The sequence below is a fragment of the Myzus persicae genome, unplaced genomic scaffold (assembly GCF_001856785.1).
Source record: "Myzus persicae strain clone G006 unplaced genomic scaffold, MPER_G0061.0, whole genome shotgun sequence".
In the NCBI taxonomy this organism is placed as follows: Eukaryota; Metazoa; Arthropoda; class Insecta; order Hemiptera; family Aphididae; genus Myzus; species Myzus persicae.
In genome coordinates, this window is record NW_019104389.1 from 639,119 (window position 1) to 748,152 (window position 109,034).

At 29.6% G+C, this 109,034-nt stretch overlaps 4 protein-coding genes and 1 long non-coding RNA gene across 9 annotated transcripts; 3 read left to right on the plus strand and 2 right to left on the minus strand.

Moving 5' to 3' along the window:
* Positions 1 to 14,919: 14,919 nt before the first annotated feature.
* LOC111041814 (galactosylgalactosylxylosylprotein 3-beta-glucuronosyltransferase S-like) lies at positions 14,920 to 53,085 on the plus strand. Of its 3 annotated transcripts, none has more exons than XM_022326246.1 (7): positions 14,920 to 15,214; positions 39,428 to 40,163; positions 49,554 to 49,848; positions 51,423 to 51,697; positions 51,792 to 51,998; positions 52,773 to 52,914; positions 52,993 to 53,039. In XM_022326246.1, exons 2-7 carry the CDS (start codon positions 39,684 to 39,686, stop codon positions 53,037 to 53,039), a joined length of 1,446 nt encoding a protein of 481 aa, XP_022181938.1. In that variant the 5' UTR covers positions 14,920 to 15,214; positions 39,428 to 39,683. The 3 variants fall into 3 exon arrangements, with proteins under 3 accessions (XP_022181938.1, XP_022181939.1, XP_022181937.1); XM_022326247.1 differs by lacking the exon at positions 14,920 to 15,214 and adding an exon at positions 30,887 to 31,342; XM_022326245.1 differs by lacking the exon at positions 14,920 to 15,214 and having other exon boundaries at positions 39,684 to 40,163; positions 52,993 to 53,085.
* Positions 53,086 to 53,469: 384 nt separating this feature from the next.
* LOC111041812 (7-methylguanosine phosphate-specific 5'-nucleotidase) lies at positions 53,470 to 58,751 on the minus strand. Its single transcript, XM_022326243.1, has 7 exons — positions 57,779 to 58,751; positions 57,573 to 57,671; positions 57,438 to 57,507; positions 55,045 to 55,267; positions 53,975 to 54,233; positions 53,783 to 53,905; positions 53,470 to 53,691 (listed from the first exon to the last, which is right to left on the minus strand). The coding sequence occupies exons 1-7, from the start codon at positions 57,794 to 57,796 to the stop codon at positions 53,551 to 53,553; spliced, it is 933 nt and encodes a 310-aa protein (XP_022181935.1). The 5' UTR covers positions 57,797 to 58,751; the 3' UTR covers positions 53,470 to 53,550.
* Positions 58,752 to 59,440: 689 nt separating this feature from the next.
* Positions 59,441 to 69,486, plus strand: LOC111041811 (kinesin-related protein 4-like). 2 transcript variants are annotated; one of them, XM_022326242.1, is made up of 2 exons: positions 59,441 to 59,459; positions 68,201 to 69,486. In XM_022326242.1, exon 2 carries the CDS (start codon positions 68,221 to 68,223, stop codon positions 69,355 to 69,357), a length of 1,137 nt encoding a protein of 378 aa, XP_022181934.1. In that variant the 5' UTR covers positions 59,441 to 59,459; positions 68,201 to 68,220; the 3' UTR covers positions 69,358 to 69,486. The 2 variants fall into 2 exon arrangements, with proteins under 2 accessions (XP_022181934.1, XP_022181932.1); XM_022326240.1 differs by lacking the exon at positions 59,441 to 59,459 and adding an exon at positions 62,328 to 62,700.
* A 29,158-nt stretch (positions 69,487 to 98,644) lies between these two features.
* LOC111041820 (peroxidase-like) lies at positions 98,645 to 105,706 on the plus strand. 2 transcript variants are annotated; one of them, XM_022326257.1, is made up of 11 exons: positions 98,645 to 98,960; positions 101,118 to 101,271; positions 101,351 to 101,624; positions 101,707 to 101,933; positions 102,086 to 102,247; positions 102,324 to 102,541; positions 103,162 to 103,706; positions 104,656 to 104,809; positions 104,910 to 105,098; positions 105,168 to 105,354; positions 105,420 to 105,706. In XM_022326257.1, exons 2-11 carry the CDS (start codon positions 101,133 to 101,135, stop codon positions 105,602 to 105,604), a joined length of 2,280 nt encoding a protein of 759 aa, XP_022181949.1. In that variant the 5' UTR covers positions 98,645 to 98,960; positions 101,118 to 101,132; the 3' UTR covers positions 105,605 to 105,706. The 2 variants fall into 2 exon arrangements, with proteins under 2 accessions (XP_022181949.1, XP_022181950.1); XM_022326258.1 differs by lacking the exon at positions 98,645 to 98,960 and having other exon boundaries at positions 101,208 to 101,271; positions 101,334 to 101,624.
* On the minus strand, positions 101,213 to 108,920 carry LOC111041822. Its single transcript, XR_002605368.1, has 4 exons — positions 108,833 to 108,920; positions 108,003 to 108,090; positions 107,459 to 107,546; positions 101,213 to 101,263 (listed from the first exon to the last, which is right to left on the minus strand). It is a non-coding gene; the product is annotated as an uncharacterized LOC111041822 (long non-coding RNA).
* Between the last annotated feature and the right edge of the window lie 114 nt (positions 108,921 to 109,034).

Genomic DNA, 109,034 nt, shown 5'->3' on the forward strand with positions numbered 1-109,034 from the left:
CCCCCCCCCCCCCTTGCGCACGGGCCTGCGCCAGGTTCCAATACTTGAAACCGTATCACTTTTTTTATGAGTACGGTATTGTAATACATCTACGTATAGTATTTAATGTTGCATATTTTGTGACTTTGTGTTTAGCCTCAACCACTTACCACGAGAGTCCTCGGACATTCTTCTAGGTGGGGGAGGAGAGATACTTTAAAAAGTAAATTACTATTTTTTTACTAATAATTGCACAAATAGCGCAATGTAGGTAGTAAAATTGATTATACCCGTAGCTACTGCATATTATTAACCCGTGGTGCGAATGCACTAGCATTATATTATAATATTATACGAGTTGTGCAGTGTGCACGTTCAACTTATTGATGGTAGGTAGGTACCACCGCGTAGTCTATGCTAGTACGGTTGCACGTGGGAGGCGTGTTTTTAAAAATGATTTATTCTTTATAACCACCAGCGTAACGTACTTAATCAAAATATTTTATTTAGTTCTCTCGTCAAACAATAAATTGCTTTCGTATTAGGCGTCTTAAACGCATTTTATACTAGTGATATGTATATACCTAAGTCCTGAATATATATATGGGTATATATAATTCATAAATTAATGTACGTTTGTGCGGAGCTTGTAGACTTGAAAATTGCTGAACCAAGTTGGTTCTGGTCCTCAGCTAGTTCTGGTACTAAGTTGTAATGATAACATTCAGCTGGGTAAACTGAAACTGAGTTCTGCTCGACACCGTTATGAGATTAATGTGATGATTTATTACTGCTTTAAAGTTTAAAACAATAATTTGCAATTTGAGGTTTTATGGAACAACATTGTTTGACCGTATGATATAAAAATAACATTCTGAAATAATGGGTGTACCTAGGCCTTATCAATCGGCTATAAAAAGTAATATTAAAAATGCTCAAAAATTAAAAAAGTACTTAATACTAATAGAACTTAATTATTTGAGGCAATAAATATAAATTTTAAAAAGGAACATTCGATAACACTCTTACCCCCTATAGTTAAACCTATATAATACTTCATTAATGATTTTGACAATATTCATAAAATAAAGCTTAGCTGGTCTAACTTAAATAGTAGTTTAGTCTAAACTTATTATGATCTTTTAAATCATAATTATTAATTTGTCACAATTATTATTTATTGACAGCCTGTACTCAGTGGACACCGATTTCAAAATTGCAGTTAATAAGCTATCAAGTATCATATATAAATTGTTATGCATTATATTGTATTATTATCGTATACCCATTGACGATATAGACATACCACATACCTATATATAGGGTTCAAGAATAGTTCAAGATAACAAACCAATTGACAAGCGCCCCGGTTCATAATAGTAAAATGCCTAACAGTTTAGTCCCACATAGATCATATAATATCTAATACCTACATTTCGTAGGGTATGCTTTAACTTAAGATATGGTTAGCTTCTAATATTTGTCCAGTTACATTATAATATAGATATGATCGTTTCATTGTGCATGTACGTTGTATGATGGTTATGTTTATGTACATATTGATATTTCTCACATAACCCGGATTTACCTACCTGACGTATACAAACACTGAAACGCTTAAATTAAATATAATACTTATAAATTATGTCCTATGTGAGGTTTATCATAAATGCACAATGCACCTAGGTATGTAATATGTATGCATGTATGTATGTATGTATGTATGTATGTATGTATGTATGTATGTATGTATGTATGTATGTATGTATGTATTATGACTTATGAGGTATCTGCATCCTGAAATTGGCAATATTGTGTATAATTTATGTTTGGTACTTACTGTAAATTATGTAATTTGGGTATTAACGTCCAAATCCCCAAACACAGTACCGGATTTATTTTGTAAATCATAGACTTGTTTCATAACCATTATCTAATAAATACCATATTGTTAGTCATTACCCACTCATTATTTGTCATACACAAACACTACAATAGAATAATTTGAGAGAGTTAAATTAAAATACAATTTTTGTTGTGCACATATATATATTAATTATTTAATTATAAAATAAACAAATGTATTCCATTGTTACTATACAGTCACAATTCGCGACCCAAACTACTATTCTCACTACCCAGCATTTTGAGTTGCACAGTCGTTCCGTTGCACGGCTCACATGTTATTTATACAACAATTCCAAACTGATAGTTAAGAGGATGTCGGCGCATTTATTTTCTCTCTCCGATCGACTCGCAACATAGCAAATTGTTTGTTCACAATAATGATTATAATCATAATAATTTATAAAATTAGAATGGAATAAATAATATTATTACTTATGAATAATACAATTTAAAGGTAAAGGTAAGATTATTATATTGGGCATCTCATAGGCGTTTTATTATATTTTAATTTTAAAGTGAGTTATGAGTATTTCAAGATGTACCTACAAACAATTTACCATTTTAAACTACTCATAACTCACTTTAAAATTAAAATACCATCAGATGCCCTAGAAAATAATCTTACCATTACATTTCATAAGAGGTCATTTCACTCCAATTTTAGGAATTATTATGACATCTTGACATCCTCATAAGAAGCTATGAGTAATTTCATACTAAAATGTAGATTAAACTATTTAAGTGATATCAATGGTTGTCTGTCTATTGACTGTGTCCAGTACAAATGAATGTATTGTAAATCCACGTTGTAAGCTATCAAATACGTACATAATTTATTATAATTGATTGTAGGTAGGTACTTATTAGCTATTATAACCAAAGGTGGGCATTAACTGGTTAAAAAGTTAATTTTTTTGATTTTTTAATTTGATTAGTTAATTTTCTAATGAATTTATAAACTTACTAATTTAATATTAATGGTTGAAATAACTTAGCTTTTCTCAATTGATATAAAAATAATCCATTAAGTTAAACACTTAAACATTTTTGAAATTTTTCGTTTTTATGGTTTTATACGTAAATAATAATATAAAAACAATAATATGCAAATAATCCAATACTTTAATAGTGCAAATATATCCGTAATTTTTCATAATAAAATAATTTTAATGCAGATATATTTTAGTAGATTAGATAGGCATAACATAATATGATCTTAAACTGCTATCTGATATAAAAAAAAAATATATGTTAAATTATAATAAGTTTACTTATGATTTGTATTTTGTCATTAACTGTTAACTTCTAACTATATATTGTGTCTTCTCTTAACGTAACTTAACTTGAGTTAATTATTTTCATTAACTTTATCACCTTCGATTACAACTATTAATAGTATATTAGTATATTACTATATAAATTATAGATTGATATAAACGAACAAAATTCAGTCAAGCAAAAGTATTATTTTTAAATTAGATTAAATATGTTATGATTAAGACCCAGAACTCAATGAATTTTTATTTTCTTATGATTTTATATTATGATACTAATTACTTGGCATTTATTTAAGTTACGGAAAATTCAATAGGTAATATAAGCTAAAAGTACCTAGATATTTTTAGTTTTAATTTTTCTTGTTTTGTGGCAAGATTTCTTTTGTAACGTATATTTTTGGTTAAAATAAATTTAAAAAAAAGTAATAATGTAGTAATAAGTAACAGTATACATTTTTCACAGTAATATATAATTTCAAGTTTAGGTCTTTCTCAGAAAATCTAGTATCTATTCTTTTTATTTTCTGAAATGAGTGAAATGTCGATTATTTGGCGTATTTCAATATACATGTAAAATTGTACAACTTTCGTTATGGTTACTGTTTTTACCCTACCGTATAGTAAATAATAATTGTATAATAATTTTACAAATGTTAGCTTTGAATTTCAGAGTATCTTTTGTTAAATACCTAATTTTTATATATTTTCTTTATAGCGATACCCGTATTTACGGGCCCCTCTTATATTCATTCACGAGACTATCGGCTTGTATTCAGTTATACGTGGGAGGTAACTTTGCTTATATATATTTAGATATATATGTACGATCTATCATTCCATACAACCACGGGAGGTAACTGTATATATATAGATGCGAGTACGCCTATATAAATAAATATAAAATAAGCTTTTTTTGTGGTTTATAATAATAGTTGGTATAATATTACACATTTACACTCGGTGCTTGAGCATTTAATGCACTCGTGCAGTACTAGTGCATAATAAAGTAGGTAGGTAGATATCTATATCGTATGTGTAATAACTATAATAAGTAGTAACAATTACCGATATTTGTGAATAACAAAAATCATTAATTAATTATTATAGTTAAGTAAACGCTAGATTGGTTGTACATATTTTGTAACAATAGACAATGTTTATTGATTAAACAATACAAATTACAGTAGAGTAACTAGGATTTTTTTCTTGTGACTTGAAACTTCCTATACACACAATACGCAATTAATGCATGAATCAGTTTAATATACCTAATCAAAAAATGTATATACATCTAAATTGAATTTATTATTATCGCCACTGAACTTTAATAATTATCGAGACTTGGGCTCAACTTATACTTATAACATACATTATTACATTGTATGTAATATATTATTATAATAGTAAACCAAATGCAAATTTCAAGTATAGGCGAACATTTCAAACAGGGCCTTTATGATTTCGCATAATATATTCCACAAATAACATCTGAATAAAATGAGAATTAGTATTTTTAAATAATATTATCAAATATACATAAATTATGTGTATCAATATCATGTAATTTTATGATCTTGCTAAGTCTATTTCTAACTTTAATTAATTAATTGATTTGAATTTATATTTAAAATTATTTCGTAGGGAGAAAAACACAAACATATAATTATTTTTTACATTCTCAAAATCTCAAATATACAGATTTTGAGATATATATTCGAAGAACCATAATATTTGGTATTGTGATATTTATATTATTTTTTTATAAGACATGAAAAATTTGGCTATCTCCATAGAGGCTGATAAAAGGGACATAAAACCATCATTAATAATTTATATTGGTATAATCTTCCTCGAAGAAATGATTGATATGATGACAATATGACATATATGAGTCGAATTCTCTGCATCTCTAAATCGCTGCCACATGTACCACTAGTTTTTGTTAGTACTGCAGGCCACATTTTGATTAATTTTATAATAATATATGTGACGGAAAAGAAAATCCAGAAAAATTACATTTGAAAACAAATTTTCGAACAAATGTTAGTTAGGTTATTGGATCATTGTGATCATAGATTATGTATCATGCATATTATTGTCTATTAGAAATTTTATAAAAACAACCTTTTTATGAAAACAAATACAAACTTAACATCAGAAATAAGAGTGCGAGGCACTAACAAGTGTCTTTGGGAACATATATAATATATATATTATATATTCAGGTTTCTAGAAACCTATACAACATATTATCTAAAAGGAAAAACATAACATTGGCATAATGGCATTTGGTAATACATATGTCATCAAAAAAGAAAGTATCAACATAAAATATCATTGGATCATATTCAGTATGTATATAAACAGTTTTATAATATATGAGTAGAATTATCTTAATTTTAATAATATGCGAGTATTATTCTATATAATTATTACCCTCAGTAGCAGTCGGCCCTCACAGCCAGCCAAAATACCAGTTACATCCTTGTTGGCTTAATGGTTTCTAGAGGTATTATGATGTTACTTATTTATGCTGTTAAAAATTAAAAACAAATATATGCGTCTTAAATTAAGTTTTTGCCACGTTTTTGAGCATACTTCGTCCTTGTTCTCAATAACTCGATGTTTAATATTGCAAAGGATAATAATATTATGCGTTGGTGGTATCAGGTGCCACGATAATCGTTATCCAGACCAATCTCTGCACTAATTTGTTTGTGTCGTAAAAATCTGATTTGAAGTCTGAGTGCAGTGTACAGTGTACACCCTACAGGAAACTTCAACCAACCAACAGATAAGGATTAGCCACTGGCTTTACTATATAGTACATAAAAAAGAAATAAAATATTTGAACAAAAAAAGGCGGGCAAGTCGCTTGTGGGTACCGCTCTACTGTACAGTTGGTGTCTGGACTTTAGATTAGTCGCTGTAAAGCTGCAAAGGATGTGTTAAATTTTAATTCCACGATGTACCTAAAATAATTTAATTATTACCGTATGCGAAAAATAAATATTTGGTGTAAATTTAAAGTATCTACGGTTATTTGTTTTTGAATTACAACAAAATAAGAAAATCGTTCCACGAGAAATGGAGTCAATGTTGTACAAATTTGAACTTCAAACATAAAAATTTAATTTGACTTTCCGGTAGATATTTTTTTGTTGATAAAGATAGACAAACGTATGAGGAATGTTGTATTCAATTTTCAAGTTTTCTGACTGATCAAAAATATTTTTATCAACATTAATTTTAAAAATACTAATAACGAAAATTTCTTATACGTATAAGCTATTTATAGCTCACCATGAGTCAAAATATTTTGAAAAATGTAAAGTGTATAGAAAATGCTAATATAAACATTCAGTGAACATTTTATGTATCAATGGCAGGATTTTTTAGAGTTACACCAAAAACCAAAATCGTTTTTAAGCAAAAATCTCAGGTTTTCCTTATTTTCATTTGTATTATAAGTATTTCCGCCGCTTTCGAAAAATATTAGGATTTTTTTTACTTTTAATCCCCAAAGTACCAAGACTAGATTCGCCTTACTACTAGACAATATGTCGAAGTTGACTCTTACTGTCCCAAAAGGTCTGTTAATTTGACGCTGAGTTTCAAAGTGGTATGGTTAAAGTATCGTCCTATCGCAGACTATAATAATTTATATCTATCCAAGGAGAAATGGTGCCTATGGTATAACTGTATAAGTGTATAACTCATAACTCCAAGCTACTGCGGGTTATTATATAAATTATTTTGATTGTGCAATACAATACACAAACTATTGGCATTAACAGCGGGAGTGTGGTATTCAATATTCGTATACTATTGTCTATTTGGTTTCATTTTTAAATGGAGATGGCCAAATAAATATTATCTAACAATCGCATAATAATACCACTGTGATGCGGTCAAAATAATTTTTGTTTAGTTAAAAAAATTATGATTTTAAGTATTTTTAAAGTTGTTTTAATATTTCTAAATTTTCCTAAATATTTGGTTTTTTGATAAATAATTATAAAGGTTCTAATCATAATTTGTTTAAATACAATAAGTAAACACTATTTTCATAACAAACACATGAAAAGTTATGAAAGTTGTATAAAAGTAAGTTATACATTGTCGAATATCTCTGTTAAAATGAATAGGTAATATAATTTATTATATATTTATATCCAATAGGCATATGTAGGTACAATGGGTATCTCTATAGACAATATCATCGTGGATATAGAATTATGAACAAATTAGAATGTCTCGTGTAATTTAATTGCTTTATTAATCCAGTCCGTCCGCGCAGAAATACATTTATAGTGCTTCTCAAAACAAACGTAGCCCGTAGGCATCTAAATTCAAAACTAAATTATCAACAACCGATAAGCTCATGTAGTCATGTCTGAATAACTATGCATAATATTACAGTGCGTTGTACATATTATATGCAGATTAATACAAAACACATCACTACGATTATTGTGAATTATATACCTATAGCAACAATAATAATGTTTAAAATTAAAGCAACATAACTAAATCTAAGTATTGGAATTGGACATTTAGAAAAATACGAAAGAATGTTTTGATAAGAATATAAAATTAGAAAAATACAATTAGGTAATAGGTATAAGTACCTACTATGAATATACGATAAGTTACTAATTTCTTAAATAATGGTCTTTTTAAGATCTAAATAATAATAATGATAAACAAAGCAATTTTGTAATTCGTATAGTTTGTAGGAGTACCTAAATTATTCATTAAAATGATATTTATTTATTGATCATTATATGATAAACTCATGGTAAACAATATCTTATGTAGGTATTTAATAATATTATTGCTATACGCATTTCAATATTATTTCATTTGGATGCTTGAACTAATGAACTAATAATTATTATAATAATGAACAAGTGTAATAAAAACTACAGTGGTACGTAATTGCGAAACACTCAACTGCAGTCAAGTCCAAAAATCAAATCTGACACGCGCGTTACTAAATGATTGAAAAGCTAGCTATTTCGCATTTTCACATACTTTTGTATAATATATATAAAGGTAGATACTTCTTATAAATTATTTATTTCATAATAATATTTTGTTAAGTGGTATTCTAACCTCATTACTCATTGTACAGTAATGATAAACTGTGTAGTGCATTATGTCATTAAACTATTTAAACTACGCATTGTTATTTGTTATTAAATTTGCAAATTTATATGTATACTTTATGAGCTTAATCTAATCTGGTTTTCGATATTATACAGATATAATATCATATTTTAAGGAACTCTTAAAAATAGCACAACGCTTTATCATCAATACCTACTTATTATTGTGTAGTTAACCAAATAATAATTATATCGTATTTAAATTTTAATAACTTCTAGGTTTAACAACATATGTTGATGACGACTAACGAATACGTCCAACAGAATCAAATTTTACTGTAACAAATTTTAGCCGAGATAGTAAGTGGACATTGGTGGTAAGTTAGTAGTAATTGGGCAGTAGGTATAGACACCTTTGGTTTTCATAATTATACACAAGACTGGTATACCGAATTGGTTCCCGAGCCTAAACCCCATATGCCGAATTGGTTCCCCTTTGAAAAAGGTATTTTATTACGTAAAGCCGAATTGGTTCCCGTTTAATTACGCATATTTTCTTTCTCAATTTTACAGGCTTAGGGCTATCAACTTTAAAGTAGGCTTAGTTAAAAATGTACGTTAATGTGTGTTTAAAAAAAAATATAATATATACAATTTAAAAATCGTTTAAGTCAACTAGTCATCACTTAAGTTAGGTTTATACAAAATAAAAATAAGAAGATATAATAAATACAATTTCTGATTAAATTTCGGGCAGCAAGGTACTGTAAAGTGTAGGTATATTTATATGTTATACCAATTATTTTAAATGAAAAATGAAAATTGTAATCTTCTAAAATCTATTTAACCTGAATCCATACACAATAATTGTCCGAAGAAATTGTAAAAGTTGAAATTTCAATAAAAAAAGCAATTGATTTATTTATAGGTCATAGGTCCTATGAGGCTATGACCTACCTAATACCTAAACGTATTACAAAACATAACTTCATTCAAAATTATAGTTCAATACCGACTTATTGACGTAAAAACGTAATTGTTTTTTCACTACAAAATATTTCGACGGTTCTGTAGTCGTTCGTATAAGTGCATGATAGTATATTAAATTACCATCCGTCATAGCCTATATTGGTACTATACTTGAATTGAATACACGATAATCTGATTGTGCTAAGTCTCTAATAATATTATGTTTCAATAATATTATTATTACTAAAATCAAAATTCCATTAAGAAGTCACCTTAAGTTTCTAACCGTATAATTTTCGACATCGAAGTGGTTATTATTTGACGAAAAGATTCTTTAAATCTTAAGTAAAGATTATTTATTTTGTGAAATATTTTTCAGTAAGCGATTTCACACTGATTGATAATATAATGCTTGCAAAAAATTATAAGATTAAAAAAATTCACCGATATGCAAATACATTTTCAAATATTGTGTACTTTTCTCAAACTATTATGCAAAATCAAAGCTTGCATTTAGTTGATTTCATCGTGACGCAAAAATGTATATCTTACCTAGAGTAGGTTATCTATGACCAGCACAAAAAAAAAAAAAAGCAAATTCAAGGAGCCCCAAACCCTAATTATTATTAGTGTTATTATTTATTACCCACATACTTATTACAGTTCTGCGCACAGCAGTTCATCGGCGGGAACCTATATTTTACGTGACATAATAAATTATAGTGACAATAACAATAATACACTGTTGTCATCGTTCGCGTTACAATAATGCATTATACACTGTTGTATGCTTTGTTATATGCCTATTATATAGGTTGCACACTGCACAGGTTCGCAGTAAATGCCGCAGATATTGTGTCGTCGTAAATCGTGTAATGGTCGTATGCCATCCGAGCCATCGAGTTTGTGTACAGTCATCGTCGTCGTGCGTACCTATTATAACACCATCGACAGCCGACGAGCAATAAATCGCCATAGACAGTATCTAGGTACGTCTACCTAAACCCATTGAACCAGATTTCCCGGCGTTCCGAGTTGCCCATCAACTGTCCGTTACAGTGCCGTGGACAGGAATAAAATATAGGGAGGAGGACTACTACCTACTAAGAATAACTAATGTATAAGTAGTTTTAAATGTTTTTGAATACATTCACATACTTTCTTCTACGTTGTGAGGTTGATGAAAGAGGTTAGGGCGCGATTCAAACCCCTTGAACCCCCCCCCTTGTCTACGGCCCTGCAGGTCCGATGATCAGCGCCTCGTCATTCCTGCGATCAAAGTTGAGTGAAATTTGATTCTCCCTACATTTTGATGAGGTCATAGTACATACTGAGGAGTCTGCACACAAAAACGTCTGTTCCTCCAAGAAAAAGACAAGAATTTAAACTTTCCCTGCCTGAAGTGCTCCCGTCCAAGATAGAATTAAAGGTAAGGAAAAATAGGCAATCGACAACAAGCATTTCAAAATATTATAATATTTTCCTACCACTATTATATGCAGTCATTGTCATTATATTATTTTTGATTATTATCGTAGCATATAATATTGTTATACTGGAAAGACTACACGTCTACACGTACTATACTACATATTGTAAAATGTGGTTTAATTAAATTTTTTTATTAATCTTGCACAATTTATTATTCGTGTAAATAAGATTGACGGCTCTTATAAAGTATATACGCGAAAGGAATTATAAGAGGCTTTGTAGTTCCTATAAATGTGAACGTATATGGCCTAACATCTTTAGTGCAGCTCTATTCCCCGCCTTGAAAACAGTCAAACTTAGTGGTAAATTCAGTGTTTTGGTTTAGACTATGAATTCAAGTCTGGAAAAAATAAAATATGTTGTATTTTGGAGAATTGTACAGTTTTTCGAAAAATACTAAGGAAGGTGATGACTGTGATGTATATTATTTGAATTCTGTATATTCCACCATCAATCGTATACAATAATATAATGTCAATATACACATGATTTCTAATGATCACAAATTACAATAGTTAATGATTTATAAACGTAAATATTACCCTTAGGACACAATATTTAATGAACAATGGCACGTCGTGCAGTAACACACTGCGAGCAGACATTTTGTAATTATTTCTATACTCAACTCTATCGCATCACGAAATCTGCTGTGCATATTATATTAAATTGCAAGTCAGGTGCTCGCGCAAGTCTATACCGCGGTACAGGCAATAGGCTATAGACCATAAAGGCGAACTTTATTATTTGACAGCAGTGTAAAGCAACAATATAATGCATATAGTGTTGTAACATACCCGGTAGGTACATGATACACCGTGTATCGTGTATAGGTGCATTATATTCTTATTATTATAACCGACTTGTGCTCGTATGTTTTGTTCATTGTTTCAGGCAAAGAAGGTTTTGTATATTGTATAAATTATTATATTTTCAAACAAAAAAACACCAATATCCGTTTTTGTTGCCCGATGGCGGTGACCAAATGCCACTTTACTCGTACATTGAAATATATCGTAGGTATAAACAAGTACTACGCGTATAACAACTGTATTATCCCTACCTGTCTATTTATAGGTATCTTCCATCCCGAATAGTACCTACCCTACGGTTCTACTCAAACTCAACGGTATACCTGTCAATTGCCATGTATATATAAAATATTATGTACCTACCTATAATATCATGTCATTAATATAATATAGCGATAGAATTCGTATTTATTAATATTTTTTATTGGTCCCCTTTTCAGAAATCATTTCTACGCCACTGATACACCATCGGAGACGTAGATAATATATTATACTATTATGTTGATGGAAGTTGTATGGCAGGGGCGTAATTTTGGTGTGGGGGGGGGGGCAAAATGGACATTGCCACGTTTGGTTTTAAAAGCAGCCCAGTAATGTGGTTGTTTCTGTTTAACCATTATTGTATTTCAGTAGTGCAAAAACATGACTATTTTTATAATATTTTGAGAAAATATTGTATTGTGTATTTGCTAAGAAATGATTGTCACAACGACACATTGGTAACTAATAATTATTAACAGTTTGAATATATTTATATTTAGACGCATGTATGTATTTATGTATGTATGTATGCAGTATGCATACATGTGTGTATGTATATGCATGTGTTTTATGAAGGAAAAGGACATATTGTTGTATATGTACAACAACAATAATAATTAATATCATAATCCCATTTAGTTTTATTTCTAAAATCTAAGATTAAGACAATTTTTAAAAAAACAACCGATTACCGATTAGCACTCTTATTTATACTTGATTTCAGACTTAATTGTGGCAGTTGCGTACGGTGTACTATTCTCTATTGAGTTTAATTTAGCTTAATATATTATAAAAATTTAATCTTTTTAGCTTTTGGCTTGTTTCCATTAAACTTTTTGTATGAACAAATGTCTTTTGTTAATCAATAAAAATTGTCAAAATAGCTTAAAGATGTTTAATTTGTATGTACAATGTTTTTTACAAAATATCTGCTGCATCATTTGCAAGTGTGGCTTGTTATCTAGCTAATGATGATAGTTGTAGCGATTAGAGTAAAAAATATTTAAAAAAAAAAAAAAAACAGGAATGGTAATTTGATAAAAACGTAAGTATTACGTATCACATATTATGATGTGCTTGCAAGCGAAGTGAATGGTTTTTTTTAGGATACTCCTTTGGACTTGGTAAAACTTTTCCCTTCTCTATTGGAAACTGAAATGAAGCCACTGTGGTATGGATATATTTTAGATGCTAACGGTAAGACCGTTCATCGTGTACATGGTATATGCTATAAGTAATGAGTAATAAGGTATACACGATACAAAGTTAATTCACCAAGTATATGCCTCATCATTTTTCCTATGATAGTAAATAAATTAAATTCTGATGCTTGACACTTAAAAATACTGAAAGATCATAACTTCCAATTCTTAACATTTGAAATTAATAAAAATTAAAAGTAGTGTGCTTTATCAAATTTTGAACAAGCAGTTTCTCAGTTAAAAGAATGTATATATTAAGGAATAAGGATAATAGTCCTTAAAAATGGTTTTATAAATGTATAAAATAAATTTAAATTAAATCTATTATTTATTTTATTATACTTAAAATTTTCCCAAATTATAAATGTTTATAGATTTTAATATTAATTATTAAAATTTTTAAATACCCATATTTTTCAAACCCAGTATCGTGAACATATTGCTATCCTAGACGTAAGTAGGTACAGAGTTAATATCTTAAGAACTACTCAATCTAAGTTTATACGACAACAATTTCAGAAAAATGATCAACCAAATAATTCGAGTAATTTTTGGTAGAAAAGAAGGTTCTTCTTTGAAAAACAGAAGTTTCTGTAATATCTCCACAAGACACAGGACATTTCTTCAGTAGTACGAAAATATGGTCATTAAGTATATTTTATGTAGTTCCAACAATCAGATTTTAACTAACAATGAAGTGGTGTCTATAATGTAATAGAAGCGAAAAATAGGGGGGTGAGCATGTTTGGTGAATCACCCTGTATACATTATACTATACAGATTATAGGTGTATAATGTACATAATTACCGGAGAAATAACGACGTACGCCAGTCGTTCTGGTAGTGGAGGTGGTAGTAGAAGTGGCGGTGTGGTCCTCGTGAGTACACGACACGGTACCTATAATAATAATAATAATAATAATAATAATAATAATATATACCTACGCAATACTATACGTATTGTATATTATACTTTATTGTATTTACAGCAATATAATACTACATAATATTATGTTATTTTGTCTGTTTTGGCTTTCCAGCTTATGAGAACGTGCTAGCAACAATATAATATTATATTGAGCCTTAGGTATTCAAACATTTTCTTTTATTTTTTTATCAACGCACTCGATTGTCGTCGTGAAAAAAAAATCTCTTCGAATAAGTACACGAGTAGGCTCACACACACACCCACACAACTCGCACACGAACTCGACGCGTAAAATAAAATATAATAATAATGATGATTGAAATTATATGTATTATCAACGGTGCCGGCGGTCATCGGCGCGCGGACCTCTTCCATCTGCAGAGTGGGTATGCGTGTGCGCATACCGACGCGAGTGCGAGAAAATCGGAAAATGTACAATTTTACACGATCGTGTGTTGTTTGCGTTATTCCGTGTGCCTACGATTATAAATACCGCTACGACTATAACATAATATAATAATGGATGACATAACCATGCACGAAACGCCTAAAACGCGGAGTGTTACTATAATAGTATACATATATCTATAATACGCGTCGGTTCCCGATCACCGGCAGCCACGGCCGCCGCCGAGGACGGTTTCGAGTCGAAAGTAATTTTCTCGTTTTCTCGTATACCTCGTATTTTTGTGCCCGAATATCCGACCCAACCGTAGACGGTCTCGTCAATGCGATATCAACGACGACGACGACTGTGATTATGACGATGACGGTGATAATAATAATAATTGTCAGCCAGCCGCCGAGACGATTTTATAATAGGTACCACCGCCGCCGCTGCCGCTGCCGCCGCCGCCGCCGAGCCAGTCGAATATCATTACGTCGTACCACCTACTTATATATTATTATTACTATTACTATTATATACACGGTATACCTACCTACCATTACCTATGTACGTTTCGCGCTAGCCGGCCGGCCGTCAGTCGTACAGGTTTATTCGCATCGTACGGAGTGGCTCGCCGTGATTCATGGTGCACGATCGCCGCAGCGTAACACAATACCAATAATATAGTATTATAATCGTTATTGTTTTTCACTAATATCTTAGACGTGCCCGTATCACCATTTTCTACGCATTCGGATAACGTTCGTTAGTGATGTTAGTCAGGTATCGTCCCCGATCTATACGTTCGCTGCGATACAAGTAATAATACGTATGATACTATTACATGGGCACCGTGTTGGAACCTGCCTTCGGTACACAACATAAAGGGTAAGTGATTTTTTTGTAGTTCATAAAATATAATATGGGTAATGGTTGATGGGAGAGACGCATCGATGTGGGTGCAGAGCGTCTACAGGTCGGATCCTATGCGCTTAGAGCGTTTTGCCAACACAGAAATTACTCGACAGAATAACAACAGGGGCTTAACGCTCGGACACTTATGACCTACCCTAATTGTACCCCTTTATCGCTAAAAATTCGTCAAAGCGACGAATATAATAATAGTATAATATATATTTGTCATTTCCGGTGAATTGTCCTGGTATTTCTTAAAATAAACTAAAATACATACTTTTATAAATTATAATAATATCGTCTTTGATTTAATCTGATAATAACAGTACTTAAGAAATCCCGAGAATACTAACCTTATTATTACACAGTGGGCCACGGGAATAGGGCCAAAAAAGTGTCGTGTCTATATATTTTTGGCCCTTTTCCCGGGGCCCTCTCTACATAAGTACCATACTAGTACCTGTGCACCTTTTTCGTACTTACCATTCCGCGCATTCAACAAATCGACGAATAGAGTATAAATAGGGGTTTTTCGGCCTGAATCTTACGGAACAATCGGCCAATGACTATAAATGATACTAACAATAATCAATAGATGCTGTATTTTATTAAGATACCTAACGATATTTATAAGAGGTAGACGGGAGTTCGAAGAGTGTTCGATAAACATGCTAAAACAACCAGTATACAATTATCAGTGTTCGACAAATAGTAATCGTTCCAGGGTTAAATATAATTTGTTTGTGCTAATTTTCAGCACTTCTACCACCCTCGAAAATTAAGTTTCTTACCGTAGTCGTGTGTCCATACACACACTAATACGCTGCTGCAGTTCTAAACCAGATAAGCTATGGACTTTTGTAAATGTTTGAGTCCACGCGTTTATCATCGTTATTGGTTTCGTCATTATAGTTTTCGGTCATAGAACTGTTCCATTAAAGTTTAATGCTGCTCTGTAGATAAAAATTGAAAAAAAGTGGTATATACTTCATATAGGTGATTTTCTGAATACTTACATCTGGTATTTTCAAAAGGATCGTAAAACCGCCCAGTAAAAACAAAATATCATCATTATGTGTATAACCATTAGTCATGCCTTAATTATAAACCATAACAATTTTTTTAGTAACCAAGCTCTACTCAATAACGTTTCTAAATGATTTATCACATTGTTTTCAACGATTTCGTTATCTTATATATTCACCTCAATCCAAATTTGATTTAAAAATTTGATTATCCTCAGGTTCCTCTGCAGGACCTTAATTGCATTTAATTATTCTACAGTAGCTTTTGCACACGTAATGCGTAAGACCAACGTTGTATCACACGCACGTATTATTACACAAGCGTAAGGGTGAGCAATATAAAATTTGATTTATCCACACCGCTGCAGATGTTCTTACCGGATGGTGATCATGACACCTTTATCTTAATGTATATCATGTATATATGTATATGTAGTATGAATTTGTTGCTATTATCGTGGAACTAGTGAATTTCCAATGCAACAGGTTTTCGACAGAATATTTAAATATATGATGATAACGTGTTTAGAATCGCCTTCGCATGTCTGTATTTATATTACATAGTACGTCCCATATAATATGCAAAGCAATAAGGTTATACAGAACGTGTGGTAGGTCCTAGAAATCAGAACATCGGGTAAAAGCGAATTTCGTGGTCGTTTGAGACGAAAACCAGTCCAGTTGGTCGTCATCGATGTGCAGCTCCACGTCTGCGGCTAAACACATCAATACCACACACACACACACACACACATACACACACACACACACACACACACACACACACACACACACTTATACAATATTCCTACGTATAATATTATACATAATAGATATAGAAAAAAAAACAAATTTGCCGATGGTTATTATAGGTACTTGCTGTTATACAACTCCGTTCGATTATAATGTTGTAGTATTGCGTAAAATTGACTTCGGCTCTGTGTATACTGTTTATTAGTGTACACCTGAACTGGGTATAACGACTTTATTTTATAACATACATAATACCGAGGTATATATATATAATATTATATAGAAATAGTGGGCACGAAGATAAAACCCGACCCGTATTATAAGGGACGTCACATGGAAGTTTCACCCCTGCGGAAATGCCTATTCAAGTTGGTAAAACGCGCATTCGCACTTAAGTAGGTACCTACACATTGTTTTAAGGAAGTTGGTATACATATCCAACCGGCAACTGTTTAAAATAAATTGTTACTTAACTACTGAACAAACGCGCAAGTCAAAACTTATTAGTCAGATGCTACAGATTAACAAATACATTTTATTTGTTATTGATTTATTGTTACAAAAATATTTCAATATTGTCACTGACCACTGTTATACATTCATAAGTCTGAACTACCACAAAGGAACAGTGGAAAAAAACATTTGCAGCTTTGAAAAACTAAAAACGTATTGAAGCCAGCAGGTTTAGGTTAGGTTAACCTACTCAAGGTCAAGATAGTTTAACTTCTGGGATACAGATGAGTAGAAGGCGACGGTACCAATTGAATAAATATTCCTTGGACATTTAATAATGAGCCTCACATTTTACGATAAAAAAAAATCTTCAAAACAGAGCAATTAGATAAAAAAAACTGAGTAACTTTTTTTAATTTAAATTTAATTTGCCTTCATTTGAAAAATTATATTTTTAACTGTTAATACTTGTACTTAATACTTATTTCTATTTTTAAACTTTTTATGTCTTTTAAGAACTTAGTACTTATAAATAGTATGTACATATACTTATAGATCTTATTTTAATCTTAATTAAAATGTTGTTTTCATTGTGTGGCTTATTATATAATGTCGATTAACATACTGTCATATTATATTTGTCATCTACGTCCGCGTTTGTAAAACGTTTTTCAATAAATCGCATGTCTATTGTTTAAGACCGATGTCTAGAGTAGATACAATTAAATCGTGTGTACACATAGTTACACAAACCCTCAATATGCCGTCAAGGCGTACGTATAATATACTGTTCAGAGTTGTTCCACTGATCTACTTCAGAGATTTAAATTTTGTTTCGATCGCCCCACCGCCAAATTTGATAAGCATAGTCGCCTGCCCTCAGTAACGTAACTTCGGACAGCAAATAATTAATGTTTTACGATATAATCATATTATATAATAATATCTCATCTCTGATCTGAGAGGGACCCCTGCTGCCCGAGGGATAGTCGTCGGGACGTAATTGTTAGACGTTAACGAACGATTTTGTTCAATCAACAACTGTCCGTCAGCCGATGAGTATCTCTCAGCCCGGTGCAACTTCCATTCCAATTATTATTGTATACTAATATCAGAGGGTCTCCGCGAATCGATGCCTGAGCACGCAAACGTACATGGGCAAACAGTAGTTCGTTGCTGCATCATCATCCCCCGCGGAGACGGGAAAAGGAAATCAAATAAAACCATCATAATATTATATTTGTATAGCGTCCGGATAACTGAAATTGAAGTTTTCCACACGTCGTGTGATATATTTTACGGAACGTTGCGCACACGTCCGTTTCGCACTGCAATCTGAGTCCCGTCAGTGAGAAATAATAATAAACGCGCCATCCACCGCCGTCGCTACTATATGTTTATATTATTTATATATATATATATAGGTATGTGTGTGTACGAAAATTATTATTATCGACCAAAAAATACAATCAAGCCTGGAGCACACGATAATCCCATAATCCGAGCCGAACCAGAGCTGTTTCTTACTGCTTGATAAAATAATTATAATTGTATAGGTGCCTCTAATTGGCAGCGTTCTATAACAATATTATAAAATAACATGTTTTGTGTACGTACACGGTTATACACCTATAATTAATAAAACGCATTAACGCGTTACACATCGCGGGTCTAAGAAAAATACGACACTGGAACAAATATCTGCAGATAAAAAAAAATGCTGCGGACAAATGTTAACAGTACATAGATATTATATATACCTACTTATTGTAATGAGTACGTTTTGTATTTTTTAAAATTTAAACGTTGTAATTAATTTTATATTAATAAAATACAATATGGGTACTATTACATTACAATTCGGAAAATTCCAAAACACAACTATCTCTTTATTTTTGATAAACACAACTTTTTTCTTAGTATAGGTATAAGTTTTTTGCATAAAAATATTTGGGTTTAAGATTTCAAACATTTTCTGCAGTAGAATTTAGTAGATACTGGCAACTTTTAAGTAGACATCTAAGATAAAATCGATAAGTGATAATTTTTAATGCACCTTCTACCTATATAGAATAATAATAATGTGTGTGTCTGGAAAATATTTCGCAGATTTCTATTATAGTGTTGTAGTCTAGACAAATGTATAAATTTTTTTTTTTCTGTTTTTACCGTCTCCTAATTTAGGTACTAATTTATAATGAACTATATATTGTACAGACGTGCTGTGGCGAGCCATAGTGCCAAATAAGGCATAGGGCTATAGGCGCTACAGCCATAATTTGTAAGTAGAATATTAGAGGTGGTTCTGTGAAATTTTGGCTATAATTAAATGTTATATACTTATAATATATATTTGCAAAAGTTATATTACAACAACAAAATAATAGTACCAATAATATAAGTATCAGTTATATCAGTTCTATACCATCGCGTTCTTAATTTATGTAGGTATTTATTCAAATTCTGGTTTTTGAAATTTTTAAGTATACGTATAAAGACCATATACTTAATATATACTATAAAATGCTTAGATTTTTCATGGCATTTAAACCTTAAGGAGCGTCCTGTATATATGAGTATAATATCTAAGATGATAAACTATACATTGCCTACATATGTCAAAAATAATATAGTTCACGAAAAAAGGTACAGAAAATTGTACACACAACAAAATAAATTAAGTACCAATATTTACTTAAACTACATTTTTACAAAATTATAAAATATCAACCTATTTATTGGGTATTTATTATTGGTTATTGTAAATTTAAATTTTGGAATAGTCCAAGTTCCCGTAACGGTATACCCCCATATTTTCGAAATATATTTAGTTGACGAATAACCTGAATACATAATAACGCATAGGTAAACTACTTGTTTCAATTTCAATTTTTACAATACATTAACTTTAAAAAAAAAATTTGAATTTGAATAAATTGACTATAAATATACAAATGTGGGCGAGTCACTCAAGTCTAATCTATATTTTTGTTTTTATACGAATTTATTATATTATACAGTATAATATATTACCTATATTCAATGTATACAGTCACTCAGACACTGGATATAGTTATTACTTATTATAGTAAACAGTTATAGTTTCGTGAACATTTTTTCGTCTGTTAAAGTGTTCAAGTTATTAAAATGAACACTCGTTGTTTAATATATTATACTATTATACAATAATCTATAATTACTGTAAATAATAATATATACCTATTATTATATTAATATAATAATATCTTAATATTACACCAATAATTATTATCGGCGAGCTCTTATCATCATGTGAGTATGTGACGGAAATTGTGTTTTATAGTAATTCGTAACAGCAACGTAAGGAAATACGTAATAAAGCATATAACTATAATGTTTATACATGTCTGGAAACGTCTGGTGTGTCTGGTGTCGTTGAAATCTGTGACCTTACTAAACGTGCTTGTAAAATTCCGACTTATTATAATCGCAGACGTATATATTTACAATATAATAATAAATAATAATATGAATTTTGTGGCAAAAGGTTTATCACGTACATGTGAGAGAATATCGAAATTCGATTTTGTTACATTTTTGCAGTTTTCACAGTTGCTATAAAATAAAAGTGGTAGACTTCAACATGTAGGTAGTAAAGTAATAAATAATAAACCACGTAAAGTCGTTTGGTCTGTGAACTTTCACCCACTGCATCATCATAGCCTGGGGGGGGGGATATCCCTCGCCCAAGTATTGTTCAAGGTTAAAAAGTTAACGCCCTTGCGAACACAATATTTTTACCATAGGTGCAAATAGCACAAAATATGTTTGACACAGTCACAAGTCAGACAAAAATTCTTAATAATAATTTAAAAAATAATTGGGGCTAAAATATACCCACCACGCCCTTATTCTACGACTTTAGTTATTGCAGGATATACAAGTGCAAAATTGAATATTATATATTTTTATTTTAATAAAATGCGATGTTTTTCACTTGAGTTCGATCACTGTTGACTAGTGAGAAGCATGTGATATTGAGATTTATAGGTACCTATATGCATATCTATTAGTTCATGGACATGAGCCATTCTAAATCGTCATCATTTTATTGGCTTATCGTCTATTATTTATCAGTGTTTATTAGTGTGTATATATTTCTCTAGAGTCTGTGGTTTGAATAAATACATTAAAACCCTTGAAATACCTATAATGCTATAATACATTTTAATTTACCTATAGCACGTTTCTAATCACATGCCATGAGAAATTACAACAGTTCTTTCTTATCGTCTGTGTTTTTATTAATATTTAATAGAAATAAATAGGTACCATATCATTTTTTTTCAATATTTGTATAATTTAGTTTAATTTCTAAAACTGATATATTATTCTTTATTATGCTTAGTAGGTAATAATTACTAATTTTTGAACTGGGCGACTAAGTCACCCCCAGGTCACTATTCTATAACTATTGGTGCTGATGTATATTATAGCAATATTTGATATACTATGGAATATACCAGTATCAGATGTCTATTGGTTAATGGTTATGGGGCACAATATGGTTGCTTGGACGTGTTTATATACGGCGTAAGTACTTATACTTACTTACCATCTTATACACTGCAATCTTCTCGATTGCAGCAGATATTTGTGTATATGCCTACAAAAACTTTATGTTGTCGATGTAAAATTACAGCGTATTCCCTTTTTCTTAATTCAAATGTTTGTAAATGTGGTGTATAATATGCATTATAAACATGTAACAAAAAATAATTACGTATTTACGTCTAGAAAAAAAAAATATAATTACCAACTACATATACCTATATAAGAAAAAAAGTTAATTAATAATAATTCATCATTAAATGATAATAATTATCATTTATCAACCTCAAAAGTTATTTCCTAATTCCAATACCCTCTGTAGCACCTCTTTCTTAGTTCTATTTTTCTGTAAATATCGTGCATTCGTACATAACATGTACCTAATAAACATAAAAACAAAATAAATTTAAAAAATAAATGTAATTACACATTTCCAAATAGGTAAATTAATTAATAATAATCATTCATTAGTCTCAAAAGGTATTTCCTAATCCCAATACCCTCTTTAGTAACTCTTATTCTTAGTTCTAATACTTTTAGATATCATACGTAATAATATGTAATATGTACATTAAAAAATAATTATGTTTAGAAAAATAAATATAATTAAATATTACAAAACAAGTAAATTAATCAATAATTTTCAAAGTTATTTCTGAATTCTAATACCCTCTATAGTCTTCAGTATATAAATTAATTGTGTGGTAATTCATAGGGACACACCATAGGACATGATTGGACACACATTGCCTATACTATTGATTATCTATTATAAATACTAGTAGTATTTATAATTGATGATTATACCTACGTTTATTATAATTATCATAATTTTTAACTATTGTAAAAACATAATAATATAGATACTCTAATAAATAATAATCACATAATCATATTACACATCATACACAACTACGAAAGTTGTTAAAATCGTATGTTATGTTTAATGTATAATATTAATATTAAGTAAAGAGTGAAAAGGGTTAAATGTTGTCCAACTTTCTTTTTTTAGAATTAGATAAGTTCTATATAATTGTATAGTGCGGGTTCATGTGAACTTGGTCTTAAAAAGACGAGTGTACCTACCCAGTACCCATACTGTAACGAATTCGTTTACCGATGCACATCTCTCTGCTGCACATGCACAAAACTCGCATTCGCAGATATATATAAAGCGTATCATATTATATTATGTGCCCGTAGAACATGTGTATGCGGATCGCATTATTATATCCGGTTGGCGCGACTCGGTTCTGTCGTCGGGTATACGCCCATCCCGGCCACTGCACATTAATAGTGTATTTATAACGATATTATATTATGTTTGTACGAGCATATAATATAATAATATTATCGCAGCCGACCTGGCGCGAATAATGAATAAAATCTGAGAACTGTAGTCGTATATACACATTATTTTATGTGTACGCACCCGCTGCGGTATTATACAGACCGATGAGATATTCGTGTGTGCGCTTGTGTGTGGGTGAGTGCGTGTGGGTATGTGGGTGTGTGTGTGTGTGCGTTGCCGGCGCATCCTGCGTTCAAGCGTGCGATGGGTCATTATTTCGTTACGCAAGCAAAATATAGGCACGTATATATTATGTTTGAACCACTCGTACCGTTATTATACACTATATATTATTATATACTTAATAATGGTATGTAATGTACTAATTACTACAATTATAATACAACTGCAACTATGATATAGTATAGTGAATAATGACTGCAGTGGCGTATTTAACGGGACGAGAAATGGCGCCTAAAAAAAATGTTTAATAATATGACATTTTGTGAAACGTTTTGCATTTTTCTCGTGTCAGATTTCTCCATTTGGTACATCTACTTGAACTATATTATAGTGTGTTATCATGCGATTCTGGTTTTACTGCACTACCCATTAACATGTTTCCCGAGATTTTAAAATGTGTTAATTTTATTCTATATAATATGTTAACTATACCTACTGACATTTATTTCTGCTACGTGTTCGGTGACCGACTATGCCTGAGGAATATTCGAATTTTTCCCAGCGGACCGTGGCTGATGGTGGGCCGTTATTTATTTTATCATATTTTTTTTCATTTATTCCTCAAAAAGTTAATGGGACCCACTAAACATATTCGTCTATGACATAGTTTAGGTTGGGAATCGCTGGTCTATGTGATCAACAACTAAAGGCATTCCTGCTTTGTGGCTGTAAAAATAAATATTGATGTTAATGACGTTATGGACATTGTTAAAAAACAAGCGATTTATTAGTTAAAAACTATGTAGATTGTAGGTAGGTACTTACATTTTTTTCAAATTTTATATTATATTCTGTTTTTATTAAGTGCAAGATATGAGTTATTTAGTTTACTAATTACGAGAGCGAAATGTTCTATAATACTTCAAAATTCAAAACACATTTATGTCTCAAAAAAAATCACTACATTTATCTAAGACGAAAAAATGTGATGGTCGATCAAATAGTTTTCATAGTTTCATAGTCCGGCACTGTACATCTGTCCGTGCGTCTCGATATTATATACCTATTATTACCTACCATGTAACGATAAGTAAATAAATAATGTGAGAACGGTTCTTATAATTGAGAATTAGCAAAATAGCTATAGGAACATCAACTCTTGATTATTGATATATTTTGAAAATTGACGAATTAATAGAATAAGAAGTGAGAAAAATATCACCTACTTCATCGTTTACGGGGCTCATAAAAATTATTCAAAAATTGATCACACGCTTTTACGAATTAATAATTCGGAATTATATAGTAGTACACGTGTAGCGTTTATTTTACTGTGTATTTTCTATTGCAGCGTCCGTGTTGTTGTAGCATTTGCCTCTGGGGTGTTTTATTATACTCGGGTACCTATGTCTGATATAAATCCATCCCTGGAATAGGACAGTATAGTCTTACGTAGTATCACATTGTACACCTTTTTATTCGCCGTCTGGTATAGATGGTTCAATACCTTGGTTTGTACTACCATATAGTAGCCTACATATAGTACGACTATATTATTATGCATTATAATATATACGGGAGTTTCGTATGATATCATTTAGTTGTATATTATTATTATATGTTTGTTTCGCTTTACATTGTTGTCGTTGCTGCATTATTTCATTATAATTTATAATATATTACACATCGTAGGTAGGTAGGTATAACCCATACGTATGGTATAGTCACTCGTCGCAAACACGCCGGCGGCCAGTAATGACTACAACAGCACTATACCACGACAGTCACCGCGAGCCGTCCTATTATACGATAGTGATAGTCCTCTGGATATTGTTATAACTTCTACATTTATAATAAACACAGTCTCTCGCGAAATCGTGTTTGCGCTAGTTTATTGTGTGAGTGTGTGAGAGTTTTTTTTTTCATTTATAATGTATACACATAATTAAACTACGGGTGGTTGTTTGAAAATTTTTTTGTGTTTTCCATTTCACCGTCAACCGGTACTATAATATAATATACAATGATATATAATAGTAATAGTTTAATTCAACGACGATAATAATGCACTCGTGTGTACATATTAATTAATTGACGCACACGGTAACCATACATTATATTATAGTAGGTACATTGGCGATTAGGCGGTACCTATATTATGCTATTATAACGATATAGAACGTCAGCATTGCGATATTGTTTATCGTTTCGCCGAGAGTCAACTAAAGCTTGAAATGTATTAATTGCATTAATAACAGTTAACAATAATAATAATTAATAATGCCTATGTTATATATTATATTGTTTTATAACAAACCGTTTTTATTTAATACCCGAACTTGTATGTATAATGGCCCACCATCTTCTATGAAACGCTGTGAAATCATCTTCAATACACGAAATTTAATGTCCTCGTGCCATAGAGAATAATAATTATAATAATTAATAATAATCACGCAACGTATTGTGGTCACATTATATTCATATTAGTATAAAAACATCGTGGTCACGATTTAAGGCATCTAAACACTAAATATTTCGGCTGGATGACCTTTAATTTGATATCAGTTTTTTTATTGTATAAATTACTTAACATTAAACTTATTTTTGAAAAATTCAAATTATTAATCTTTTACCCCTCGAATGTGTAGCAAAGCTACAAAACAAATTTTTTTGAACTGCATTATTTATTTTAAACGACTATCTATTAATTATACATTAAAAGTGTTTTATATTTTAAAAGTTGAGTGATCGAGACTGAGTAAAAAATCATAAATACGAATCGGTAAACAAATCATACGGAGTAATGCGCAGATTTGATTAAAAAAAAAAAAATAAAAAAAAAAATCTAATAATAATTAAGAAACGTTACATTTTGATTATTATTCGCATTATTTATTTATTTTTAATTCTCAAATAACAGTTCAAAAAAAATTTCCCAAAAACATAAATCTACCTCGAGAATTTGAGGATCAAGAAATAAAAGAATGTATATATATTATATATCCACAAAGCTGGTATAGTGGTATAAAGCCGTACTAAGGTACACGTATACAGTATAGCATATAGTAATACACAGCTCCCGCGACCGTGGTCGGAGCTGACGTCCCTCGACTTTTAATTTTTAATAATGATTTACAATTAAATATTACAATATAATAATTATAGCTATACATACGACAGTCATAATATTATATACACGTGCGCACGTCATCGGTTGAACGCCGTCGATTTTCATTTATCATCGTCGCCTCGTCATCGCAATAATAATACGAATAGCCGCCGTCTTGTAATTCCTGCTGCAGCGTGTACCCATAATACGTAAATACGCGTTATTGTAAAGTCTAAAGCGCAGTCGATTAACACCGAGGTCTTTTGGTACCTACATTATTATAATATAATTTATAGGAAGTATAAATATTAAATACACATTTATAACAGGCGTAAATACACGGACGAGACTTAATATTCGTCGTTCATTTATAATATTAATATTATTACGAATTTAGGACTGAGTTATTTTAAAATGTTTATCATGGTTGCATTATAGGGCAGTTTCTGCGTATGGCTATACTACATCCAAAGATTGACCGCCAAACGCACTAAAAATGAATAGTATTATTAAGTATTGAAAGTATTTTTTCGTAAAATATCTCATCAAATAAGTTACTAAAATTATTTTCAAGACGTTTTTTCTAACAGCTATTTCTATGCATATATATCTATATCTATATCTATATTTACCTATGTATAACTAAGTGTTATATGAAAAAGATGAACTAATTTAATATGAATAATACATTTTCTGATGTCGGTACTAATATTTAAAATTGAAAAAAAATGAATTTTTTAAATTTTGTTGGCATATTACCTGTGTTTTTTTTTATAATTTAAATCTGGTAAACTTTTTTGGCTCACGATTGTAATTGTAGTCTATAGATAAGCTTTAGAGCAAAAGGAATATAGGCATATAGCTAGAATAGTACAACTTAATAATAGCTAGGTTACATAATATTTAAAAAACAAAATTTATCTTGTACTTTTTATTTTTTCTGAGATTTAATAACATTTTTAAGCCTACAACACATTTAATTTAAGTATTTAACAAAATAAAATGTACCTCTTTAGTCTTTTTGATTAAATGAATAGGTTACTTTAAACTTGATACCTACATTTAATTATACAGTGCTAATAACCTCCCCCACCACAAAAATTTAATTTTAGATTTAAAAAAAATATATATTTAGTACGTAATCTTAATATGAATTTGTACGACTAAATTTCAAGAAATATATTTTACTGGAATTTGACACCGATTTGACGTTAAAAATGAATTTTTGATTTGTTTTACTCCCTCTACCAGTTACGACTCCTGATGAATAAAATCAATATTATTAGAATTTTATTTTGTTGGGTCATCTTTTGCACGTTGATTAGACGGGTTTGTTGGGACATCGTTTTAGATGGAACACAGCCCGGATGAGATATAGAAATAGCATCGTATCCGTACACACATACTCATATTTTTATTTTTGTATGTATAAAGATCAAAAGTAAAATGTTTAAGTTAACGTTTTTTTTTTTTGCACGTAAGGTTTATATTTTTTTTGAAGGTGAGTACTTTTATTTTCACGAATAATGACGGTTGTTCTTATTAATTAAGATGTACGAAACTCGTTATTTTACTCCTAATAGGATGTCTCTGTTTGTTCTCTCTGTGTTTGATCCACGTGTGCAGTATTGCAAATTTACGTTCATCAGACAAAATATTGTGTATATTTTATCCTTATTATCTTTAGTATTAGAGTGAATTGATCTATTTAATTAACCTATAATTACTTAAGGCACCACTTTTTTCTTAAAACCAAAATATTCGAATTACACTCGACCTCAAAAAATGTAATGTTCAAATTGCACTCAAGTAGTCAAGTTAGGTTATTGAACCTAACCTATACCATAGTTATTAAATTAATATTGGCATACCTAGTTAGTCAAAAATATTGAATTTGTTGTTTATGTTTAAAAAGTGTATTATTACAAATTAGTGATAAAATATCTGATAAAAAAGTATACGAAGAATGTATTAGTAAAATGTGGATGGTTAAACAATGCATTATTAATAACAACTATAGTAATTATAGGAAACTGGTAAAAATTTGTAAGATTAAGATAATTCTAGCTTAATGTCCAACAGAATAATTTTTTTTGTTTGTAATTCATACATGTTTTATTGTTAGCTTTATGTTTCATTTTCCTTAAGTTATTTGCATTTTGTTCACTGACTGCTCAAGCTGATCAATACGTATCAGTTATGCCGACTGGAAATAAACAGAATATCCCGGGCCGTGATTTACGTAATACATGACTTTGAACTTTTTTTGGGGATGCAATTTAAAACGACTTCGGATTTAATTGTAAATGGAAACAATACATTTTATTTAAATTAAAACATGTACGTGAATGGTTTGCGGGCAATTCTGAATTTCGAACATTACCTTTTTTGTTACCCGAGTACAATTCGACATAAATTTAAGCCCGATTCGACCTTTCCGACTATCGTGCTATACGCAGTAGACATCTACATGCATTAAACATACTAATTCACTGTATATTGACGGTGCTATTTACCATTCACGAATTTCATTATTAGTTTAATTTAATGAAACATGCAATATGCACAATGTCCATTGATATTCCGTACAATTTATACCCAATTTGTACAACTCGTCTGAAAATTAGTTGATTAATAATAATTATTGTTCAATGTTTTGCTACCCATGCACCCACCCACCCAGGTATGTATAACTGTCAATTTCTAACGGCAGTATGACAATCAAATAAATTGTTTATTAGTGTACAATTAAGTGTGTTTATCTGACAGATTTCATTCGATAAAAACTATCAAAATTCAATAGCGATTTTTTGTAAAACCTTCTATATGCTCGCTGTTCGATGCTTCACCGGACTGGATTAGTGAGGCAAGTTATAAAGTTTGTTAATTTGTACCGTCTGTTGTTTTATGTTATTGTAATAATAGTTATGTCATATTTTGGTGATAATATAATTATGATTTTGGTACATCAAATTGGATATTGGCACAATAATATGCTAGGAATCAGTTAACTTTTTGACATGATTTCTTCCTAAACACTGACGATGTCCCAAAAATTTAAAATTTCATCTGGAGAACATGCAAAGGCCAACTTCAAATAACGTAAATGCTAAAATATTGTGTTCTTGCATGCACAGAATATGGACAAACAGTAGGTAACGCTACAAGAGCAATTGGAAATTTATAGTCAGTTGTATGACGGAAATCAATGTTATTAATATTTTGTAATAAATACATATACCTGAGTATAATATGAGTCCAGCATAATATTCAGTGTCCTTATTTAAATATTTAAGTACGACGTAAATATTTTAGATTATAAGTAGGTATATGTTTGTATAATAATAATGTAGTTCTTGTAGATTAATGTATATTTTGTTTTTCGATGATCAGACGGACATAGAATGTGCTCCATGAGAAAATCCTGATAATGTGTTCTTTTTACTTGGCACACATATCTAGGGCATTGCCCGGGCATTTCTTAGAACGACCAATTTCCTACTCGGCTTGTATCATGTACATATAATAGGTAGATGCATCGAATTAAAATGTTATTCTACGATGGTTATCGTGATTCAATAACGCGCGATATGATATATAATATTATTATTATTGTCATTTATGAAGGTGCATAACGGTATGCGGTTAAAAGATTATACCGTGGTATAGACTCGTCGCCAAAGGGTATCGGGCTGCTGGACCACCGCCGCGTCGTAGCAGCGGCAGCAGCTTCCGTCGGCGCTGCAGAGATCCGACTCCCCTCCTCCGGCCCTGCGCGGCACCTCGTCCGCGACAACGTATAATAATAATAATGATAATAATAATAATAATAATACGCTCGCCGCACGACCCGCGTATTACAATGTCCCCCTTGCACGTATTTATTCTATCTATAAATTTGAAAGTAGGTAAAAAACTCCACTCGCGCATCTCTCTCTCTCCCCCCATCTCTTTATCACCCTCCCTCTCTGAAAAATTTTTTTTTCCCTCCGAGCCGTCATCGCACCGCCGCCGCGGTGTACCTACACGCGCGCGTGGCACCGTCTCCGGCAGCCGTTTGCTCTGCACAGTCAACGTGGAAGAGGAGATGTGACTATGTTCTATTTTTAGATCCGCGCCATCGCCGGCCTGCACCGTGCGATGGCCGCACTCGGATAGACAGCGGTGCAGCAGACGGAAGTTATTATAATATCAGGAGCCAGTGCGGTACACGCGGGACGAGCGCACACACGCGTCACACACACGCACACACGCACACACACACACACACACCTACACACACACACACACACACATACACACACACACACACATACCGTCCGGATCTCCGGCGGAGGCGTTCAGTTAATCGCGGTCACCTATATAGTTAACAATTTGATATTGTATAATGTTACGGCATCGACGGTACAATAATATTTTATAATTATTGGTATTTATACATCGGCGGGACATCGCATCGCGGCGAAGACGGCGGAAGAATTGAAATTTCAAATTTTGGTAAAAATGTTCGTGACCTGCAGCAGTCGTGTCTAGTATTCTAAGACCGCTCCTGTCGTCCGTGTGTGTATATTACACTGCATGACGTAATGTACGGTGTGCGGAAACAACACGCGTGGTAAGCTCAAAAACACCGCCGCCGCCGTTCTCAGCGATTTATCGTCGGAAATATAACGGGATTCGATCACACGGACACGGTAAACAGCAATACATGAATAACAAATAATATATGTACAGTAGAAATCGTTTATAACGACATCGGTTCAAGTGACACAGGTACACCGGGTTTAATGACCTGTCAAATTAAAGGTCTGTGAAAAAACTCCGAATATGTCGTATAGCATGTTGTCTTACATTTTATCGGTTGTTATGGCGTTCTTATATTGTAAAGTATAACCTACGGATCTAACATCTGACTTTAATTTTTGGTGAATGTAAATAGTTACTATTTTATTTATAACGATTTTAGTTATATTATAGTTCGAGTAATATTTTTTCAACGGTCTATGACAATGATAATAATTTTAATTATGAGCCATGTGCCAAAATATTGTACAACCATTGTTGAATTTATGGAAATTAATAATAGAAGTTCAAAAACAAACTTTGAAAAAGGTAATAACAGATTTGTATTTTTAAATGTGTCTATTATGTATTGGTACTTTACTTTCTAATATTATACATAATTAGATTGAACATTTTGTGATAAAAATATAATATAGGTTATGTACCTATACTGTTTTCTTTGAACTTTTTTAATTAAATGTTGGTTGTTATCAGTGTTATTACTATCGGTTATAATGACCTATTTTCCCGGTCCCTTGGACGTCATAATACACGATTTATACTGTATATTATATAATTTACTCTTATTATACATTAATAGGTACTAGTGCAACAATATGCTATCTACCGCACGTTTGATGGTTAAGTATATAATATGCTGCTTACAAAATTGTAGGTATCTACCAATATCTTTATTCTTCAGGTACCAAACAATATTATACCTGTATATTATACTCTATCATTTTGCAATAAGTCGATGTTAGTCTGTGTTTGTGAGTCGTGTGGATGATACGTGATTTAACTGTTATTATTTCTTAATAATATAATTAATGTTTCGGCTGCGAGCTATTAATTATATCGACATGGCACTCAAAATGAAGAGACGTACGTTTTTTATAAGGCCGTGATTAATTAGTTAACCAATGAACAAACGTGTACCAACATTAAAAACGAAACAGCTTGTGATGTTTAATTTAAAAGTTCTCAAAAATATTAGAAAACGATATTCAGTAGGAAATATTTTTAAACCCTTAATGTATTAAAAAAGAGAGCAAACATTTCACTCTGTAGGTACTTAAAAAAAAAAGCTTACAATACAAATGGAAAGTGCAATTTATTGTGGTTTGAATTTGGGTGATATCGCGTAGATACCATGTTTGGTACTGAATATTTAAAATAAAGGAAACACAAACCGTAGTGTGTAAAAATATTCAGACCAACTTACTATAAAAGTCGCGGACAATGGTACACCATCTATCGTATATATATCGAGACGTATTGCAAAGGTAGCTGAATTTCAAAAACGTGCGAGAAAATAGGAAGTATGGCATACCTATTAATTGTACAAATAGATGAATTCATTTTTGTAGATTGCATTAAACAAATAATAAGAAATTACGTTAGATCAAATATTTACGGTAGATAGCATACATATTATCGTACAAGTACCTATCAATACTATTATATACATACCTAATATTTAGATTTCTAATATTATTATAATATATTGTGACAACGGCGTTTATTTATCACACCGCGAGCGGTGCTGCAGAACAATAGTCCGTATAGAGGTGCTTGTACATATTATAAATGTTATAATAATGTAATACAATAACAGTATAATAATACTCGTCTATAAAGACAATATGTATTATAAATATATTTTACTGTAACGTAATCGAGTAATTGAAAATGTTTGTCGATGACCCACCGCTGTGCTGCTGTGGAAATTTGCCTAACTCTATATTATATTATTATGGTTTCGATAAATACCTATATACCATTGACATTATTTTTACGATCAACAGAGCTCCACAGTTTGCACGCGCCAACTTGTTCAACTTCACTCGAAAAACTAATTTGTTACATATTTGTACTCTAATGTTTCAAGAGAATTCACTCGGAGGTAGATATTAAATCAAATGATTGAAGGTATATGTACCTATTTTACTTATCAACAGTGTTTTTACAATACTTATAACACTTGTCTTATTTTATGGTTCGTGTCTTTTTAATACGTTTTGAAGTTTGTGAATAGATTGTAATTATTAGAATATTTTAGTCCAATTTAGCTATTTAGAAAATAAAACAAAATGTGCATTGCCTCCGTAGTCCGTACACTATCCGATACCGTAGCCAGGTAGCCTAACATACATGTCTAAAATAAGTACAGTCAGTACATAAGGTTCATTTTGTCATTTCAGAATAAAGAAATTATATCGTTCGACTATTTTTTTCTTTTTATAAACAATTTGTTTGCTATCGGAATCGTTAGATTCGTCACATTAACCCCGATGCATCGACATAATATTATTATTTCATAAAATATAATATTTATTATACATTCCAAATCGGCTATTATGAAAGTTTAAAATAATAATATAGAATACTTAAGCCAATGTCTTGAGTATTAAATATATATTATATCATCATTTAATGATGTCTTGTCATTCGCAGGTCGGTGACGGTCTATAAGCCATTACCATCTTTGCCTACACGCAGCACTATGGCACACTATGTATTATTATGTAGCATGACCCGGTTAGGTACATATACATATACAATAACACCTCGGCACGCGTAGTGGTAGGTTCAACGGGTTGTCGCGTGGCGTGATATTATTTTTGGCTGCGTACAGTATAATATTAGGTTTTGTTCTAAACGATTATACATAGGTATATATTATATATATATATATATATATTTAATTTCACTGTGAATAACATTAACGACGATGATCTCTCGAGAGAAAATTGTTCAACGTGGAACGCGTGACGTGGATTATTTATTTTATACATCTATTATTATTAATATTATAAACCTCAGTTTTCTGTACAACAGTTATTATCAATTATTATTTGTTAGTTATTATAAACTTACTGCTTCTCATCTGACTATGTACAGTATAAAAATGTAATATAATATTTGATATTGCAATTATTATGGGGCAGCATGGATTGGAGAGTTGAAAGTTCAATTTTATAATTGCAGATTGCATAAAACATTATATGATTTCATATTATGGTTATAAATTGGTGTGCAGCCTAAGCCATTTTAACTGTTAGAGTATATTTTATATTCTAGTAGGTACACTAACGGTTAATCGGCAACTAGTTACTTCGTTGCTAAGTCCTTATTATGATCAATATTGTATGAATTACAACAAAATAACTAAAATTGTTAGAAGAAAATTTATTATTCGTTTAAATATCCAATTTAGTCAAAATTTGAATGTCGATCAATTTTTAAAAAGAAAAACCAAAACTGTTAGATGAGAAATCGTTATTATTTAAGTGCGTAAACGCTCATAAAAATTACCTTCTATATTTTTATAAACAAAAACATCTTACGGGAATCTTGTACTACATTTTTGAGCCTTACGTATAAAAATTAAAAATTGTACTCATGAGCTACGAGAAAATAATTTATACATTTTTCAAAAATTCAACTTTGGGTGTTTTTAGCACATGAAAGTGTTCGAATTTCAAAAATCTTTATAAATTGCTCAAAAAAATCTAGAATACTTTTAAAAATATCATGACTAGAAACTGCTATTATAAATATTTGGTACACATTTCAAGTATCTATGGTCATTTCTAATTAATTTTTGAATTATCTGCAATAAAGTAACATATTAGATTTTGTTAAAAACTTGCATTCTGTAAATATTTACGTTTTTCAGTTATATTTTTTTTAGTTTTTCCCGAATATTTTGAATATTACAGGAAATACCTACTAAGTACCATCTAAAACCGATTTTGCTACCAGAACTGCCTTCCAAATTGAAACATTTTTTCTACTCCAATAGATGATGACAAACCCCCAAAAAATAAAAATAATATTAACGAACATAAATACATAATCATTGTTAGTCTAATACTTTTATCGTTCGGCTGAGCACGCTCAGAATCAAAATAGAAATACGTGAATGAGTTAAATATTTTGCCCTAAAACGGTGGGTCCCTGCTATTTCATAAATGCATCCATACAATTGATACAAAACTGTCATGATCGGAGAAAAATGACGAATATTCAACTCCTACCGCGATAGTTATTATTATCTTTAATGCCCGCTATACAGAGGGTCCACTATATTAGAACGCGTCCGCTGTCAAGTAGATTATGTGCTATATAAAAGATGGGACATTTAATTTATTAAACTGCTATATTAGCTATTACACACACACATACATAATATATATAATATTATATTTACAATTTTCTATACAACGTTGTAATAGTAATATATAATATTATAAGCTGTGGAATTACCGCTAGTTTGTCAGTATTTGGTGGCATGGCTAGTATTTCGGTACCATATGAGTTGTTATAGTCGGTACACCGCAGCTGGCGTTAGCGAACAGATTTACGATCCGAACGTTAGACCAAAAAAACATATTACACTTAAACTATATATTACTATATACACTGAACCCCTCGTCAATCCGGTCCACTAGAATCTAAATGAAATGACTTGTGAAAAGACTATTATTGTTAAATGCCAGTTTTCGTTGAGTGTTGACTCAATATAATTAAAATCGGATTGCGTGTAATAATTTTCCATCAAGTCGGGTTGACGACTCGACGAAAATACGCCACACTTATAAGTTATAACCACTGGCCACAGCGAAAACATGAGACCATTCTATTTTATGACAAGTTGTAATTGTGCTGAAATCAAATATCAAATGTATCAAATGTGTAGCGTGAAAACTACGGAGTAAGGCAGTATAACATAGGTATAGTGCAAGGAAGTGGCGTAATTTGGTCGGAGTATCAAAGCATTAACATGTTGGCAACACGATGGGACTATAGGGTCTACGTTTAAAGTTCGTAGCAATAAGAATTTTTTAGAAGAAACCTAAGACGACCGGCATTACCGGATAACTTATGACCTTTTGACTGGTGTTATAGGTATTTGTTTCATAAATATTAAAAAGTAATAACTATAATATTTTAATATTCAGATATTTAAAGTTATACCTCCTGCAGTATATTCATTATATGTTTTATATTTTGAATCGTACATAACACTACAACTTAGTACAAAATCGTACCTTAAAAAATAAAATTGTATTGATATTTTCAATTTTGTATATTTTCTTATATTAGAATGTGTTAAGAAATAAAAATGCATTTTTACTGGTAGAAAGTTATAAAATAATCACTTTATAGTTTATATCATATTTTATTATATACTACTGAAGTTTAAGTACATCCCTCTAAATATGATTATTTCTTTTTTTTTAATGGATGATTGATTCTACCAGTCAGGTATTCCAATTCTCTTTCCCCTTAGGCCTTAACTAGGTTGTTGCAAGCTACTTGCAACTACTGATTAGTCCTAATAACAATATTACCTATGTAGGCCGCAGGCAAACCCACAAATTTATTATTTATCACAACGTTATACGATCGTATATTGTATAAACTTACTTAACCGTATATACTATTATACATTATATATGTCCACCGAAACAGTTAGAAACGATGAAAATCAAAAACCTACTACCAGCCAGGTTAATTACTACTGCAGAACATATTATTATTGCTTCCTTCTACCTGATAAAGTAATGTGTGTACCCAGCGCGTATTATCCAAGAATATGAATCGTGTCGTGAGATATTTCTGTTGTGGCCTTAGATTCTAAAAAAAGTATTAGACTCAATTAATCTTATTTTTACTTTTTGATAGGAATGTAAGACATTTGTTTTACCAAATGTTTTACTATGTTCTCTCATTGCCGTGAACCGTATTACCGTCAGCATGTTTTATAATTCAATTTGTAAAAAAGATCATGATTTTGAAATAGTCTTATAACTTATATGATATTCAACGAACGTTATTCATAGTATACTGCACATATATATTATAGTGTAACATATAATCATGTCAGTTAATCAAAAAATCAAATTTATTTTGATTTATTTGGAAAATGAATAACGAAGGAAATTGGATTAAAAATCGAAACTAAATTAATGAGCAAATCGACTTAAAAAAAAATATTATAATGCATTCAACATATTTTATAAATCATTAATCATAATATACACATATATATATATTATACAGTATTATGCTCATATAACTGATTCGTTAGCACATTGAAAACAAAAATATGAGTGTATCGTGAATGTTTTGATATATACCTAGTGGACAGCTGTTGTTTTTACAGAGGATGATCTTTTTGCTTAAAAAATAAGTCTTAAATTACAGTAAGGTATTCAACAAAAAATGCAACCTTTAACCTATCTTTATATTAAGTGATCTCAACCAAAAATCTGAGAGTTTTCCAACTTTCCACCGGTCTGCACACTGTAGGTATACAAATGTCAAGTTACGTTTTTCTGTAGAAGAAATTCCACTGTATAATTATATAATATATGTGAGAAATGTACAAATCATATATTTTACATTTATCTGCAGTCACGAGTCTCGAACGTATTATAGTATAGGTATAAGCCAGAGGTATTCAAACTTTTTTATCACACGGCTCCTTTAAGTCTTCACAAAATGTTAACGGCTACCAAATTATAAATGACAAAAAAATCAATGTTTATATGAATGTAATTTATATTTTATTATTTATTTTTATTATTTATTTACCATATTACATAAATCAAAAAATTAAAGCTAAATTTAGCCAATGATTGTTGTAGACAGTTCAACGTTTCCCAACCGGTGTGCCTCAATGATAATAGTAAACATTTGTTGTAAAAATATTTATTGGTTTTCAATTATACTACGCGGCTCTTCGACAACTCCAGCGACGCCCCTGGGAGCCGCGACGCACAGTTTGAATACCTCTGGTATAAGCCATAAGGTATATCAAAATAACTAATCGAACGACGGAGGCCGAAGGAACAGACTCAAAATTTTGAAAGAGCATTTTTTCCTTCAACTTTTCTTCGAAGGAATTCTGCTTTGACTCGTCAGGAATTTAATTTCGATTGATAACACACGAGGAAAGGTGGTGGGGACGGCGTTTAAATTGCATTGTTGAGTTTGAGGACTTATGTATATTATGCTTTTACGTTTAAAATAAAACCCGTGGCTTCAAGTATGCGTACGCAGTCTTTTAGTTGGAGTGCATTAAGGTGCAATTACATGTTGACGAGTACTTCAAAGCGTAATATTTAATTAGAGTTATAGACGTGAGTTGAGTATTACATAACATATTATTATTACACTTGTGTTATATTAAATTAATAATATATTATGATATTACCTGGAAATAATTATCACTGCCGTCAAGATGATATAGGCCATAAGAGCATGTTGGGCTCCCGTGGCTATTTATAATTCAACGAATCATAAAATAAAAAATAAGTATAAATCCAAATTTTTTAAATTTAAGCTGCTAACTTATATACGGCTCGTAAGTTGTACAGGGTGGTAGAAAATGTGAAGACAATTTAAAAACAATTTGTATGAAATATTTTTTAGTTCAAATGTACTGAAAAATATACTTGCGTTGTATTATATTTAAACACAAAATTTTTTTAAAAATCTGATAATAATTGACCGTCCCGTAAGTCCCACCTGAGGGTAGAAGGCAATTACACGAATCTAGGACGCCCCCTCCTCATACCTTACCCTTATTAATCTGGCGTTTCAAAATCTGTGGGTGGAAATGCACAGGGGCCAATTACCCACTCCAGTCTCCTCCTGAATATGGGCGTAATATACATTTTATGATTGACATCTATGAGAATATTGTTAAGCCATTTTCGGAAAACCTAGCTCGCGCGATAGAGTTTGTTTAAGCGTTGAAGAACACATAAATACTTAATGCACTCCCGCTCAACAGAGTCTATAGAACCCGAGTGGGCACTTGACTTAGAGATAGTCGTGACTCATCGATATAATTAAAGTATAGCACCGAAGAGTGCAATAGGAATACGTGGTAATTTACTATCGGCAGTTACCATCGCTGTACCGCGAATCGCAATATTCCGATACTCGCATACCAAGGTTCTGATTTACACGTGTTCTAGGTGAGGAATCTGTCGTGTGCCAGCAGTACGCGGCGCGGTGATCATCCGACAGTCATGTCACCGCACTTCAATCAACGACAGCCGCCGCAATACGCCTCCCGCAACGACGACGGCGACGACGACCACAGTTGTTACTACCACTCCGGTTCGTTGTCCGGTGTCCCACGCGTCGCCAGCCCAACAACAATCGCCGGTCAACAATATTTCGGAGCAGCCCCGATAACTTCCGGTTCACCGCGCCGATGACGGCGTTGTCATGACCGACCGCCGGTACAGCGGCAGCTGCGGAAGCAGCAGCAGCAGCAGCAGCAACAACAGCAACAACGGCTACAGGTGCGGAATCAAAACGCAACTGCATGCACCGTCGTCGGGCCGATGTAACTACCACAACAACAACAACAACAACAACAACAACAACAGTTGCAAAGCCGGTGTCGTCCGGCCGACGACGGCCGCCATGCACTTAAAGAAAACGTGGAAAACCGCCGCGGTGATGTTTCTGGCCGTGGCCACCGTCACCACGGTCACCGCGGCGTTTTACTTCAATTACGCGGCGACCGCGTGTTGCGCGGTGGTGCCGCTGTCGTCTTCGTCGCTGCTCCAGGAACCGTCCAACACCGCGGCAGCTGACAACGAGCCAAGCCGGTCCAAGTTGATTGGCCCTTCGGCTCCACGCACGTCCAAGCTGTACGCCGTGTGCGAAACCCGCGATCATCTACGCAGCCCCGCCGACCGGGTAAGTACCAGAATTTATAATTCGTAGCTTTAACTGCGTGCCGACGGACGTCGATTATCGGGGAACATCGTTCGCTTTTTGAAAATATTTAAGTAAAAATGGCTGGTGACGTACACCATTGGATCGTTCTTTTTCATTGCGTATACGTATAGGTATTATGGTGATCGATAATATAGTTACTACATCTGTATAGACGACGACGATCGCGACGATGGCGACCATTTTGCGTAAGCCGGCAATCGGCATGATACCTAGGTAGATATTATGTTCATCGTTGTATTCATTCGTCGAGGTCAAATCGCACTTATATATTGCTCAAATCATGAGACGATGAAACGTAGTCTTGGGCCGACCGGCGACTGCACGCTGCTCTGCGTTTCGTGTCGAGTCGTGTTTTTACCATTTTCAATTTTAATATTTGTCTATCGTATTATCATAATGCTATTAAATATTTAGTTACCACACCGTCCACACCACGCAAAACTTGAAATATTTCAACTTCACGGTTAGGACGTTTGGTTTGGTGAGAATCTATCGATTTTACCATTTGGTACTTTTTTTTCGTCTCAGGTGAAATCGGTGATCGGTCACTATATAGGACTATATCCCGACATAATATACAACCTTGTCTCCAATTATCCCTACCCGATGCTTGTATACTATCCAATTTGAACCTCCTCCTCCTAATGCTTCCTTGGTCAATTAATTGTTGAAATATATAGTCACCTAAACTTTGGTTGATTTAAATTTTAGCAATTGTTTGGGGGTTTTATCGATTCAGCCGGTTTTATATCAATTCCGCCGGCGTTTGATTCAGCCCGGTATTTATTTATATTGATTCCGCCGACTGTTTATTAAACAATAACCAATAATATATCATATTATACTGTTTTTTTTAAAAATTTAAATAAAAAAAATTCAAACATTGTCATCCATCCACAATGGAAAATATATCACAATTTGAGTACATATATTATGGCAAAAAACAATTAAATATACAATGTAAAGTTTGTTAAAATGGTAAAATAACTAGTGATTGGTTTTTTTTTTATATTTTGAATGGTCTTCCCAATTCATCTTCTCATTTCCATTTTAATTGATTTGAAAATATGTTTTGTTTCTTACAGATTCTAGTTGATTTTCGTGGTTATGTAAACTTTCAACTTTTATGATAATTTTTATTTTTGTACGTATATTATTATGTTTTGAGGTGGTAGAAATAGTATTTATCGAACCGGGAACGAGATAAGTAGGTGTGCGATGGGAGAGAGAAAATAAAAAGTAATTGTACTCAATTGATTTGTTTGAATAAACTGGAGATTTTTATATTAAAATTAAAATATGTTGTTCCAAGAATTCGAACTCGGGGTAAGAATAATATAATAGATTCAGAATAATATTCAGGTCGTCTATTATAAACATATAAATATACACACCACTCCTCACGGTTTCAATGGGAATAATTGACCATAAAAATAATAACAGTCTCTATAGAACATGGATTACGAATAAGTACGAAAGAACCTCGAGAGTGGGCCCATCGTGGACGTCGAGTTAAAACATTACATAATCTTAAAAATCAAAAAAATTATAGATAATCTTATAATGATTAAAATGAGAAGAAACATACCGGCCAGATAACGAATCTTTTTTTTTTTTATTAAAATGGAAACCGTGCTACCAATTTTGACTCATCAGCGGGAAGATCATTATAATATTACAAAAAAAAAACACACTACTATAATAATAATGGATCATTGGTTGGTCTCAGTCAACTTTCAAGGTTGGTAAACGGAAAATAAGTGACGGTCGATTACGCGACGGTCGTCTTCAAACAAGATAATATGTACAGTAATAAAGAGGGGTGGGGAAAGATGAATAATTTATAGAAGTAGTTATTTGTGAGCCTGTGTGTTTTGGTTATACAACAATTATAAGGTGTGAGAATTGTCGTGTAGATAGTATTCATAGCGAACAGTAGTGATCGACACGACTTAAGGATTTCTCGATAAAAACGGCGCTGTCAGGACAACACATAAAATTATTATATAACTCACAAATCACGCAAAAGATAGATAATATGAATAATGATTTTTTGCATTTGCATTGGATGTGACAAACTGAATAAAGAGGGGAAAGTAGGTGACCGCTCTGCTGAACAGTAGGAGTCGAGTGTACCTCGTCATTGAGTATAGGTCACAGGTGAAATAGTATGTGTGTTAAATTTGAATTCAATATTAAATTATTGCACGATTCTGAGCTGAGATGGTATGTCAGTCTATTGTTATACAAATAAATTGCTACTAGTTATTACTTATTATCATTGGCCAAAAAAAAGGGGGTGGGAGCACTGGGAGCTTGGCCCTTGGTGAGACTAAGTACAAAAAAAAATTTGGCCTTTTGCTCCTATACTTATTATTGCAATCAATTTCACTATTTATAATATCTAAAACAGACAAACGATATTAAATATAAATAGGCATTTATAAAATATCAATCTCAATATTTTGAAAACGTTAATGCGTATAGTAAAATACTGAAATATATATAACTAGGTAGGTATTAAACAAAAACGTTGAAGATCAGGGGATTTTGTCAAAAATTGAACTTAAAATGCTTATAAAAAATGTGTGCCTATCATGCACCTTTACTAATATCTACGATAAAAAAGGTATAATAAACCTTGTATTAAAATTCCAAACTTTTTACCGAGCAAATATTTTTATCGACATTTGTAGCAAAAAAAAAACTAAAATCAATCGAAAATGTAAAATTCTTATGAATAGCTCAAAAAAAGTCAAAATATTTTAGAAGATTTATTATGTACAAAAAATGCTAATAAAAATATTTTATGGTAATTTCAAGAATCTTATAGATTAATTAGTTTTTGAGTTTAACCAAAAAAACAAAATCGACGTCATCGTTAAAAACTGAATTTTAGAAAAAATATTCGTTTTATTAAATTAATTTTTGTTTTTTCCAATTATTTTGAAAAATACTGAGATTTTCAATTTTGACCTTTTTAAACTACCAATTATAAATCCTATTTGTCGCTCGGAATATAACATTTATGTTTTATGTTTATCTGCATAATGGAATTTTTATCAACCAAGAAGCATTAAATTGACTATAATATTATTACTTATATACCTATTTCCATTCCAGGGTACAGTTAAGCCGGGTTCCCTATATAATATATATATATATGCCTGGAAGTTGGAATGTACGTCGATAATTTAATTCTTTAGAAATATAGGCAAATAATTTATGAATAACGTTTCCTGATGACTAATATATAATTGACAAACACTCCAATAATTACGTAGTTGTTCGAGTGGACTGTTTTCCTACTTCTGGTTAAGTAATAAGTATATAAGTAAATAATTTCTTACTTAAACGAAATCGTGAACAATCGAAAAGCAAAATCTTCTCTCTACCATATTTTGTTTTATATAGATAAAAAAATCTACTTCTAAACTTTTAAAAAAATAGACCGTCCACTTTTGACCGCGTCTATTACCTATCTAAGTAGATTGATATAAATTTAAAATCCAACATAAACAAATTACATAGGTACCTTACTTAGCTGTGCACATTTTTTTAATAACATTTAACGTACCTATTTTATATTAAATTATTCATAAAATATAACAGATACGTTATGCAATTCATAGATCTACCTTATTAAGTATTTTGAAAATTGAATAATATGCCCAGATAACCTACCTAATTGCTATAAAAAACAATAGTGAAAACTGTGATGTAGGTACCATTATTTGCGCTAAGTGTTAGTGGCCACGCCGAGCGTATCGGTGGTGGTCACAATTTAAATGTTTGGTGTATAATATTACCCACAAATATATGCTGAAGAGTGTGTATTAAATAATATTTGACATACGATTTGGTGACTGCACAATTATATACACATATTATATATATATATATAAACATTAGGTGTTTGACACAAATACTCAATTTATTGCACACCTTCATAATAATAAAAAAAATAGTTCTAGTGTATAGTCGTGTTGAGTGTACCTACCTCGTAATTCAGTAGGTCACTGTTATTGTAATAGGTGTGTTAAATTTGAATTCAATGTTAAATCGTTTTAGGTACACGATAAAAAACGATTATGAGTGGAGACGGTCTGAGCTTTTATTTCTTACCCCTCCCCCCCCCCCTCAGTTCTGCGAGCGAAAAATTGTTATTGATACAATTTTTTAAAAACTAATAAAAATCTAAATTTTCTTAGCTTATAAAAAGCTCAAAAGAGTATAAATATTTTTTAAATAGTATTGTGCTTAAAAAATGTTAATATAAATATTTGGTGAAAATATCATGTATCTACAGTTATTATTTTTTTAGAGTTCCACTACAAATTTATTTTGCATGAAAATGCCTGTTTTTCATTATATTTTTTTTGTTTTTTTCCGGTGCTAACTTGAAAGCACTGACTAGATTCACTTTCCCTCTAGAAAAAATAATGAAGTTAAAAAATAAAAATCAAAGAATTATTTTGACTTATCGTGTACACAGATACAAAACACACACACATACACACACACATACACATACACATTCTAAAATCAATACATTCATTGCTCATTGTTACTTGAAAATTTTGAGTTAGAAGTATGTTTTATACATTATTGTTTGGTCTAGTCACTAGACTCTAGTGTTAATTAATTTTTTTAACCTAGAGAAACCTTTGAAGTGTCTTTAATGAGTGGCTTCTTTAATCATGTCAATCGGCAATCACGTCATTGATCAAATACTCTTATAATACATTGAAAGTAGGTACAATGTACATATGGTTTATATCTTAATTTAAATTTTAAAATAAACTTGAGTATTCTATATTTTTATAATAAAATATAGTATTTATTTATATTTATTTTCATTAGTATTTAGTAGTTACTGTTATAACTCTTAAAGGGATTCGATCCCGGCTGTGTTTTTTTAAAAGTATTTAAGAGTTTCAAATTCAATAAAGTGGAAGTATCGTTTTCAAGTAAACTTTATAAGCAATTTAAATTTGTTTTATTTTCCACACAAAAATGTTATCAGATATACAATTGACCAGAGATTGATACTTTAAGACAAAAAAACAAATTCTAAAATACATATCTAGGCATTAAACGGAAAAGTTGAAGTCCATTTGTTTTTGTCAAAAATTGAACATGAAATGCTCGTAAAAAAAGTGTACCTATCATGCATCTTTAATAATGATTATAAATATTCATAATAAAACATTATAAGGATTCCTGTATGAAATTTCCAAACTTTTTGACAAAACATTATAAATAATTTATGTTCTACTGTTTACGACCGCGGCCCTTTCTTGATATGTCGTACGTGTACGCGTGTGGTCCACTTCAGTCATACACACTTATGAGTTAGGACTTTTAGGAAAAAAAACAAAATAAAGCATTCTTAAAGCACATTATTAATATTTGCGTACATATGAAAGAGCCCTTCACTATTCAAATACTCACACGGCATACCTGTGATTTGTTACTACGCAAACATTTACACGACACACATGCACGGATAGAAAATTGCCTATATTGAACCTTAGAAACGTTCAGTATCGATTCCTAATATAAGTTAATTAGGTACCTAATGAATAACGATTTTTGAATACCGGAGAAATAATTAAACAAATAGTTTGTACAAATTTTAAGTGAATACATTTTATGTTTGGTATGGATACTTTTATGATTAATGATAAAAACACACTTATAAAAATACAATTTTACCTACCTATAACTATTCTTTTTATAGTTTAATTAGACCATTAAACTTGGTAAATAATAAATATTCATGAAATAGTTGTTTGAAATCATACATTTTTTATGATAAAGGAAGATTTTTTTCAAACTGTTGAAATTCCCAAGTACTTACTTCATACTTGACATTTTACCTAGGTAGATGTCAGGTCATCATTATTATAGTCCCCCTAAGGACACTCAAAATTACTTAAAATGTTACATGCCAACTGCCAAATCATAAATCTCTCAAGGAATGCCCAGCAACTAAAGTTTCTAGTGTTTCTACCCATACGTCCATATTATAAACAATTAAAAAACTGCATATTATTTATTTAATGTTTTCTTTATAGTAAAAAATACCATATTCAAATAGATATTTCATTGACCTTCTTAAATGAATGAAAAAGTTTTGTAGCTACTTAGATATTTATTTTTTTACTTTATAGTGATTTTGGCACATGTATAATACTGTATAATATACTTTATACCTGCAGTTTATACCAGTGGTTTCCAAACTTTTATAATACACGGCACACCGTAAACTTCAAACAATTTTCATTTTTTTAGTTGAACAATTCAATGCAATCGATAATTTATGGAAAAATCGAGGCACCCAGTTTGAAAACCACTGGTTTATACTATACATACAGTTGTCAGTTATTTGGTGTACATACTTCAGTGCTTATATAGATACTTACCTAAGTAGGTACAATGTACTTTACATAATGTATACATAGATACTGTGACAGTTTAACCAGTATATTAGATTATTTATAACCTAAGTAGTATAGAATACTATATTATTTTTTTCGGGCACTAACAGTTGCAATAATTATTAATTATACTTTATAGTTTATATTATTATATTACCTACCTGTCTAATATCCATAATACCTTATCATTGTTTATCATTAATAATAATTAACAATGCTTTATTTTTAGATTTATTATTTTAATTTTGTATTGTCTAATATATATTACTAGCTGTCTTGTCACGGCGTTGTCCGTGTATTATGTAACCATATAAAAAACCCTTTTACCCCATTAGAGGTCGAATTTTGAAAAATCCTATCTTAGTGCACCCCCATATTGCATAAGGAACCTCTGTACAACATTTCAAGTCTCTAGACCCAACGATTTGGTCTCGGCGTTGATGAGTGAATAGGGGCGGTCTCCTATAAGTATTTAGATATAATATAATATAGTAGATACCTGTACCTGACGTTCAAAGACAATCATTCAGTTGATATTTAATTTTTTCTTACATATTACTACAGACAAACCACATACACAAATGCTTATTATATATTTATATAGATTATAGAAGGATGCCACTAAAAATTCAACTGCAATATATTCATGTACCTATATACCTTTCATGTATTTGTACATTTTTTCATGTTCTTCATCTGATTCAGAACTTATTTCAAATTCACTTAAATTTGATTATTCAACGTATTTTGAATTATTTAACTAGTCGATTTCTTTTTTTCTTGTTTCTTCCTTTTCATCTTTTCATTTTTAAGCTATTCATAATTTTTTATTATACTAAGTATTTCATTGGCTGAAACCATACCACCCTGTATGACTAGTGTCTTTCTCCCTCTGAGCTATTAAAAATTCGTTGTCTTTCAGAATTGTCATAAGAATTAAAGCATCAGCATGAGAAATGTCAAAAATGTCATCAAAAGATATTTTATTCATTTTTTTTTTTTTTATTACCAATTTGTCTTTTTGCCCTTTTCTTTAATTGCCATGTACCATGTAGTTATGAATATTATTTATTTTAGTAAGAATATGGAAAACTAATTTTATTGGTATTCTAGCCTTTTCCCCCAAAAACCCAATGAGATAGTATTTTTTCTTTTATTTGCATATAAATAAAATATTTTCCTGTCTATTTGATGACAATTTGATACAATGCTACTCGTTAAACAATCTATTAGATTATCCCGATTAAATACGATAATACCATTGCAACTTTTTGTTGTATATTTTTATTAAAGTTAAAATATAGAATAAGAATATAATATAAAAATAACATATAGTCTATAAGTTATAACCTAAGAACCCTGTTTAATGTATGTTCTCAATAAAAAATGTATATTTTTATAAACATATTTATTAAATTCCGCGTTATGATGAAAAAATATTAATTATATTACAAGTCTTACAAGTCTTACAAGTCTACATAATATATTATGTTTTAATCATAAATAGAGAAAAAAATAATAATTACAAAAAATATTAAATATTTTAATAATTATTACATTTTATCATAACTACCTGCTCGTTGTGTAAGTCGTGACAAAAATATAGGTCGTAATAACCGTCAAGGGTCGCAAACAACAGTGGGAGTTGGCATCGTAGTTCACTAGTAATAGTCTAATACAGAAAAATGTCATTAATAGTGTACTTATTACACAATAATGTGGACGTTAAAAAAACATGTTAATTAAAAAAAAAATCTAATTAATTTTTAGACTTTATTCACTCATTTCGAGGTTTTTTGTTCTTAGTCGGACCAAACTTGAAGCTAGTTTTGGTATATAATATTATGGTAATTTTACATTTAAAAAAAACAAAAAAAAACATTATTTTAATATATCGTTATTCGTTATACACTTACACTGCTAAGTAGCTGACTCTATATCGGAGATGGCGAACCTATGACACGCGTGTCACAGAGTGACACGCTCACACTATTTTAGTGACACCCACGAATATGTAAGTTTGATAATATTAAAGTTTTTGAAAAAAAAATTGAAGGGTTATCAAACTAGTTGACATGCAGGAAAAACAAAATCCTATCAAAATTTTTATTTGACACGCTGTTACGAAAAAGTTCGCCATCCATGCTCTATATGATTTAAAATTAAGTGTTTTCATATTACCTATACAATTCGGTCAGGATTTCACCTTTGGGAGAGGTTGCTAATAGTTTGTTATGTAGAGGAGGTTCAATTAGGACCCCCCCTCAGTAACTGATTCACTACTTTTTCAACTAAATATTTATATGATCGATGTTTTTAATTATGTTTTCATAAAACTATATCGGTCTTTCAATCGGTCTTTCCAAATTTATACTATCTGTTCACGGTTCAACCTTCCTGTTCTACATCTACATCAAAATGTAGTCACAAAATAGATATATGGTAGGTGTACAAATTTAGAAAGTATAACCGCAGTTAAATCATAATCAGTATAATTACGATTGGTGGGCTGTGGACCACTTGTTGGTGTTGTGGGTAGGTATACACTATACAGTATACCTGTTTAAAAACAAAATCCCAAATTTAATCTCACCAAATAGGTACTAATTAATAAAATATAGGTGATAATAAAATTAGAGTACCTACTGGGCAGACGGCTTTCGTGTGTTTCTATTTTATATTAAAATAAAAAAATAACCGTCGAATCTGCTTATAGGCGTATAGCGTAGGTGTCCATTGGGATCTGTTAAATTTGAATTAAATGTTATCAAATCATCGAAAAATAAGATTCTGAGTGGTGGAGGCATAGGTTTAGTTCAGAATCTAAACATAATATAAGATTGGGCATTGCAATATTGTAAGGACAATTTGTGTAATAATTATTTATTTGTTTTTTTTTTTGCAGGACAAATTTAGCCGCTATCGTCGACAAACAGTCGACAGCACAAGCAGTACCATCGATAAAAATCCTGGAAATAAATACAGTAACAATGGGGAGAGCGAAACTTCCCGTAACGGCGACAGAGGGAACGATACTACTCTCATATATTTCATTACGCCTACGTATCCAAGGCGAGAGCAAATTGCAGAGCTCACCAGATTGGGTCAGACACTAATGCATGTCTCCCGACTATATTGGATTGTAGCTGACGATCGACCCGACTGCAGTCTACAAATAATGAACCTACTGCCAGATTTCAGTGAGACTAATGAATAATAATAATATGTTTTTAGTTACTTGCAATAGACTACAATACATAAGTCCCAAAAGTCCTGTACCACATCTATGATTAGTATCACCTTGGCAAAAAAATATATTTAAATGAAATTTTTTTTACAGTTATGAGTAGGTACCATCGAATGGCATAACATTCTTAAGCAGTTAAGTTTTAACATTTTCAAGATAGCCATTTTCTTGGTCGTATTATTTTGAAACAGTTTAAATAAAAAAAATATTAAAATAGAGTAAAAATCGACAAGGTTAAAGATAATTAAATTTTTAATTCGTTAGAATGCCTATTACCTAGTCTGTTAGCTATTATGTAAGCAAACACGAATCGCATAATTTAATCAACCTCAATTGGAATTCGGACAATCTGTAAATATCTAATCATCAATGGAGCTTTGCAAAAATATATAAATTGCAACATTATAATTAAAGACTAACGATATTTCACCTATTTCCAAAAAAGCAAGACATTAATCTGTTGATATTATACACTGTACGATGGTTTTTGACGATCCAGATATTTAATGTTCAATTCCATAGGCCACAGTCCACACCTTAGAAGCTCGTCTGCAACTTTCATTATTTCGGGAATAACATTTCACCATGTCGATTTAATAACGTACCTATAGAGAACGTAAAAATTATTTTTAAATGTAAAACAAAATAAGTACGAATTGAATTGATATAAAAAGACTCGCGAGATTGATTAAACCATTTAATTCGTGTTTTGCAAACAAAACAATTATTCTTACGAAGCCTTACGAACAACTTAGTTAGCTCTTGGTCAATTTTCACTGAATTAAAATTTTTATTCTTATTACTTTTTAAAAAATATTATAAAGAACATAGCAATCTTGAAAAATTAAAAAAACTTAAAAGCATACATTTTTTATTTAAATTTTGAAATAAAAAAATTTGAATCTTATTCCATTAAATTGGAATTTTCATACTAATTACAACTCATTTTAATATATTGATTTGCAACGGTAATATAAGAATGATACTGGACTTTTGTGACTATTGTATACTACCTCTATAGCTATTGGCTAGAATACTGTTACTTTTATCGTTGCACTTGGAATTGTTTTTTCAACCAATCAGAATAGGATTGGACAGGCTCCAAGCCCAGTAGTCAAATTTAGATGGCGGCCAAGAAAATATAAAAATTTATGTTCACAATTATCATTTTACAAACCACAGTTATTCGTATTATTTAAAAAATATAATAATTAACCAACATAACAATATTTCATTATCAACCACCAAAATAACTATTTGAAACATGCATTCCAGTATTGGACATTTTGTCATTTTTTTGAACTGCACTTTTGAAGCTTGGAAATGCATACAATTACTAATTATTATAAGTGCAAAAGAAATATCCTGGTGAGGTTATAAGGTACTTTGTACCTACCTAGTTAAGTACTCGAGTACCATTCAAAATCAAAATTTATTTAATATGTAATAATATGTTATTACTTAATATTATTATTGTATATTGTTAAATGTGGACTTATTATCATTAATAATTTTTTTTTTCATCAGGCATTCCTTACACGTATATTGCCAGCCCTATGCCATCAATATATAAACGCAACCCTGACGCCATGCCCCGTGGTGTTTCCAACCGTAGAGCTGCTCTCAACTGGATAAGACTGAACCACAACATTAATGACTCAAAGGCTGTCATTTATTTTGGTGACGATGACAATACGTTCCATCTGGACCTTTTCAAGGAAATACGTACCACAAAGAAAATATCCATGTTCCCAGTCGGCTTAGTAGGAGAGTATGGTGTTAGTTCACCAATTATTGATAAAGTTAGTTAATTATAATTTCTTAACCACATTAGCCAGACTAAACAATTTTACAAATATGTGACTTAATTACTTATCAAACCTTTATGATGTTAAGGGAAAAGTAGTTGGCTTTTTTGATAGCTGGCCTGCAAAAAGAAAATTTCCTGTGGACATGGCTGGATTTGCTATTAATGTTCAACTTTTATTCAAATATCCTTATGCTACTATGCCATATAAGGCGGGTTTTGAAGAAGACCGCTTCCTGTCTGCACTAGCTATTCGGTTAGATGAAATTGAACCAAAAGCAGAAAATTGTACCAGGGTATGTATAAATGATAAATTACACATAAGATATCTATAGGTGGGTATTTTATATCTAATCAACATGGAACTTGAGATATTAGCTTACAGAGGTTAGGTTTATTTTGATTTTGATTATAAAAAAAAGGCTAGGTATGTGTATTAAAAAATTATTAATTATTAATATTGTATTAAAATATCAAGGGTCTGTCCCGTTTATTATTATAATAAATAAATAAATAAATAAATAAATAAATAAATAAAATCTAATTAACCATTTAAAATGATTAGCTTACATCAAAAAAAGTAAGCTAACATTAAAAAAACAATTACATTAAATATATTTTATGCAAAATATATTTAAATTATTTGAATGGCAATTATTTACTTTTTGTTTGCTTTAAATACTTAAATTTATTTTAATTTTATTTCAACATACAATCATGTTTTCTATTTGTATTATTTGTATTCAAACCAAAGTAAAAATTATAAAATATTTTTCTATGCTCCCTGCCTACCTATATTATATTGTTTTTTTGGAAAGTAATTAAGTAAATATAAGTTTACTTATTTAATAAGCAATCTACGTGAGTTGAATAAATACAGAATTATTATTATATACTATAAATGAGTAAAAATATTGAGTATTTTAGATATCGTAAATAAATTAGTTGAGTTTGACAGTCAGCATTAGTTTGGTTATTTAAATTGTTTAAGTTTTGTTTAAATCTTACAATATTTGTGTTATCTTATATGGAATAATTTGTATAACACACACATGACATGATTGTCACAGATTTTGGTTTGGCACACTCAAACGGCAAAGAAACCTAAGCCAATAGTCATGGTCAAATCAAAAGCAACATTGCCTGGTTCACTTGCTACTCTACTCGATCAAGTGACAATGTTAGGTATAGCCGGAGTGAGCGAAACCACAGGTGGGCCAAAAGTTATATATAATTTTTAGTTTTTAAGAATACGAGTCCATGAGTAATTTATAGTTTAATTTATTTTAGGTGTTCGCAGTTATATGACAAAAAATGGTAATATTTTTAGGGTATAACCTCATATAACCTCATTTTTTAAAATATTTATGTAAAATGTTTTATTAGATAAAGAGTAGTATAATTTTTAGTATAGATTATTATAAGATTCTATTTAATTTCTTTTAATTTTGTGTTGTTACTTATAATATTATTGTTTTCACTTGTATATTATGTTGTTGTTGAAGTCATTATATTATAATATTGTTCATGTTTTTTTTATGTGTGAGTAATTTTGATGCTATATAAAATCAATTTTAAGTTTCAATACGAAATACTTTTGGTGGACAATAATTTTGTTTTATCACCAATTGATAGCTTCACTATTTTAAATTTAAATAATGAATTTATTTAATAAGAATTATTTTAGTTTATTTTCTAAGATGAATGTTATAACAGATTAGATTCAGTATTTCATAACTATGTAAAATGTAAAATGTAAATAATATATATAATATTTAATTTGATTTTTATTACTATATAAAAATAGTATACTATAATTAGTAATAGCCACTTTGTTGTTTCTTTATATTATCTTTTATTTGACAGCATTGATTTTACTCCGATTATTTCATCTAACAAATAATTTAGCAATCCCATAGTTTGATCTTGAACCAAAACTATGTCAAAAGCAAGTTTATATTGTTGCAAATATCCATCCTCGTGTTCCATCTGCAATTATTAATGTAATATATTCATATTATATAGAAAAATAATATTTATTCAAATTATGTATGATGCAAAAAAAAATATATGTTATTACCAAATCAGCGTTTAAAAATCCTATACGTAGTACAGTATCGTAAGGGATACCACCATCCATATTTGCATCTCCTAATGAATCACCTAAAAGGATAACATTGGATCTTCCACTTAAATGCGTATCCTGAAAAGTGAAAAAAAAATGTTTAGATTTCATATTTTACAAGTAAATATTATTTATTGTTGCTTTTACATTTTGATGTGCATCAATGTATGCATGTTCATTTTTGTTAAATACGTGTATGAGTTTATTTCCTCTGAATCCTTCAATTTTGGATAAACCATTTTTGTCTGTAGACATTTTTAAAAAATTTGACACTACCGATACATTATCAGTAAATAAATTTTCATGTATTAGTATGAGTTCAACAACATCACCAATGCCAGCAGATAAAACTATAATAGGTATTTTATTTCTGGATAATTTGTTAAACGCTTCAGTACTTCCGTCTCTAAAAAATATACACAAATATTTCAAATCAAAAAAGAATATAACATATGCAATATTTTATATTTTATAATTGCTAATGATATTTACTATTATAAATTTTAATACTTGCACTTTATACAATGAAGCAAAAACAATAAAAAAAAATACTGTTTAGAAACAAATACTATTATTTTTAATCTATACATTAGATTAAAGTCAATATGTTTAGTATTAACCTTAGACTCACTATTTATGGTATGTAAACATTTCTATTAATGATAGTCAGAATAAACAAATTCATAGATATGCATAGATAATACTATTCACAGAAGAAAACAATATTTGATTAATATTAAACACAAATTAAACGATTTGTTAAATATTATGACTATACTCTGGATTCATGTTCTTTAAGAAACCATAAATAATTTAAAAAAGTGAAAATAATCAATGAATCCCTGAGCTAGTCAGTTTTTAAAATTAAAAATTAAAAAAATTGTGTTCAAGATGCATATTCTTGAGAATAAGTGTTTTCTACATTATGCACCAAATTTCAGAACCATGTGAGAGATAAACTTGGTTGTAGATTACTTATACACACACAAAATTGCTTTTTATTAATACATAGATTATTGATGAAATTAGTGGTACTAAATAACTTGTGTAGTAAACTCTGTGCTACGTGCAACTTAGACATGTAAAAACATTTAACATATCTTATTATGTAAAATATAACTTTAAGACCATCATAGAAAACGCCAAAAAAGAAAACATTTAAAAATTCTTTTGAATATCATAAAACATTTACATTGTAGAAAATGATTAAGAAATACCTAAGATGAAGGTTAGCTTTCTCGATAGATTTATTAATATCTTCGTACTGGAAACACAGGCCTTTCAACAAAAGTTCACTTTGATGCCACCATTCTTCAATAAACGGTAACTTTTGTGCAACTGTCATTTGTGTGTTATCTTCGATTGGTCGATATTTTTGTAATAGTGTTCGTGCTTTTTCTTTATAATCTTCTGACAGACTGTCACATGCTTCAAATACACCTTTACAAGACAAAATTGTAATTATTTATTTATTATAAAATCTTTATTAGACTAATTAATGGCTATTTATAATTAATATTGGTATAATCATGTTTTTACAATAAGCAATAATTTATTACATTGAATTTAAGAATATCTGAAAATTATCTATTAGTGATTGTGAACAAAAACAGGTAATATTTGATTCAGTGCTTCATCTTTTATACATTTTATTTTTATTTTTAAAGCATCAACTACATGGTTATTAGTTGGTATTTACTGTGGAGGGGGCCAGGGGGGAGTATGATTGGTTTGGAACACGTGTATATGGGGCAAGGATTCGTTACTAAAAACTCTGGTGGTCACCCATCCGAGAGCTATAAACACCGGTCAATGATTGCCCTTTAGAACAAGTTAGTGACTGGTCAACCACCGTGCCGAAACAGGAGACCCCTTCTATACATTTTATTTATTAAACCTTTGAACTATCAACTAATTTATAAATTACAATATAATTTAAGATTAAAATATATGCGTTCAAATAACATGTCAAACAGTAATTGTAGTAAAATATTGTTTTTTTCTCCATCAACTCATTATTTTATAACAACAAATTATTAATGATTATGTTTATATTTCTTGTTATTTAAAAAAGTTGAATATATCACAATATTTTACTTCCTAGTTTATTATTTTATTTTCCATAAAATAAAATTATAATTTTAAAATAGTTTAGAGTGTAATATAACTGGACAAAGTTTAGTTGATATATTTTGGATAGCAAAGAATGCTAATAGCACTGATAATATGCGAACAAACATAACATTAAAATGAAACTTAATTTATTAAATTTTATACAATTGTCATATATATGGAGACCTGGTGTGGCACAGTGGTAGGCTGAGGTCATGCGTTGTTCAGCATCATTAACTCTCGGATGGGTGACCATACGAGATTTTAGTGACAAATCCTTGTACAACATACATGTGTTCCTCAATAAAGTAAGCCGTACAAAATACTAACGGCCATAGTTGCGGAAAAAATAATAATTAACAAAATTATAAATATATTTTGTTAATTATTTACATTTTATTCAATAACTTATTTTGTATTAATGTTTTCTAAAATATAAAAATAAAAATAAAAATAATAATAATACAAATTACTTTTACTCATTGCATACATGGTTTTATATTTTAAGCCATACTTATGAGGGCACTGCACCCATGTGTTGTCTATGTCTTGCAAATGTAGAACATAGCAAAAACGGTTTTACACAGGATTGAACCACTTAGTCTGTAGTCCTAGTAGACATCAAAAGTTTACACAATATAGAAGATAATATTTTCTGTGTTGTAGAGTTTTTATTTGTTTGATATCATTAATAAGAAAAAAGTTAATACTTTTACAAATCTGATATTTTTACGTTTTCCAAACTTAAATAACTTTTGATATATTGGTCCTATCAAAAAAATGAAAACGCTAAGACACAGTTTAAATTCTCCTCTATTTATGATGAAAATTTGATTTCATAGTTAGGTTAGCCATATAAGTTCTTTCCCAAACAGTTTTTGCCATGTCTTACATTTTTAAGGCAGAAACAACATGTCATGCGGTTGTAGCGTACTCTATAAGCTATATTTTAGGTTTTCAAAATTTCTGAAATTCGTCATTTATTTTGCTCTGTTTTTCTCAGAAATAATAAAAATGAGCATTCTTTAAATTGTTTATTAAATAAGTTTAAAATATTTAATTTGAAAAAAAACTTTTAGTTGATATGAACTGAATGACTAATTATTTCTTGGTATATATTATGTGTATTACATTACTTACATTTGATAATTATCTAAATGTTTCAATGTATCAAGTTTAACGAGCATTATTACAACTTATTTTATTTTATTTAAGATTGATTAATGAAATTAGAATTTGTAGAAAAATAAAACAAAACTTAAATTATTAACATATTTAATGAACTTTATAGTTTTAAGAAGGTAATACAATAATTCTATCATATCTTACACATGCCAATACCTATAAACAATTTTTAATTTATAGTTTAATATGTATTTTGTAAAAAAAATCAGTTTCCAATAATATAAATAGACATACTAAAACTTAAACCAAATACTTATAACATTAATTATGAAGGAGTATTAAGTAATATATTTGTTATTAATTTTCAACTTACTAAAACTACTCATGGTTTGTTTATTGTTATACTCTGAAGTAGTTATGGTTCGATCAAAATCTGATATTATCTAAAAATACATTAAGATAAACATTAAGTATTACTGGTATATAATACTACACAAGACAACGTTACTTGTAATTTATCTGGGCCGCCCGACACTAGTTGTTCAATCTTTGCGTTGACATCATTTTCACATCGGATATGAATTGTGGAAGCAAACTTTTGTTTGATCTACAGAAATACAATTTACAAATAGGTATTACATTATATTGATCATAAGTTGGTTATCAATCTAAAACTCGGTCCATAAGGCTGTATGAAAATTACACAAAACGTACCTCATCGATGAACTTCATGGCTGAACGAGGACGTAAATCGAACGTGTGAAGTGAGTGAAATGGCTTGATAGCGCTTATTTCCACGTCGATCAATTAGGTATAACGACAACAAAAACTAACAATTATTATTGACGTGTTGTGAGAACGGTGTCGAGCAACAAGTGCACAATGTCCGTCACACGAAAGGAAACAAACGTCGTCAGTACTGAACCGTGTGAAACCGCGGGGGTGACGACAAGTCGTGGAGGTTCTCGACGATTGCCTGTCGACGGCGGCGGTCGCGATCGGATGTCAGGCGGGACGACTTTCGGCCTCTACGCGACGACGTCGATATCGGACTAATAAAACTATTAAAACTGACCGATAAAAATGTTATTGCAAGTACCTACGTTGTAATACAATTACGGAGCTAATCGCGTGACACGGTCGTCACGTAGCAGGAAAAGAATATTATGTTCGTGCAAATATCACCATAGATTATGGAATTATAGCTACCTATTAAGATTAGCACCGGTCAACGGTACACCGGTGCGTCGTCCGTCACGATGACGCGGCAGATAAGGCGACGAGATTGTGGCGTTGCGCGTCGTGGCTACTTTTACAACAACAATATAGGTACCGATTACTAATTATTATATAATAGGTTTTAACATGATGTCAACTGTAAACGATCGCTGCCGCTGTACAAAATACAAAATAAGATGTACAGTTGTAGACTTACAGTCATAACGAGCGGCGCAGCGACTCGGGGTGACGGGTCTTATCGTCGCAAAATCTCAACGGGCTATACACGAGCGACATGGGATAATGATATATTTATGATGTATTCCATGTGAGGTGACTATCGAATTACAAGAGCCGCTCCCTAAGGATTTTAGCCGTTTGGCATTGTTTTCCGAGTAATTCATAATTATTGTATGTAGGTATTTGGATACGGGGCCACGCCGCCACGGCGCTATCGAAGTGATAAGGAAATTAATTGTTATTTTATTAATTGCTGTCATCGTGTCAAAATCAGAATTTTCTGAATTCACCAGTCACTGCGCACCCGACGATACGTATAGTATGTGAAATTTGAGCACTAACAATCATATTGTGCTTTTTACATTTTAATATAAATAATTCTAGTCAGCCGCGTTATCAACATTCAAAATGTGCATATTGTTCGATAACAACAAGACGGACAATAATCGGTCCCCGGAAAATTGTTTTCCTAAAAAAAAAAGGACTTATTTGGATACGTGTATAATGTATATGTGAAATATATCCAACTAACCTAGAATATGAGCCCATTCCCGCAGCAGTTGTCCATTTTCCTCTAAAATAAAAATGGATTAGATTCTATTTTCCTACAGACATTAAAATATTCAGTCGATATTTGTGTAAAGAAAAACGATATTATATTTTTATGTGGCTCGAAATACATTTGTTAAACAAATTTAAACTGAGATCACCGAGCAGACGATGAAATATTTTTGACTTCCGCCTTTTTGCATTTTAAAATTCTATGATAACAAATCTTCGTAAACAACGACAATGATACCATTCGACATTTCGATCGGGCGTTCATAATTTCACATAAAATTGAAGTACAAATAAATGTCAATATTCGACTTTTATAGTTGTGTCCTTTTTCATAAGAACCGTCCAATTTAGAGGTACCGTTCAATGTTAATAATTTGTAAGTATTTTTAAAACTGACATATGCTCTCTTGCAGAAAATATTTTTGACTTGTGCCTTTTTGCATTTTAAAATACCATGAGAACAAATCCCCGTAAACAACGACAATGATACCTTTCGATACTTCAATCGGGCGTACTTACATCATTTCACCCAAAATTAAAGTGCAAAAAGTGTCAACATTTGACTTGTGTCCTTTTACATAACAATTTTTGGACGCCGTGGCTGCACCTCTAAGATAATAGCTTCACCGCTGTAGTTTAATATACTACGTTTATTTCATTTTTTCATTTTAATATGTTTTAATAACCTATCCTCATTAGTCATTACCCATATTATATATTAATATAATCTATAAGTGCAGCCAGTGCAGGTAGTCTATTAATTATTGATAATTTGCTGATATTTTAAGCCATAAATGTATAGATTAGTTTGAAATTCTATCGTCGTACACACGACATACTGAACACACAGAATATGAGTCGAAAGCGAATTACTACGGCTGATGTCACGTCGTTTAATTATGATGGTAATATTATAATATATAAAAGTACAATGTTAGTTCAGTGGTCTACCTGCCTATTTATAAGCGATTTACGAGAAGCCATGAATCGTGGGATAGTCTTTAATTTCTATACCTAGTACAAACTTTGCAAAGAGAGAATGCTTTCGATTGTACTTGTACGAAGTTATTACCCATTTGCATTATCTTATTACTACTGGCCGTATTAGCACAGAACAAAAGACATATCGCATAATGTATTCCAATATAGCATTTACACATTATTTGTGTGTGTGTGTTCCTTGATGTATAACTATAGCCTATAATTAAGGATAATTATTATGAATATTAAATGTAAACGGTTGTCGATACAGTAAATAATCAAATGCAGACTGCAGTTAAAAAATTGATACGAATGTCGAAATAATATACACATAATACTTGCAGCCAGCGATCATTAGTTGTATTAGTCATTTCTGAAAGGAAAAGGTTGTTCTGTGTTATTTTATAAGTTTGAAGGAGCATTACGATAACATTAATGTTTTTTTAAAGGTTTTTGACATAATGACTTACAATAAAAATGATAATATACATTAAGCAATATTGTATACTATAGTTTTTAAACGAATTAAAAACACGTTTATTTTACATTTTGGTTAACTTTATTTTAGGCTTATAAAAATTAAAAATATGTTATAAATATTTATGTTGGTATTTTTTTCAAAATATCTATGTACTCGTACTAAAAAAACATGAAATATTTATCAGAAAGTTTTATTCGACACGAATTTGAAAAATTTCATGCATAAATGAAAAGTACTGGATAGAAAAACAAATGAACAAACTACAGCAACTACTAACTAGAGTAGGCAAATAAGCAATAGATTGTAAAACAGATAATATTACAGTGAAATAAAAATACGTTCACCTATTTTATCTTATTTATTACCTACGACGTTCTTTACTACGATTTACTACAGATTGAACAGATTTCTCACGTAATAATGATTATTGTCAATAATATGTCTGCATTTGAATAGATAAATATAAAAATTAGTAATATATTATAGTATAGGCACTATACCTATATATTCATGTCTACCCGGCTATAATGAAATAATGTAATCGGTTATCGTACTCAGACGGCTAATACGAATTTGATACTGTACACGAAAATGAGGAATTCATAGGTAAACACTAGACTTGCCAAATTAATAAATTATTCAAGAATTTCAGATTCTAATAATGATCAATAATATTATAATTTGTAATGCACTACGTCCATCGCATGGCTGGTATAGGTACTCATATTATTGTTTTTGTGCATAGTTTTACTGCTTATAGGTCATAAGTGTAACATAGTATTATTTTATCGTCACACTATAATAGTATACAATATAATCATTATTATGTTTCTCAGTGCTGTAGCTAGAATTCTGGGACGGTGCAAAATTAATTGTCCTAGTCAAAAAGCTTGAAATGTAATACAAACTTCTTCTTAAGAGGACGGTACAAGAGAATTTGTTGTCTCCGTCTTACAAGTGCTTAACATGGCAAATTTGACGCTAAGCAGATCACGTTTAGCTCCGTTTGCTTAAAAATTAGGGTAAATTTATCATATTATTATTATGGGCATCTCATAATTTTTTTTAATATATTTTAATTTTTAAGAGAGCTATGAGTATTTTAAGATGTACAAACAATTTACAATTTTAAAACACTCATAACTCGCTTAGAAATTAAAATATAATAAAAAGCCTATGAAATGCTTTAGATAATAATCTCACTTTCAAATTTTATAGGTGGTAGAACACTCTAATTTTTAAAATAACAGAGCTAAACGTGATCTGCTGAGCGTATTATTCGCTATGTTACGCGCTTGTATAAGACGGAGACAACGTGTAGCGTACTCGTAAGTTGTTATTACAGTATTTTACAATTATATTAAACATAATAATATGGGCGCAATATTATTTTTTAGGAGCTCAGGTTTAAATTTTATGGACATCGAAACGATACTTTCTTGTGACATGAAACATTTGGTTATTGGGTAAATTATGTAATTATACATTCATACGTATCTCAGAGAATTACGATTTACGGCGTATGTAATTATTATTTATTATTACTATTATTAATATTCTGCGATAACTGATAACTGATAAGCACATGCAGCTGTATTATAGATAACGTTCCATACGTCTTCTCGTAAGCATCTTTCTAACCACGGTTTTGGTAACAGTGTGTGAACGAGACCGCACCGAACATACACTGTATTGCCCCAGGCCGTATACTGTATTAGCTGCGGCGGGTCTGTCATAGTGGTGGTAAACGATACATGCACGATCGGGGACTGATAGTTGATACCGCTATTGGAGGTAGTAGTCAGGCTGACAGTATCGCCGCGTCTGTGCGAAAGCGTGTGTAGTGTGTGGTACTGTGGTGTGGACACCGGACGCGCAGTTCTCGTTTCACACACTGTTCCTGCCGCCGCCATTTGCTGTCTCAGAGTCGACCCGTTAGGTAGTGTTTGGCTGACATTTTATTTTGCTGTTCCATGAACCGTGTGTGACGCTGTTTGTTGTAGAGCAGTCGCCATATGCATTTTGTCACGTTTTATAACAACATTTTTCAGTTTCTATCGTGCGTGCCAGTGCACATTTCACATTAGTAATAATTACTATCCATCGAAAACGTCTCCAGATTCGACTTCGTAAAATTTTGTCTACTATTATTCAGGTAACATCATGCTGTTAACGTTTAAACCACCGTTTCACTTCTCTATGCCCAATACAATCTCGCTATCTTTGCTTCACTTTACTTCGCTTTGCTTTTACGTGAGTGCGCTTGCTGGGAATCTTGTTAAAACAAGTGTTTTTACCCTCGGTTCGAATGCGCTCTGGTATCTACCTGCCACCTGCTACGTAAAGAAAAAGAATGTTTGTCTTTTAGGCTAGAATTAGTGCTCGACCGACGGTCAGCGCTGACGGCAGTCAAGCGTAGATATATCAAAGGATGCATATGAACAACTACAGTGCAGCGCTGAAAAGTTGATACCTGCGTACAGCTACGTCGTGCTGACGAGGACCGTCAGTCGAGCTTGTCCGTCAGCGTGTACCGTCGGCGCCGACGGTACGCGCTGACCGTCGGTTGAGCACTAAGCCTAGCCTTAGTTTTATGTACCGCCTCTTCCATTATCACGATCGGTGTAATGCAGATTGATTCCGTTAAATTGACTTCTATAGGCGACTTTATGGACATTTCCAAAACATTTGCTTAATTTTTTGGCCTTAGTAATAATTATTATCCATCCTAAAAGTTTTCGGATTCGAGTTACCACTCATGGAATTTTACTACAATTATTCAGGTTACATTATGTTGTTGATGTTTAAGCCGCTGTTTCTCTTCTCTGTGCCTAATACAATCTCGCCATACTTTGCCTCACTTTGCTTTACTTTTCTTTATCAGGCACGTGTATCTAGTATCACGTCACTAGTAACTCTGTTGACAAATGTTTTTTACCTTGTTTTGGAACCTGCCACGTATTGAATTATTAATTTTGTATTTTAGTTTGTAGGCACCTACTCTCCCATTCTCACAACTTTGTTTTTACCTTGGTTCATTATTGGTATTATTAAATATTTTTACTTGGCATAGTAGGTACAACCTACATTCAAAACCACAAATACAAAAGATATATATCTTAATTTGTGTACAGAGCATAATATTATAAATTCATTTTTGAAATAGAGTAGAGTTTATTATTATTTTTTAAGAAATCAAATGATCTAATCTGTAGATTATGTAAATTATAAAGAATAGCGGTTAACTTCTTTTCGAGTAAGATGCAACCTTTCTACTCACTAACTTTTTTCTCTATTTCTATTACTATTCAAACAAATTTCTCACTATTCTCACTTTATACAATGTATCGATTGCAATGCCATAATGATCAAAACTATCAAATGATTTGTTAAGAATATGAACATTTTTCCCAGTTTTCCACATGCACAACATTATTAATATTATGTTTGAAGCACGATTATAAAGAACAGGTTATCCATTGGAATTAATATTTGTGGTCAGAATTTGTTGTGGTGGTATAGTTCTTCAAACCCCCGATAGCTGCAAGTCTTTCGTGTTACATATAAACATTTTTCTATACAAGCAATGTTGAAGCTAATTTTTTAATTTATAAATTAATTAACCTTTTATTTTAATATTAGGGTTATATTCGTAGGCAATTCATAGACCTGCATTTTGGTTCCGTTTTTAATTTGGGCCCTACTAATGTATACAAATTTTGATATTTAAATTATTTTTCATCAAACTAATTGAGTTATTTTATTTTAATTAAAAAATGTATTAATCTTATGAATTTAAAATTCACTTTTATGTATTTTTTTTTAGAGATACCTAGGTAGTGGAATTTTAAAAATATTTTGACGTAGTTAGAACTATTTAAAATTGTTGATTTTTGTTTTGTTTTTACGCAGCTCATGTTTAAATAATAATACTTTGATTCTTGTTTGAGAATTCTGAAAAATGCATACTAATTTAATTAAAGGTTCTTTATAATTTTTTCATAGAAGAAATGTAGCTTAATTTACAAATTTTTTATTAATGTGTGAAGGTTCATTGAGTATTTAATAAAATATTTGTTAAATACTTGATGGTTGAGTTCATGATTTTTAGGAAAAACTAAATTTTTTTGGTATTTGACTTATATCTTGACATACATTTTATGACACAGCATGATCGAGATTCAAGAAAGTATATTTATTAATTAATAAACTCGAGGAACAAATACTTTACCGTGTAGTGTGTGCCTGATGCTGACATTTTGTTAGAGCATGTTTAACTAGCAGTGCTTACCTAGTGATAAGTAGTCAAACTATACCACTGTCACAATTTCTGACCGCAGTTGTGCTATACAAACCCACTACTGACGTTTAGCCTGTTCTTTATAATCGTGATTTGAATAGTGAAGACATAGAACGGTGATATCATCTCAGATGTATAGTCTACATGATAACGTCCCATGGATATCTAGTAAAATGTCGGAAAAATAAAAATGATATTAAAACTCAATTTCTCCTAATGAAATTGTGTACACTCGATGATAACATTACTAAAAATATATTGGATTAGTGATAAAATAATTATTTTAATAACAAGTTAAATATTGTTTAAAAAAAAAACCGGTTTCTAATTGTTAATTTATAATCATAATATTAAAGGATATAGTCAAATTTAAACTATGTTTTAAATTTTTTTTGTAACATAATAAATACACGGTGCACCCTAACTGCTAATGCATCGTGTCCATTTTATTATATATCACCTTGACTTCATATACAAGTATTTTTTTTAACACTCTAACTCCGCATACTAGGTTTATTATTAACACTGTAGCTCCTCTCACATGTTTTATATTTAGGAAAAAAATGTATCACTTATATTTATATCAAATATTTTAAATCGTAATAATAACTATAAAAACTAATTATCTAATAAAAATAATAATCCTAAAGACAATTTACAACAATATCATCGTCAGCAGTATAAAATTAAATGTAATAAAATTATGATATGAATTAAAACTAAATATTATTAAATGAAGCAAAACTTTTTGCAAAATTATATTTATCGATTTGATTGTTGTATAATTCTATTTTTTTATTTATAAAATCCATATTAGTTTTTTGTTGACCTCTAACTATCCTACTTATTATTGGCAGAACTCATTCGTATGTAATAGTCTGTCTGCATAACTAATACATTTTTAATGGAAACTGCAATATTTGTTGTTCTCTCCCATGTCGCTTCTTTGTTGGAAATGTTTCATCGTTTTGTATGTATATTTAAATAAAACTAATAGATTTGTTATAAATTAATAATATATAAGCAACTACTAGTTGGAAAACTGACCAGTGATCACTGTAGATTCATTGAGTCACAACGGTGTGTTTATTTTTTCTACTGTGCGGAAATACAGTGCATGGGAAGCTACAGATTCATAAAATATTTTTATTCATGCGCAGCTACTGTGCGTCCTAAATACACCGCTTCGGAGCGTTATCTAAGGTGTTGCAAGATATTCTTATACATACCTAAAATTTATCAAGATTGTATTTTGGCCTGACTATAATTTGTCTATGCCTGGCAAAAATAATCTTTTTTTTTTAATGATAAGGTCTTAAGTATCAGCATTTATGGCCATGTGATATTATTATTAATATATTATTTGAATGAAATATAAAAATATAAAAATGTTTGGTCTATATTAAATATTTTATGTGAGACTGAGGATTTCAAGATTTCAAGACGTGACTAACTTAGTGTTAGGTATACAGTATTCATAATACATTAGATTAATAGGTTTGGCTTTTGTATGTACTAATGTAATGGCTGATAATTATGTAAAATGAACTCAATACCTATATTTTAAATTTGGATTCACTATATTTATCAAAATACTCTCTATTAATTAGACTTTTAGTCAGTGAAAAGCCTAGGACTAAAATGAAAATAGAGGTTGGAAATTCTTGATTGATACTTATGAATAAAATGCTGCTCGATTTACATTATTCTAAACTTATACTTTATTTAGGTTAAGAGTTCAAAAATCTGTTTTTCCAGATTTATATAAAATGCTACATATATCACTTTCTGTTTCCACAAGATCTGCATCTAGTGACAACATTTTCAGCAATGCGTCAAATAAATAATTTTATAATGTCACCAAATCTATAATGTAGTATAATGTTTATTATAGTTGTTGATGTCGAAAGAGATTTATCAAAATATGTTCTAAATAAGGGAAGATATTTTAAAAGATTAACTAATATTAAGTGGAGGCTTAAACTTTAATTACTGTAGTATTATAATGTTACCCATATAAATTCTCTGTCTTTCATTTATATTTTAAGAAAATTAAATTAATAACTTGAATTTTTAACTACCTAAAATAACAAATTTTAATAATTTTGTGTAATCATTTTTTTTTTATAATTTGTATTATGCACACTGAAATGACTGCAACTTGAATGACTTCTCTTATGAACTGCTGGTTTACCACCAGTTCAACTTAAAAAAAAAATGTATGATAATTGGGGTGCCCAGGTTTGAATGCAAAATAAGTTATTTTTTCCAGAAATTGGTTTTCTAACAAACGTTTTTTCATAAATCAGAAAATTGAGATTTTGAATTTTTTTGAATTATTAGCAGCTTAAATGTTTTTGTGTTTTTTTTATAATTTAGGTAATTTTACTAATTTTTCGAGAATATTTATACATAATATAAATGTATCTTAATTGGTAAATGGTAATTCAAAATATTAGCCCAAGAAATTTGGTTGTGATAATTTGATAACGTCTTTATCTAACTACAGCTTATTAACTGGACTCACTACTTAATACCAGTAACAACTAATTAGTCAGTTGTTGTGTTACATTAAAATATCTTATTTCGTCAAGTTTGTATTTTTGGATCATTTTTTTGTCATTTTTGCTCTTAAAATTAATTTTTTTATAGTCTTTAGGGCATTTAAATCCGGGCCCTAATTATTACACAATTATAGATTAAAAGGTAATTTGTAGTACCTTTTTGTTATAATTTTACGTGTATTCAATACCTATTTTAGTTTTTTTTGTGTGCTTGTCTTCTGTATACTTGTATAAAATATTTTATCATTCAAGTTTTTGAATCACATTGTAATATAATTATTCACATTTTACATTAAAGTAGGAAGTTAATTTGCCAGGTCTAACGTACAGACAAGTATTAAAAGAGCACAAAAGAAAAATATGTTTTCTTCAAATTACTTTTTAATATTAAGTTATTGTAGTTAGAATTATTTAAAACGATTTAGGGTATTCAGAACGGTCGGGTGACGTCATTGTGCCAGGCTCGATATAATTGCTTTGCTTATACATTTAAAAGTTGCACCCTTCACATAATGATATTTACCCTTTTAAAAATTGTATTTTTGATGTTAAATTTACTTACAATTGTGTGATATTTTGTGTTAAAAGACTATATTATATCATCGATTATAAGAAATTCAATAAAACGTAAAATGTATACTTATATATAATCATTGATATAAAAACATCCAACTACGTTAACTATAATGTTAATGATAATAATATTAATCTCTTTTAAGCAGTAAATTCAAATAAGATTATGTTTATATAAAATATATAGTTATATTAATACATAATTTTTTTTTTTTTAGGAGTCATTGAAATTTTAAATATGTCGACCGAATTGGATCAAGAAAAAATTGATGAAAACGTACCTGCTGTTTTAAAGGAGGACCAAGGAAAAATCGATGAAGATGTACCTGATATTCTTCTAAAGGAATCAGAACTAAAGCAGGAAGGAAGTGATTCTACGTCAGTTATTATTATAAGTGATGCAGAGGATGAAATTGACTTAACCTGTCCTACACCTAAAACTGTTCCTATGGCTGTACCTATAAATGGACTATGCCTTAATAATCTGAATAAACTCGATTCAGAGGTCGTTGAAGAGATGCGCTGTTCATCTGAACCAGTAGCTAGTTTATCCATCATTGACTTGCCTCAACCTAGGCGATATGAATCTGTTCCGAAAGATACTCGTAAATGTCCAGTAATTATAGATTATATTGTGATACAAGATTCTGATACAGAATGCGAAAATGCATTGGAACAAAAACCAAAACGACCTCTTAAACGCAAAAGAAGTCTGATACCTACCAATATCGAGGTCGAAAATACTAGAAAAACCATGAAACCCGGACCTAAATCTAAAACTAGAAACATTGTAACTGTCCATCAAATGATAACTGAGGCCAAAATGAGGGGAAAGGACGTAACCCTCGACTTTAGTGACACTTCCGAGGATGAGATTGATTTGGATTCTGAGGATGGTTCAAGCGAAGAAGCAAGTAATGAGGACGAGGAAGAAGAGCTATTACAAATAGATTTAGACGATTATGAAGATAGCGAAAACAGTAATGAAACTGATGACGAAAATGAAATGGATGAAGATGAAGAAGAAGAATTACCAACTATTAAAATAATTGGTGATTGTATAACTATAACTTCAAGTGATGACGAAGCAGACAATTTAGAACCTGAGGTTGGAGAATTAATAGTTGGTAATGAGGCTAGTACCTCCTCTGATAATTTTGCTATGGAAATCCTTTTGAGTCTAAGTAACGAGGTAACAATAAATAAAAAATCAAGTGAAACATTAGATAAGAGTGATGAAACTGACGTATTAGAAAATGTTATTGATTCAAATAAAATGGTTAATGATAATAAAGCATTAGAAAATAATGCCATTGAACAAAACAAAATTGAAGACAAGAATGTAAAAAGCCATGAAATTAAAAATGGAGAATAAGGTTAATTTTTCATTTCCAAATCAAAAGTTGTAATATATAAGGATGAAGATAATTATGCCTAATGATGTTTTCAAAAAATAACTCAAATATTCCAGATGAAGAATTCAACGATTTCAACAAATTAAATAATGTCCATGTTTGAATATCAATAAATGTATCACCACAAAATTTGTAAATATTTTGTTAATGTACCTTAAATTAGAATTGAAAGGAATGTATGTATAATTATTATATGTAACAATATTGTGATGTTGTTAATTCTTATTCTTCAACATAAGAAATATCATTAATTTAATACTATTTGTTGTAAGGTTTTATTTAATGTTAAGAAACTAAATGTAATTTTATTTATTAAAGTATTGATGTTTGACCAATATCATCTCTCAACAATTTGTTCATTTAACTTATGTTAAGAAAAATAAGTCAGATATTTTAAACAAATTATACTCATCAAGTATCATCTGATGAGAATAAAAGAGGTTAACAATATTAAGTATCTATTATTTGATTTGAAAATATAAATAATTAAAATTTAATATGGACATTCTACCTATGAAATCATACTATTTCAGGTGTATGGCATAACAATTAAAATTATTATGTATAATTATTATTGTAAATGATTTAATTAAGGCAAGACATGGACTCACTGTAAGCAATACATGAAGTTTTTCTCAACAAATCACTTACATTTTCCTCTAGGAAATCCGGTTCCAAAATAACTTAAAGATTTATGAATTGAAAGTATTCCAAACCATAAATAAATAAAACCTCTATACATTTTTTCAATTAGGCTAATTGAAATAATTTTTTTTAAAGAATTATAAATTTAATAGTCCATTAATACGAGTAGACTTACATAATCTTTATATACATTATACATACTAACTTGATCAATATTAACCATTTTATCATATTTTTATAATGACTGTAAAAATGGATAATTACCCTTTGACAAGGAAATGTTAAGATTCATCCTGACAAATGGTTGAGCAATATACATAAAAAAAAAAAATAGTATATTAGTAATATGAAATATAAATAAAAAATGGAAATACTTTATATTATATCAACTTATGTCTATTGCTTATATTGACGAAAAGTTTGTAGCCATGGTTAGGTTAAAAAGAGCCAAATCATATGGTACCTATATGATGAATATAGTTAACACAAATATCAATATCACGATTATAACTGCAATACCTCATATAGTCATATCTAACACTTTTTAAATAATTAATACATTTAAATTCAATAATAATAATGCATATAATTTTTATAATTAATTAATAATAAGATTCTTATCATAGGCTTTAAGGTGGTTTCCAATACTTGCCCTCCACACTCCAGTTGGTTTCCAGTACACTATCTTAGTCTGTGGTGTTATATTTAAGCATGAACTAAGATATAATTATATCTAAATTTGTGTATACATGACATCATCATAAAATAAAATACCTATGTGGTATTGCAATACGTTTATAACTGAAAAATAAAATAAATAAAGGATTTTGGTGCTGTCATGAAATTAGATTATCTAAATAATAGTTCATGGTGCCGTCAAGGTGGATATCCTACATATGCTTACTTATTATTATCCACTTTTGGTAGTTGGGTACCTACCGTAGATCGTATACCCAATCAACAGTATTTATAAAGATCTTGAGGACAATCTTCTCTGACGATAATCACGGTTACCTTGAGTCGTTACCATGTATTGATAATAGCCAACTAGACAAGTAACAAGTGAGTAGTGACAACAGTCACAGTTCCTAATGTGTTCTTGATTCTCGTTCATAGTCTATAACAAATAAAGGTAATCATAGAATATTCAATAATCAATACAGATCTAGGCTCTTGTTGACCATGACGCTGCTCATGGTACAATAATCATACCTGTTGCAACTTATTATTTAATTTGTACTGTGCAGACTGTAATTTGTACTGTCAATCAAATTGAATATTTTGTTTAAATTATTTGTTTTGTCATTGTTTTAGCATCTATCAACCGTTGTTTCACAAATTTCAACACAATTCTGGTTTCTCTTGTTATGTTGGGCTTATGTACATCTGAGATTGCCAGAAAAGAATCCAAATAACAATGAATTTGTAAGAAGTAACATCTTGGACGGTAAAAATTTTTACATGCAGATTCAACAGATTACTAAAGGTGTACACGTCCTCTATTATATTATATTTATTAAATCAACAAATCAAAGGAAAAAAAATACTAATTGTTACTTTTAATTCTATAGGTTCATTCATTGAATCTCTTTAATGGATTCATCTGCAAGAGTGGTCACTGTTAAATTAATCTTACCAACTAAGAGATATTCTTGTTAAATTTTTCGATTGTATTTGTATTACCAACTTTATATTTTCCTTAACATACTATAAGTGATGAAGAATAACAAATAGTGTAAGTGAAGTACAATTAATGTCATTTAATATTCAATAACACATATTATTACATACCAGATAAATCTTATAAACTAAATTATGGTAATAGGTCACATGAATAAAAATTCCTTTTAACTCTTGGATTAATATTATAATTATTATGATTATGTGACATCATTTTTGCCAATTTTGGATAAGTAATTAGTATGCATGTACTTATAGGTGATAGAAACTTTATTTAGTTATTGAAAACCTAGTTAAATGATACACAAATGTTTTTTATTCGTTTTTGGTACATTTACGTTACTAAAATCAAATTGAATGATTTGAGACAGTTACTATTTTTACAGTGTACAGTGAGTGGCAGCGTTCTTTTTTTTTAGGCGTAGCTCTGTTGATTGTTTATTGGTCAAGGTTCTACATTGAAGAGCCCTGAAAATACAAATTTTTTGCAACTTCTTTCACAATTAAAATAAAATAATAATACTAACTACAGTTAATTATTTTTCAGGGTCTGAAAACTGGTTGGTTGGAAGTATACATAAAAGGTTGGAAAAGGGAAAGCATACTTACTGTTTAAAATAAATCCCCCAACTGACAGTGAAACACAAGAATTACCAGATAGTAAAATAATTCTATGAAAAGAGGGTTGTTTATTATGTTGGATAAGAACAATAATATTCAAATATAATTTTTTTAATAATGTCTTATGTATCTGCATAATTGTGCAGTGAATAGGAATAATTGTGTACAATAATATACCTACTTAAAATAATAAAAGTTATAATTAAAATAATATCAATATGCATATCTAATATGTTTACATGTATACATTGAGATGGATAATATATACTGGAGCGCGGACTCACCATTCTACTAAAAATAGTTGTCCGAATTCCGCTCCCCTCAACATTGAAAGGCAAAACATATGATTTTGACCTATAATAGACGTGTAGAAACGATTATTTTTGTTCATAAATTTTAATTTATTCCAATTATTTTCTTATTTAAATAATTTTAAATTGTATAAAAATGTATTAATCTAATTTAATGTTACTATACTATACGTTTAATGTGTAAAAATGAAGTATTTGCCATTAGGGGGGGGGGGGAGGTAACGTCAAATGCTACGGATCATGTTTACAGCTGAGTCCGCGCTTCACTATATAATAATTATACTAATCATTTCTGTTTTATAGGATATTACATTTTTTTAATTGCCAAAAAAAGTAATAGTATTAAAATAATAATTATTAACTATTAATAAACAAAACAATTGTTTTTTAATTCAGTTGTAGTGAAGTATCCACCAAGCAATTTTTGATTCATTTTCTCCATAAGCTTATGACAAACTTTGTTACATAATTATTTATACTTAATTGGTAAAAAATAAAAATGCATTCCTCATAAATCATAATTATTCTATATTTGTAATGCAACACGCCTACCTCGTTTATTTAAACTTAAGTGGCTGTCGATAGGTATAAATAATTCTATCCAGTTAAGGAGTAGTTGGTTAGCTATTCCCACTATACGAACCGATTCTGTGAACCGTGTTGTTCAATTGGTACAAATAAAGTTTTCTAAGTTATATTTTACAGGTCCTAGAAACTTATGACCTGCGTTCATAAACTAACGCAATTGAACGCGATATAGCAACTTACACAAGGTTTATTAAATATTTGAATAGTAATAATATTATACAGTACACTATCACCTGAGTAACCCTGTTCTTAAGGGTAGTATATTGAAGATCACAGTAGTTGCGGAGCCCGAGTTGAAACAATTAAATTATTATGTTTTATCTATAAAGTAGGTTATTATAAATATAGTACAGGGTAAAATCTTAAATAGTTTAAGATACATGTTTAGAATAGAATACTATTTGTTATAAAATTAGTAATTTAATAATTTAACATTGGTATTTTATGTAGGTAAGTAAGGTCGAGATTACTATGCAGTGCTTATGTGTACTAAAATTTTAGATGCATAATGTTATTTCAAGAAATCAACAATTAAACGTTTAAATCAATAGGAGAAATACATAATACCCTGAAATGATCAAAGCTAAATGCATTACACAGTACAACCAGTAAAAATGTAAAATTAATATAGATAAAATATATACATTCCAGTACATTACATTTTTTGAAAGTTTGAAAAAGTCTATCTGTTAGAGTATTATAACCACAAATATTCTAGAAATCATACATTTATAAAAATCACAATTTGATTAAAAAATTACTTAAAATCTGGTTATTACATAATTTGTTCAAGTACAAATAAACAACATGAGTTATGTAATTTGTATTTAACTCACTTTTTTAGGAGTTTATTTTATAAAATCACATGAGTAATTATGGCAGATGAAATTAAAATTTATTAATAAAATGTAACAAATATTTAGCCTAAATATTGCCTATACAAAACTCCTTACAAATGAATCACATCAATAAAAATAATTAATTTGAGTTGGTTAAACTTAAGTGAATGTTAAGTTATTAGTTAATATTACTTAGTAGTATTAACAACCAATATATATTTTTCAAATTTGAAGATTTTCTTGATGCAATTTAATATATTTTAAATAATTACTATAGGTAATATAGGAATGGTAATTAATTCTTAATTAAATTGAGGGGCTTACAGCAACTAATGACAAATAAAATAAAAAAGTTTGGTCACACCAATGTAATCCCTTGAACGTCATTTTGTAACTTTTTAGAAAAATATAAATTTCCTACGAAAAAGTAAGGTCCGGGGGGTATTGGCTGCCAGGAATTCGGGAGTTTTCCAGTTGGGCCGCTTCTTCAAATAACTATTTTAAAATAGTATTTTATGTCGGAATAACAATTTTTTTTAAATGATGATTAAATAAACATTGTTTTTGAGGACATTTTTTTTTACATACCTACTTAATTAAATTGCTTTTAAAGCTCCTTCTAAATCAATTTTCCATTTTTATTCTTCACGCCAATAATTAGCATACAGTTGCTTGACCTATTTCATATATATACACCAAAAATTCTATTTCAAAGTGGTCCAAATTAATCCCATGCATCCCCTGAAGCCTTAAGAGTTAAGGCCTGATTTCTGTTCACACCTGTACTGTAGACCAGGGTTCTTCAACCCGCGGACCGTGATCCTCATGTGGTCCTCATTGTAATTTTATGTGGCAAGCTAGTAAAATTTCTAATATGTATACAAATCTGAACTAAGATAGTACCAATGAACTATTGGACTGGAAACTATTGTATTGAACGTTAGTAAGCCTAACAGTTATGAACTTAAATAAACTAAATTTGATAGGTATGATTATCCATTTTTGTTAAAAATAAAATGAGGTTATTGGAAATTGTAGATTTATATTTTTTGGCTTTTGACATCAAGAAGTTTGCTCAAAAAAGAGACAGATTTTTCAAATAAATAATAAAAAATAAAAATTCTTTTTCTGTTAATTTATAATATTATGTCCAAAACTATGGCCAATATATAGTAAATATTAAATATGTATCAATTCTAAAAACACCGTAATCTGTAGCACTCAAAGACATAAAACAACTAGATAGATAGCGGACTGCATATTACATTCCCACAGGAAATTGAAGTCGTGCGGCCATACGTCAAAGGGGATAACCCGTTTGGGCACAGTTAAAAATTACAGTGAAACCTGAATTAACGGACACCTGTCTATAACGGACACCTCTCTTAACGGACAAAATGACTAGGTCCCGGCATACAGATAGGCATTCTAATGTATTTCGACCTGTCTATAACGGACTCCTTCTATTACGGACACGGACACTAACAATTTCATAAAGGACAAAAATACATACATACATTCTACGAAACAGCGTCGATAAGGAACGCAATAGGGTCATTCAGTGAAAACATGGATTACGACCAATTACATTATCGCCGATTACGATAACGCTAATTTACTATCGAATGTAAACAGTCCAAGATATCCAGATATAAATTGCAATACGCATGAATGTTAACCATGAGTATCAAGCCTTTTTATTCAGTTTCTATCGGTTCGCAGTTGTACATATTTTCCTTAGCAATGCCACCTCCCGTGTCGCGTAAAGCTTTAAATTTAAAACAAAAGGATTTTCATATATGAGCGAATTAATTATCCATCACGAGTTGGAAATGCCCAATCGAAATTCAAAAAACAAACATCAATAGAATCATTTTTTTAAAAATAATTAATAAATGTATACAAATATGATAGTATGTACATATAATACATTTATAATGTGTCATTGTATGTATATAATATAAAATTAATAATTGTAATTGCAATAAATAATTAAAACGAAATTCATAGTGTGGAATGTATGTGTATAATATTAATAAAGATTATACCTAATATGTACATATTATAAAATATAAAACAATACAAATGTACGTAAACATTTTAATTTTTAAAACATGTTAACCTGTCTACAACTGACACCTGTCTATAACGGACAATTATTTTGGACCCGTGACTATCCGTTATATACAGGTTTCACTGTACAATAAAATAACTAAAATCAACACATTCATCACTACGCTTAGATTCTATAATTATAATATTACATACATAAATAGAATAAATTACTGTATCGTTTATTTGGGTCCACGCATAAACCTGGAAAGTAAAAACCTGGAAGGTACAATTCTGGAATTTAATAATTAAAAATCCGTAATATTCTGGAACTTAAAAATCTGGACGGTGCAAAACTGGATTTAATTAGCATATAAACCTCATTCATTATGTTAATTATTTGAACATAATTTTAAGCATATGAAGGTTATAATTATATATTAGCTTACATAAAATTGAGATATTTTTTAGGTAGTGGCGCAGATAAGAATTTTTGAGGGGGGTGTTTTTTTTATTATAAAATGTAATTTATGAAGGATTTCACACTCCCCACAATTTAGTCATATATTTTTTTTATAAATTATAATATGCTTTTAACTTCCAAATATTTATTTAAAATAAATTGTTTTACTATTTCAAAAATAATTGTAATGCAAATTTTGTATTAACAATAGTATTTGTGTTAGTCTAATGCGAAGACTCTTTCTAGTCATATTTTCTGTAACTTCTTCAACAGATACTTTTATGACACGGTGAATGTTCAAATAACGATAAGCCATTAAGTCGATTTTAATTTATTGTAGGTATTCTTCAGATATTTTTTCAACCGCCTAAGTGTCGAAGATGATTTTTCACTACTGTTTATAGTAACTGATAAAGAAGCTAAAATAATAAAAAGTCGCATACTGAAGTACCTATATATGTTTTCATTACATTCATTTAAAGCAGTTTCAACATTTTTTGCGGGTTTTGTTTTTATTTGTTCTTTTCGTAATATAAATTCCCTCAAAGCGGAATAGTCATCAGCTTCAATGTCAATTACGTAGGGTTTCAAAAGTGATTTGAAGCATAATCATTATTTACTTTGTATTCTTGACAGCATACTTTTTACTATGACCAATTGATTTAGTGATAAACTGATAAACACTGTGTCATTCAAAATGTTAATAAAACATTCGTCATATTACGTACGCACCCATCCCGTGGATTTCCAACCCTTAGAATATACTGCTCGTATTATCACAAGTGTGTGTACTATATTATTGAGTACCGTCCCACTTGTGTAACCGTACCTAATGTATATGTTATATCATTGATTTTAAAATATACTATATTAAACTCGCGATGTGCAAATGGCCAACAAAATTGTCTACCCGTTGGATTAATTCTCGCGCTAACATCATACTTCAACGCTGATACAGACTTTTCTACATCACAGTTATTATAATCGTTTAATTATTATTGAAAACAATCTTTAACTAATTGTGAAACTTGACATTCGTATAGTCCGACATTTTTGTAGCCAACATTATTTGTCTTGTTGCAACCCAAAGATAATATTCATGGTTTCAAGAACATTTTTACGTAGGTACTTTTATTAATATATTAGTACATTTTATTATACATTATGGCGTAATAACCTATCAAAATATTTTGATTCATGTTGAGCTACTGCCAATTTATAAAATGATCCTATTCACACTGTTCTATAGCAAGTCGGTACCTATTGACTAAAAAATTAACAACAATATAATATTGGTATAACGTTTATGATGTAGATATACATATATTATAATATTATTATTATTATTATTATTATATTAAATAAATGCCACTAATAATTAATTTTAATATAAGGGTGATGTATTATAGGCAAATAATAATTCAACTCACTTACCTTATATTATTAGTTATTAGTTATTACTAATCAACAAATAGTACAATAAATTATAAATCACTAATAAATAAAATACGTATTTATGTATATGTATATGTATATATATATATATGGTGACACGTAAACATATCCCGGTCAAAATATCCCCGACAAAATATCCCCAAACCAAAATATCCCCACACAAATATTCCATGACAAAATATCCAGCGTAAAAATTTCCCGGTTAAATAATAACTCAAAATGTTGACCTTTATTATAAAAGTTGCGATTAGAAGTAATAATCGCACTTTATCTAAATTCCAAAGTGAACGTGTGTTATTAGTTATTTTGATTATAGAATGATAGTATAGAGTGTCATACTGTCATTTTATTTCATTACCTACAACGCGTGTCGTGAGGCAAATAGCAAATAGCTGGAGTGCCTCAACAGAAAAAAAGGCGTAAGTATAAAGATTTGGACGAGCGGCTAGTTGCTGTTGTAAAAGGTTATAGTGAGTAGTGACACTAATAAAAATAAATATTTAAAATCAATAGCGCATAACTTAATATTATAATAGGTACGTGTTTTATTTTGTATATTTTTTGACTAATCATTTCCATATTTTTGTATTCTTAAATTTTTTGAAAAGAAAAATTTTTGTAATCTAAGTCTATTTTATCATGTTATTTTTATTTATTTATATCATAATTTATTTGTATAAGTATTTTATATTAAACAAATTGTAATATAGTTGAACTTCGTATACCAGATACGAGCTTATAGCTCAGTTGGTAAGTATCAGCTATTATTAATGTATTTTATTGTAATTATTTAATTATAATAGTTTTGGCTGAATAAATAAATAAATAAATAAGTATCTAATTTTTGACGAATATTTTTTTAAAATTTTGAATTAATAATTACGGGGGATATCATGTCATGGAATATTTTTGTGGGGATATTTTGTAGGAGATATTTTTATTTGGGGATATTTTGTCGGGGATACTTTGACCGGGATATTTTGTGGTGGAACCATTTATATATATATATTAAAATATACTCAATAATATTATAGGCTAGTCCATCTCCGCTCTGTATCGTTTTACTTTTTTTTATCGTAATAATTTATCATATTGAATTCAAATTTAACATATATCTTAGTCAACTGCAGTAACTTGATCGATGACGAAGTACCTATACACTGAACAATCAACATTTACTGTAAGTACTGTAACGCGGTTACTTACTTATTGCTTTTAAAAAAATGTTTTTTCAGAATTTGATAATATTAATATTACAATATTATTTACAATGTCTGGTATCTATAGCCATACTACAGAAAAATATTGGAGTTTATATTCAATTCTTAATAATAATTAATATAATTCTTTAGGTACAATAAGACAATTAATACAGAGTTTATTTTTTTTAAATGAACTTATAATATCCCTATTAAGAGGTACCTACCAATGTGGACATTTATATTTCTCAGGTCCTTAACTCTTCATGGATAACTTCCAGCTAAGTGCTAACGCAACATATTAAGAGGACCGATCTAGGACAAATGGACGTAGCCGTTTGGACGTGGGGACAATTGGACGTCAAAAAAATTAAATCAAAATTTTAAATCAGTAAATAAAATTAATAAGTTATTTATATTTATATTTTATTTTAATATTTATGCGTCAAACAAAAACGAATATACAAATTATTCATTATATAAAATATTAAAATTAAAAATGTATCTAAAACATTTTTTTATTACAATTATAGGTACACCAGCAATTAATATACAATATCAAAAAAAGTTATTTATAATAATTATTATAATACGTCCAAAATATAATATATAAAATATCTAAGTTTTTTTTTATATTAATGCAGAGAAATATTTTGAGCGATTCCGCGTAAAAATGATATTTTAGTTCTTATTATAATAAGTCTGTTATACCAGCTAGTATGTACACGAGCCTACTTTATCTTTTATACCTACTTCGCCAAAACCGTTTTAAACCATCAGAACTAAAAGCGTCAAATAAGTACATGAAACCGTCATCCAAAAATACTTCACCATCGCGATTTGATTTAATTAACGACATTTTACATTAATATGTATTACTTGTACGTAATTTGTACACGACTAGCACGATAAGTGTGTATTGTCGTGTATCGCCGTGTTTCGATAAAGTGTGATACACAAAACAAAAAATAATAATAACAAAAATAACTAATGCCTATTGCCAAAACAATAAAATTCAATTTATAGGTAATAGCTAGGTAAAATTCAATAATAATGTCGATAAGGTTCGATATTATACGATACCATTAGTTATATTATGAACATATAATATCAATGGTTTTATAATTTATAAGCATAAACCAAAATTATTTATTTTCAATTTTTTAAATATATTCTGTGATAATCTATTATAATAATACTATTTATTTAATTTATATACTTTTTTTGACGTCCATTTGTCCCTCTTCGTAAGAGGACTTTATAGTGTTATACCCTCATGTGTTGTCTCCGTCGTACAAGTCCGTAAGGCGTTACACAACAAATTGTACGCTCAGCAGGTCACGTTTAGCCCCGTTAGCTTAATAATTAGAACAAATTGACCTCTTATACAATTTTAAGTCAAGATTATTATTTAGGCAATACTATAAGATTTTTATTTTATTTTAATTTTAAAGTGACTTATGAGTTTTTTTAAATAGTAAATTGTTTGAACATCTTAAAATACTAACAAATAGCTTTAAAATTAAAATATAATACAAATCTTATGACATTGACTATATTGTAATTTAAACTTAAAATTTTATAAGAGGTTAATTCACTCTAATTGTTAAACTAACTGGGCTAAACGTGACCTGCTGAGAGTACAATTTGCTATGTTACGCACTTGTAAGACGGAGACAAAACATGAGGGTATAAATGTATAACGTCCTCTTAAATAATAATATTATTATTATAATAGTTATTCGATATTGATACTAAAAATAATAAACATTTTCCGGTGAATGTGATACGAAAATATAGCATCATAATTAATCATAATATAAATTTATTATGCGGAGGGTTATAAATAACTCATAGAAATTAAATATTGTAAATATACGAGTTTGCCTAAATACAATTATTATTGTTTACGAGTTGAAGACTTTGATGAGCTAACAAATTTGTATTAGTTATAATATTACATTGTACTAGTTTAGTTATCGATCAAGTTAAAATATTTTGGAATTGTTCAATTTTATAATAAAATATTAATACTAAATAAAAATAAAAATAATCTAATACTATAATAATACAAACATTTTTGGTATTTTTCTTGATAAAATAATTTTGTAAATAGATACATTTTAGTACATTGGATAGGCATAATATTACGAGTATATGACCTTAAATTGTTATTTGATATGAAAAAATAAATATTTGTTAAATGATTTATTGGGATGTGTTGGAAAAGTTTAATATTTAATAATTATGTAAAGTAAAATAGGCACATACAATGTACACACGATGAATAAGATTGTTTAAAAATTAGAAAGAACGCAGACATATTTTATGCGATCCACATACTCATTTAAAAAGCTTTTGTCAAACTGAATAAAGGTAATATTTTCTTCCATAGGTACAGACTGTGTATCACCGTGATAGGTATAAACTTTTAACTTATCGAGTTAAATTTATTATTTATTAACTGTTAAATTTTAACTTATCGATCACATGTCCTTTTAACTTAAATTAATATAAGTAATTATTTTCATTTCCTTGCCCACTTTTTGAGTATTGGCCTTTGTAGAGCCTCCTGAAATTTTTTAATATTTCAGATTTTGTAATATAACCTACCTATTTTTTAATTTTTAAAAATCAATAGAATCATAACTTATTGAAAGCATTTTTAACTGGTGTGTTGGTAAATTATTATAATACATAATTTATACATTGTAGAATAAACTGTAAGAAATTGTGTAACACTTCCAACCATATTATTATTAATAAGTATATAATAATATAGTATAAAGTATATAATAATCAATAGATACTTACCTATTGACCATTTATAAACCATCTTCGTCTAAATTACAGTTTTCTACACTACACCTACCGGGATTATTATTATTATTATTTACAATTATATTTTTATTTTTATAATCTAAACTTAAATGAAATGCATCTACGACAAGCGACACGTTTGGGCCTATGGCATGCACACGGGAGTGCCTGGTGGGGTGCATGTAAATTTCACCGATTGCGATTTAAAAATTTAAAATTTTTTAGCCTAGGCTTGTACTTAACTGATGTTACTAGAAAAAAAATATTTTTTCTTAAATATGTGGTAAAAAATAAATGATGTTTTGTGATAAAAAAAATTATAAAACGTAAAATATTTCTTATTACCATTGATTATAACAGCTATAGCCTATAGGTTTTATTGACTACAAAAGTATAAATAATAAATAAACATAGCCACTGACTTAGAAATAGATATTAGATCCAAGGGAATATATAAGATATAACTTGATACTACAAATTATATACTACTGATTAATATGTACATGTCTTGTTAAGAGATGGTAGTCACCACCATAAATTCAGGTCTGCGCACGCCTATGTTTTGGTCACATATAGGTACAATAGACCAATATTAATTAGTACCAGTATTCCAGTTTTGTACCGTCCAGAATTTTATGGATTTCAAAATTTTATATTCCAGATTTGTACCGTTCAATATTTTACGTTCCAGAATCGTACCGTCCAGATTTTTACATTCCAGGTTTATAAGTGCTACCGTTTATTTAATATTTTGATACAATATTTTTAACTTTATTTGTTGCGTCAATAAGTCTAAAATAAAATTATTTTAGTATTTACAATTTTTACTTACCGTGCGATTTTTCCACCTTTTTTTTCCTATAAGCTGATACTGTTTTAGATTTTATCCCATATTTTTTATTCATTGTTCATTTATCAATAATAAATTATATTAGATAAAATCACTTAGAATGAGACAAGTAACGGTGTAGGAGTAACCAACAAACAACAACCCATATGTACTCATTGACAGTAAAATAATACTATTATGCTGTGAATAATATTATCAAGATAATTATAATTACTAGGTATGTGTTTCAGTAAATATATGTGATGTTTATGAATAGAACTTTCGATACAGCGCTCCGTGGTCGTAATATTTGTTCGGCTATGAAGGTAGACGGATAGAAGAAAGGATTCACTCTCACTAATAATCATTTGCACTACTACATAGTACATACTACATACACACAATATCTTGCGAAGCCGAAACGATATGTGAATTAGGTTGCCAATAATTTGCTCCTTAATAAATAGCCGGCAGGCCTTTTAGAAAAATACTACATCAAACATAGCTATAGATATTTATCTACAAGAATAGATAATAAATACTGTGTTCACCGTTTGATAGTTTATGATCGTAAAATAACGAATAAATTTAAGAAAGAAATTGAAGAAAAATAAAAGTTTGTATAAAAAATTCTGAGAAACTTTCAAACTTATGAAGTTTGAAAACTAATTTATTGAATTACATAAGAAAAATTAGGACAAATTTGCGACAAACAAAACAAATTAATCACATACAATTAAAAGAAAAGATCATAATAATATAAAATAATATTAAGAAATAATAAACTAACAATTAACTAAAATTAAATTAGGATGTTTTAAGAAAAAAAATATTTAAATATTTTTGGTAGACTATTAAGCCAATCTCCTCGTTTTTTTTTCTGGGTGAACGCTAATAGACTCAGATTAAGTGCAATATGTTATTACAATAACTATTAACTTCGTTGTCTATGATAGTGTGATGCATTATATTATGGGTCGAGTAACTTAGTATTCCGATTTCGGAAGCCGAACATTATTAGAAAATTCAAAATATAAATAATAAGTCTAATAAATGAAATTTAAAAAAAATAACAGATTTCTTCGATCAAATCAACAAAAAAACAGTGCGATGTACTTACTATGGCACAGAAATACAAAAGTATTTTTTCAAAATAATTTTGTATAGGTAATAGGTAGACTATAGGTATAGTATATATATAAGTATTTTCTCTTACTTTATAATACTACTATTTAGTTCTATTAGTCATTCAGTCATTACTTATTACTATTTGCTATAATTTGAAATTAGTGTGTATATACTATATAATATATATATAATTTGAAATTAGTGTGTATATACTATATAATATATATTATGTAAATGTAACACAACTTTTATTCTGATTAGTAGAGTCGTCTGACAAATCTGGATTCATTTTTACTATGTACAAAACATGAATTGTTTATTGTATAATTGTTATATACTTATATTCATATTTCAATTGCATTGTGAATCAATTACATTTAATGCTGAAAATTTCAATTAAATTTTATATTGACTAGTAATGAACTAGTAAAAAAGGTATGCACTACAAAAAACAAAAATACATTTAAAAGCTCTACGTGGATATAACGGGCGCGGCCCGTTTCGCCCAAAATCAACCTTTCCCGTTTCGCCCAGATACCCGTTTCGACCAAAGCCATTTTAGTCGTTTTCAAATTAAGTTGGCAATGATTTTTAAATAATATAGTATTTTAGTATACCATATAATATTATGTATTATTATTAACTAATAACTATTTAAAAAAAAAAAGTATTTCACAATATAATAATATATTACTTACTATTTTCTACTAAAATTAAGTTATATTCAATAATCAGTTATTTATTTTTTTACATACAATACATGCATTTTCCCAATTAAAATTAATATTTAGTATAATTATTTAAAAATATATTTTTAGAGTTAAAAATTATAATACAAATTACCAGTTTTTATTTTTGTAGTCATTGCCAAAGTTTTTAAAAAATACATACTCAATATTATACATTTATACAAATATTATTGTCTACTAAAAACTATTTAACAAAAAAAGCATTACACAATATAATATATTATTATTTTTTATAAAAATTAAGTTAAGTTATTAAAATCCATTTACAAAAACTATTATTTTTTAAAATGTCTACACATGCTTTTTACAAATTCGTACCTAGTAATTTCGCCAGATCTATATAAAAGTATACGTTTTTCGTTGTATTCTTGTCTTTCCTTCGTCTTTCTGTCTTTTGTTTTTTTAGTAATTTCAACACTATTCATTTTGATATACGTTTCAGTCTGGATCTCATTGCGTATAATATTTAACCAACTTATGATTGATGGAGAGTTAGAATAAAAGTTTTTATTGAAATATGAATGAAACGATTCACACGCATTTGTTGTGAGCTGGATGCTCGCTGAATTGCATGCCCATAATGTTGGATTAAAAACACTGTCCTCAGAAATATAATTTTCTACTAAATAATCGCAAAATTTAACCAATTTTTCGTCAGTTGGACATTCAGCCATTAAATCTTGAGTAAAGCAATCGGATACTTGATTTGGTTCTAAAAATATTAAGCCAAAAGTATGTTGAATCCATTTACCTATACTCGTATTATTTTGATATTCAGTTGCTAAACCATATTTTTGAACGTTCCTATACCACGCTTGCGTCAGATGAAAACGGCAACCATTTATTTGCGATGAAGGCCAAACTTCATTGACTGCTAAATGAATTGCTTTTTCAAAGTCAATAGTAACAACTTTTCTTTGCATTTATTTTGTATTGATTTAAACGTATACACATATGTTTCATATTTTTTGTCCGGAAGTAAAATAAATATTAATGGAATGTAATGGCCGTTTTTAAAACCATGTATACAAAACATTTGCTCAAAGAACTTGGCACAAAATTGGAACGTGCCGTCCATATAAATTGTTTCCACAACATTACATAAAAATGTAAGGTTAGTTTTACAAGAAAAAATTATAATATTTTTTATTTCATCATTTACCAACACAAATGGTTCATTTTTTGTAGTAAAAGTAGTTTCTGGTGTATTTAGAGCCATATGTGCTTCAGTTATGTTAGTCGGAATAAGAGGAAGAACTTTACGCCTACTTCTGTAAATTGATTTTCTAATCACATTAAAATCATTTGAAGTTAAACCATCAGTAAGTTGAGTGTTTTCCGATAACTCTTTTAAAATTATTTTTTTTGGCTGTATGTAAAGATTTTCAGCAGCTTTTCGTTTACATGAAACACTTACTATTTGACGATTTAATTCTGTATCACTACAAGAAGTATGATTATGTCGAAGATGGTCAGTGTTTAAAATATCCTCTTCATTCACCACCTTAGATTTGGATGTGTATAATGTAGCTGAACACGTACGTTTCACGCATCGCCAACGAATTTCATCAGTGCTTGAATTTTTTGAAGCGAAATTGTATTTATATTTATTAAAAACCACCATGTCTTTATCACGCTTACTTTTTATAAACATTGCCATCGTTAAATATTGATTTATGTAAATATTTAAAATTAAAACTGTCTACAACTCGAAGCTCGACTACTAGCGACTGCTAACTTATACGTCATGTACTCATGTACTACATGTAGGTAACTGTTATATTAATGTGGAAAGTCCTTTCGTCGACTAACATGTCATTAATTTGATAGTGATATAAAAAGGTGCGTATAATATGTTATAGGAAGATAGGTTATGTGAGCGCGACAACTACGAGTCTAATATAATAGTCTAGTATAATAAATATTGAATTTCATACCATCGTTGTTTTTCCCTGGATATAGATAAATGAAACTCAAATATTATTTAAAAATAACTGATTATTGAATATAACTTAATTTTAGTAGAAAATAGTAAGTAATATATTATTATATTGTGAAATACTTTTTTTTTTTTAAATAGTTATTAGTTAATAATAATACATAATATTATATGGTATACTAAAATACTATATTATTTAAAAATCATTGCCAACTTAATTTGAAAACGACTAAAATGGCTTTGGTCGAAACGGGTATCTGGGCGAAACGGGAAAGGTTGATTTTGGGCGAAACGGGTGCCGCCCGATATAACATTAAAAAAGCGGGCAAGTAGATGTCGCTCTGCTGTTTATTACGTAGGTATCTAGGAGGTGGCTGTAATGGGTGGTATTCAATTTGATTCAATGATATCATATCATTGAATACGACAAACGGTTCTAAGCGGAGACGGTATGTCAGTCTAGGATATTTCATATTGTTATTACTTAATATTAATGTGGTATCCGGTAAGTTGAATTAATATTATTCTTAAAGTATCAGTGATGCTGGAAAAATATTAAATATACTTATACAAAATTGGGCTTTGTTTTGGAAACGAATTACAACAAAATGACAAAATCGTTATTTTTTGTGTTTATATGTAATTTTGTCCAAATTCTAACTTAAAATGTCTATAAAAATAACTATATTTATATATTTTTTAGATTTTTCAGTTAAGGATAAAACTGCTTAAGTGGAACATTGTTTTAAATTTTCAATAATTAGCTAAAAAAAACTGAAAATGTTATACATTTTTAACTAAAGAATCATTTTCAAGATTCAATTTGATAAATATTGTCAAAATTTGAACCTTAAATGGTTATAAAAATAAATCGTGTTAATATTTGACATCTGCTATTGTAAAAATTTACTATCATATAAATTAATTTGCAAATTATTGTAATGACTAAGAGTCATATATTAGATTTTCATGATTTTTGACCCAATCAATAAAATTTTATTGATATTTATAGAAAAAAAAATGAAAATTGAAAATGTCCGTCAATACCTTAAAACGTATCAAAATATTTTGAAAAATATATCAAGTATATGAATTTATGAAATAAACATATGATGTAAATTGCAAGTGTCTACAACAAAATAAGAAAATCGCTACAAACGAAATCGAGTGAATATCTAATGTTGTAAAAATTTCAACTTCAAACGCTCATAAAAACCCCGGGGCTTATGTTTACTCTAAAAGTATTTAGCGTTCCTGGTGTTATTATCCCAACACTTTTGCAAGCTCTGTGCTCTATGCTAATAAAAAGATACACATATATTTTGTTCATATAGTACTGTCTACTGTCTAGTTACTAGATAAATTAAAGTAAACTAGAAGATTTTATACACATAGTGATAGAAAAATATATTTTTTATGAAATAGATAATAATGAAGTCCACAAAATACTTAAGTCTAAAGGCACAATATAAATTCAAAAATCGTAACATAAAATATTTAAATTATTCCCTTTTATTGTGTTATGTATAGTTACTTAAATTACTTATTGTAAGTGTGTGAAAATAGTTTTCTAGGTGGGCCGGCTTCCTGATGTTGTGATGTGTACCTAGTACCTATAGCATCTTTTATTGACTTAAAAGTTTATTAAGATCATATTAAGGAGCAAACTTGAGATGCAGTGGAGTACATTCAGTTGTATTGTAGGAATGAGGGGAGGGGGAGATTATTAAATAATTGTGTATACATGTATTTATCGAAGTATTTCACCCAACGCTTGTCATACTACACCCAACTTACTCATGTATCATTAACAATTTAAATTAAGAAAAAAAAGTATTTGCATACTGAAACCGTTTTTCAGTCTTACGCATAAGTATTCAGAACACTGTTAATACGTTTACGTATTTGTATATTCACTTGGTTTCATTATATCGTCTAATTAACCATTTATAAATGTACTAGTGTATACCAAATGTATTAAGACTTGAGAATATTAATTAAGACTACATACAAACAAATTAAATCATAAAATTGATTTACCTTTTAGATTACTATTGCAGATAGTATTGATTGATATCAAATTTGAAATAAAAGTCACAACAGTACCATCATAGATTAGTACACTGAATGATTAGATTATGACACTGGATGTCGGACATTTGGAAAATCGTATATATTATTATAAATAATTTAATAAATAAATGATAAAGCTATAAATTAAAATAATATTCTGATGACGCCGGTATACTTGCATGCCATTACAAAAATAGACACACACACGGGCAACAGGTCATAGACACAGACAATTTACTAATAATGATAAACAATATTTAATCTACACAAAAATAGTTTTTAAGTAAATAGTAAACATTTATTTGTATCTTTACCTCCTTGGACGAAAAATTAATATTTTTGTGATTTCATCATAATTTACAAAATAATACTTAATTTTATACACATGATGCCATTTTCAGACGTGTATATTTTTCATTCTAACCATTTTACAATTGGATTTTTTGTGTCCTTGGAGGGGGGAGAGGTAAATGAGTATTCCTAGGTTAACATAATGCATAGGTAAGCGAAATGGTAACTTAACCAGTAGTTTGACAAGTCCTGAAATGCAAGTGACAAATTCTGAACTCTTAATCCATTGGATCTTTAAAATAAAGGTTCCAAAAAATAAATTTAACCCGATAAAGAAGTTGTCTACCAAAAAATGTAGTCAATGATACCTAAATATGAATCTTCTGAGGTTTCACGACTGTCTCGTAACTTGAGGCGTTAATTTTAATGATATGTCTATGGGAAAGATGAGATCTGCTTTCAATATTGACACAGATGAGATCATCAATAAAGTAGTAAATAGCTCGAAAACATTAACTAAGGAACTAGTGTATTAAATTTGATTGACATTTATTTATTACATTATATACCCACATGTAAATTATTAATAGATATGCTGGATGAATTATTACCTAGTATCAAACTATTTTCCTGATACAAAATATTATAGATTTTAAAAACCGAAAACTTTTGGAATTTCCGGGGAAGTTGCTTACCGCTTAATTTTACTATGAGTATTGAGTTGCCTATTTGAGCCCCTTGTTTTATTTTTTTTATTTTGTGATAGAATTATTATTATAAATAATATATGTTAAATTCTAAGATTAGCGTTGAATGTATTGAATTTACAATAATGTGTTTGGTCTTTAAACATTTTTTTTCGTGCCTCAATACATGATAAGACGATAACGTTATATTATGCACTAACACTAGGTACCATATAAAATGTAAATGATTATTTGAACTTCTGGGTGTGCATATAAATCGGGAAAATATCTAAACGGACTGTTATTGTAAGAAAAATAACTTTTTGGAGTATACATCTATGTAAGAATTTAAAAGAATTACATATTTTGTTTTATTAGATAGTTCTACCACATCTTACTATGTATTTTTTGATTTAATTGTACAGATAATTTTCGGCCCCATGACATTGCTGTTAGTTTTAATAGAAATTCCGATGGTTTGGTGCTTATGATGTATATGCGAATTTTCAGAAACATTCAGATATATTTAGAGATATAATATAATAATATTTATAATTGAATCAAGTAAAATGTAACTACGTTAGTACTGTAAGTATTCGCTCAACGATTTATTACCTCGACAGTCGACTTCTTAGGGATTTCAACAATTAAGGGGACTAGAGCCGGTACAAATAATCACGTAAAACAGGCCAAAAGTTAGACAAAACTTTCCCGATTTTCTCATATTGCACACGTCGGAGATCGTTTTATATATATTATAGGCATTAAATTTGTCATAGGTTAACAGTTTGTTTTGTAGATATCATTAATCCACAACAATATCCCAAAAAATGTCGCTAATGGTGTGCTTGAAAAATTATTTTATACACGACACTCAGCGCCGCAGAGGTTATAATAAAGGTCCCCACACACTGCAGCGGTTGCGGGGGCGGTGGCCGTAGCGGTAGCGGTAAAATGAGTCCGGACACAATCTACCAACACCGCCAAGACAAAAGAATTTTACGATCACCGCTCCAGCGTGTGTGGACCTTTATACAGTGACCAAATCATTAGTATTATTATTTATTTGGGTACTATTATTTGTACAGTGTACACGCTACATACACAAAATATTATCATCTCGACATCACGTAAAAAATGTTTTGGACCCGAGGTCTCTTTCGTGAGGTGAACAGCACACATATTATATTATTACTTATTAGATACACATTGAAATAGCAAATGCACGGAAGAGCACAGATATTTTTTTCAACACTCTTATATTGTATGTGACACGTTATATTTAGTAACGTTCCTTTGTGCTCTGTAATATATATGTATTAGAGGCACTACAATAGTATACCAGCTGTGAAGAATTCCATTTGATATTCGAACCCTTCGTTTTTCGTCTGAGGCGAGTATCGTACGTCCACACGCACTCACACGCACTCACACATTTACCTACACATAATATACACGCGCGTAGTATAATATATTTTATAAACCTCTCGTGAGTTTAATACATGACGGTACAAAATAATACGTACTACATAACATCATTATTTTCGTCCTAACAACAGAAGACAGCTGCACGCCATATGTCCAGTCTCGTAGCTGCAGAGGGGAAGACTGGAAAGGTATAATTGTATGTACAACGTACATTGTACACGCCAGGGGTAACCAAACGGTCGGTCTCAAACGATTTCAAGACGATCCCCATATCCCCCTTTGTTAGAACATTTTATTCTACACATGTCGCATTACACTGTTCTGCGTGAAATGGAATTTTCTCACATGGAATTTATAAGCACTGAATACTGAGGTATACATTTTCTGATGATCATTTAGATCCGCGTCTTAATTTAGCAATAAGTTAACGACTATTTGTCAGATTATAATTAATTGGCCAACGATATGCAATGTCATGCTTCTACGCCAACAAAATTAATTAATTTTGAAATTATTTAGAAATTTAATGTGAAACGTCTTTTTTGAATACCTAACATTACACTTTAATTGTATTATTTGAATACAAATGTATAATAATAATATTAGTAATATTAGTAGAAGACTTAAAACTAAAAAAATTATTTTTTTTCTTTACCTGATCGATACTCAAGGAAAGATATATTAAAGAAAAAAAAATGGGTCACCCCTGATATATCTATAGACAGACTTTGTCTCTGAATCGTATGGGTGAGTGTGGGAGGGTGGGGCTGGAATGCACTCGGTTTATTGAAATGCATATTATTATACATACTTATATATGTATCAGCCGTACAAAACGTTGTTTGACTGTAGATACCTTGTTAAGTTGTTCAATAAAATAAAGTATATTCAAATATTGTGGTCCGAATATTTATTTGTTTGCCTCCGACACCAAAAATATCGTTAACTTCCGCTCTATGGTCCCGACCTACTATAGTACATTGTAATAACTAATAACTATTAGGACACACGACAACAAAATGGTAGGTGGAAAAAGTCCACTGAAAAAATGCTGAGAAAAAAATAAAAAATAAATGTGAACACTACTCCTAGTTAGTAATTACTAATTTATAAACTATTATAGCCAATACAGGCAATTTTATATGCTCAATTAATAAGAAACTTTTTTAAAAATATATATTCAATGAAAAATTTCAAATATAAATAATTTCACGTCTGAATATGGCTTATGCTTGACTATTAATTATAAATAAAAAACAACTTGTAATAGTAAAAAAATTTAAATTTAAATATGAACCCATCTATACATTATATATAGTGTTATAAGTTTCTAAATAAAAAAATATCAGTGGTATAAGTACAGCATCTTAGGCCTATATTATGTACTACATCTTTTATACAAAAATTACACGACTATAAAAATAATAATACAATAAGTTAATACAAAACGGATAGTAGTATAATATATTTAGTCAATAATTATAAGTAATATACACACTACATTCATACAAATATTACACATGATAATCATTTATTGCATTATTTTCATAAATATATACATATTATATTTTGTTATAGGTACAAGTCACCCGGTAATTACTAATTAGGAGTAGAGTATACATGTGTTCACATTAATTATATTTAATTTTTTTACTGTGCTTTTTTTTTCGTGATTAAAAAAAAATATATCCCCACAGGAAATAGGAATTCGGACCACCCAAGAGGGAAGGACGGGCAACAGATAATGTCGTGCCAGACAAAGATATTTTAGTCGGGAGAATGAGAAGTGGCAGCTGACGATATAATAGCAACTATTTTCTTCTTCGAAAAACATGGGTTGGAACTGGAAAGGTTCAACATTATTCTTATACAGATTTATATTAGGCTATCATATCTATATTTTATATCTAATATTTTAAAATACGCTTTCTTTTTGCGAAACCATCACAGAAATCCATCACCATCTGGAGTGTTCGCAACAGCGGTTAATTCTGCCTACTGTAGTATGATATTTTATTTATACACTGAATCTGCGTGCCACATGATCGTGTGCTTAATATTATTATTTCAAAATAATATAATAATAATGTGCATAATATTATCGTCGAGTTATTCTGCTTAATGACGGAAATTGAGCTATGTGGGGTAATTCGATGGCATATCGGCCGTCACCCATAACTACCATAAGCAACCAAATATGAATTAAATGCAACTCAAGGTTAGGCTAGATTTACGAAACGAAAATTACCTTTTTGGCAACCTTTATACACAAATAAGTTATTACCCAAGGGTAATTTGTTGTGTGGGAGGTTACGGTTAGTATGGCGGAAACACGTGTTTTAATGTGGGGCAAAAATTCGTCGCCAATAACTGGTGGTCAGTGGTCACTCATCTAGGAGACAGTAAGGTAGACAAAGCTTGATCGCAGCATACATTAGTTAGGTCAACCATCGCGTCAGACCAGGATTATAGCCCGGCTTACGAGAAGTGAACGTTCAACACTAACTTGGCTACAACGTAATTATAATAAACAATAATTTCTTTGAAGAAATATAGCAGTGATGATTGTAATAATGTAGCTCTACATGTTGTTTTGGGCATTTTATCAACATGATTAGATAAAATAGGTAAAGTCACGTTTCCACTATACAACTCGTACAATCGACCTATGGAAGTTTAGTAACCTATTTTTAGCGTCCGAATATTCTTTGAGACATAAAAAATTTGATATTATATAAACGTATCCATAATCTGTTTTTTTTTTGCTCAACACCTTTTTGATCGTTCGGTGTATTTTTGTAAGGGTTTTTTGTTAAAATATGCAAACAAATTCAGAACATTCATTAACGTCAGAATATGCATAAATATGCAGTATAAAATGTTGATATTTAATCAATCAACTAATGATTTGTGGACACTCACTGACTGCATGGATATGATTGAAAATAGCAATATGCATTATACGAAAAATCCGATCTTTGGTGATAACATTAAACGAAATTTTAGGCATATATGTTGATTTTAGAATAATCCAATTTTTTTTAAAATCTAAGTACATATGTACGTAATAAACTGCTATGGCCTGTACCTACAGTTTTTGATAAAAATACAATTATTGAAAGATGAACTGTGTTATATATTATGCTAAACATTATAATAAACAGTGAGTAAGTGAGCACTGCTATTTAAAACTACTAAAGGATTCCGGATTCCTGGATGATAGTATTATAAATTATAAAAATATAAACTATGTGTTTTATAATAATTGAATATTTTCATTTTTAAGGCATATATTATATCACATTACAAATTCAAAATTCATTTATTAATAATCTTAAAATTATTAAATAGGTATTGTGAAACTAAAGATATAATTATTTACATACCTATTAATTAAAACTTTTAAATTTTAGATTCTGAGCGGAGCGATGAATGTATGGATTTTGCAATGATGTGTGTTTTTTCATTTATTTATTTATTTTTTATTTTTTTGTCTGTCATCATGGTTTGGGACAGCAAAAATGCTTCGATTTTCTTCAACAGAAACTTTTCTGGTAAGAAAGTGAATCTTGTTGATGCATTCACGTGGTCAAAATTTGAAATTCCCAATAGTTTTCAAAATCAACAGGAAAAACAAACAAGAAATTAAGAAAAACAGGAATTTTTACCCAAAACCAGTTTCGAAAAAATCGATTTTGGTTTATAGTGTAACTCTAAAAAAAATTACAGTAAATACATGCAATTTTCACTAAATATTTGTGTTAGCATTTTATATACACCATAAAATTTTCAAAATATTTTGAATCGTGTTGATGGACATAGGCATATGAAATTTCGATTATTATTTGTTTTTTTTTAAACTTATGTCGATAAGAAATTGTTCGAGCGTTTACAGTCGATTAATTACAATTTTGACAAACTTCGCAATAATCAAGAAAATTATAAAACTATTTTAAGTTAGAAACACATAAAAATGTTTCTTTTTATATCTAAGATTTAAAAATGTAAACCTAAGGTAAATAGTAAGTCTACCTTTATCAAAAAAAAAATTTTCAAGTGGAAAGTCAAATTAAACTTTTATGAGCACTTGAAGTTGAATATTTTAACAATGGATATTCACTCATGTATTCTCATGTAGCAATTTTCTTATTTTGTAGTAATTCTAAAACGAATATCTGTGGACACATGAAATTCGCATCATATGATTATTCCATCAATTCATATACTTGATACAATTTTAAAAATATTTCGATACGTCTTAAGGGGTTGACGGGCATTTTCAATTTTTTTTTCATTTTTTTCTATCAATGTCAATAACATGTTACTGGTTGGGTCAAAAAGAATGAAAATTCAGTACAATACTTTTGATGTATTGTTACAATAGCAGTTTAAAAATACAAAAATACATGGCCATGATTTTTTTTATAAGCATTTACAGTTAAAATTTTGGCAACATTTATCAAATTGAAAATTGAAAAATTATTTTGTAGTTAAAAATGTATTAAATGTATAATTTATATAGATAAGGATTGAAAATTTAAAACAATGTTCCACAAGTTTTTTCCGTAACTAAAAAATTTAAAAATTATATAAATACAGTTATTTTTTGTAGGCATAAAAATTATATTAAAATTATATTTGAAAATGACAGTATGCGTATAAAATATAATAATATACTCTCAAACTTTAAGGTACCCACAAATAATATTTTTAAATTACAACAAAATAACTGAATTCGTTATTCTTGATTTCAATAGATTTACATTGGCCGTTTCGAAGTCATTATTATCATACATATGTTAATTATTATATAATATATTTTATAATTAATGTCATGGAAAGTAAGATTTTTTTACTGTGAGAAACTTCAGTCAGGTCATTTACGCATGCGTCATATTATTACTAAATTAATTATGGAAAAACATTTTCCTTGTGCGTTTATTTATGTGATTATGTGATGCAACAATGGCTTTCTTTCTGTGCCACCTAGTGGTTTAATAGATCTTCACAAGGAGAAGCGTAAGTATACATAATATAATATGATAGTCATTATTTTTATTTTTATTACTGTTATTATTTTCATAATCTTCATCATAATTCCACAGTGATTGTCGGTATGTTATTTTTGAATTTAAGCCTGAAAACTGGCTCCGGATTTCCCCCATGGCCCCAGGCCAACGTGTTTATTATTCTGGCTATACATGCGTTCGCCGCTGCACGTGCACTATAAATTACATAATACACAGCCGGCACCATTAAACCGATTCGTAAATTCTTGAACTCCGACAATAATTTCTAAATCGTCGTCTCATTGTTGATCACCCTTCGACACAAAATACCTAAAACAAAACTGGTCGCCGCCGAGCACGAACTGAAGGACGAATTCCAAACACCGTAGATTTAGACAACTCACGTACACACATTTGAACAATATTATAGAAACATGAAAAACGGGGAGGTCTGTGTTTGAGGTTATGTATAAAAACCTCAACTGCGCTTAATAAAATTTGATAACGTTGAAATATTTGTTTGCAAGTTACATTACAGATCAATACATTTAGAAAATCGTAGTAAAACATAAATTTCTCGTCTAAAATATGAATGAGTTATTTAATTTATACAGATGTACAAGTACAATCATCTGAGTCCATAATACTAATTAAAAAGAAAATTAAATTGTTAAATTATATAAATAATACCATTGGCAACCAGTAAACTGTTAGGGTATGTTGTAATATGATTACGATACCTATGTAATGATATATTTTAATAATAATGTGATCAATCTTGATTTTTCTTTTCTATATTTTACCCATATGGGAGCCTCCTCATTGCTACTACCGACAATTTTAGTTCAAAATACCTGAAGTTATGACATAAATAAAGACTGATTTATTTGAATTGATTTTAATTCTGAAAAAAATTTTAAATTCAGAAGACAAATATTTATAGACCGATGGAACACTTTGAAAATATATAATTTTGAACTATGATTAAAAATTTTAAAATATGGATTTTATTAAATTATAATCGTAATTAAAACACAAAATTAAAAATCCTTAGACAGTTTTCTGCTAATTTTTAAATCTTTTTTCCAGAATTAAAATCAAAAATAATTTTTCAAAATAATAAGTTTGTTGCCGTAAAAATCATATAGGGAAGTTTATTCGTATCGTATCGAGTTATTGACATGTGCATTGTGAATGTGCTTAAGAGAGAGGCATTCGTCGGTACTCATACTATAATAATTATAATAATAATTTGCAACTAAGAATTAACACATAGATTCTGGGTGGTGATGTCGAGATTAGAAATTGCCTAATTGTTGTCCCAAAGCCATAGTGAAGTCCTATAAATACAAATTTCCACAGCCACGGTCATGATTGAAATATACAGGTTATTGCATATCGACTCCAATTGTTATCATCTGAAACAAAATGGCTGCGTAAAGGGATATCATAAATTACAAATATCAATTTTTCTTATCATGAAAAATACGCTCGCATAAAAATTCGAACCTGTCACTAATTAGTAATTGTACAGTTGTAGCTTAAATTTATTATCATTCAATATTCATTACAGACATACTTAAAAGTTAAAACTAAATTATTGTTATTTGATATTTGATATTTTTATTGTTATTCTTATTGTATATGTTTATTAATGAGGTTGATTTAAAGTTGTTTGGATACTTTTAGGTATTATATTTATTACATTTGATAGTTTTTTTTTATTTGTTCTATCCTGAACATATTTTTGCTTAAAATGTTGATTGATATCTCTTATAAAATTCATAATAATATTCTATTTTTATTATAAATATAACAGTCACAAGATTCTTAGAAATAAGGTATTTTTCGATTTACGATATTCAAAAATAGACACATTACCAGCTAGTATAAAATAGACAAGTAATAATAAATATAAAATTTATATTAATTGTATAATTATAATAAGCCTATTGAACGTTGGTAGGGAAGACATTCTACGAATATGTGTGTTGTACAGTCGTACAGAGAGAATACACGCACAGACATATTCACGCAAGGGTTCATGTTCATTACACATTATTTATAATATAATGAACGATTTTAATATTACAGAACAGTGAAAAGCGTTGTTGAAAATTGAAATATACTGTATAATTTAAGTTTCAACGATGCTGAACAGTAAACAATACAATTTCCTTCAAAACATACTTTACGTATTAAATATTAATTTTTACTAATTTAAAATTCCCGCGCTTATATACTTGATTATTATTGGCTTCCTTTACGCTGACATTTTTGTTTTTATCATCGAATATTTGATTGAGAAGGGGTATACATGCAATAACCTTGTATATTTCAATCATGGCCACGGCTATAAAAATTAATATTAACGCATCGATGGTGAGGGGGAGGGGAGGCTATATAGGTTTGAAGCCGTTGTGCAATGCACACCTTGCACGCTGTGTAGTTGCGGTACTGCTGGAGGGTCGAAGGGAGTGCACCCAATAGGATTGCCATTCATCCAACGGGGCGGTAGTGAGAACCACTTCCAAGACCACCGACGTTAGTTAGTAGACGACAACGGATGGACTGCATCGAGCGCCACCGCTTACTCCAGTCAGAAGACAAGAAGATTTACAACCGGTTAGCTGTCTTTACATCATGTCATAGTTAGATAAGTCTTTTGGCATTTAACAACATAATTGATCCAAATTCAATTGCACGATAGCAGTCAAAGGAAGAATTTGTTTATTAAACAAAACAATAAAAGTTGCCGGTGAGTACCATACATTTATTTACAAATAAAAGGGTAGGATTTTACTTATAAATTATAACAATACTCGTCGTCAGTTGTCGCTCATTGGGTGAAACAACTGCACACATAACAATTTTTTATTTTTAGATTTTAAGCTGAGCGATAAATGTATCTATTAAGTGTACACTGAGCTGTTATTGTATTTGAGCTACTATTAAATAATCTTACAAAATTAATAAAAGATTTTGGTCCCTTATAATTGGATTGAAAAGCAGCTAAAAAATATCGAAAATATTTGGTCATAATATTTTTTTATGAGCATTTAAAGTCAGTATTTTGACGAAATTTGTCGAACTATTTTGTAGAAAAAATTTTCTGACTTAGATATTTTTTTTGGTAATGAATAGAAACAAAAACGCAACAATTTGAAAATTATTCTGTACTTAAAAATTAACAAGCAAATTTCCACCCGTTAGTTAATCGTTGAGTTTTAAGGTTTGGAGTATTTTTGTTTAAGACACGTGTACACTGTGGCTTATGAAATACGTGTACTACTGTATACTAACTTCTAAGTAAAATATCAAGCAAGCTGCTCTTTAGCAAACAATCTATGGTTAGGCTTTTTATGATACTCATGAACATCGAGATTTTTTTTCTTTGTACACACTTTTAATTACAAAGTTTCGGCCTTTAGTGCATAGGTACTTAAGTATATTAACCCAACGTCACATTTTTAGCGTGAGGTGCAAACAAAGTGCTTAACTTACCTGATGTACAAAAAAGTTACTTATATAAAGTTACAATTGAGAAAATATATTGACATAAAGTTAACTTATTCTACCAAAATAGGAATTTCAAATAAAATATACAAAACAATAATTCAAAATAAAGAAATATACTTATTTAATAAAAAAAGAAACTTAAGTAATTTATAATATTAATAAAACTAGTGATATAAAATAAGTTCACAAAAAAAACGGTTGTCTCTGTAAAAAACTACATAGCCTACCTGCTCTTAACAACCAGAGTTCGGATAGATGTTCACTAAAAAAAAATGAATTAGTTCACGTTCACGTTCGTCAAAAATATGAATGCGTTCATTAGATCGTTAATTTAATTTTTTTAAATTTTTTATAACAGAATGATAATTAGAAAATATTATTTTATAATATAATTAATCGAAAAAATATTTGTTAAATGGCAAATAAATTGAGCGTGTTAAAAATTGTTCAATTTCATTAAAATATAAAATTCGTTCACGTTCACGTTCAATTTGAAAAAAACGAGGGACATTCGCGTATCGTTTACTAAATAACGTGTGGACGTAGGTTCATGAACGAAGTTTTTTCCAAACACTGCTAATAACCGTGTTATAACAACAACCATAACAATTGATGAGAAAACGTATAGTTTATGTTCTGCATTTAGCTACCTCAGGAAATCATTACACTACAGTAATCACACAAGTTCGATATAAAAATAACATAATAAAGAAAGATGGCTTGTTGTGACTAATAGTTTTGTGTTAAAATTCTCTAAAAGCGAAATTAATAAAGTAACCTTACTTCGTGTTATATAAAGTAAATAATACCTTGCTGAGTAAATACATTAATAAAATAAAATAAGATCATTTATCTTACTTTAAATCAATTTAGTTATAGAATTTTTTCATGATATTTTTCACGGAGTTCGACGAAGTGTTTTTATTGTGATTATATGCATGTAAATAAAAATCTAAAAAATATATAAGGGCCATTTTTTAAGATATTTTAGATTTAAATTTGCACAAATTTAGATATTTTAACAAAGAATAACAATTTTATTATTATTTTGTTAAAATTCAAAAATATAGTTAGGATGTAACTTTATGTACTTATGGCATTAAATTTAAGTATATGCAATACCATTTTCAGAATATTTAACTAAATGTTAAGCCTATTAATAGTTTTGCATAAAGATTGTATAGTAAAATAGATTAATGTATAGACATAATTTAATATTTAATAATGGTTAACTTTTAACATACTTTACTTGCTAATATATTAATGATATTAATTTATGAGGAGTAATAATTGTGTAAATATATTTATTTACTGCAACTGATAGTACATCTCTAAAAATAGTTATAGAAATTTAGACTTATTGTTAATAGTTATACATTTAGTAAAATGATTACAGTTCATAATTAGCAGAATGAGGTTCTCGATATCTATACATCTGTTGATTTGTATGTTAGTATACTTACAATCGTATAGCAGAGGATTACAACAGCCCTGTAATACTTCAAAATCAGATTCTGGTTCTCAGTGGAATGAAGAGTTCGTCTGTAAAGGTATAAATCATAATTTTAGCTCTAGTTTTGACTTTTTTTACTATTCAAATTGGCTGCAATAGTTAAATTATTTATATAGACGGTTCAGATATAAACACAACAAACTGGTACCAAAATCTCAAAATCGAAGAAATAGAAGAAGAAATTAAATCTGTTGTCAAAAACTTTGAATATGAAGATAATTTTGTCGAGGATTTACTAATGGCTAATAATATTCATATTATATATGCGGCGAACCCAATTCGTGGACAACTGGTTGATTCTCGGTTTTTCAATGACAGATATCCAGCATATCGAAATGCTGAACTAATTGTTGAAGTTTCACGCCTTATTAACGATAAATATTGTCGAATGTATGAACATATAATACACATTCCAATGAAAAATAATATTTATATTTAATTTTAATATGCATACTATTAATCACCATTTCAGATACAATACTAGTGCTATACAATGTGCCAAAGAATTAACGAAAGTAAAACTAGAGAGGACATCTTTGGATAAGATATGTTTGTCCGAGTATTACAACAAAACTGCGTGCATCGGGAAAAACTTGATGTATCGTAGTGCTGATGGTTCTTGTAACAACTTAAAACGTTCCTCATTGGGAAAGTCAACCACGGCTTATAAGCGATTATTACCCCCAGTCTATTTAGATGGTAATATTTCTTAATTTTTTTCGTGACGCACAGCGCCCGTTACATTTATTAATACAAGGTTCTTCTAGTACGTGGTGTCTACTATAAACATGGCATTTTACAATTTACATTCACTTAGGTCTAATGCTGTGATTTACTTATTGTTCATACAGGTGTTAACACGGTTAGAACTAAAGGTCTACCCATTCCTAGAGATATAAGCATTGCGCCTTCCACAAATTTACGCTTTACCGACCCCTTAAAAACTATTGCGATGGCGTACTGGACGGTTTTTATAGGCCACGATCTATCGCACACAGCTATGTCCAACATGAGTAAGATTAAATACATTACTGTGCATATATTGATTGATTGAAATTAATGAATGTGAATTTATAATTTAATCCAAAGGGAAATCAAAAAAAGTGGTGAACTGTTGTTTTGAAAGGAACGCTACGAAGTTACCTTCTTCGCTGAGTCACAAATTGTGCATGCCTATAGAGATAAGGAATACTGATCCATTTTATAGAAATTTCATAAAGTACAATTCAAATTATAAACACTGTATGAACTACGTGCGTTCAGTGCCAGCGATGCGTCCAGATTGTACATTTGGACCCAGGGAACAAGTAACAGCTATATAAAATACTAGATCGATAAGCTTATATATTTGTTCTATAATAATTAAAATTATGTAAATAATTACAATGTGTAAACCATTTTGGGGAAATGGCACTGCATTCCAAATCTATAAGATGTTATACAAAAAATAGCATCTCTATATTAAATAAATAGTTGCACGGGGGACGAGGTGACTGAGTGGTCTGACGCTTCCGCTGCGACGCAGCCGGTCGCGGTTCGATCATCGGCCACCGGGCGGCATTTTTCTACGGACAAGTCGTGGTGACCGGAGAACAAGTGCTGCCATCCCCCACCCCCGGGGCATGGCAGAAACCTACGGGTGCCCCATTCGAAATTCTGCCAAAACAAACACACACGTGTTCCCCCCTACCGTACCAAAAACCTACAAACCATCAATGCAAACCTACAATACCTACTAATAGCTAATGGCTACAGTTGCCGGGCTCAAGATCAATAAAAAAAAAAAATAGTTGCACATTTTGTCAATTTGGTTAATTCATGTACAGTTTTTACGTTTATAATTTTTACACCTTTTGTGTTGATGACCGATTTCGAATTTGTCAAAAACTATAGGAAATAAAAAATTTAACACGTTAATGTTTTACAGATGAACCAAGCTACTCATTATTTAGATGGGTCTATGATTTACGGTTCGTCGGAGCAACAGATGTGGTCGTTGAGGGCCAAGTCGAAAGGCCAACTCTTGACGCACTCAACCTGCAAAAATCAAAGCGATCCGAAGTATATGCCGCTGGATTATGATCCGGAGGCGTGTCAGTTTGGCTCGGGCACGTGCTACATGGCTGGTGACCCCCGGGCAAGCGGGCTTCCCCAACTGACGGTTTTACATACACTGTGGATGAGAGAACATAACCGCTTGGCCAAACAGCTGTCCCATATCAACCCACACTGGGGTGATGAACGCATTTTCCAGGAAGCCAGAAAAATTGTGACAGCATCCATACAGCACATCACGTACGCTGAGTGGCTGCCAGCGCTGCTCGGTGAAAACTACACTAGGCAAAACGGTCTGGAACTGTTGACAAAAGGGTATAGCGACGCGTACAACGATTCCATCGATCCGAGCGTCAGCAATAGTTTCGCGACTGCGATATTACCATTTAGCAATTCCATGATCAGTGATAAAATCAAGTTAGTTCAAAAAGATTAAAAATAGATTATCGTTATTCAAAAATGTTACTTTAGAAAATATAAGACCTATGTATGAAGGCAACAATAGTTGCCTTCTTTTCATAGATGAGATATAAATGGAAGTTTTTGGGGGACTTAGTCTCACCAATTTCAAAGTTAGTACTTAGTAGGTACTAAACATAAATATTTTTTAGAAAAGATTATGGTGAGATTTCAGTCTCCCTCCACATTTTTAGGCTCTTCGTGCCAATGCTTTTTTACCCGGTGAACCATTTATTGGCTTTTAATTTTTAAACCGTAACTTCTAAATTTTTTCAACATTTGAAGTAGAATTCTATTTTCAAAATATCAATATATACGAGTATATTATGATTAATGACTAAAAAATATTGAAAAAACGTATTATGTTTTAGCTGAATTACAAATGTAGGGGAGTATACATTGCCAATTAAGTAATCTTATCTACTATTTCTTTCAAATAAATAATCCTATTTCTTCAAAATTTGATATTTCATTTAAAAATTACTTGTACAGTAGAAATAGTTTATAATGACTAAGGAAAATAGGTCATAATAACCGATAAAATTTAACATAATATAGAACTTACCTATGTATTTTTTTGTGTACTTTACCTTAAAGTCATATAACTGGAAATGTCTTTATAAATTTAAAAACAATTTCTACTTTATGTAACAATATACTGCGAAGAAATATAATATGAAACATATCTTTTTCTGTCAGTAAAAAGAAAAAAAAACTTTACTTTTTTAGACAATTATACATGATTAGTGTTAAAAGTAAGCAAGTGTCAACCTAAAATGTTATTACTAGTAAGAAATAACATAATAATTTATTGAGATGTCAAATGTTATGCATTTCTGCATAATGAGAATCAAAAAATGTTATAGTGTATGTACGATATTAAATGTGTATGAATGTTTTTGTATAGCTTATTCTCAGAAAACCGATTAAAGAATGGGGATCTTGATTTGAATAATCATTACAACCAACCAATTGACGTAATGAGACGTTTCTTTGATCAACTTGTAAGAGGATTATCTACACAGAATACATTCGAAATCCATGTGGGAATAAGTCCACAGGTAGAATTTTTCTACATAAACTAATTAACCTTTCACGACATTGACTGTATTACATATTATATATTTAATTGTTTACATTTCTTGTACTCAAATTTTTTAGTTAACCAATTACTTATTCAAGCATCGTCCAAGAAAACAATATGATAATGAAGGATTCGATGTATTTAGCTTAGATATACAACGAAGCCGCGATCACGGTCTTCCAACCTATACGCAATTTAGAAAATATTGTGGGCTCAAAGCCATAGAAAATGAGGAAGATTGGTCAGGGATTATTAAGCCAATTAATGTAAGTTTAATAACATTTGAAATAATCAAATACTATACACATTACTTTCTTCCTGTGTGTTATATTTAGGCAACGGATAAATTGAAGTATTACAGAACTTGGAACGATATAGATCTATTCATAGGTGCATTGTTTGAGAAACATGAAGATGGCTCAATGGTTGGCCCAACAATGAGTTGTATCATAAAAGAACAGTTCATAAGAACTAGAATTGCAGATAGATATTTTTACGATTTACCAAAAGTATTCAACGAATGTAAGTATTACTGAATTACTTTTAATGAATGGACTTAATTTTAACTAATTCCTAAAAAATTTTAGATCAACTGGCAGAAATCAGAAAAGTGACGCTTGCCAGAGTATTTTGTGATAATAGTGATAATATCACAACCATGCAGAAACAAGTATTTTTTAAACCTTCAACTTATGATTTACAACTTTGTAATTCAAACTCAATTCCAAAAATTAATCTCAATCATTGGTTTGAGAATGTCGATACAACATGAAAATAACCACATGGAAAACATTGATATATTTATTAATTTATTATTATAAGTTTTAATATTTAAGAATCATTAAACATTCATTGACCATTATTAAAAAACTGGTTGGACCTTTTGATATTATAAATGTAGTACTTATTAATCAACACATTAATAGTCTATGAAACAATATTAATATTTTTTAATAATTATAAATTTCCTTTTTCAATAATTAATAAACATTAATTAACCATATTAGGCTTAACTTTGTTGCATGATATATGATGTAATGTTTTTTAATAAATACTTTTTAAATTAGTTTGATGTCTATATTGAATAATAAATATTTGTTATTATTTATAACATATTTTAAAAAAATGATATATTTACAATCAATTAGTATCTGCTATTTTAAAAGATACAGCTAATATATTTTCGGGAAATTTGGGAAATACTTTAGAAAATAGGTCAAGGAAAATATGAAGAATGGAATTTAAGAACAAGTTTTCATTTTCAAACACTACGTTATTCCAAATTTGTACAATATGAAATATAAAATATTTTCTATAAATTATCTTCAATACAAAATATCAGAAAACAAATAATGTTATTCGATAATAAGGTTACAATTAAATTCTTGATGATTAGATGATTTTTTTTTTAAACACAATCAGGCATACTATTTATTTAATCAATAAAGTCTCTACAAGTACAAAACATAATGTCTCAGTACATGATAATCAGTAAATAAAAAGTGTGTTCCGCTTAATGTGATCACTTAAGTGCAGGTCATTTTGATTCTATTAACCGATTGCCACTATAAAACATTTGCAACATTTTTTCATAATTCAATCTTTTAATACAATTACATATTTCTTTATAATAATATATTTAATATAACACGCATAATAAATAACACAAGCACACAATGGACAATGATACACAAATAACATAATGACATACAACAATATACAGTCACACCAATAAGTTCAAATAAAAAATGGGTTTTATAATTTTATCAGTTTGAAATACCATGAAAACCATAAGTTCGTTCATAAAAGTGATTCAATTATCAAGCACTTGGTGTTTCTAAGAAAAAGTCAATTTAACATAAGTAACACATAATTAAGTTTGGGATGTTCATTTTTCATTCTAATAAACAGTTGGTACTCAGTGTAAATAAATAGTAGTAATATTATATATGTACATATGTATGGAAACATAAATATATTATACATTTAAATAAGGATTCATAAACGTATAAGGAGTTATACTCAAAATGCAAGTACTATTCATAACACATACACTTATTTCATGACAACATTTTGCAGTAAAATAAAAAGAATGATTACATTTATGACGTAGAAATAACACGCTTTTTTCATATGCTTAATCAAGGGAGTAGTCTCATTGCACTTGATATTGAAAGAAAATAAACATATAGTAAAAATATAAATGTGTAAAAAATGGTGTAAGAAAATATTAAATGTTTAAGTCATAAAAAATAAAATAATAGCAGTGCTAATATAAACTGAATACTTGAATCATCACACCTCAAATTAAAAAAAGGAAAATAAAACTGGTATAATGATTGTACATTATTTTATCACATTACAATTATTATAAATCAAAAGAAATTTTATAACTTTTTCACAATTACATGTGAAACAAAATCATTGCAATAAATGGAACGTTTAGTGTTTGCAAGATGCATAAAAATTAAATACATGTACAATCCTAAAAATTATCGTTTCTTAATTCAGAAAATTAAAGTTTTAAATATTGATAATTCAATGATTCAAAGATTCAAGTACTATTCATAACACATACATTTATTTACTGACAAATTTATGTAGCTAAATAAAAATGAATAATTACTTTTATGATGTAGAAATATCGCAACATTTTCATATAAATAATATTGTGTGGAGTCTTAATGTATGTGACATCAGAAGAGAACTGGATCCTGAAAGAAAATAAACATTTAGTAAAAATATCAATGTGTAAAAAGTGGTGTAAAAAAATATTAAATGATTAAGCCATAAAAATCAAAATAACAGTAGTGCTATAATAACCTGAATACTTGAATCATAAAACCTCAAATTAAAAAGAGGAAAATAAAACTAGTAGAACGATTGTACACTACTTTATCACATTACAAATATTATAAATCAAAAAAAATGTTATAACTTTTTCACAATTACGTGTTAAACAAAATCATTTTAATAAATGGAAAGTTTAGTGTTTGCAAGATGCATAAAAATTAAATACATGTACAATCCTAAAAATTATCGTTTCTTATTTCAGAAAATTACAGTTTTAAATATTGATAATTCTATGATTCAAAGATTCAAGTACTATTCATAACACATACATTTATTTACTGACAAATTTATGTAGCTAAATAAAAATGAATAATTACTTTTATGATGTAGAAATATCGCAACATTTTCATATGAATAATATTGTGTGGAGTCTCAATGTATATGACATCAGAAGGAAACTGGATTCTGAAAGCAAATAAATGATTAGTATACGAATCAATGTATGAAAAGTGTTGTTATCCTTGTGTAATAAAATATATTCAAAAAACAAATAATAATTGAAAGGTTCAAATGACTTTCATATTTGTATCATGTTTAAAAATATTGCAACTTCTCTTTAAATTTGTTAAGAATGCGACTATAACTTCAATGATGAAAATTTAAACAAAAAAAATCAGATTTCACATGTATGTTTCTAGAATTGTTTGAACTTGACATTTTTGAAATGGAGAACATTATTTCCTTTTGCATTTATATATAACGCTAAGTAATCAAACTAACTTTATTTAAACAGCTACATTTAATTTGAGACAATCTTGAAAACATATTAAAGTCAAATCATCTTCAACAAGTGAAAACAATAAAAAAAATTACACCACCAAAACTTCAAATAAAAAAATGTTGAATTAACTAGTAAAATCATTGTACAGCATTATATCTCAGTATGTTATTTATTAAACAAAAGTATTATGATGACTTTATCATGATTATATGTCAATAAAATCAGGGTAATAGATGGAGGGTATTATATTTGAAAGATGTATAAAAACTAAATACAAGTTTAATTTTCCAAATAATCGATCCTTACTTTAAAAAAATATAATTTTAAAAATAGGTGATTCTATGATTTAACAATTCAAGTATGATTCATAACACATACAATTATTTACTGACAAATTTATGTAGTTAAAGAAAAATGAATGATTACTTTTATGACATAAAAATATCGCATTTTTTTCATATGCTTCATCTAGTGAGGAGTCTCATTGCATTTGATATCAGAAATTAAATTGATCCTGAAAGAAAATAAACATTTAGTAAAAATATCAATGTGTAAAAAGTGGAGTAAGAAAATATTAAATGAGTAAGTCATAAAAACCAAAAGAATAGCAGTGCTAATATAAACTGAA

Bases quoted from the DNA above. Each gene is read 5' to 3' on its own strand.
- LOC111041814 (XM_022326246.1), top strand. From the start codon at position 39,684: ATGACCGACCGCCGGTACAGCGGCAGCTGCGGAAGCAGCAGCAGCAGC. The intron at 40,164-49,553 runs GTAAGTACCAGA...TTTTTTTTGCAG, and splicing joins TACGCAGCCCCGCCGACCGG to GACAAATTTAGCCGCTATCG. The intron at 49,849-51,422 runs GTGAGACTAATG...TTTTTTCATCAG, and splicing joins GAACCTACTGCCAGATTTCA to GCATTCCTTACACGTATATT.
- LOC111041812 (XM_022326243.1), bottom strand. The intron at 53,906-53,974 runs GTAAAAGCAACA...TTCACTTTTCAG, and splicing joins ACATTGATGCACATCAAAAT to GATACGCATTTAAGTGGAAG. The intron at 53,692-53,782 runs GTAATAACATAT...TAATAATTGCAG, and splicing joins GATTTTTAAACGCTGATTTG to ATGGAACACGAGGATGGATA.
- LOC111041811 (XM_022326242.1), top strand. From the start codon at position 68,221: ATGTCGACCGAATTGGATCAAGAAAAAATTGATGAAAACGTACCTGCT.
- LOC111041820 (XM_022326257.1), top strand. From the start codon at position 101,133: ATGAGGTTCTCGATATCTATACATCTGTTGATTTGTATGTTAGTATAC. The intron at 101,272-101,350 runs GTATAAATCATA...TTATTTATATAG, and splicing joins TGAAGAGTTCGTCTGTAAAG to ACGGTTCAGATATAAACACA. The intron at 102,542-103,161 runs GTAACAGCTATA...AATGTTTTACAG, and splicing joins CATTTGGACCCAGGGAACAA to ATGAACCAAGCTACTCATTA.